At 31.0% G+C, this 144,179-nt stretch overlaps 14 protein-coding genes across 20 annotated transcripts; 6 read left to right on the forward strand and 8 right to left on the reverse strand.

Annotated features, from left to right (window-relative positions):
- The first annotated feature begins 208 nt into the window (after positions 1–208).
- LOC137921978 (dnaJ homolog subfamily A member 2-like) lies at positions 209–1,938 on the forward strand. The gene is made up of 2 exons (XM_068764786.1): positions 209–365; positions 495–1,938. Exons 1-2 carry the CDS (start codon positions 297–299, stop codon positions 1,641–1,643), a joined length of 1,218 nt encoding a protein of 405 aa, XP_068620887.1. The 5' UTR covers positions 209–296; the 3' UTR covers positions 1,644–1,938.
- A 1,531-nt stretch (positions 1,939–3,469) lies between these two features.
- Positions 3,470–5,747, reverse strand: mTTF (mitochondrial transcription termination factor). 2 transcript variants are annotated; one of them, XM_068764787.1, is made up of 6 exons: positions 5,424–5,745; positions 5,178–5,356; positions 5,012–5,108; positions 4,783–4,936; positions 3,904–4,054; positions 3,470–3,716 (listed from the first exon to the last, which is right to left on the reverse strand). In XM_068764787.1, the coding sequence occupies exons 1-6, from the start codon at positions 5,572–5,574 to the stop codon at positions 3,492–3,494; spliced, it is 957 nt and encodes a 318-aa protein (XP_068620888.1). In that variant the 5' UTR covers positions 5,575–5,745; the 3' UTR covers positions 3,470–3,491. The 2 variants fall into 2 exon arrangements, with proteins under 2 accessions (XP_068620888.1, XP_068620889.1); XM_068764788.1 differs by lacking the exon at positions 5,012–5,108 and having other exon boundaries at positions 5,216–5,356; positions 5,424–5,747.
- A 464-nt stretch (positions 5,748–6,211) lies between these two features.
- LOC137922256 (U2 small nuclear ribonucleoprotein auxiliary factor 35 kDa subunit-related protein 2) lies at positions 6,212–10,403 on the reverse strand. Of its 2 annotated transcripts, XM_068765215.1 has the most exons (8): positions 10,340–10,403; positions 10,192–10,264; positions 9,899–10,119; positions 9,211–9,474; positions 8,540–8,716; positions 6,807–6,972; positions 6,597–6,693; positions 6,212–6,409 (listed from the first exon to the last, which is right to left on the reverse strand). In XM_068765215.1, the coding sequence occupies exons 1-8, from the start codon at positions 10,346–10,348 to the stop codon at positions 6,238–6,240; spliced, it is 1,179 nt and encodes a 392-aa protein (XP_068621316.1). In that variant the 5' UTR covers positions 10,349–10,403; the 3' UTR covers positions 6,212–6,237. The 2 variants fall into 2 exon arrangements, with proteins under 2 accessions (XP_068621316.1, XP_068621314.1); XM_068765213.1 differs by lacking the exon at positions 10,340–10,403 and having other exon boundaries at positions 10,192–10,330.
- A 945-nt stretch (positions 10,404–11,348) lies between these two features.
- LOC137922389 (uncharacterized) lies at positions 11,349–13,088 on the forward strand. The gene is made up of 4 exons (XM_068765370.1): positions 11,349–11,547; positions 11,701–11,898; positions 12,037–12,164; positions 12,574–13,088. The coding sequence occupies exons 1-4, from the start codon at positions 11,349–11,351 to the stop codon at positions 12,718–12,720; spliced, it is 672 nt and encodes a 223-aa protein (XP_068621471.1). The 3' UTR covers positions 12,721–13,088.
- LOC137922388 (uncharacterized protein C18orf63-like) lies at positions 13,023–15,767 on the reverse strand. Its single transcript, XM_068765369.1, has 8 exons — positions 15,631–15,767; positions 15,402–15,540; positions 15,133–15,310; positions 14,741–14,837; positions 14,565–14,661; positions 14,283–14,417; positions 13,363–13,461; positions 13,023–13,190 (listed from the first exon to the last, which is right to left on the reverse strand). Exons 1-8 carry the CDS (start codon positions 15,765–15,767, stop codon positions 13,128–13,130), a joined length of 945 nt encoding a protein of 314 aa, XP_068621470.1. The 3' UTR covers positions 13,023–13,127.
- Positions 15,768–17,751: 1,984 nt separating this feature from the next.
- On the reverse strand, positions 17,752–32,321 carry LOC137922020 (centrosomin-like). Of its 2 annotated transcripts, none has more exons than XM_068764851.1 (12): positions 32,114–32,321; positions 26,543–26,601; positions 23,887–24,026; positions 22,873–22,992; positions 21,887–21,973; positions 20,940–20,998; positions 20,819–20,855; positions 20,596–20,703; positions 19,697–19,851; positions 19,367–19,438; positions 18,210–19,294; positions 17,752–18,046 (listed from the first exon to the last, which is right to left on the reverse strand). In XM_068764851.1, the coding sequence occupies exons 1-12, from the start codon at positions 32,143–32,145 to the stop codon at positions 17,853–17,855; spliced, it is 2,148 nt and encodes a 715-aa protein (XP_068620952.1). In that variant the 5' UTR covers positions 32,146–32,321; the 3' UTR covers positions 17,752–17,852. The 2 variants fall into 2 exon arrangements, with proteins under 2 accessions (XP_068620952.1, XP_068620951.1); XM_068764850.1 differs by lacking the exon at positions 32,114–32,321 and adding an exon at positions 27,884–28,242.
- Positions 32,322–32,875: 554 nt separating this feature from the next.
- mRpS18B (mitochondrial ribosomal protein S18B) lies at positions 32,876–34,473 on the forward strand. Its single transcript, XM_068764990.1, has 2 exons — positions 32,876–33,371; positions 34,266–34,473. The coding sequence occupies exons 1-2, from the start codon at positions 32,964–32,966 to the stop codon at positions 34,416–34,418; spliced, it is 561 nt and encodes a 186-aa protein (XP_068621091.1). The 5' UTR covers positions 32,876–32,963; the 3' UTR covers positions 34,419–34,473.
- LOC137922113 (suppressor APC domain-containing protein 2) lies at positions 34,161–37,400 on the reverse strand. Its single transcript, XM_068764989.1, has 3 exons — positions 36,161–37,400; positions 35,055–35,270; positions 34,161–34,700 (listed from the first exon to the last, which is right to left on the reverse strand). Exons 1-3 carry the CDS (start codon positions 37,118–37,120, stop codon positions 34,587–34,589), a joined length of 1,290 nt encoding a protein of 429 aa, XP_068621090.1. The 5' UTR covers positions 37,121–37,400; the 3' UTR covers positions 34,161–34,586.
- Positions 37,401–42,670: 5,270 nt separating this feature from the next.
- LOC137922489 (uncharacterized) lies at positions 42,671–47,327 on the forward strand. 3 transcript variants are annotated; one of them, XM_068765508.1, is made up of 5 exons: positions 42,671–43,084; positions 43,348–43,463; positions 43,793–44,305; positions 46,022–46,276; positions 46,356–46,436. In XM_068765508.1, the coding sequence occupies exons 1-4, from the start codon at positions 42,781–42,783 to the stop codon at positions 46,259–46,261; spliced, it is 1,173 nt and encodes a 390-aa protein (XP_068621609.1). In that variant the 5' UTR covers positions 42,671–42,780; the 3' UTR covers positions 46,262–46,276; positions 46,356–46,436. The 3 variants fall into 3 exon arrangements, with proteins under 3 accessions (XP_068621609.1, XP_068621610.1, XP_068621608.1); XM_068765509.1 differs by lacking the exon at positions 46,022–46,276 and having other exon boundaries at positions 46,356–47,327; XM_068765507.1 differs by having other exon boundaries at positions 46,022–46,446.
- A 345-nt stretch (positions 47,328–47,672) lies between these two features.
- LOC137922491 (glycerophosphocholine phosphodiesterase GPCPD1-like) lies at positions 47,673–54,968 on the reverse strand. Its single transcript, XM_068765510.1, has 7 exons — positions 53,747–54,968; positions 53,301–53,526; positions 52,641–52,850; positions 52,144–52,266; positions 50,434–50,568; positions 50,001–50,147; positions 47,673–49,879 (listed from the first exon to the last, which is right to left on the reverse strand). Exons 1-7 carry the CDS (start codon positions 54,817–54,819, stop codon positions 49,499–49,501), a joined length of 2,295 nt encoding a protein of 764 aa, XP_068621611.1. The 5' UTR covers positions 54,820–54,968; the 3' UTR covers positions 47,673–49,498.
- Positions 54,969–56,193: 1,225 nt separating this feature from the next.
- PNUTS (Phosphatase 1 nuclear targeting subunit) lies at positions 56,194–71,556 on the reverse strand. Its single transcript, XM_068764891.1, has 5 exons — positions 71,150–71,556; positions 68,275–68,372; positions 66,593–66,867; positions 65,125–66,231; positions 56,194–57,858 (listed from the first exon to the last, which is right to left on the reverse strand). Exons 1-5 carry the CDS (start codon positions 71,150–71,152, stop codon positions 56,375–56,377), a joined length of 2,967 nt encoding a protein of 988 aa, XP_068620992.1. The 5' UTR covers positions 71,153–71,556; the 3' UTR covers positions 56,194–56,374.
- A 1,071-nt stretch (positions 71,557–72,627) lies between these two features.
- Positions 72,628–74,151, forward strand: LOC137922012 (calcium load-activated calcium channel). The gene is made up of 5 exons (XM_068764831.1): positions 72,628–72,798; positions 72,910–72,987; positions 73,063–73,237; positions 73,717–73,857; positions 73,930–74,151. The coding sequence occupies exons 1-5, from the start codon at positions 72,738–72,740 to the stop codon at positions 74,024–74,026; spliced, it is 552 nt and encodes a 183-aa protein (XP_068620932.1). The 5' UTR covers positions 72,628–72,737; the 3' UTR covers positions 74,027–74,151.
- On the reverse strand, positions 74,152–77,393 carry l(2)37Bb (lethal (2) 37Bb). Of its 2 annotated transcripts, XR_011107505.1 has the most exons (7): positions 76,916–77,393; positions 76,532–76,835; positions 75,737–76,073; positions 75,430–75,664; positions 75,232–75,346; positions 74,433–74,690; positions 74,252–74,331 (listed from the first exon to the last, which is right to left on the reverse strand). XR_011107505.1 is itself a non-coding variant. In XM_068764830.1 (6 exons), the coding sequence occupies exons 1-6, from the start codon at positions 77,174–77,176 to the stop codon at positions 74,192–74,194; spliced, it is 1,392 nt and encodes a 463-aa protein (XP_068620931.1). In that variant the 5' UTR covers positions 77,177–77,393; the 3' UTR covers positions 74,152–74,191. The 2 variants fall into 2 exon arrangements, 1 of the variants encoding a protein (XP_068620931.1); XM_068764830.1 differs by lacking the exon at positions 74,433–74,690 and having other exon boundaries at positions 74,152–74,331.
- A 362-nt stretch (positions 77,394–77,755) lies between these two features.
- LOC137922270 (ATP-dependent RNA helicase DHX33-like) lies at positions 77,756–88,285 on the forward strand. The gene is made up of 12 exons (XM_068765238.1): positions 77,756–78,282; positions 78,767–78,976; positions 79,078–79,300; positions 79,361–79,545; positions 79,645–79,720; positions 81,039–81,226; positions 81,987–82,160; positions 82,629–82,753; positions 82,842–82,966; positions 85,385–85,549; positions 86,181–86,309; positions 87,244–88,285. The coding sequence occupies exons 1-12, from the start codon at positions 78,065–78,067 to the stop codon at positions 87,529–87,531; spliced, it is 2,106 nt and encodes a 701-aa protein (XP_068621339.1). The 5' UTR covers positions 77,756–78,064; the 3' UTR covers positions 87,532–88,285.
- The last annotated feature ends 55,894 nt before the right edge of the window (positions 88,286–144,179 follow it).

Raw genomic sequence — 144,179 nt, forward strand, 5'->3', positions numbered from 1 at the left:
TTTCAGTATTTTCACATATTGCTTTCACACTATGTACAATACTATTTAAAAGAAAATCATAAATAATTTTATTATTTATACTAATATAATATTGATATCAGTGCAATTACAATTTGTAAATCTTATTAATAACTTTTATGAAAATATAAACGATGATACTTTATAATCTATGTTTTGGAATTAAGGTATAATCTGTGCGTAGCTCATTATCTAGGCAGCAATATCATTTCTTTCTTTTCGTGTTACATTGCTAGTACAGAGTTACTTACTTTTTACTTAGCTTAATTTCAGCAATAATGGCAGACAGCAAGTTGTACGATATTCTAGGTGTTTCCCGCAATGCAAGTGAATCGGAAATAAAACGGGTAAGAATTAATAAAAACCCACGTTATATGTTGCTAATGACATGATAGTACAAAGACACATTATAGTTGTACTTTGTCTTTAGCGTTAGTCCTAATATTTTAAAAATTAATCGATTCTTAATTTTGCAGAATTACCACAAATTAGCAAAAGAATTTCATCCCGACAAAAATCCAGCTGCTGGCGATAGATTTAAAGAAATAAGTTATGCCTACGAAGTTTTATCTGATCCTAAGAAAAGACAAACTTACGATAAATATGGGTTAAAAGGTTTACAAGAAGGAGGACAGGGAGGCGGGTTCCCAGCTGATGACTTGCTGGGCCATTTCTTCGGTGATATCTTTGGTATGGGTGGAGGCAGTCGTGGTCGCGGTCGTGCTCGCGGTGAAGACACCATACACCCTCTCAAAGTCTCTCTTGAGGATATGTACATGGGCAAAACAGCCAAGCTGCAGCTAAGTAAAAATGTAATTTGTGGTCCTTGTAAGGGACTAGGTGGAAAACCAGGATCTGTAGTATCATGTAGGGATTGTCATGGACAGGGAATTAAAGTTAGCTATCAACAAATAGCACCTAACATGACTCGTCAATTCCAATCCCGCTGTTCTACTTGCCAAGGAGTAGGTGAAACCATTAATGACAAAGATAAATGCCCTAAATGTAAAGGAAAAAAAGTTCTTAATGAGATCAAAATTTTAGAAGTGCATGTTGAAAAGGGTATGAAGGAAAACCAAAAAATCTTCTTCAGAGGTGAAGGTGACCAACAACCTGATGTACAACCTGGAGATGTCATTATTGTTTTACAACAAAAACCACATGAAGTCTTTCAACGAACTGGAGATGATCTTTTAATAAAGCATGATATAACTTTGACTGAAGCTTTGTGTGGTTTTGAATTTCTTGTGAAGCACTTAGATGGTCGTGACTTACTGATCAGACATCCAGCTGGTGAAGTTATTAAGCCAGGAGATCTAAAAGGTATACAAGGAGAAGGTATGCCTCAATTTAAAAATCCCTTTGAAAAAGGAAATTTGTATGTTAAATTCAACATAATATTTCCCGAAAACAACTTTGCTACAGAAGAACAATTACAAAAAATTGAAAGTGTATTGCCACCTCGACCCGCCTTTGTTATGCCAACAGGGGAAGATGTAGAGGAAGTGAATATGATGGAGTACACTGCTAGTGAAAGAAGCCGCGGTCGTGAGGAAGCTTATGCCAGTGATGACGATGAGGCACCAATGCATGGTGGTCCTGGTGTGCAATGTGCCCATCAGTAGCCTAATAGTTGTCTATCCTAATAAATGGATTTACTCAGACCTCACATGTAATTTTATCATAAATATTCTAGGTAGTTTTAATTGACAATGTTTTTAAATGCTAGATCTATGTAGAATGTGTCCTAAATGGAAATTTTTTAAGTGAGAGGTTAAACAACAACACCGTTTAACAAACGCTAGTAAATTACTAATATCTTACTTATTTTTTTTATTACTCAATTGTTTGGTATAACATTATTTCCTCATTCCACAACTACATGCACGTGTTTTGTATAATAAATATGTTATATTTTTATGTCTAATATTTTTCTTCTGAATTCTGTTGTTTTGGGCATATATATGCATAATATGAAATTATTTCTAGAAGCCATTAAATTTGAATAATATACAGCTTATGCAAAATATGACAATTTTTATTTTTTACTTATAAAATAAATTATCAATGGAAATACAGATTTTAATAAAATCCCTATATAATAGCTAAAAGTGAATGTATGGTAGAATGTAATTTGGATCATATAATTATTTATTGTGACCCATCTAAAACAATTTTGTAAGTGTATGTATGTGTTTTGTGAAAATAAGGCATGATCAAGAACAATTTATTTTTATTATTGTTACATATTTTGTGAGAAACCCATCTGCATTACAAAAATTGGCAATTATGTTTGTGATACAAATATTATCAAATTCTAGTTTATTTGTTATATATATTTGCTTTTCCTGAGAAACTGAGATCAGCATTGCCATATGTATAATATCTTATATATTCTCCATCATAGTTTGCTTGTGGGAAAATCACATGTGATTTTTGTTATGTGAGCATGAAAAGTTTGCAAATAATTATTTTTAATGAAATGATGTGTCACTATTAATAGTTTTGGAATTTGATTTGTATTAATTACCGATATAATTTATATATAAATATTATTATAATATTTTTAAATGGGGTATGTAGTGGAATAGTGTAAATCACCATCTAGTAAGTCATTATCATCATTAAGGATTAAAGGGGTCTTGCAATGGTCCTGTGTAATATAAGTTATTACTGCAAGGAACAATAAAGAATCATAGTTTTTAAATTTCAACTGCCATTTTATATATATAAATCCCAAAGTGTTGAAGTTTAAATTTCCCAGTATTCATAATGTACATATTGACATCACTTCAAGTTTTTGATGGAAATACATATAAAATTTAGATTTTTTTAAAGGATATTGAACTGTCATGAAATATAAAAGATTTATCACTAATAAGTGACAAATATTCTAGTGCAGCCTTGGTAAATTTTTGCATACCTTCATTATTATTTCAAAGGGAAACTTTCGTAGAATAAACATACTTAAAGATAGATATTTTGCAATTGAGAAAATTATAAAATTTTTACCCTGTAGAAACCTTATAAACAGTTATAAGTAGAAATAGAAGCACATGAATATGTCCATATCACTTCTATTAATTATTAAACTACAGAACTGCGAATCAGTAACTCAATTTAAGATTTGATTTGTTCTCATTCTGTACAAATTAGGTAAAATATAAATTCATTCCCTATATTTTATCCCTTAAATGCATAATGATAAAAAACTGCACCATATCACTTTGAATACAATAGTTTACAGTAAATGCAGTGTTGTATATCTGTAACATAAGGTTTTTTAATAAATAAGTATAAAAAATATGGTATTTTTTTTCTATTTTTCCCTGCATTATAGTGTACTTATCTGCACGATACATATATTTTTAAAGTATAATATAAGTCATGCATTTAAGGGATAGGGGCGTAATAGAAAAATCTGGAGGAAAATAAAAAAAAATCGTTTTTTGTTTATCCACTGTATATCATATCTACAAATTCTGATTAGTGACAGATTCCAATGATTCAAAATATTTTTGAAAGTTCTTTCTACTCCTTGACAATATATTCAAATTGATCTCTTTCAACCCCAAATTTCTCAACTTTTCTAATCGAAGCTTTATTGTCTCTTGAGATGCAGTTAACACTCGTGGTCTTTTAGCAATGTCCTCTGTAGTAAATCCTTCATTAATCAAAAAATCCAAGAAAGGTTTTAACTGCAAAAGTTTAATTTAAATAATATGAAAAGAAATTTTAAAAATAATATTATTGTTAAATAAACTAGCCATTCCATGTAATTATTTAAATTGTAATAACTGGTATAACAGGAATTAATTATATCCTCTTAATAAATGTAAATGGTATACTTGATGTACCTCCTAAGTTAAAACTTAAAATGTATACCTTAGTAACTCTAATAGTCTTGAGTGCAGGCACTTTTTCACAGATTTCTTCAACATCTTTAAGGGATATATTAAGACGTTTTGCTAAATAACCATGTGTTGATTCATTTTCACCAAGAATATTTTTTGTTTCTTGTAATATTTCTATATACCTTCAATCAAATGGTACATATTTGAGTAACATTAACAAAAATAATCTGATGCACAGAGCAGATGCAACACTGCTTGTTTATTTAAAATTTTTGGCTACCTACAGCCAACTATATGAATCAGAAAAGAAACAGATTTTAATAATATAAAATAAGATAACATTTAAGATAAATTTTGTACTCTAAAATGAATTTTATATGATTGCAAGTTTTATCTAAGTAATTGTTTAGGGACTCTTATGAAACCTTAAAATATTAAAAATGTTAACATTTATTTAGTTGGTTTTTTGCAGTCAAAAATGTATTTGATTCAGAAGGATCAAAGAAAATTTTTAATGACATGTCAAGAAATAGTTTCAAATTTTGAGATAATATAAAATAAAAGCAATTGGACATTTTGATAGATCCTTATTACCTGCCACCACTGACCAGTAAGAAGAGAAATGTCTGACTGATTGTCAATGTAATATTTGGAACAGCTCACAACTTATAGGAAGCAGCATATAAATCCAAGATTTCCACAAGATATTTGGATAATTTGTTCTTACATTATTACCAAGTGATATATATTACAACATTGATGAAAACCAGCAAAAGGACTAAATAAATTAGAACTGTAATATATAACATTCATTACACCAAGAGCCACCTTTTAAATGGACCAAATTAATTTGTACTACTAATACAATGTAAGATCACTACTAGCTTTGACAATATACCAAATACTATACCTATCTAGTATTTCATCAGTACATCTAACCATCCATGGATATAAATTTTCTATTCCTACACTTTTAACTTTTATAAGTCTTTCATAGATAGTTTTGTGATGATATTTCAGTACCCATAAATCTCTCAATATTCTATCTGAACTTATCCCCATACCTGAAAAACGAAACACAAGAAACTTTAAATTTTAATGAAAATCATAATGCTATCAATACTTATATAAAAACTTACCTAGCAAAACATTCAAAGAACTTTCAAGCCAATCAAATGACATATTATACACAAAGGTTCTTTTAGCAATAGTTTCCCGTATAGCTTCAGGTGGACACTAAAATAACAGTTAAAGGTAATTTGTTTTAAAATAGATGTTGGCAAACAACAATAATTTAGAGCTTACTTTTAAGCGCGATGAAATATAATACAGTCTATTCTTACAAAAACCCATTCTATCATCTTGTTGTGTAGTATTATGAATTCTCAGTAAAGTTAAAGTAGACAATTTGTAAAATGGCAATGCATCTTCCGTACAAAGAAAGTTCATTTTTGAAATAAGTTTATGTTTTGATGCGTCCAAATCTGTAATTTAAAAAGATAATTAACAATCTTTGAACCTTAGTAAATAACCTATTAAAATATTCATTACCTGAATTGCGTAAACCTTCAAAATGTTTGTTAGTTTTACGTAAATTTGATTTCCATCGAATGTTAACGTACATGAAAGAATCTACAGAATAATATCCTTTAATGTATATTAAATAAATGGGGCTAAACATTCTAGTCAAAAACTTCGTCATGTTTACCCTTTTTCAATTTGTAAAATAATTTACATTTATTCACAGGAATTAAAACGAAAAATAAATTTTAATTTCATCTCAACTTGAATACAAAAAGTGTACGCTATTAACATTAGTGTCAATATGACACTGTCACGAGACAGCGTGCGAACTATAATAGAGCACGCATCTAAAAATAAATGACTACACTTCTTTCATAAAGTTGGTTTCAAAAATTGATACAACAATTAATTAACTATCAAACACATTACTAGAACCAATATGATTACAAAATGATAAGTTATCTTTAAAGTACAAACTGTAATCATTTAAATCGAAAGCAAATTTTAAAGAATATTTTTAAACAATACTTGATATTACTGACCATACTTATAATTTTGCATTAAAATATGACCTTAGTCAAGTTATGCCCATGCATCCAAGCTATATAGTCAGGCACAAATAAATTGAAAAAATATATTTATATGTATTCCACTGGTCAAACATTTACCCAAGTAGCCGCATAACAGGCACATGACATTGTATTATATTAATAATAAAAAGCAAGTACATCTCACCATATATTAAGGAATGCTTAAATTCTTATATGAATTATTAGGTAGCTCAAATGGAAATAAAAAAATGTTATAACAAATATTATTTTAATAAAAATTATAAACGATGTTATGTTTCCAAATTCTGTCGTGGGGTGTCACGACTTTTATTTCCTTTGGATCTGTGGCTACGATCCTTTTCTCTTTGCCTTGAGCTCTTTGAACTAGATCGTTTTCTAGGCGGCGATTCTCTTTCAGGTGATTCAGACCACCTCCAAGAACGAGTTGGTGTTCTTCTTTGCCTTAAAAATAGAGTTCTAGAATGTTACTTTTATAATGTGTTTAACTAACATTGCTTTACTGGAGTGATTTGTATTTATAAATTTATACACTTGAGATTTTTTTTCAAACACATTGTCAATTAAAGAAAATCATCAAATAAATATTTAAATGTATTATTGAATGTAACATAAGTAATATTAATTATACCTGTGATTATAATCGGAGAACATATTATTTGGATTTTTGAATACATGCAAGAAGTTACAGGCTTGTCCTTTGGGACAACGCCTTTGCGGATGTAAACCTGAAAAGCAAATATGTACATATATATATACATGTATATATAACGGTCCAGAATATGTTCAATAGATGTAGAGCATAAAAGAAATAAGCATTTTTTTAAAGATTACTTATTACCACAGATAGATCTCGCCCACGATTTTATTTCACAGAATTGTAATGATAACTGTCGTCCACCATACCAACGTGAATGTAGTGCCTGATAAGCAGATACAGCACATCGCAAATCGCGATATTCTATGTATGTGTTTCCTCTCAAATGTTTCTCATAGTTGTTACACACCTGGTAATAATAGCTTCTATATTAATCTTTAAATATAACAAAATTTGTTTAAGACTACATACTAATTATAAACAGTTTCCTGAAAATAAATACGTTATTAGCAAGTAACTTACACCCCACGAGGTAAAGTTATAAAAAATGGGATATATAAAATAAACCAGTTATTAAAGGCTTTTTGTACAAAATTAAAAAAAAATTGTAAATTATGTATTAATTTTATAGTATCCAATGCAAACCGCCACAATTATTTTTATTATTTTTTGCATTCTCATTATCTCAGTCCTTTAGACATTTTACTCATTAATTTAAAACTGTTTTGTACTGGAACTGGCTTGAATTTTGGGGACATTACTTATTAAAAATCATCAAAATAAGTAAAAGTATGTTGCTTGAATTTTGAATACAAACCTTAAAAAAAAATTAAACTGGCTGCTTGTGGAGATAAAGGTCCAGTTGACGAAATCTCGACTTGCATAAAAAAGTCTAAGTCGTCAATATAAATGTTTACAAGAATGTTATGGAAATTATCACCATCTTCGAGAGCAGTTGTATGTAAACTATATAATATATGTACAAAGTATATTGAAGTAATTAAAAAATTATATAGGTGTTTATTATTACAAACATCTGGAACCTTGATTCTACAATGTAACAATTGTAAACCAATGTATCACAATTTAAATTACTAGAAGGATACATACTTAATGTTTTGAAAATGATCTTTTTTGAGTAATAAAATGGAAAATAGACTTTGAATTTAAGACAACTGTTTTACTTATTTCAAGTAAATGTATATTACATGTGTTAATTATTTTTTTTTAGAAATATTGTGCACTTTCCATAAATGATATGACATCGCCATTGTTTACAAAAGGTGAAGGAACAAACTGGCTTGTCCTAGGATTACATATCCATAACATGTATGATATCCATTAATTCACACTGGGCCACATAGTAGGTTTTGGTTGGTACCATCTTTTTATGTAAGAGGTTTGTATTCTATCAGTAAGAATATTATAAGGCTTATGAAAACAGAATAAAGTACCTTTAAGACTCATTAAATTTTAATGTTTTACTGTATAGGAACTAAAGTTAAAAGAATTTATAATGACTAAAAATATTTTTAGTCATTCAAACAACTCAAACTAATCAAATATTAATATATAAAAATAAAATAACCAATTTTTTTATTCGGTGGTTAAGAACATTCCCTTCAATCTAATTACTGACAAAACTTTCACAAAAATGATAAGTGTATAGAAAATTATGGCAAAATTAATGCATTTTAATCATATATATACATATATATATACATATATATATATATATGTATATATATACTTTTCATTAAAAAAAATTACTGTCTATACTTTTACAAGAGTTTTTTTTAATTTAAATGGATATTTACAGGTTGTATCTTTTAATATGAAGATGATAGATAAAAAAGAACACATGAAATTTGAAAATATACGAAATCTGAAGTAAATATTAGCCAAAAGGATACTTTTCTAAAACTTCTTTAGTTTTGTAGAAATTTCGTTCATTGAATCTTCGGGCAATAACTCACCTTAAATTGTACAACTTTACCGAATTTTTCAAACTCAGGAAGAACATCATTAAAGAAATCTTTGAAGTCTTTGTATGTGTCACTATCTTCATATTCAAGCATAACATCGGTATCATATTCATTAACATCTGAGTTTTCTAATCCAAAATGAGAAAAAAAATTAGTAGCTAACAGTACCTGAAAAATACAAACCAACAATTTTAATATGAAACATTTGGATAGTTGGATCAAGCTGAACGAGAAATTGGTGTGGTAAACTAGTTACCTATAGCGTGAGTAATCAAGCAATGGTATAATAATTTAACACTATAAAATAGCATCCTACTGCAATGTTGTTTATCGCACTTCTTTTTGGTGTTTTTTTTTACTATAATATAATGAAAAAGTTAACCAGATTTTCTGCTACGGGGACATAACATAACAATAATAAATATTAGACAATTATAAAAAATAATAATAAATATTCTTACAAATATTTTTCATTGACAATAAATATAGATTAAATTTCAGTAAATAAAAATATACATTCATTCAATTTGACTATTACGGAACTTTTAACAAATACTTCTATTTCTATTGCCATCATCTATGACTTTAGTATTAGTCTGGTACCTAAGTATTGTAGGGTAAACCTCAATTACTAAATAAACAATGATAAATTTTAAGCTTACTTTACTAATACCGGGATATTGATGGTTTCTTGAACATTGGTCCCCAAAACGGCAGCAAGCTGTTTTTAAAAAAAATGGACATAAAGAGGCTTTCGGCCGTGATTCCCTTAAAACAAGTAGCTCCTCCGGAGGATCATCTGAATCTCCTTTTAAAAATTGCTCCAAATTTTTCATAAATTGTTTCTGTTTCCTTTTATTTTCCTCTTCGATTTCTTTAAGTCTTTGTGCTTCAGCCTGTCTTTGTTTTCTTTCTAATTCCCATTCCTAAGATAATTCAATAATTAGAGCTTAAAAAATATAAATAAAATATGTATTTGTGGATGTCCAACTATAGGAAATATTCATTTGAATAAAACTAAAGTTAAAATTACTGTTTTGCTTCTTCATTTACATTATTTGATCTTGGGACAATAGTGAGGAGCATGGGGGGTCATTGATTTTTATAATTCAATGATTAATTATTAGTTCACAATAGTCAAATATACTGATAGTTTTTATATTAGGTGCAGTATTCACCTTTCTTTGCAAATTGTTATGTAAATCCTTGATAAAAAATATCATATACTTCACACAGTGTAAAAAGAAAGTAAAATACAATGTTATATTACTTTTTGCAAAAAGTGATGATACTATAATTTTTTTAGCATTAATATAATCTTTTTATATGAAAATTCAATACATATTTCACCTGCTCAAGTTTAGCCTCTTCTTGCAATTTCTTTAATCGTAATCGTTCTTCATTTTCTAAAAACTTTTGCCAATTTGCTAAAGCTAGTTTTTCAGCTTGCACCCATTTGTCATTTTCTTCCTTGTTACTTACTGCAACCCGCTCTAATTCCAGCATTTCAATTGCTTCTTGATCAGCTAACCAGGACTTATATTCTTCAGCTGTGAGGCTAGTTTTGGGATCTAGAATTTATAAAAGTATAAATAAATCAAAACACAATTTTGAAAATCTGTTGTCATTTTGTGTTTTCATACCAAGTTTTATGGCTTTGTTTTTACGAATTCTTCTTCTTCTTTCTTTTTTCGCTATTTTTCGCCATTCTCTATGCCTGTTCAAATATAAAAAATTATTACTTAATGACTCCAAATCCATTATAACTTTATAAGATTAAAATGATCCTTTCCTTCCCATCGTGAAATAATATCTAAATCATATTTTTGTTTGATATTAAATAGTTGTTATTGGGTCCAGAAAACTTCAGTGTTTGACATTTATAGTTTTTTGTTATTGTTTTAAATGGAAGAGGCTACAATGTATGCAGCCTTGGTCCAGTTTATATTTTATAGAATTATTCAATAACTTAAAAACAATCCATAATTAAATATTATGAATAAGCATATTTCAAATTATAAAATTTCTTTACAAAATAAAAAGATCTGATTTGACGGTTGAAAACGTACGCATGATGTAAAATTTTTTATATGAGCACGTCATGTTCTTTATTCCATAAAGTAAAGTGAATTAATGTACGTTTTTCGATGTTGGAGATAAATTTATCACTGGTTTTAGCTTTATCTTCCAGCTGATTAACTACTCCTCTCTACTATTTCTGACTTCGTTCTCTCAAGGCTAAACAATAAGACAATGACACTAAACGTTTTTATACTCCTTTTAATATAATTTCTTGTAAAATATCACAAATGAGATTTTTATATTATTTTACAATATTATATTAATAGTAATTTAACAGTGATTAAATTATTAAGTTGCCTATCATTATTTAGTCCACGTTATAAATAAGTGATTATTTTTCCAAATCATTGGATCATCTGAAGAATGCTTATCTCCCCAGGTTCAATGAAAAGTTGTTATATTTTTGTAATAGCATGTATACGAAAACAAAACTAACAGTTATTTCAATATTCTCCCATAAACCTAATTCGCCCACAGCCAATATTGACCTGCACGCACAATTTTATTAATGGGCAACGATTTTTTCTGTTAGTGTGGGTCTAATTCCATGGGTAATATACAAAATACATAGTATCTGAAAAAGGAAGACAAAGAACTAATAAAAAGTAACTATTATTGCCATTAGAAATTCTTTTTCTCAACAATACAACTATGAAGGTAGTCATAATTTGTAACCGTTTGATATTTTTTCGACGGCTGCTTTGTTACGGTTTATAAAATGGATAGCAGCCGATCTACAATCAAAAAATGTATATTGCAAAAAAATAAAAAGTTGTTAGTGGATTTATTAACCAAAGGCTTAAATCCTAATTTCGAAGGAGGTTGGCCAATTAGACTAGCCGCACGCCATGGCTTATATTCTATTGTTAAACTTCTTATTCAACATGGTGCCGATCCACATCTGATTAGCGAGGCTGGTGAGTACTCTAATAAATGTAGAATGTTAAAAAACGTCATATGCTTTCATTTAATTCGTAATATTAAATTGTCCTGAAACATGAAATTTAGTACAAATTATAAAATAATTCTGTAACCTTTGTGTATTTTTAAACATAAAAGAATAATTTCAGGTGCTTCTACTTTGCAATTGGCTGTATATTCAGGCGAATTCTGGAATACCAATCAATGGGATTTCCTTTTATCCTATTGTGATTCATCCCAATTAGCTGACGGTGCTGCTGTAGCGATAATTTTTTCAAATTCAGCTGCATTAAGGAAGATCATTGACACAGGAAGATGCAATACCCGTATTCCTACATCTTTAACTGGTTAGTACTTCTAACATCTGCATTATAAATGCATATTTCACAAACAACAATGAAATTTATTTACTCTGTTATTAGAAATGTTTTCATAAAATAAAGTTATGTAACATTGACTTAAAATTTAAGGCATATACGTTTTAGGTAAAACTCTAGAAGAATTGGCGAATGGTTATAAATTAAAAAATATTTTACATTCACCAAGAAATCAAAATAATGCCGGTATGTCATTGCTTTCTTCACCAAGGAATAATGGACAAAACACATCATCGGTATGAACAACTTTACTAAATTTAACTTTTTAATAATAAATTTAATAATAAACATTAATTTGTGCAAGATTATGTGTTACATTTCAATACGTACTATACATCTATTACTGTAATAATCTAATATTTGTGATAATATTTAATAAATAACCTTCGATTTAAAAAAAAAACAATTTGTTAATGTATGCAGGGTGTTTTATAATAGAAAGTAGTTTAATTATTCTGCTTCCAAAATTTTCATGAGCATTAACATCTAATACGTTATTATGAAATTGTTTCTGTTCATACAATTAAATACAATTCTATTTTAAAATCTATTAAGATATTTTTATTTATAATTGTTAATAACATGTTATTTAAAAATAAGGATTTTTTGGAGAAATTTAACTTTAATCAATTTATTTTGATACAGGATTACAGAAGAACATTAACGCCTCAGCACCCCCGAAGACATTTATCCCCATCTGTCGCCAGATTCTTTAATCAAACTGTTAATCAGACTTTTCTTACTCCTCCTCGGCACACTGATGTAACAACATATTCACCTTTCTATTCTTAACTTTATTGTAATTTATCAAAATATTTGTTTATGGCGAAATGATAGTAACACGTAAGATGAAATAATAAGAGAGTATATTTTAATTACTACATTTGGGTGACGACGTATTTCGAGAATGCCAGAACATCTACGTTATGGGGACTATTTTTTATATCAAATATCTATTACTTCATGACTTGACGAACGTTGTAATGCTATTGACGTATTTTGACAATGTTAACTTGTAATGAATTTAATGTAATGAATTGTAATGAATACAACTAAGATAATCGAACGAAATCGGTAGTTAAGAAATAATTAAATCCAAGTATATTTGTATTTATTTTAATTTGTTCTAATAATTAGAAATAATAAATAATTTATGTTTTGGTAGTATTTTATTTACCAAAAAAATTCCGGCATTTTGACTACTTTGCTGGAGTGCAAAGGCTGACAGCTTGCGTGTCTTGTAAGCCGTCACCCACAATGTTCTGAAAAAAAAACCGTATAATGTTAAATAAATAATGTTCCACTAATAAAAACTATTTAATTCTATGATTTATCTTTATTATGTTTTCATCTAATATTCAATACGTACAAGTTACTTGTGAAAAATAAATAATTAAATTAAATGTTGTGCAAGAACTATATATACAGACTTACTTCGTTAGCATAGTCATCATTAGTTATTATAAATGATATCCCAAGAAAGTGTGACATTTTGTTTCTCACATCCCCGAGAAATCTTGCAATTAATAAACCCTAAATAATATGAACAAAACAGAATATAATTAATTATTTAAACTTTAAAATAGGAAAATTAACAAAAATATATTAGGGAACCTAATTGATAAGCCCCTATAGCATGAACTGCTTTACACATCGAGTCCACAAACAACATTAGAACATTACTCATCAAATAGTATATAATAATTTTTTTAAGTATAATGAACATACTTAAAATTTGCTTACTTAAGTCAGTCAAAAAAACGTCGTAGCCAAATGAGCTTCTAAAAGCCCTAAAATGTACGAGGTTTTATTTTGTTTCCTTGCAAAACAAAATCACCGTAAATGTAAAACCCGTAAACAATGTAAGGTCAACCTGAAATTCAAAGGCCCTGCACATTTAATTGAAGTTTTAGATAGTGATAGGTAAGGCTAAATTAGGCTTAAATTTGGTAAAAGCTTTTCAAAGAATAACCTTATGACAGATTCTATAAAATGCCCAATAGTGATATTTTAGAGAAATTGTTCGACAAAAACTTGTTAAAGACAATAGCTAGGCTTTGATATGGTTATGATGGAGGCGCGAAAAAAGTCCACGCCGCTGTAAAAAATGTTGCCAGATCTTTTAAGGGAACGAGTGGCTGAAAACATAAAAGCCTTGTTTGAATTATTTCCCCATTTCAGATGAGTCACACAAAGACGCGTTTGGCGCAGGATGACTGGAGCGCAACGCTGTAATTTCATACGACGCGCAAAAGAGCAGCGATCGTTTGAGACGACCCGACACACACGGCACGCACTAACCACGTCATAATTATGTATTTTTGCCTAAAACTAATACGCATTAAGTCATTTACCTGAGCGGATTTTGGCATTGGCGTTGTAATTGGAAAATTTGTTGTCAAACAAGTTCTTGGATACGTCAAGGGTTCCCCGCGCCAAAAGCGAACTGTGTAATACGTAGGTTCTTCTTCAGATAAGCGGTACCCGTGCTATTAATCATAATAAAAAAATTTAGTTTATGCAAATATGATAATCTTATCTTTAAATAAATCTTAATATAATTATAATCATATTAGAGAGCGTATACACATAAATATACGCAGGCGGGTGAAGGTTTTTCATTACAAATTACTAACAATATTTTTCCAATGTCTTCGTAAATCTTTGTAACATTTGAAACATCCAGATTTCGGCAAATTTTCGAAATATTTTTCGATGATAGCTTTATTCAAACTAAAAAGAAAAATAAATTAATTCAAAAATCTCTTTAAATAGATCACAGGAAGGCGTCTCACAAACATATATAGTTCACCTCGGTAAGACTCTGACGCTTTCCCCCGGCTTACACTTATCGTCAGGTTGAATTAAAATTATATTAACTGGTTTTAATTCCATTACAGTAAATGTATCTGTAAATTCATACTTATATTATTCAAATGATTTTCATTTACTCATCGGCTTAGATATTTATAAAATGATATATAAAAGTGATAAGAAAATTTAGAAACTATTTAAATTCTTTTAATTCTATATAATACTAAAAATAGCTAATAAATAGTAGAATTTATTTGGAGTATTCTTCTCGCATTTGATTTTCATTCTTTGTATTGTTATCCAATAATTTATTACTTTTAGAGATATTAAGGGAATTTAAATTTAGTTTCATTCTTACAAATTTTCGGTTATTCAATTTTAAAAGCTTACCACAAACAGAAAGATTATACTTTATCCCATTCTGTGGTCCTGTAGCCGAAAGAAAATTTCTATTGTTGATAAGATAATCATAACCTAACGTATTCCACGTAGGTGCTAGCCTTGCCGTCATAGTGTATTGAAAACACATTAAGTATTTCTCTGGAGAAACTTCTCTCATATCCCCTTGCTTAAAATCAATAAAACTCATTTAGGGACCCTCCTTCGATAGTGCACGAATAATTAAATGGAACAATGCTTTTCAATAACACCGTACTTACTTGAATTAGAGAAAATTTCATAAATAACGAATTTAATTTGTCGTAATCATCGCTAATATTATTAATAATAACGTGAATCTGTTTTATTTCCTTTTTATCAGGGCAGGCTAAAATCGATGAATTAGAAAAAATTACCATCCTGTTAAACAATATTAGTATCAATGTCATTATTAATATAAAGTAAGTACAAATTAAGAGAAATCCAACAATAAAATCAAGCCTTATTTACCTACACTTTAATACCTTCCAATGATAATCCGAAGGGGCAGAGCGATCGTGTTCATCATTTAAACTTGCTGTAACTATAATATGTCCTATGTTATTAAAATTAGGGTTTTGAATATGATAAATATAATTTGGTTGCATTATTCACGGAAAGCAAATATTTATTCAGAGATAATCAACTTATGCTAAAATGTAATATATAATAATATATAATACCAAGTACTTATATTTTCCCGCATAAACCATATTTTTAAATAATATTTTATAGGCAAAAGGCAACGGTTTGAAGGCCACGAGTTATTTTATATCCATTAAAGTTATATTTTTAAAAAAAATTGCTTTATTTTTATAGCTATTAAATTTAATATATGCAATTAAAAAAAGGATTTTAATATTTTTAATCATTCGTAAATATAACTATTATGAAGTAATTTTGTACGTTGTGTGTGTGCACATTGTCCCTAGAATAAAATATTATCCTGTTTATTTTGTAAACAGACTCAAAATATTCAGTTTTTAGAAAATTCAACGCTTAAGTCAATTAATAAAAAAAATTGTATCCAATGAACAAATTACTTAGACATGCTAGCATATATTGAACGTCTACAATTATAATACGGGAGTTAATTCACCAATAGTTTATTTATAGGTTTACGTCTCTTTATTATATATCTTTATTTTTGCAAAACTAGCGATTAAAAATTTGAATAAGTTATAGGTACAACAATCATTTTTTGTTTAATCTGTAATTCCAAGAAAAATGTCGAGAGCTTGAAATATGGTATGTTAACGTTCACAGGTCATCTCCTATCATTGTAACAACTAGCATTTACTGATCGTGTCTTACTTTATTAAGGATGCGTTTACACTAAGGGTGTGCTAGGTTATGGAGCAGTGCCAATGTATCCACCAGACTTGATACGCCGCAAGCGGTGCGAATATGCATAACACCGCGCTGAAACTTTGCGAAGATGTATAACTGACTTGTTTCATCATATCCTCAATTAAATTCAGTATGTCTTTATATGTAAACCCCCGTTCGTACCTACGTAACCTATTCATAGTACACATTACTGATAGGACATTTTACTTTTATTTTTATTTTTAAAAGACGCAGTATCCACTAAAGCTTTAGTGGGTGAATCTAAAGAGATCTACGCATCCACGCTCATGAGGGAAAACTTTAGTCTTCTTGGGCACGGAGGATGTTTATTTTCATATTACATAATGAATTAACAAGTGGCATTCGCGAAGTTGCTAAGCGTTCGAGATATCGGCCCTGCAATATTACTATACTTCGTGCTTTGTAAATGAGCTCTATATAATACGGTAGTTAACAAGTGCCTCAGTGATGAGTGAAAAAGGATAAATTTTCGTAATCCAAGATTTAAATCTCTGCCATCTTTAAAAACGAGTGTATGCTAAAATTGGAGTTCCATTCCATTTACGATTCCTTATGTTATACATATGACGTTCTACAAATAATTTTACTAGTAGATTCGGACAATGTCCCTCCAACCTTTAAAATTATTAAACAGCGATTTTTTGGCATAAATACAGTGTACTTCTGTCTTAATGGCAAAAGTTAATATGACATAAAAATAGCTTGTCATCGATTTCGTAAAGGATTTCAAGATCGACACGACCTTCGTTTCAGTCGAAACAAAACCCACTGCAGGGCATAGGCCTTAATCTTAACTACGCCTCGGCAGGCCGCTGAACGATCGCAGCGTGATATTATAGATGCAGAGGACGTTGCTACCTACCATTTGTAGATTTATTTGTAAGCATTGGAAATCCCCATGTTGTAATGCCCACAGAGTGTATTATATATGACTATCCCAGGAATCGCACCCGGTACCTACGATCGTATCCTCTACCGCTGGACTAACAATGTCACAATCCTCAGAAACCAGGAATACACTTAAAATAAAGATATAGTAAACCACAATTTAAAAACATTAGAGAAATTATTAATTTATTATAAAAAGGAATTACCATGAGAAATAGGTACATATAAATGTTATTATTTACACACAGCTAACAGACCTGTATAAGTAGAAAAAGTAACTTAAATAATCAAACTACCTTTTAAAACAAGATGTTAGGTAATTAAATAATGAAACAAAATGTCAAAATTTATTTATAATAGGGAAACCAGGTCAGTACAAAATTTATTAAATAAGTACTGTTAAACTGGATCAATATATTAATACAAAATACGGTTTAATTATGGTTTTCAAATTGATCACGAGCTTTGCGTAAAACGCCTTGTGTCTTATGAATCTCACGGCAAATGGCACGTTGCACGCTTCGCTTTCTCATATTGGCAGCATTTAATTGAGATAGAGTTTCTGCAAGTGTAGCTTTCGTTCTGGCGAGTTTCTGTTTAAGGGTAATATTTTCTTCATAAAGAGAACCTGAAAAATATGTAGACATGTTAATAATTGTATATTTAAATGCAAATATTTTTAATTATTTCATAACTATTTTTTGTAGTTTTTAATAAAATCGAATATGAAGAGTACTGACAAAGATGTTTATACCAGTGGGCAACTTTAATTAAATATTAAAAATACTTACGAGGTGATAATGTAATAGCATCATTTTGTTCTAAGCTAGAAAGTCTGTCACTGTCAATTCCTTGGTCAGGTGATGACGGTCGCTCCTCGTCGGAATGAATACCTTCTTGTATTACAGCGACTTTGTCGTCCACTTCTAAAGGCACTTTGCGAGTTAACTGTATTTCCAATTGTGCGTTTACATCTAAAGCGGTTGATAACTTTTCGCGAGCTTCCTCTAATTCGCGTTCAAGTTGTAGTCTGTCATGTTGAGCTCTTGCTCTTTCTAGTGCAGCTTGTGATGCCTGAACGGTTGCTTCGTCCGCAGCACGCCTCAGAGTTCTTTCAGTTTCTAAAAAGGTTGTTTCTAATTCTTGCTTCTCCTTTCTAAGTTTTTCTGTCAATTGAATTGCGTAAGCAAGCTGTTGTTCGTTTTCTTTCAGTCTACATTCCATTGTTAACATAGAATTTTTCATTACATCGAAATTCTTATTAGTATCAATAATATTATTGCGTTCAGAGGCTAGCATTTTTGTTAGTTCATCCTTTTCATTTGATAAAACGTCAATCTGTTTCATTGCTTTTTCTAACTGGTCACTTAGGTCTTTCTTTTCAATCTCTAACTGTTCATTGTGATTAGTCAATTCACGTATCTCTTCCAGAAATGCAGATTCATTTATAATTTTGTTTTCTTCAGAACGAGACCCATAAGAAATACGAGAACGACGTGATTTAGCCTTATTATTGTCTGTAACGATTTCTTTTACTATTACACCTGTGTCACATAGACCTACTCTGGCTAATGACACATTTCTATCCGGTTCTGACCAACATTCCGATTCAGATATCATGTCTGCTTGTGGGAAGTGCTTATTTATTTGTTTTTTGGCTGAATATCTTTTGCTGTCATCACTGCAAGTAACATGATGTCCAAACATCATAGTCAAATCCTCTATTCTTAACGATTGTGAAATATCCAGATTACTTTCTTCTAATGCAAAATTTTCTGGTGCCATAGTTTCATCTAATTCAAGTCCAACAGGCAAGGCTAAACTTTGTTCCAAAATACTTTCAGCCAATTTCTTTTTATCTTCTCCAAGAACACATCTGCATAATATTAGTGATTGTCAGTTTTGTTTAAAAAAATATTTTTATTATCTAATTTATTGTAATACTTACTTGTGTGATAATAATTTGTCAAGGAAATATGCCAGGCCTTGTAAACGTCTCGTCAGTAATTGCTGAAGGTTTCTAAAAGAATATAAAATTTACACTGTACATTAACATTCTAAAGACTAGATATGTCTTGTTTTCAAATAGATACATATATGGGTTGCTCTTGCTTGCTATTGTTGCTTGAGAAAAAGTTGTTTGGAAACTTATTAATTACTATAAATAAATTATGAACGAAAATAATGTATGTAGTAATCATTCAATTAAAATAATTATTAGGCTTAGTATGAGTTAATATTAAATTTAAGGAAGCAAAATCCATATAAATATAATTACCCAGCAGCATCTTCATTATTGATATTCTCAGCAGTTTTCTGCAACTGTCTTAACCTATTTTCTAAGTCCTTAATATGTTCATCTTTACATTTTAATATTTCCTGGTACTTTTCTAATTGTACACCAGCAATATGAGCATTTCCTAATTCCTTGTCCTGAAATAAAATCACATTAACAAATGTATTTTTCATTTACTTTTTATAATATTTGATGTGTTGAGAAAGCAACTATCAGTGTTGGTGTGAATGGTAACTCTTCTTAGGAGAAGAGCTACTGTTGAAACCAAGAGGGCTAAAAAAAATAGGTTTCTTTTTAGTCGATAGCCGCTCACTGCAAAGCATAAGACCCCCAAACGGTCGCCACAATAACCGGTCTTGCGCTGTCTGCGTCCAACGACTTCTTGCAACCTTAACAATGTCATTGGACCACCTAGTGAAGGGCCTAACCACGCCGCATATGCCCGCTTGTGGTCGCCACTCGAGAACCTTTCAACTCAAACAGCCCGCGGTTGCACCAGCGATGTGCCCCGCCAACTGTCACTTCAGACTAGCAATTCTTCCAGTTACGACGGTAACCTTGGTTTTTCTGGGAATCTCCACAGAATCTTTCTCATTGGATCTCGCAGCGGAACACCAAGCTATTGCTTTCTGGATGCCCTTGAGCCTTCTCATAAGGCTGGCTGAGTCTGATATGCAAGTCATCACCGACAACACAAGGTCAAAGAGCTTTGTCTTCGGACATTGCAGTATATAATTCTTTGATTAGTAATAAAATTAAAATTGTATTATGTGAAATAAATATAATATTATTATTCTATAATTAAACAACATGTTTAAAACTTTCAAATAATAAATGTCTAGACAGTCAATTATAAATTATAATAATTTCTGTGTTATTACCAGTTTCATTTTTTTGATTTCCTTATCCTGTTGCTGTATTTTCTTTAAACAACCCTGTATTGTTTGTAAAGCTTTATAATTTTCTTTACGAAGCTTTGTTAATTGGTCCTGGAAATAATCAAGGTTTATATTTAAAAGGTCACAAAGTTCAAAAATAGTTATAAACAATCAAAATCCTTTTGAACTATCCCTTTTTGTATCTACAACCTTAAAACATACTTACCAAATCATCATTGTTGACTGTTACAGCAAGGTAATCTCTATGAAATAAAAACAGGTACATTAGAAGAATTTTATATAAAATAATTAAACATTTTCTAATTATAAAATGATTTTCTGCTTACCCAGCTGATTCTGACTCTGGATATGTGTAATCTCCTACATCTTGCTGACTGTCAGTGATCTGTGAAAATGATATGTAGTAAAGTTAGTCCATGTGAATTACAAATACTAAAAATTTGCATTATGAATAATTTGTACAGTTAATAGTATATTCCATTTTTTAATATTAACATAAAGATAGCTATTATATTTGAATGTATATATGATAGAATATAGAAAAGTAACATACCCTTTCTAAATAAGTAAAAAATTAACATATTTATCTTTTCTTTTGCTTGAATACCTCCTTCCCTATTTGTCTATCTGCTTTAAGAAATATTAAAAAACAATCGTTTTTCTTTACTTGCTTTAAGTCATTATTGGATTATAATTAATGAAGCAGAACTCATTAGATAAAATAAACCATCATTAATAACATACAACAATAATAATGAATAATTAATTAATAGTTGATTAAAGAATGACAATTAGGCACTAGCTTTTAAAATTAGATTAAAATATGTAAGATATAGATTTGTTGTTGATCAGATTTTTATTTTATTTTTTGTTATGTGCATATTGTTCAATTTTAATTGATTTGTTTTCGTATGTAACATTTTTAATTATGTTGGCAACCCTTAATAAGTAAAATAAAATTACATTTTTACACAAACATTGTTTTAAAGGGAAATTTCTTCAGTAATATTAACAAAGGATATAGAACTATATACAGTAATGTGGAATAAAGGGAGTTATGAAACAAAACAAAAGTACACATAGTAACTGTAACACTGTAAATATATAACTGTAACACATCAATGCTACGATTTTGATCGCAAACTTTGGGCTATATAACTTTTGGCTATATTTATGTTACACTAAATTAATGTAATGTTATAGAAGACCATGCTATAATTTTAACTTTTAGTATTTAAATAAACATATACGAATTTAAATGAATTTAAATTACCTTAACCCCTTCATTTGTTTCGTTTCTAATTGCGACGCTTTCGTTGTTCATCGATGTCTCGACGCCTTCAGATTGACACATAGAGCCCTGGTAAAATTAATACATTAGATTATTTTACTTTTACACAATAACTTAAAATTTACATTGAAAAGGCTATCTTTAATTTTTGACATGCATCTTCTGTATAAAAATAGGTAGGAACAGCAAGAACAGTAACGTGTGTTACAAAATTCCTGTTAATAGTGTGCCACTAACATACTTTGTTAAACATGGAAGGCCTTTAATATCGAAAGTCTTAATGCAGGTCGTTATCATAATCTTGCCTCGTTAGGAAAATCTATTTGGTATTGACGGACAAGCGCAGTATCACTGAATTCCTGACTATTGTATTAAATAAAATAACCACTACAAACAAAAGAGCCCACTACAAACACAAAATGGTTATTTTGTGTTTGTAGTGGACTCTTCCCAGATGAGAGCGCATTTGGAACCAGTGCTCCATGACCCCTCGTTCTGTACCATTGCCGAAAACTGGCAATAAGAGAATGTTCCCCACAATGCCATCGAGTCCTAGGAGTGGCTCGACCAAATCTGTATACTCTTCAAGCGTGTGCTGATCCGTGCCCTCGATGCTAACACAAAGGTGGCACATCGCTAACGACTCCCTTCCTATCGATACAGGTAGACCAAAGAGCACCAATGCACTTAAAGCACCTATACCAGCCGGAAGGTTAGAACACCGTCCATCCTGTTCATCGAGTCCTCTTGACCAAATGAACAGCTTCGATAGTGCTGCTGCCTGCTCTTATTTTAGCACACGTATCCCAAAAATGCTCCGTGGGGGGAGCAGTATATCATTGTTAGTGTTTCATTGAGTGGAAGACCGACTATATGAAAAGGTAATAAGGCAATTCACCCAAGTGAACAAAATATACATTATTTTATAAAGTGCAAGTATTCCTGATTTTAAATTCTAATTACATTACCTGATTTTCTAGAACATCGATGGCTTCAGCAGCAGCTGCTAGCAGTTCCTGTTTGTCGCTTAACTGTCTTCTAAGTTCTTCTACTTCTACTTGAAGCCTAACATTGTGTTCTAACAAACCCTGAAATTAACAATTTAACATTACATTTCACATTTTTATTACAAAAATTAGGAGTTAGGAATAAATCTTCTCTTCTATCTCACCTGAAAATAAGGACAGACACAATTTTACAAATACCTATGCGAGGACTACAGTTGTAACTATTATGAACCACACCAATACCTCTTGCCCTGCGTCCTTTCGTTTTCCCTTTTTTCAAAGTTGCGTCGTTGCTTTATTAGTACTAACTTTCACTGTGCGTCGTTAGATTTTCGAGGTTGCGTTGTTTTGGGTTCGAGTCTTTACATGGTGTGCTTTAGACAATCTTTATTCACTTTGAATTGTGTTTTTTGGAATGTAACCACGACGCAAATGTATTGTTGTATACCAAATAAGGCTTTTTGTACTTATTTGTATTGCTCTGTATTTTCTTTTGTATTTCTTTTACAACCATTGCTTGATTTTAAACAGTTCTTGCTTTTTTTTATTTATTTGTATAATAAAAATTTAAATAGAACCGTAATGAAATTAACAGGCTATGTGTCGCATTCTTTCACAGCTAACTTAAACATTCTGTTGATTTATTTTGTTTTCTTAAACACTTGCCTAACATTTACTGTTTGTTGTGTGCTAACAGCTGGCTTTTAATTTAGACAGATAGAATCAAATATTATACGTCTATAACGATTTTGATATCTAACCATAGGAAATAATACATTAGCAGAAGACATTATATACGACATCTATGTAACAATGATGTTACGTGAAACTGTTGCAGTATTTTTCTTCATCAATCTTTTTTTTATTTGATTAAAATAATATTATTACTACATTTCAATTTTCGTAGGTTTTTTTCATAAACATGTTATAACACGCCAACCTCTTATTTGTAACAAAATGTAAATTATAACTTACTTGTACCGCGGGAGGTGCTCCATTGCCGAGCTTTTCTTCTAGAAAATATATCCTTAATTTCAAATGAAAATTTTCTTTACGCAAGGAATTCAATTGTTCTTCATACTGTTTCATACTAACACCACTGGCTACTGTTACGTCTGAAAGTAAAAAAGAACCCAGTAGTACAGAGATGGCCTTGTAGTTGAGCAAGGTTAATAACTTTAAACCGACGCGCACAATCAGTAAATTATTACATCGCAAATGCCCGGAGATAGTTGAAGTAATATCCCATGCAGACCAGGGTAGGTAGTTATTTCCTACTAAAAAAGTAGACTTGTGTTAATAATTTAACAAAGTATTATTTACTTTGCCATTTTTTCTTCCGTCCGTAGAAACTTCCGATTTCTTCAAATATTTATGCTCCTAATAGAGCAATCATAATCGCGGAGATCGTTGCACGAACTTCTCCAAATGCTGTCGAGACCTTTCTCTCTCAAATGCATTTCTTATTCGTAGACTTAAGGACTTCTAAGTCTTCAACCTCACTCTACCCTAACAACAACTCTCTCAATCGTCTGCCACAGGAAATCCACTTCCTCTCCTGTAGATTTCTAATAGAATCGTTTGGAAGAGGCTTGCATCCAGCACCTTTTAAGACACGGTCGTCAATTCACCTCATGGGTGGACGTCCTACGCTGGTCTTGCCGGCCCGTGCTTTCCACTACAGAATTTAATGGCACTCTATGATTATCATTAACGCCCCAGGCATGCAAAACCAAATATATGCACCAAATTTTCTTAACAGGGGGGGTCTGTCAATTTATTCCCAGATATGTAATGTTTATATTTACAGTCGTTCGTTCTGGATTGGTTTAGTCAAATGTTCGAGGTAGTTTCGCCAGGTTGCAACAGTTCATAGTGGACGATTAAGTTAAATTCCTGGAAACATGTTAACCTTTTGTTGGTAAAAGATGGCCTTATAGCTAGTTTGTCTCACTTGTATTTTACAAGTTTTTCGTTTCCTTAAGAATGGCACAAATTTTTTTAAGCTATATTTCAATAATGATAATTTAGTCAAAAAAAATATTTTGCTTTATATCTAAAAATAAGCAGTTCTATGACTGACGATTCTGTCGGCGCTTTTGTCTAACAACTTGCAATTTACACTAGCAGTTTAAAAAATGTATCTTTTTCATTAACAGCAGTTCCAAATTCAGACTTTACTGTGAGTATCACTCCTGTTCTTCCATCATCCATAATGTGATAATTTTTGTACACCTAACGCCTAATCGCCATGTTTTTGCGGCGTTATTACTAAGTAATGAAAGTAATCATAGGTATCGTATTTATTTGTATACATGCTTCACTCACTTTTAATCCGAGAAAATCGTTTAAACCAAAATAATGTAAAGTAAAAAAGAAGTCATAAGTTCTGTTACAAAGAAAATACCCAATAATTTTATATATATATATATATATATATATATATATATATATATATTAAAGTATTATGTGAAAAAACTAGTAAATTAAATTGTCTACCCTTAGCTTTAATTCACGCTTTTAAACGGTCGGGCCATGCGTCAATGGATTTACGAACGGTTTCCATTGAAAACTTAGTCACCGCTGCCTCCAAAGATTTCTTAAGCGACTCAATATTTGGGTGACTCTTACAGCAGACCATGTCCTCTAGAACAGACCATAATTTATAATCCAAAATGTTTAAGTCTGGACTTGCCGAAGGCCAATCATCAGTCTTTATTAACTCTGGAACTTTTGCTCAAGCCAAATTTGGGTAGTGCGCGCTTTATTACCTTATTATTTCTGACCCGGGGCTGAATTCCGTTGTAATGTCCACACTTCGTTTTCGAATAAGGTGTTGTTGAGAGGTTTACTAACGCTTCTAACACGGTATCTCGATACACTTTGACTGAAGGTTGAAGGCTCCTTTTTTGCAAAAATGGAGTTTTATAACCCCTTGACAGGGGACACCCCACCAAACCATGACGTATGCTGAATGGTGGCCTCGCTGAACTTTGGCCACTACCTCGGAAGCTTGCTTGTGCACACACTCGATCGTTTTAATTGTTATAGTGCTCCTCGGTTGTAAAAAAACTTTTATCGGTAAAAAGAATTAATCTGTTTTTCGTCCATGTATCGAAGCAACAGCTGTTTTGTTCGAAAAGACCGCAGTCGACTGTATCGCTTACGGTCATCAACACACATGGTTTCAGTGTACTTTTGGATGGTACGATACACAAACATTCGGCTAATCCGTAGCTTTTTCAATGTATCAAAAATCTCGACTGGCTCCTTACCTACTTTGTACAATTACTGCAATCCCATCCTCTTTAGTGCCTCACTCCATTTTAAAAAGAAATAATTACTAAACAAAAAACATACATTAATAGCGGAAAAGAAGTCTATGTTTTTTTCGTATAAGCTTATGTTAGAAATTCGAATTGATATTTTTTTAAATGTATGTAAACAGCCAATAAAAGAATTTATGACTAGACTAGGTACATTATTTTCTATATAAAGATTAACAGCATGTTTATATACCAGACAATTCACGTTATATAGGTGTTTGTTAAAAATAGCAACATACTATGTAAAAAAAACATCAAGAAACATTTTCGTACTATAGTTTTAGGTATTAATGAATAAAACTTACCATGTCCATGCCCCTCTGGTAAAGGGAGTGTCATCTCTTGTAGCTTTCTTGGACTTGTACTGAAAGATTTTGTTATTAGTATTGTTTTTTCACACATAAAACGTTAATTATATTACTTATTATTTAGTGTACTATTTATTTTATAATCTTACAAATAACCGTAAGTTTAATTAACTCTAATACAGTAAAGTAAAAAACAACGAGCGACTGTAAGTCAGTATTTCGTTGATTCTCAATATACAACATTTTACCTTTTGTTTATATCATAAATCAATAAATTTGATTATTGCTTATCATCAAACATGTAGGTCTTTGCGGGTAGAAATAAAATAATATGAAAACGTTTGTGCGTATTGGTTAGCTAGGTTTCTTTTTAACAGAATGGTATATAAAAGGGTTCTGTAGGATTTATTTTGATATATCCTGGTCATGAACATCAAGTTTTAGTGGTCAAAAACGCAATTTAGGTTCTCAATTAAATAGGTTCAAATTAGGTAGAGACTTTGTCTAGATTCGAAGCTACATGTCCAGATACGTTAAGTAATCGACGAGACTCAAAAGTTTTCACACAACTAATCTTCACTTTTATTACATCAACAATGTGTAATTTGAAAGGAAAAACTGCCTAATGAGTAAATTTTAATAATAACTAGCTGTCCCGTCCGCTTCAAGAGGCATAAAAATAACAACTGTGGTTAAAAATACGCTTTCTTTTTATTTAATGCCACTTTTTGCACGTAGAACTTCATAAATTTCTTAGCTTGCCTCTAATCGATGAACGGAATTTTCCTACTTAAAGTCTCTAGGTCTTACGGTTCCGGAGATATCGTGATGTGACAGCAGATAGGTGGAAATCTCCTATATATACAGATAGATTAAATTGCTTATGTTTTTAAATATAGTTGACAAGGATTTACTGTGACTGGTTAAGTAAAACCGTTTTATTAATGCTTTGAATTTTTGAGTTGCATAAGTAACTGCACATTTCCTTTTGTACCTATAATAAAACATTTTCGCATGTAAATACTTTTAAAGTAATAAGATTTTATTTTTGCTGTAAAAATTCTTTGTATGTTATTAATTTTATAAAATGTATAATCATTAAAAATAAAAGTATAATGAACTAATACAACAAATATTAAAAATAAAATGAACTTATACACAAATAAACGCATACAAAAATATTATCTAAGGAACTCAAATAATGAACATAATCAATTGCAAAAGACATTTGTAAGAGTTATTGCCATTTTTATATAATTTGTATATCAAACACATAAGCCGTGAATTAAAGCCAGAAATTTAAAAAATGGAATGTATTTCTAAAACCACTTTACTAACCTAAACGGTGACGATATACTATTATTTACATGTTTTGAATGGTTCATCCGCGGTAACGTTGCCATTCTAACCGAATCCTTATGTCACATGAAACACAAATAAACACACGCGGCCAAGCAAACGACACTGCGATATCAAAATAACACGGCTAACTTCACTTCAATCTCTTACACATCTATTTTTACGAATTTATATTGGTTATCACTTGTCCGTCACATTATTTGTGCTTTCTTCGTTATTAGCTAATATGATTTCTCATTAATAGTCATTAACTTATAATATAAAACAATAAAAGTAAACGAAGTAAACAAAAATAAACTAATTATCAAATTATGTCGCAGCTGATTTTACTCCCGTTTTCTGCGGTAACGAGTGAATACTGAATGTAGGGCGGGCTATCGGGTAGAGTCGGGACCAGCCGCACGTCTCCGTCGCACAAAGAGAGGGAATATTGAAACATATTGTACATCAAGAAAGTTAAAACGAGATAACAATACTGTGGACAGTTAACATTAAGGGCGGATGCTGTTTGTTGCATATCGCACAATACACAGAAATAGAAGAAGCTTCGCAGCAAGATGCTCCAAATTTTGGATCCTATCTACTTCCTACTCTTTCAGAAACTGAATATCTACTACGTCACATGGTTTCAATACAACAATGTTGACGAAATAATGTCAGCGATAAAACATTTAATACTTTAAAAATATCGGTTACAAGATAGGCAAATAACTAATAATTTAGCAAGGAAAATTACTAAATTAGTCAACAATAATAGAATTTATCTTATATATAATCCATACTTATAAAGTTATGATGAGGTAACGTAAAAATCTTATAAGTTAAGTACAGCAGTCGGATTTATCGCTTCTATAGTTTTTGCTACAAGTAATGTTTTAAGCTTACTTTAGACAAAATGAGTCTTCTTAAGCCTTTATCCCGTTTATTCCCAAACCAAACTTTTAAACGAGTCATTAGATAAACAAATTGATTCGCTCGACATATTATGCTAATCATCTAATCCTAAATTAGTAATACTAAAACAATATACAAAGTACTCTATAAATGGAATTAAAATTTAAGCTTGGATTCCGTCACTAAAAGTCAAATCAAAACACAGAAAAATGACACTTTTTTTGCGACGGAAGTTCACCGTTGTCCTTTAGCATTAATAATTTTAGCGATTGGAAAGACGCCGTGCTTTTAGGTTGCTTGGTCGAACGATTTATCCACAAAAACCACTAAAAGAGAACCTTAGCTTGAACTCAATACGCGTTTACACTCAGATAGATCGCTGTTCAGGGCAGGCTGACCTTGGCTTGACCTATTGTCGATCTAAACAAAATCCGGTCTTGTTTTGCCATATTTATAAACGAAACAGCCACACAAAAAGATTTTTGTCGCTTAGAGACGCCCTCTGAAAGGCATGCTCCTCCTACAATCGGCACGCTTGGCAGAAGGGTTGGCGATCGCAATGTAGTAGTATCGTATGCACTGGACACTGCTGCTCATCCTTGTGAAACCTGTTTGTGAGCAGTGTTAATCCTATATATAAATAATAAACAAAGTGTATATTATGTAAGGTATCCAGGGAATTGAACCCATTACTTATATATAGTAAGTCTTAGTCCTTACTGATGGGCTACCACTTCTCTACAAGGGCACAAAAAGAGTTTGGTATTGAAAAATATTTTTCAAATACTATACTCGTATAATTTGTGACATCCTTATTTAATTAAAATTGTAAATAAAACAAAATATGTATAAACCATATTATACCTAAAATTGTAAAAACCAGGAATATTACATATAACAATTCATTTAAATATTAAAAATATTTAGACAAATTTGATAAGAAAATTTTAGCATCATATTAAAATAAATGTAGATTTGATTGCAATTAAAAAAAAAACAAGTAAAGAAAATAGACTCCACGATTTGGCAGGATCACTTAAGTTATGCTGTAATTACATTTTAAAATATTTTTCCAAAAAATTTAGTTTAATGTATTGTGTTATCAAACAAATTTGTTTGGGCTCCTACTTGATTTTGTTCAAAAAACAAAAAATGTGAACCCTTAATTGGCATTAATCAGAAACTGAGTGAAAAAAACAAGAGTCTTAAGTAAAATTTGGGACCAAGCTTATCAATCTATGTAATATTATACTTAGTATTATCTTAATTAATCAAAAAGAACAAGATAAACAAGACTTTGTTGACATTGGGAAAAATCTAGTTCTGTCATAAATAGTCTGAAAATATTTAAGAAAGTAACAACAAAGAAATTCATAACGTATGGTTGCAACATTAAAGTGATTTGTATCCATATATTCTACCCATATATTTATTAAATATGTAGAATAAACAGTCCAACAGAATAGCATGGCAATAGTGGTGGCCCACCAGTACAGAACAGACTGGCGATCATAGGTTGCTGATTCAAATCCTGGGATACAGATTTACATATGATTCACAATTTGTACATTAATTACAAGGACTCCCACTGCTCACAAACAAGTTTTCAGATGATGGATAACAGCATCATCTGCATACTATAATTCCACACTGAGATCCCTAACCCACCTGTAAAGCATAGCAATTATGGTATATCCCTCCAATATCTTTGGGGGATGCCTATGCCTTGCAATGGGCTGAAATAATGTTGTTGTTGTTGTAAAACAATGAAGAATATGGTTTATTCCAGTGGCGTAACTATGGTATTTGGGGCCTGGGGCAGATTGGGGCTTGGTGCCCCCCCCCCCCCCCCAAAGAGTCAAGATAATTTCAAAATTCAGAACAAAATGTAGTTAATATATCTTTTTTTGGATCAAAATAATAATAAATATATATAAAATAACATTAGATCTTAATAAAAATTTATTGGGAAAATATATAAACGAACATTCCTCACTTTTTGGCCTGCAAAGTCATTAATCACATTTCAAAATCAATAGTGTCGTCTAGTTCATGTTCTATTGACATTATTGCAAGATTATTTAATCTATTTATCATTAAATAATCTTGCAATAATGTAATAATTTATTATTTTGTCATTTAGGGCCCTTTTAAAAAACACTACGTGTTTTGTGAATGAAAAGGCTTAAACACTGTGTATATTATAATTCGTAACCATTTATTTTTTTTAGTGTTCATATTATTTAACAACTTTTTTAGCATAAAAATAGTAAAATTCGATATTCTTTTCATGTTATTTACTTTAATTTATGGTTTTCATTTTTCTTTTTACATTTCATTATTCATCATTCAAAAAAAAAATTCAAAAAAATTATTTTCAACTTTGGTGCCCCCCCTACTTGTGGTGCCTGGTGCGGCCGCCCCGCTCGCCACCCCTTCGCTACGCCACTGGTATATTCCCAATAAAATTTTTAATAACTATTGATTTTTGTAGGTGCCTATAATCAAAAACAGTACACCATATTACCATACCATACCTGTATATAGGTTGCCTTTTGAGTGTATGTATTGAACTAAATTTCAAAAGTGAATGTATGTGTTGTGCAATTATGTAGATTTTTTCTGTGAAAAATCATATAATATATACCGAAACAAGTTCAGGGACAAAGTTTTAAGTTCAATGCTTTACTTACATCAATTTAATCATGTTATTTATTATACTAACAACATGATTTTATATTAAAACTCTAACCACTCTAGCAAATGTAACCGTCTCAATACATATCAATTAATTAAGAGGCTGTCCAAAATAAATGTAGCGTAAAACTTATTCTTTACTTGACCCACCACTATTCAATGAAAACAGCTATAATATTTAAGATAACTGCCTTCGGATCTTCATTGCAATGTTTCAGGTTACTTAGAAAGCAATCTCATTCATAACAACAATATTGTATGCAATTCCACACTTAAATATTTAAAAAGGTTTAACCAAATAAATGTTCCATTATTTTCTTCAATTCCGAAGGGTTAAGTTTTTTTTTCAATTATTCTTAAACAAAATCCACTACCAGTATATAATTACACACAACCAGTATACAATTATATGCATAAATAAATTCATTGGATAAGGCTGTCTGAACAATATCGACGGGTCATGATTATAAAAATTGCATGTTTTCTATTATTATTATATTAGCTCAAACTGAATATCATTTTTGTATTTACTTTACTTTATTATGTAGTAACTTTGGATATGTAATGTACTACATACTAGCAGAAGTTTTAAACATATTATGTGAATCAAGTACTTACACATTCGTAGGTTCAGAAAATATTTCTGACATGATTTCAAATTCTTTTGTTGAGTCAGATTTATAAAATATACGTAAAATATTAATATAGTTTAACTTTCAATGTTACTGCACTGTCAATTATCTCCCTTATTCATTTAATTAACTCTTTCAATGTAATTCTTAAAGGTGATTTCACTTTATTATTATGTTTATAAAAACTTAGTACTTCTACAGGCAGAGGCCAATATCTGTCTTGACGGTTGAATTTAAAAATTAAGACAGATAAACTATACGAAATAGTACTGAAAACTATGTATAGTAACGAAAAATTTAAGTACTACATATAAAGAGGAAGATTAATATTAATGATAAATCACCCGAAAAAAATCCGAAAATTCTATATATGCAAGAGAAATGTCTAAGAATAAAGTATTTTCTTCGTCCAAGTGAAAATGTTATTAAAATCAATTCAATAATTAATAGTTACTTAATAATTGTTTTACTCCCTTTTTATCGCCACGGCTATAAATCTGTATCCTTTAATATATAATAAACCTACAGTTAAACAGTTCGAATAACTAAACTAAGAACCGGTATTGGATATGACAATACCAATCTAAAACTTTTCTTTTTAAATTTTTTATTAATAATAAAGAAGTATATTTTTATAGTGTAATGTGTTATATAATTGGTGATTATAAAAGTATTATCCGAAATATGTTTACTAGCGCGAAATATGCGATAAGCAACCACACTCTAAATATCGATAAATATCTGACCACACAACACTAGTGTTATTTAATCACATCATATTTACACCAGTTAGAATTTGTGAAAAAGGTTATTTATTACAAATAATCAATTTTTATATGATGTCTCTGCCGTTAACCATCCGATCTTTATTACAAAGAATTGTTTTCACTGATATCAGACCAGTAACGCGTGCTTATAGTAATCAAGTTGAAGGGAATGCCGATGAAGAAAAAAAAGCTATCGAACCTTCCAAGGATAGAACTAAAATAATTCCCGTAGAAACCAGCATACGATATCTTCAAAGCAAAGCTTACAAAGATACTTATGGTGTTAATCCAGTCTGGACCTTATATCGGCGCAATCACAAAGGCGGTTTTGCGCCGCGTAAAACTAGAAAATCCTGTGTTCGAGGTGGTATAATTTCTACTGGAAATCCATGTCCTATTTGCCGAGATGAGTATTTAGTGTTAGACCATAGAAACACGGAATTGCTACAACAATTTATTTCTCAATACACTGGTCAGGTAAGTTAAAACAATAAGAATTAATAATTATATGATGATGTTCTTGTATATAAAAGACATCTCTATGTTTTCAAAATCTAAAAAAAATACTTGACGAGATGACTGCTTAATTTGTTTCCTAGATAACAATATATTTATATTGATATTAGTCTTAAATTATTGACACATTTAAGTTTATAGAAACTAAAAAACTCCCAATAGTCATTCTGTAGTATCCCGTTTCACATTTTATAGTGTACTTAGATTAATTTATCTGTCCTGAAGATGTATTTCAGTTTTAATTCCTTTGGGTAATATGGAAGTTTCTATGAAGTTTTGTAATTTAGTCTTGTTAACAGATCCATGTTTAAATGAAATGAGATAGTTTCTTTATTTTATTTCCAATTATTTCACTGTATGAGCTTACATAGGACTTGTGATGTTAAGTATGTATACCCTTTGTTTTAAATCACTCTTTTACAGTTATAACATATAAGACAGACATTATGAAATTATTTGTGAAATGGTTCATATGGTCTTATTTAAAGAAATAGCTAAAGAATAAATAAAAATGGCAACTCATAAGTAATGTCTGTCTAAAACCTTAAATATATAATATGTAAAAGGGATGAGTATCTTGGCAAATATAATTCGGAATCACTTTGATAGTTTGTCAATGAGTAGAGTTTCAACTTTGTTTGATCCATTTGCTGATTTCTTTATTTCACATTCATGTAATTATTTTTACTTTACAAGAATTCCTTAATATAAAATTTACAAAAGTTTAGTAAAATAGATTAGAATGGTCAAATTTGCTAAAGTTTTTATTAATACAGATTATGATTTTGAGGTTCATCCCCTTATAGTTTTATTTTTGAGTGAATATAATAAATGGTTAAAATTATTTATTTGCAGATTCTTGATGCTTTCAAAACAGGATTATGCCAAAAGAAACAGAAAGAGCTCCTTGTAGCTATTGAAAGAGCATGGGATCAAGGAAACCTTACATATGATGTACCATTCAGAGAGTATGATTATTCCTTATACAAAAATCTGGGAAAAAATTGAATTAATGATTACTTAAAATTAGTTGATAGATGCATGTTATAAAAATATACTTGTATACTGTTGTTTATATTTTTTATTAAATATTAAGCTATTAACCCTTAAACTATAATAACTTTATGTAATAAATGTATCCATATATTTCTTTATTATGGAATGTTAATCATTCTATTAATTATAGTTATCCATAACTTTTGTTCTGTTTCTCTGGACTAATAATTCTCTAATGAGTGCAGATTTTTCTCTTTCGAGAACTGTGATTCTCTCATTTTTGCGATTAACTTCCTGAAACAAATAAATTGATATAAGTTATAAAGTGATTACAAGTTACAATTAAAAAAATAATTAAAACATAGATATTTTGAAGTACTGTGTCATAAAGTATTTTTAGTTATTAAATGAATTTGTAATAGATCCTTAAATTACATATATGGATGTAAAAGCAGGCAAGAGAGATCATGCCAAAATAACTTTGTAAATTTCAAGTAACAATGTATCCAAATAAAAGGTAGAAATATTATTGCTTTTATAGTCAATATATACATTTGACATAGGAATTATAGTATCTTTGCAAATGCAACAACAATTTATTTAAGAATATGTGAAAATATTTTAGTGATGTTTTTTTTTTAAATATACCTCGGCAAGCATACGGTTTTGTGATCTGAGGAGTGCAGCGTTGTTCGGTGTGCTGACAGGCGAGTTATGTAGTGACGCAGGTAACGCAAGATTCATATGCAATGAAAGCGGCCCGTGTCGCCAACCTGCTGCTAGAGCACCCAGTTGTCGGTTCAACTCTAACACTCTTGCTTTGAGCAGTTCCAGTCGTTCTTGATGCGCTTCATTCCACGGCTCCTGTTTTTTTTTTAAAATGAGATATATATTTTATTACATTGAAGCACCTGTTGAGTTGTTAAAGTATTCATTTAGTTATTATTTGACATATTGTTCTTTTAGAAATAACTACCTTTTTTCCACCTCTAATTAACTAATTTCACCTTAATTCTATCATATTGTTTAGCTATTTGATTTTAATAGAATAATTACACCTTTTGCTTTTACGTAACGAATAAAACACGAGCTTCAACAACTATTACATATATCATTTTAGATGCAAAACTTAACAGACTTATCAACTCGTAAACGTCAATATAAATTTTATGCCAATGCATGAATTAATAGTAATGTATTTTTAAATGTTATTTGTCTTTGGTAAAGAACGTTACACGTTTGCTTGGATGTAAATATACCGCAGTGCATACCCCGGTTATTAAATCAATTTTACAGCTATTATTAAGCTTATATTTATATAAAGGAAAAGTTGCGGTTGTCAATTGAAGAACTTTAAACAAAACTTCCGAAATGACTAAAGTACTAAAACTGTCATTCTTTTATTGTCGGTATCGTTAACGTTCACTTTTTATAGCTTGAAATATTAAAAATCGATAGGTAAAATAGTGAATAATATATAGTAATAATGAATAGCAAACCAGGGTTTGATCTTTACACTATAGATAATGAGGTTTTCGTCCTTTTCTTATTAGGAACAAAGCTTGCATGTCTTTTAATTCAAGTTTGTTTGAATACAATCTTTGCTTTATAATTGAATATACTTATTCTTATATTAATATATGTTATCCATTAAGTAATAAAAAGCACCTTTTATTCTATCACTTAAAAAGTATTAAAACGGCATTATAAATATGGAAAAATACAGTTAGTTTAAAAATAAGTAAATTTTTTACCACGTATGTTCCCATTCTGCCTGCATAGCGCATTTTATCTTGAACTTCTGCTAGTTGTTTTAGGTACCACTCGCGTGCATCCTCTACCGCTGATAGCCCTTGCAAAAGCACATCTTTCTCTTGTTCGATTTGTTTCATTCTTTTCAAAAGGTTATAATCGACTCCGTTCTGTAAAGTATGTCTACGCGGTTCCCGCCGCCGAGCCACACGACGCATGTGGACTTGTGTTTCGTTTGCTGACCGTCCATCACCTAAGCCTCTATCTTCCCTACTTTGTTCATCAACTATACGATTAAAATTTTCAAAATCTAATTTACCATCTAAATCTTCTCTATCTAGAGGAATTTCATCTGATTTGTTAATAGGTCTGGATCCTTCTTTTCGATCGAGTGCGTTCTTTTCAAGTCTAGGTGGCTTAGGAGGTCCATACATTCTTTGGGTGTTATCATGTTTAGATATTGCTGAAACACCTACATTATGCATTAAATCTGGTAAAACGTTATTTTTGTTTTCTATTAACTGTGGCATACTTTGAGTTCTATGTTGCCCGTGTGCCGAGTTATCTTGATTTCTAGTAACCCAATTTCTGTCCCGGCTATGTGTATTATTAATATCTAGTAGTGGTGCTGATGGTGGACGATGAACTTGAGAACACGATTGTGATTGCATTTTAGAATTTTCAATTTCATCCATATTACTTACTTTTTTGGACGCATTTTGAACTTGATTTCGTAACAAACATATTTTAAGACCTGTACAGAAGGACTCAAATGTTAACAAACCGTTATTCGAGGCAACCTTTTGTAAACTCTCTATAACACCACGGGGTAAACCCTTCGTGCGGTCGTCACGCCAACGATTTTCAATATCGGTAAGCTTTACATACCCAGTATGTTTGTCATCCATTATATCAAAAAGTGTTCGCATAGCCGAAACGAATTGTTTAGGCAATGAATCCATAATTGTAAATTTACCATGACTCAAATTTTTAACCTAAATTAAACTAACAACGGTCACCGTTAATTTAAAACAAACGATAAACACTGCATGTTATTATAACTAATGCACACTTTCTTATTATTATTTTTTTTACAAATTATTGTTACTAAGATAACCGAGGGATTTAATAATTAAAAGTTTTAATCACTAATAAAAAATGTGTTCGTTTGTCAAACTGTAATATGTACTAATACGTATAATATGTTAGCGAACCGGCTCAACAGTGGGAGTGATTTTGCGGATTGAACGACGGCGAGAAAACCGGTCAAACAGCATTTCGGGCAGGTATGTAGGTACGATAGATTGCTGCACTGCTGTTTGTTGTTTTTTTTTTTTTACATGATTTGTATAATATTAGTTTAAATAGACTAATGTGTATGTAATACAGCATTTGTAATAGTCGAACGCAATATTAGCTACTCATCGTATAATAGCTATCTAAGTATATACATGGTGCTTAGTGAAAAAAATAGACGTTATGCTTTACACGATTTGAAAAGGTAGCAATATCTTCAGACTGCGAGAGGTGACAATAATGTACACCTTAATAAACTTAAATTAGAAATGAACTGTTGATGCTCTATTTAGTCTTAAATGTGGTGAAATTATTTAAAAAGTTTAATAAATTTGTATTAGAATAATCTACGCTTTAACAAATTTCTTGTGCTGGGTGATAACAGTTTAATGTACATGTAATAGAGAGTATTTCTAAATTAGAATTTACCAACCGTACTACATTACCTACTCTACCCAGGAAGCCTTTGAACTTAATTATTATCAAGTGGCCTAGACTAAACGTCTTTACCGCTCTGGATTCTAGAGAAACTCTAAATGCTATTAAGCAAAGAGCATTTGTCCGTGACCTAAATAAATTATTCTGCACGTAGTGGCATATACTCATATTCAAAAACGTTTTATATACTAAATATAGAAGTATTTATTCTTTATCAATTTTGTAATGATTTCGTGTTGTAATCCACCTTATAAATATAAGTGGATGTATTATATTCATATTTTTTTCGGCAAATGATCGCCGGTTTTTTCGTGGTGGTTAAATACACACGTGTAAATAGTGTTGTTATTAATTTTATGAATAATAAAATGATAAGAAGATATTTATTAAAGGTGAAACCCTAAGCAGATATTATAAGAATTTATTTGCCCATGTGGGATAACGTAATCAATAATTTTCTTGCACATAATCCCCAGACGTTTTTTTTTCATTCATTTTTACCATATTCCCAAAACTGGACAAAACTCGAAAAGATCTATGAAGATTTGTGTTGCGGCTATGTTTAAACACCGGATTAATAATTCTCGGAAAAAAAGTGAGAATGTTTAGTTGTACTGAGTATGCACGTCTGTACAAGTAACAGTCGCTGATCTTATTGAAATATTGTCTGTTAACATGATTCGCAAAGTAAAGCCAAAATTTTAATTTTTCACTATTGAAAGAAGTTAAACTGTCGTGGATTCTCTTTACGAATTGTCAACCTTCATTTTTGCCTCGTCAACGTAGACCCCGTCGAGTCTTCCGTGTACTTTTGAAGGTCGATCAGGAGCCCTTTAAGAACGAAGGTTCTGATAAAATATTTGCAGGTGGTGAAGTAACGGAACTCAGATATCTTGATTAGTTCAAACCAAAAAAGTCTAGGTTTTTTTTATTTTTTTAAACATATACATTTCTTGTGCAAAGTATTATACATTATTATTCATCAATATGACAAGGTGGCGGTAGAACTAAAATAAAAACAAATACTGTGTCAAAGTTGACCGCTGAAGATGTACGTATTTCTTAACGTATGAATAGTTATTGGTACTCAAAATGCGTTATAAATTACAAGTGTTTAATATTATCATATCGTGATACGTTTAGTATTTAAACTAGGCTTGACCTCAGGCTTGGCCTTGTGTCTTAGATACCAGAGATCCTGTGTATTACATGAAACATTATATTTTCTTAAATTATGTCCATGATGCGTAGGTAGATGTATGAGATGTAAGTTGCAACTTATTTGTTAAGTAAATTAATATACCGAAGGTTAGTTGCAAGTGAATTATAATATATTTCAATTTTAAATAAAAATTAATTTGCTAAACGTAACAAATCTCTACTACGCGGAGCACATAAGAATAAGAAAATAATAAATGAATAAGCAAATAAGAGCTTCTGTAGAATTGCTATCAGAGGTTAATTAATTTTATTTATATATACAATTCATAGCTATACAAAAACAAGAAGTCGCGTATTCGATTCCTGGGGTACAATCTTATATGATTCACACTTTTTGCATTAATTTCGTATACAAGATTCCAGAGGATGGGCAGCAGCATCCTCTACGAACCATAAAGATAACACTGCAATCGCCAACCCGCTGGTCGTGGCGATTACAGTATATCCCCTAAATAGATATCGTTGCGGAGGCCTACGCCCAGCAGTGGGCGTCTATGGGCTGAATCGATGAACTAACGACGCAGTCATTTTAACCTTACGTTAACTGACACAAAGTTTTGTTCTCTTATTAAAAATAATAATCCGTAATGAATTTTGTTTTGAATTGTTATTTAATTTAACTTTGCCTGTATTATTTAATATTTTATATTTATATATTGCGTGTGTATTTTGTATGTTTTTAAATGTCATTTGTATCGTATTGAATTTTATGTCGAGTATGTAAAATAAACAATATTTCGAGGGCTGCATGGAAGACTACCACAAATTAATATAAAATAAATCTCTAATTTGTATCTATTGATTATACTACTTTATCAACTTCTGGTATTTCGAATCCGGAACCGACAGAATAGATATTGAAATTAAAAAAGTCGCAATAGCACGTCGGAATAGGAGCATTTAATTCGTACAAATTTCGTCCTGCCGACCGATACTCATATGAAATAATTGGTTTGCTAACTAAAATTTTCCCTCTCTTTTATATAAATTATACGAGATACATAGAGATGGTGGCTTAGTGTTGTTATTATTAGAATTGAAATTGATACTGTTGGATATAAAATTAGGATGTCGTATTTTCGTTCACCTGCGAAATGAGAAAATCAAGTAAGGAAAAGATCACATTTAATACGAAACAGAAGAAAATGTGGGCTACACTTCTAATGTCTGTTCTTTTTTCTCTTATTTGATCAGAAAAGCGAGCTGTATACAAGAAATAATAAGAATACCAGACATACTCCTTAATATTGATTTGCCGAGGTATACAGGAATCTTGAATAATCAAAAAAGTATATGTTGACTCTGGAGTATAGATGTAAGGCCGGTTTAAAACGAATTAAACCAATCGGTTTAAAACGAAAAAAACCGTTTAAAACCGAAAAAACCCATTTTTTTCGATTTTAAACGTTTAGTGTTGACGACTATGTTTTTCTTAAATATAAACACATTATCTATTCCAAGCGTAGACATTACCTGGCTAAGTTGAAAAACTATTATCTAGTTAACTATATTGGTTATTTTGAAAAGATTTATCAATCAGTTTCATTCGGTTTAAAACCAAACTCACACACTTGCACTTCTCACGTGGAGAGACGTCAAGATGCAACGTTGCCAGCTCGCCTACTCCACACCACACACACGCATACATAGCGTGTTGCGTGCGGACATGTCAGTGTTGCCAGTATTATAAAAAAATGTACAAATTTGGATTCAATATAAAGGTACTCGTACCAAATATGCCAAACATTACTAAATAACTAAAATGTAATGAGCTGTTATAAAATTAGATTATTAGGTACCCGACTTTTTCTTGAAAGTAATAAAAAAACTGGCTAATATTACACAGTCCACTCGACAACATGATGATCATACAGTCAAGAAAGTCATGAAAATTTATGGGGCGCCACTATCTTTGTAAAACTGACTGACATTTCTGTCCTAAAATTAAATATGGCAACACTTTATTTCTTTTCATGACTTTCTTGACAGACTGTGTGTGTGCATAGCAGTCAGCGGTGGCTCTCTGTCGGCAAACTCTTTGAACAGAAATTGAGGAGTGGACCTTTGAGTAGACCTTAACTACTTGGAAATAAAGGTCAAACTCCTATCCACAATTTCTTTATGATTTAGGTACATATTTTAATCTATTGTATGTAATATTGTTTCTTTATAATTATAGTACTTTATATGTAATATACTTACCTACATAGGTATAAACTGCATAGGTAACTAACACAAGACCAAGTATTTTTGATAATGATGTGTAAAAACACTGTTCTTATATTTTAGTAGGCGAGTTTTAAACCGTTTAAAAAGATTTATTTGGGGTTTTAAACCGCCACTTTTGGTTTTAAACGTTTTAAATCAGCTTTTTTACATCTATACTCTGGAGCCAGTGCTTGAAAGTCGTGCAAAGACATTGGTTACAGACTGCTTCAAACCGATCCCTTTTTAAATCTATAAGGCAAGCTTATGTCTAGCTAGTCAGTCCTATGATTATGATAATGTTGACAAAAAATGAATAAACGTTTCACAGTTTTGAATTTTTGGATGAAATATGAGAGAAAATAAATCTAAAATTTAATTAAGGTTTCTTTTTTCCCATGGTTCTTTTTGTATTGTAATCATTTTATCTTGTACTTTCTTCTCTTTTAGTAATCCCGTTCTTAATTGCAATTTTTCATCTTTTATTTTCCGATCAATGTCTTTCTTATTATAAATAACAGTCGCTGGTCCAGTTTTTTAATTGACCCTCCTAAGATTTCTTTTTTTCTAGAGAGTGTAGCTATCGGCGCACAGAATGTTGTAGCGGCTTTTCTCAGAGAAACACTTATGTCGACAGTTTTCAAAGCGTTAACTAAATTAAACTAAATAATATAATATAATTAATCCTAACTAAATTATCATAGGAATAATTTAAACTGATATTTTTTTAAAACGCAAATTTATAGAAATATACACTGTAGTATAATTTGTCTTTCGTAAACTGCATTTTTATTAACTGTAAACAATTATTAACACTAAATCAGATAAATAATTTTAACGAGTTACTGTCCAAACGATAATATAGAAAAATGAACATACGGAGGCCGTGAACCACAAACTTTCCATAAATACCGACTATTAAAAAAGTTTTTGTATTAATCATCAAACATATTAAAATAATACTTAATTTAACTCATTAAAATTCGTTATCTACTAATAGATTATGAACTAAACTTTTTATTGACACATATTGAGTATATTTAAACCATTGATATGTATAACCATTTTAATTTAAAAACATTTCTTCTTTCAAACAAATCAACACGGTCTTGTAAGATATTTTTTTTTCACATTTTAAAGTATTTACATAAAATTATTTTTTACAATCATGTATTATTAATACTCAATAACTTAAAAATTATTTGTAATAAAGTTTTTTATGATATGGTTCATAAGCTTATTCCAAAATATGACCTGAAACTATTAAAACATACATAATTTTTTTAATCAAACAGTTTTAATAGCTTGTAATACTGAAAACTGTGACGTAAACGTCACTATAGAAACGTCAAGTATATGTACCATTATTTGGAAGGTTTTAAATAAGATTAAATTTTTTAAGTCAATCATTTAAAACATCTGTAAACAAATATTTAAAAATTAATTTCATGTGGGTTATAAAATGAATACCAATCAGGATAAAATATCACAAGGTGTTATTCCATCAAATGGAAATTTAAACCAAGATAGTACTCGGAATACCTGGGTAAAATTCGATGAAGAATCTCAAGAAAACAATGTCCCTGAATCAGAAGAAAAAGTATTAAATTCCACTGCAGCAAGTACTTCTATTAATGCACCACCAGCTGTTTTAAATACTGAAACTGTTCACGTAAATTTAGAAAGAGGGGACAAGAATATCGAACCTGTATCACCTGGCGCTCCTGCTAAAAGTGTAGAATTTGTTAGCATACGTCCTGGCTTTTGTAAGTTTAATGTAAAATAAGTTTTTAATACTTTAACTATTCTTTTATTTTAATTTTTTACACTTTTCTATAAAAAAAATGAAAAATTATTACTTCATAAACTCTTGGTCCATTTTGTTGTCTTAGTTATCAAGAAGGATCAAATATTTTAAATGTTTATTAAATTTACTAGTATTTGTAAATTAAATTAAGATTGCTTTTTATTATATATGTCTTTTTTATTTATTTACTAGACTACTTTTGTTACATAACTATTTTCATAGCAAATGGAGACTTACTGGTGACGGTTTTGCCTGTAAATACAAATTGGCCTTGGATAACAGCAGCAAGATTTCGACCTGAATTAGTTCCTGAAGAACTTATGGCTCAAGGTTTAACAGTATGTGAATTATTAATATACTTAGAATAACTTGAAATCATTTAATTTATATATGTTACAAGTCAGGATTTGAGTAAAAACAAAAGTTTTATGCAAACTAAGTCCACACTTAAACTTGAGTTAGATATGCATCACATCATGAATATTGAACTGACTATAATGCAATGCATATAAATATGATATATGTGGATTATCAGTATTCAATCAAATAAATAAAAAGTAAAATATGATGATACATAATGATGTTCAGGAGAAATTAAGATCTCTTATTATAAGCATTATATTCTTATTAGCATATAGAATTAATATACATATTGTTTTTATTACAGCTTACTGTTGAAGAATATGTTCATGCAATGGAACTTCTTGTCAATGATGCTCGATTTACACTTTACAATATTTGCTATAAAAGAGTATTAATTTGTTGGATAACACTTGCTTTTCTGGTGCTCTTGTCTCTACTATTTTCTGGCTTAACTGGTCTCACCCTTTTTTCACTTGGAGTATTATGGTTAATACTAAATGCTATGGCTATTTTTCTCTGTATGTGGATAAAGTTAAGACTTTCAAAAGGATTGGAACAATGCTTAGGCAGTGTTAACAAGTTACTGAATAAACATAAATTATTGCTGGCTTTGGATGATAGAGGAAAGATTTCATGCCATAAAGTTAATCTGTGTTTCATTTACTTTGATTCTGGGCCTTGTATTGCACACATACAGCAATTTATTGAAAGTGAAGAAGGAAAAAGTATTATGCAAGGTTGGGAGCAACGGCTCGATGTCACTGTAAATGACATTGTTATACAAGGTAGCCAGTCCACAAGGTTGTCCAGAAAACAGGTATGTCATTGACACTTATAATAACAGTAGTTATTTTTTAAAGAATATTTTGAGTTCATTTTTAAACAATTTCTATAGAAATTAAAAAAAAAAACACTAAAAATATTTGTACTTATTTATAACTTTATAATATATTTACAATAAGTGAATTTATCATCATATACATTGGTTATATTTTTAAAATTCTAAGATAATATAATACTTGAATTCTTGACTTTAAATTTAGTAATGTTATAAATGAGCTATTTCAGGACAAAGAAAGACAATTTTTAAATAATCGTCATAAGTAGGTTCAATGTCAAATTACTTGACATCTGGTAAATAGGATGTTGTAGATGTTTGAATTGATAAAAGCATCAACCTCTTGCTACAAAGTGTTAATTACTTATGCAATGCCATATCCTTAACATTCTTTATTTGTGGTCATGAAACATAAACAGATATTTAATAAGATATAATCTAGCCTTGACAAACACTATAACCCATAATAATTAATCACATACTAAAATAGATCATGCTATTTAATATTAAGAAATGGTAAAGGTTTACTAACTTGGAATTAACCTTTGATCAAATTTAACATTTGAGAAATGCTAACTAAATTAGATTTTTTTTAATTATAGATTGTTCCTTAAAGTCACCTGTTAAATGTTAGCTATCAGGAACCTAAAATATATTTTACCCATTTTTTATCACATTACTAACCTTATTAGGTTATATTTTAATAAATCTAATGTAAGCTTGTTCAAAAAAATTCTTTGGGAAAATATTATATTTGAAAAACTATTTATAGAATATTAATGCTATTGCAATAATAACATTATATTGGCATTGACATTTTAAACTTGGCTAGCTAAATTCATGAAACTAATTATGTCCTGGTGGTGGATCTCGCATTGGGTATCTAGATGGATATTAAAAAGGATTTTAATAAGGACATTAACTATTATTTCAGCTCACTGGCTAAAGTAGATCTTTGGATTTCAAGAGAACTAGTTTTACTATATCAATGATCTCATGTCTCAAGATAATGATTAAAATGACCAGCTTTTCAACAGAATTTTAGATTATGAAGTTTATATTTTTCTATTTATTTTTTAGTTTAGTTATATAACTATTGCATTTGATAAATAGATACTGTGTGTTTAGTAATCAGTAAGGTATTGTTATGATAATGAACCATGGTGCAACCTTGCTTAACAGTTAATGTGGGGCATACTAATGTTCATCCTCAGTATGACAATAAATTGTCTTACTGTTGTTGTAATATAAAAACATTGCAAGAAAGACTAAATAGGTTGTATACCTGATTTGATACTTGCCATACCTGGTACCCACAGATAAGGCATATTAAACATCAAGTCAGACAACAGGTGTTTTACTACTAAATAGATAATCTTCTGTAGCAATGAATTCCACTCATTACATTGAGACATTAGATGGTATGCATATATGTTTGTGCCTGCATGCTTGTGTTTTGTGACTATGTATAAATCAATTTACAATATATATTCTGACAGCCATGGTAACACTGTATAAATAAGTAAATAGACACTCAGTTGTACCATAGCCAAACATTATTTTATTATTAGCTTATAGCTATTACAGCACTTATTTTACTGGCACACAGGTCTTTATAACATATTTTTCATAAATTTATTTAGCATGTTATACATGTAATATAGTGGTGGGTAAGCGAGGTGTATAAATGTGCAGGATATGGCAGAGCAAGTGTATCTACGATATCTACAACGGTGGGGAAAAGACTTCTTGCGGCGTCGTCTATACTGGACTCTAGACGAGGAAGGCGGAAACCCCGCGGCTCCGCGACATTTACCTCTCGCGCTCTGCCCTTGTCAATATGTGGAAGAAATTTTAAGGAATAAAGAACCTAAAGATACTCGCGCCTGTTGCCCAGCCTGCAATGACTGGCTTAGGCGCCGTGGTATCGATTGACATTCCTTCGTCTCGGCAAGTCATCTTTACTTATAAACTTTAAAATTGTATCCTAAAACTGATCTTAGGTACAGTTTATATTTATTTTACACAGGAAAGAGCCGCGCTACTATTTTTGCGTTATGCGGGAAGATGGGGAGCGCATGCTGTCAAAAACCGATTAAATCTTACGAGTATGGTGCCTGGACGGCACGGTGAGAAATATGTATGTCCGTGTCAGTTTATAGAAGAACATCTTAAAACAAAACCACCCGCTGGCATTGCTAAATTTTTCATGTTACCTAATCAAAATAATAATTTTTATTAAAACACGATATTCCGTCCAATATCATATCTATATAATTTGAATAACACTCTCGGTATGAAGAATATGATATAGCGATATGTGGTATGATTGTATCTAAACGTAATCCTTTCGTTAGGATTGGTTATTTTATGTGCGAAAGAAAATGTTATAAACTAGTTTTCCATAATGATTTACATCATCATGGATTACAATTAAACAAAGTTTTGTAAATCATTGTATTTAAAATATTGTGTAAAGTAACATATATTATAATCGTTACCTTTATTAAGTAATACACAATTTTAAAACAGTCGTAAGTTATAACTTATTATGCTAAATATTTTAATAATTTCAATTAGCAATTTAATAAGTGACTATTGAAACTTTCACTAAATCTTTTGATTATCAACATTTTATAGAATTTTTCAAGCCTAAAAGGTCTTTAACAAATTCTTGACAGGGCTAATTTTCGTGTACACATTTTTTAGCGCAGGGCGTATTTTAAAGTAGCACGCAAGTAGTTTAAACAAACCACTTTTCTTGGACCATTCAAGTGAAGTTCTTTTACTTAAATAACAATGCACTTCTTAACAAGCTTTCAGAATTTATTTCAGCAAAAATAACTTAATTTTTTTATGTATTATCATTAATGAACTGCGCCAATTATTATGTAATCTGTTGTACATCTGTTATACCTATTTTACTTTCATACACATAGATTTAAGTATATTTATTAGTTTTATTTACATTTTACATTACTTAGACGTAAAGATATCACGTAATCACAAAAAATATTTATACAATTGCTGTAAGATTTAAGAAATATTATAAATTTTATTGATTTATTTTTCTTATTAGGGTCAAAAATAATATTTATTGAGACAATCATTAATAAAATCCGTTACAAGTTAAATAAGATTCAAAAAGAATATTGACTCTCAGTAATATTAATATAATTTAGCTATTTATCATATTGTTTTTATTAGATGGCGTTATTACAACTAGTCCAGAAATTTATGTCATAAACAGCAGCCTAAATATATTTGTTTTATAACGTTTAAAAACCAAAGGCAAGCTTTTATCATATATTTTTTAAAGAACTGATGTTATTGTACCGGAATTGAATTATTTATTTATTAAATAAGTGAACATGTATTAACAGAGCATGATTTTAAAATTTAAATTCCTTAGTATTGCTGATACTATTAATCTCGTATACACAAATTTGTGGATTTTTTTTTCAATTGTACTCTGAAGCAGTCTTTAGATACCTTGACATTGTGATAGCGAAATTTAGATTCGAAATTACATTAATATGACAGCATATTACTTATAGGGGAGTGTACAAAAGAATAATATTTCAGCTTAACCTCCAGGACAGTTACTGCCTATAGAATTTCATCAAATTAAGTTCTACTTCAAGTTGTAAAGGATGTAGAGCTGATACTATTTTGTATTCACACATAATTATTGAATCGCCGACGTATCCGAATACCTCATTTTAAAGAAATAAATGCCTGATGATATTACTTTTTAACATGTTAAATTTTATGTCGTAATTAGATAGTTTTTAAATTGTTTCTAACATGTGATTCAGTTATATATATGTAAAATTCAGAGAATGTTATAATTTCATCATTAGACTAAAACAAGTCAATAATAGTTTTCACAGAAGATTCAGATGAATATATCTGTAGTCTCATTGTAGACTAGGATGAATATTGCGAAAAATGTTTAGCAATATACATCCTAGTTGACCAACTAGACTGCCAATGGGCACAAAATAATATTAAAACTAAAAATTATTTTAGTGCCAATAGCAATAATGCCTACCTACCATTGTAAATAAGTTCTATGTGTATATGAAGGAACTTGTACATGTAATTTACATTTTAAAGGTGTCTAACAAAATGTTTAGGAAAGTAAACATAATATATATTTTTATATACTTTTACTTGTTTTATGTAAACTTATGTTGTGATTGTTATTGAAACATTCCGTCCAATGTTATTGAAGTACTTAATAACTAGTGTAATGTTATATCCTTACATTTCTGTACCTAATTATTTATTTGAAATATACATTTTACAAAGAAAAAATGTTTCATTTTTCTTACAAACATACAACAATGAAAAATCTAACATTTAATTTGATTTTAACATTTCTCATTGACAAAACACAATGAATATTGCTTCAAAAACAACAAAAAAGCGTAGATGGCAAACTATTTACCTTTACCTAGTTCCAGGACAGACATCCTTTAGGCACAGACATGTCACACAGATAAGTTTCAAACAGATTTGTTGAATAACGTATTAATGAAAATATTTTTTTAAGGGAACTAAATTTAATTAAAAATAATAAGAAAATCACAAAATAATGCTTTTTGTTATAAAATTAAATATATCACAGTTGAAAGTGCATACTAGGTAATCCATTTATTGGACTTTTATCCTAGTTATTATTAATAATTATTTTATATATGTTATAAATTCTATACATATAATTATTTAATTAATTAGTATGACTTTTACAGTGAAATTTACATCAAGATATTTAAAATATTTGTTAACTTATGTTAGAAACCAAGCAAAATCTATGGACTTACCTTATTACCATGAAGCAATGATAAAATGTTCTGAATAATAAATACCTTTACATAGTTACACATTACTGATTATTAAATATTATTAGATAACCAAGTTTTCAGGATTAGGAGCTATTACATCATAATATGAGTTTCTAATGCTCTATATGGCTACTTTGCTATAGTCACTAGAATAAAACTTAGTTAAAATATTTTAACTATAATGAATACATTATAACAATAATATCGGTAATTACTTGAAATGGTGTTACAGTTACAAAATAAAAAAAAATTATAGCAACTACAATTTAACAAAAATTGAGCAAGTATATTAGAAATATTGGAAACTACATAGATAGTTTCCTTATTCATTGTTGTCTTTGCGCAGTTTTTTTGGTGAACCCTTTGCTGTATCTCCAGAAGGTAAGATGCCATAACATGAATTTTTTTGTTCTTTAACCTGGGTTTCCTTTTCAATTTTCATAATTAATTCCTTGTTGCGTTTTAAATTTCTTTCACTAAAATCATCTCTAAGATCTATAGAAGATGCAAGTGATTCTAGAGAGGTCACTGTAGAGCGATCAAGTAAAGTATTGCATAGCGCAAGGTTAAGAAATGCTGGTGGTTCAGAATCATTATTGTTTTGTGATGTAGTTGAGCTGCCAGAAGCGGGTTGTTCCTCCACGGCTGCCAATTTCATTAATTCTCTCTGCGACTCTCGAGCCTCCATCAAGAATATGCTCTCCTGATAAAGCCACAATAACAGAAAAAAGCATAATATGTGCAAAATACTTTTTAAAATAGCTCTAGAATAAAGTGAGCAGTGATAGTGAAAGTAAACTACAAATTTTATTTTTAAAACATACCTTAACATCCTTTGTTATGTATTGATCAAGCTTATCATAAATGACAGCATGTAAACCCATCTCCTTAAGTTTTTTAATAGTATTTTTATCGTTGTTATCATCACCCCAACAAAATATGACCAGTCCAGCATCAGTGGCTAATTTTACCTAAAAAATAGTGAAAATTCAAGGTGATATATCTCCTTTGCAACATCAAGAGTCTATAAGGATGCAGAGACTATTTCTGTAGACAAATATTGTCTATATAATGGTTTTTGTGTTGACTCAATAGAATTCTGACTGTAGAGAGTGCAAATTTGACATTCCCTTAATTTATTTAAACCCTTATGGTGTTGCAGTTATAAGATTTCCTTTCACCTAACCATAAAGTGAAGTCTTGTTTGTAACTTAGTTTTTAAAAATAAAGAGTAAATAACACATTGAAAACATGTACCTGTGTTGGATCTCTTAGTAAGTCTTCAGTGTGAACTACAATACCTAAAATATCTGAACTCACAGCATTCTGCACAGCTGCAGGAATGGTTAAGCACCGAGGGTCTCTATAAGGCTGATACTTGTTTGTAACACCCTGTAACAAAAAAGAAAATTTTGTTATTGCACATTTTTAAATGTTTTTTTTTATATCTTCATTTATCATGGTCATTTTTTGAATGAAATGGCGCTTTTAGGTTCTCCCACTGTATAAAATCAATTAAATCAGCAAAACACATGAAGCCATCACATATTTAAAAAGTTGAATGTAATTTAAAGTAAATTTAAAAAAATAATTAAACTTTATATTAATTAAACTTTTAAATTAAATGAAAATAAAGAAATTTTCTATTTCATAAAACTTTCAAGTTAAAAGACAGCTCTGTTGAATAATATTTTGATGTAATTATAAAAGAGGATAATTTGTTTCTGCTTCATATATACTGGCCACGTTATATTGTTCTGGTGGTTGGTATCCCATATTTATATAAATCATTCTTATGATGAGTGCGTAAGTCAGTAATCAATACCAAAGGGGCTCGGAATCATATTGATGAATATCAAGTATCGGATATAGATTATGTTAGTTTTATCATATCATTATCCCTTCATAAGCTATATATTTTAGGTTTTAAAATAACATACAATATCACGTAACAAAAAATGTAAGTTTCAATTTTTAATCTAAAGAAACTAAAAGAAAACTAATATGAATGAAATGTTATTGTAAAGACTATTGGGGAACAATATATATCTTTAGGCAGTGGCGTAGCTAGGGGGTGGCGAGCGGGGCGGCCGCACCAGGCACCACAAGCAGGGGGGGCACCAAAGTTGAAAATAATTTTTTTGATTTTTTTTTTGAATGATGAATAATGAAATGTTAAAAGAAAAATGAAAACCATAAATTAAAGTAAATAACATAAAAAGAATATCGAATTTTATTATTTTTGTGCTAAAAAAGTTGTTAAATAATATGAACATTAAAAAAAACAATAAACGGTTACAAAAATATAATATACACAGTGTTTAATAAGCCTTTCATTCCCAAAACACATAAAGTGTTTTTTAAAAGGGCCCTAAATGACAAAATAATAAATTATTACATTATTGCAAGATTATTTAATGATAAATAGATTAAATAATCTTGCAATAATGTCAATAGAACATGAACTAGTCGACACTATTGATTTTGAAAATGTGATTAATGACTTTGCAGGCCAAAAAGCGAGGAATGTTCGTTTTAAATTTTCCCAATAAATTTTATTAAGATTTAATGTTATTTTATATATATTTATTATTATTTTGAACCAAAAAAATATATATTAACTACATTCTGTTCTGAATTTTGAAATTATTTAGACTCTTTAGGAGGGGGGGGGGGGCACCAAGCCCCAATCTGCCCCAGGCCCCAAATACCATAGCTACGCCACTGTCTTTAGGTAACTGCGAAGGCTTTATTGAATCAAAAGGGTCATAGATTTAAGGGCTGGCTGTGAAGTAAATTTTAATTAGTAATTTTGTAGGCCTACTATTAGTACAAAAACTGTCCAATTTCTATAAATATAATTTAATCTAGGATAGCAAACATGACTAAAAATTCATCATTCATAGTTTATTCTAAAGCATATTTTCATTATTTTTTAACACTCAGAAATATTTTAAATATACTCACAACAGTCAAAAACATCACTGGATATTTATTCTGTTTGTTCCGGACCATAGTACAAATGTCAGGATTGAAACATGAAAATACAATTCGCCTCTCTCCAGCATGTTTCAACACCACCTCCAAGACCTTAACAGTAACAAGGTTTTAACAAGAAAAATATATTTTATGGGTACCAGAAAGTAATATACTTTCTGTTGACATATTTTACAGAAAAACCAATTGATTTTGTATACTAGATGGAAAAGGCGATAAAGGTGAATAAATTGTTGGTTAGAAATAAGAATATTTTAGTGAAATTTGTTGGTAAATTTTGATAAAATATGTAATCAGTGCATTTATGTATTATATGTTGTATATTTATGTTTAACCTCCAGATATTTTCAACAAGTGTAATTTAAGTTAATTATTAATTAAATTACGCAAATAAAATTTTGTTTTGAAAGGTCAATGTGAAACATTAATTAAACCAAATTAAAAGTTTTAATAAAACTATTGTATACCTTGTCAACATAAACATTCATATCAAATGGATTATTTAATTCAAAAGATCCATCATTTAGTTCCATTGTCCATTTTAACTCAATATTAAACCCTACATGAATGTCAATGCTTTTTAGTGTATCTTCTAAAGTAGGGAAGGGTTGATGTTCTTCTAAATCTTCATCAAAAAACAAAATCTCATGGTTGCGACCTTCAACTAAATGGTATACCTATAAAAAGATATAATAACTATTAGAGTTTGTAAATAAATTAAAAGTTGTGTGAAAATTTTAAACTATTTTGTGTTTCCAAAAATATCAACCAGGATGACATTAAAAATTGTTATTTAATAATAATAAGAACTATGAACTTTAAGTAGTAACTTTTATTACAATCTCTTATATATTTTGTGGTCAGTGTAGCAAAACTGCACTTTAAATTAGTATGCAGTTTTAATCTTACACCAGCTATGTTTATGTTCTAAGATTATGCCTATTTCATTAAAATTGTTCTTAGGGAATTTGGTCAATTGATTATTTTTTGTGTTATATTTGTATAAATAATTTATATAAAAACACATTTAAGTCATATTGTAGATGAAATAAAGCTTTAAAAAGTCAATCAAATCTCCAACAAAAACTCTTGAAAAATAAATTCGGCTACATCACATAATGTTATACCTTAAGTTTTTGTAGATGGTCCAAAGTAAGGTCCTTCACAGGCAATTCTAGCATTTCTGTAAAATCAACCTCCTTTTTTCTTTTCATTGAAATACATACATGAAAATCATGATATAAAACTGGAATCATATCTTTACTTAGCTGAACATCAAATTCCAACAAATCTGCACCACTGGCAGCTGCTTTTTTAAGGGAAGCTATTGTATTTTCACGAATAGCATTTCCTCTGAAAATAGTATTATTACAGAAAATACTCTAGGCAACAAAGTCACAGATTTTTAAAATGACAAGGATAAGAAGAATTGGTGAATGTCATCCCTGGTCATGTTTAACACAACTAAAGTAAAACATCAATTAAGATTATTGGTGATATTGCTCAATGCTAAAGTTTTTAATACAAAAGAGGAATAACCTATTATTTTATATTGCTTATAATGATTACTTACTCCTTAGTTTTAAAGCTTGCACCCAAACCTCGATGACCAACCTCTAAACCTGTCCAAGAAGGATCCCAGTGCTTAGCATAAGAGACTTGAAGGTTACAAATATTTTCTTTCAAAGGTTGAACAATTAAATATTCAAAATTTACAGTCCCCAAAGGACGGTGTTTTACATTACAAGTAATAGGTAACTCGAGAATGCCTTCAGATGGTTTGAACATATTAGGGAGAACATATGTATAACCAACATGATAAGGAGGATCTTCCATGGCAGCTCGGCTACTATATGAGTAGAAATCAATAAGGTAAGCTAAAAGGTTATGATTGGGAGCATACACATTAACTAAAAGGAGATCATTTGGTTTATATTCTCTACCAAACTGTTCCTGAGGTTGGAGTTGACACATTTCCTGATTATTGTCAAGAGTGGATACCTCCACATAAACAGCTGAAGGAATTTCTATTTCTGTTGTATCAGTACTTTGCGAATCTTCAAGGTGTGCTTCAGTTCCAAATGACAAATTAACAGGTGTCACTTTAATTAAAATTATTCTATTTGTGACACGACTTTTTAATTTTAATGAATCATTGATAAATTTAAATTGAACTAATGTTTGATTAGTTAGCCATCCTCTATTTATTTTATGATTGCCATTAAATTCACCAAAAATATCAGTAGTTGGTTGTTGCATATTTTCTTTAACAACTCTTGGTTGGATATTGGTCTCCCATCTCCGAATAAAAACATTTTTCGGTTCTTCATTAACGAGACATATGGCATAACGATAAAATACGTCACAGATATTAGGTATTGTTATCCTTAGACTCCAAAGATCGGTACCTTCTTTCGGTTCGAGGGGAACAATCTTTGCATAGTCCCATCCGCCGAGTTCCGTAGTGCTTCCTGATATAAAAACTTTCTCTTTAGGACCTATGTTAGGAACTAAAACGGTGAAAACCCATTCTTGCGCCATGATAACACTCTGTTGAATTTCTTTTTGATCTGACAATACTTTTTGAGTTTTTAACTTACTACTTTTACGTTTTTTTTGTTCGTCTAAGAAAAACCAGCGTTGCATAACAAAGAACGGGTATTAAAACACAAAGAGGTCAAATTGATAAGTATAACAGTATTTTTGAAATAATAATTGTTGTCATAAGCACTACATAAAATTTTGGAACGATTTAGTAACACAACAGAAAATATTTTAACTAGTGATGTTCGAAGAAAAAGCAATCAATGAGTTTTAATTTGACATATCATTTCTGAATTTTTATTATTGGTTTTTGTCAGCAGTGTGACATAGTGTTGGGACATTTAACCACAGAAAAGATTTTTAGCATATTTATTTTTAGATATTAATGACTACATTTACTATTTTACTAAATAGATGCATGAAATCTTTAAAATGTAAAAATGTTATTATTGTTTAGGATAATTAATCGTTAATGATTAATAGATTATTTGTTGAAATAGCGTTTTAAGATCAAAAATAACTTATTAAAACTGATAAAAGGATTATTAAGGATACATATAATAAGTTGATTAATAATACATACAATAATAGTTTATCGACTATAGTTTACAGCCGGTAGTTTATTCTGTAGGTGATAACAAACCTCAATTATTTTTGAAAGGTTTGTAGCGTTCACACTCCGTATTGTTAACCCCTACCGTCACGATAGTTTTATGTAAAATCATTGTGAGTTGCTGTTATTTCAAGTGTCCCTCTTCGTCCTAATGTTAGCCAGACAGTGGGAACCGACCAAACGCGTTCTGATTGACAGCTTTGCTACCAAAAACGAGAATTAAATTACAGGCTTTTCGCGCTCTGTCCTCTCAAATCCGCAAAATGTGTCCAATGCTAACAGTAACCACCCAAAAAAAAAAACAAATAGCTACTCCTCCTGTTGAATCTGACACGATGTTACCGTTCTTTTATAAATATAAAAACTAAAGAAAAACTACGAAGTCGTAGTAGGTAAATCTTTAATGATGTCGAGTTATTAACATTTTGTTGTTCATAGATGGCGTTGACAAAATTCTTTTTTTTTCGAATATTAAATAAATAAATTCATGTATAATTTTTGTCGTTAAACATTAAGATTACATAATAACAATTTACTAAATAAAACGAAATAATTAAATCTACGTAAGATTGGATGGTATCGCTTTATTGAAAAATAGAGATTTTATCTCCGACAATGTTCACTCGGTTGGAAAATAAATAGTTTATGTAAGTTTCATAAAAATTTTTTATGTGGTAAGCTTTATTAAAAAAAAATGTTTTCATAGAGGGCAACACGTTTACACGTAAGATGTACAAGCGAATATGTATGTGTTTTCTTTTTCGAACGAGATTGAAAATATAAGTAAATACAAATACGACTGCGAAGTATGGTTAGGTTATGGTTGTATAGTTAGAAAGTAATCAAACGATTAATTCTGTATTTTTTATTCGCACCAATTTTATATAAAGTTTAATAATTTCTTTACAATATTTACATCTTATTTCAATAACTATTTACAATTGCAGTCTTATTGGACCAGGGATTACAAATTATCTTATGTTATTCAGCCTATCTTTGTACACGAGTTTATTGCATTTTCAAAATTTAACCTCTTGGTATTATTTAATAAGGACAATTTACACCAGGGTGCAAAAAAGTACAATTGTCTCCTTGCCTACACGAACCTTTTCTTTGAAAGTATATACACACAACTTTTCGACTTCCACGAACATGTCCACCACGCCCTCTTGGGGGACCCTCCCAGTTTCCTCCACTTTTCCCCCTCCAGTGGCCTCCAGCGCCACGTCCCCGCATAGCACCGCGAAAGTTTCCACCTGGGCCTGTAAACGTATCTTGTCCAGGAGGGCCTTGTGGTCCTGACATGTTAAAGTCCATAGGAAAAATATTTTGTTGCATGTTGAAACCATCAGGTGGTCCTGGAAACATAGGATTCGGAGTACCATACATATCTGGACCCATTATCATGTTCTCTGGCGGCATCATCATTCCAGGAGGCATATTACCAGGAGGTACAGGTCCCGGTGGAAGACCTGCGGGTGGCATTGGTCCAGGAATTCCATTAGGCATTATATGTGGTGGAACACCGTTTGGCCAATCACCAGTAACTAACGGTGAAGCTTGAAAACCAGGCGGGACGCCAGGGAACTGTGCGCCAGGGAAGTTTGGAGGAAATTGAGCCATGTTAGAAGGAAATATAGTAGGTACATTCATGTTGGTGTTTGAAGTCGGTGGTGCGGTACCTTTGGGTTCGGGCCATGGCATATTACGAAAATCACTTATATTATCTTGATTGCCAGTAACATCATCTAATGGTATAACTATTGGCTCCGAGTAAGTGTGAGTTTCAATTTCGGGTTCGAATGGCGAATCAGGGATCATTGATTTGTGGAAATAAAGTGGTTGTAATGTACCCTTTTGACGAATTGCTTGTATGTCCTTCTCTTTACTGTTTTTACCATATTCAACCTGTATTTGCCCATCTAAATCGATGAGAATGAGCGGTTTCCAACTTGTCCTCTCTTCCATCACATCATCATTGCTAAGATTTCGTCCTTTTTGAAAAGCTTCTCTTTCATGTATCCGTTCTAAATATTTCATATCCGTAAACGTCTTTGTAACATTGACACGTTCTGTTTCATCTAGTTCAAAATATTGTATTTCTTCTAACTCTGTGTCAGGTTTCCATCTAATACTTTTTTTTGGACCTTTTCTTTTATGATAACAAAGAACACCCTTTAACCCATTAATAGTTAAAGTATGAGGTTCCGAAACATCCATTTTTTCTTGTTTCTCTTTATCAAGCTCTTTATCGTTTTCTCCTTCTTCATTTTCAGAACTTTTTTCTTGCTGGGATTGTCTACTATCTTCTGTGTCTAAGGTATCCTGATAAAATCTTGGTGGCACTGATTTATTTTCACTATTAGGACTGCTAACAGTTGTCGGAGTATGGGGCGGAGATCCTTCATTTTGTGAATTTCCATCTTTGGACCCACTAGTCCGCCGTTTTCTTTTCTTTGGTTCCTTTTTGTTTGTAGCCGACGCGTTAAGGGCGTCCATGAACATGTCGCTTTCGAGTAGCATCATAGCTGAAAGAAAAAAATAAATTATTAATTTTCTATACATAATCTTTCAGTGCTAATAACACATGAAAGAAATGTTTATTTTTTAGCAGATTACACATTTATGTTAAATCAACTTAGAACTAAACATTGGTAAGCCCAAAATGTACGATCACAGGTTCCAGAAAATAAATAAACATAATGGTATATTTTGTAGCCTTTTCGACAATTGAATATTACAAGGACGTTAATTATTATTTTGCTAAATAACCACCTCAATGAATCTGTAATTAACACGTACCGGCGCATACCTACTTGCACACTAGACATTTTCTTTACATATCCTTTTGTAAAAATCAGTCTAGTTATAGGCTTACGGCACCAAAACTAATAACCATTAATCAGAATATTCAATAACTCGTTTAAGTTCGCATATAGAACTAAGAAATTTCACGAATGCAATATTCCCGCCATAAGAACTTTACCAAAATAGGGTTCGGCTCAGCGAAAACACAATTATTATTTTTACCTAAAATCGATCGACAATAGCCTCGCTGCACCTCTTGCTTTATTAATACTTAATACAAATGTGATCAACATGCACGAAAAGGCGTGCTTAATGTACGTAATACATTCGTAACAGGGAAAAAGAAACTAACAAAGTTTCACTTCACACGTCGAAAAAGTAAACTACGGGATTTAAAAAAAATTTGAACTACAGTGGATATTTATAATATTAATTTGATTTTTAAAACCGAATCTGCAGCATAAGCGAAAACATTTACGGTTTTTTTTAACAAAAAATGCGTAAGAAAAATATTGGCACTATAGCGCATGCTTATTTTATGACGTATATTATAATTTTTAGCGAAGGCTTAAAGTGTGAAAGACAGTTATGTTTATTACTCATATTATTCATTTTTAGAAGAAAATATCTAACATATTTAAATATTTTATATAAAAAGTCAATTCCCACACATGAATTAAGTTGGATAACGTGCATATTACGATAAAGCGGAACTATCAATTATTATCAATAAGTTCCAATCAAGGTTACTCTTGAAATTCCAAAACTCGAGTAAGAAACATATAAAAACCTGAAATAAAAATTAGAGAAGCGAAATTAGAACCCAATTGCTTTTAATGTACTACTAGGATTCTGCAACTGTAGTCCGGTCGGAACCGTTGTACCTCGCGTTGGGTATGCGCGCGCTTTTCTACCCAGGAACATACAAGATTTTGTTAGTCATCTCTATCGAGTATTTCCATTATTTCCACAACTTAACTGCATGTGAACTAAGAAAAATGAACATAAGCAGAAGTTACCAGTGTAAACTCTCGAAATTAGCTGGCAGAGTTATTATAATTTTAATTCACCAATTATCTGAAATTATCAGACGTTATTGGGATAAAGTCCTAAATTTCCTCAATGTGCAGACCGTGAATCAGTATGATAGCACCATTTGTTCCGTGTAATAAGCGGTCACAACAACAGTACAGCAATAGATCTGTAATATAATACTAAAAGGTCTAAAGACAAGCCCAGACCTTGGTCAGAGAGAACTGTCCCGTATTTAGTAGAGACATTATTTCAGTTAACTAACAAAGCTTTCTCTATTATTTGCGAGAAACGAGAAAATAATACATATTCGTAGATAATGTAAAATGTACATTATAAGTAATTACAATAAGGTTAAATACAAAAGGGTGAAAAATTCGTTACGTAAGTATCGTTTAGGATATTATTGAAGCTAACGTACTAAATTGAAACCGGTAAAACTATTTTACATCATTTTGTAAGCAGTAAATGTTTGTGATAATTTAAGTAAATAAATAATTCTCCAATAAATGATGGTGTAATGAAGTATGTACGGAATTATTCAAATATACTAAAGTAGTAGAAGTATTGAAGAATTTTATTATTTATGTAAAAAAATTATAAATAAGTTATTAAAGTTATACAATCAAAAGAGTAATCGTAAATATATACTGTCTTCTTTTTATATTCAACTATAATGCAATATTTACATATAAATAAAAATTATTAGAATGTTATTTTGTTACTCGAGTATACAAAACAAGACAAATTACAGACATTGTAATCAACCGATAAATATTCCCCGAAAATCGACAAAATAATATGATTTATGACATTCCTGTTACTTCAGCACTACACAAACTATTTTATTTCATTCTTTTTTATTTTTCAAGGTTCGCAATGTACAATACAAAAACTACGTAAGTAAGGCTTGATTAATTAATACGTACACAACTTACGGTGGAATATAAAATAAATTTACATGTTACATTATAGGATATTATGTTTAAGGCACTTTTGGTTGTTGTTGAGATAATGAACGAGTCTTCTTCTGTTTAATTAAAATAATTAAAAAGCAGTTCCATTTCAATTTTCATAAAAAAAAAACATTAGTTAAATATTTGTCTCGAATTCTTAAGTCTTATAACGCGATAGTAGAAAGTATACAAGTCGTAACCAAGCGTTTGCATCTATTAAACATGCGTTATATAAGTATAGTAAAACAAATAAAGCTATCAAGCCAAACTATTAAAAAAAAAACTGAAAGACCAAATATATCAATTAGCAAAACTAAGTTTTGTATATTTTAATATACCGAACCTACACATACAAAGAAGTCAATTTAACTGCGATCAAAATGTGCTTTTAAGCGTAACGACAATAAAATAGAAAATTGTGGTCTGTAAACATGTTTAGTTATAAGTACCTACATTACAGTCCTGTACCAAATAATCGTTTACCGTAAGTCTGTTTACTTTGGAACAGGAAGAAATAACACGCTAATTAGTATTTTTAACACGAACGTCAGGTTAAAAATCGAGTATTTCCATAAAAGCCACACGACTCACTGGTGAGCCATTTCTCGCTTAATTATTCACACCATGGGGGTTACCCGTGAGCTGCGTATAAGGTTCATCGAATGTCCTACAAACCATTTATAAATAAACGCACAGAAATAAAATGCGTGGTCCTGTTGTCTGACTGGATGGAGTGGTTTATATGTCTAATAAAAACTCAGTTAACGCCTAGCAGTTTGCTACGTCGCTGAAACTAGACTAGGTGTCACTAATTTTCTTTTATGCATAAAAAACGGCATTTTATATAGTTTATAAAGTAAATCGTAATTGATAAAAATCATTGAATTCCAAATGTTAGCTTAGCCCCTGTGAAATAATACGCTAAGCACACCGAGGGGTAGAAAGTATATTTGTCAGATTTGATTATATTCATTATTGCGCTGTCACAAACCTTAAGGTCAATTTTTACACGTCTGCTCTAGGATCTTAACTCATTGAATATATGAATTGCAATTGCGGACTAATTCAATGTTAAAATAATCTTAAATTGTCATTAACACTGTCATTGTGTATTAAAACAGCCGCTAACACAATATACAAATCAATATAAACTAGTTTTGTTACATAAACGGAACAGTACTTAATCGCTGCTAGAGAGCAGTGATGGGGGTTCGATGCTCGGGTTGATGTAATTAATGTAAGAAAATTACAATAAGACTCAATTAAAACATTTCAAAATCTTTCCAATTCGATAGACGCTGTAATAAAAAAATATTTTTCTAGAATTTTTTTTTCAAAATAGTCATTATAAAACATTTTTTAAACCAAGTAAAATCGAAAAAACCACGATTTGGTTACCTTTACCGTATTAATGATAACCATAGAAATACACAAACATATCTATAACGCATATCGGGGTTATCGTGAATTATGGAAACTACTATGAAGGTGCTAGATAACGGTTTGACAATGTGATGTCGCATGATAGCAATATACGGATTATACTTTTATAAAAAAAAATGAGTTTATAGTGTGACGCATTAGTAGTTTCAATTTGCTCAATCGCATACAAATCTGATTTTGATATTACTATAACTAATCTGCTTTAAATGGATATCAAAATTTCTACCGTCAATTTACTACTGAAAAGACTGAAAATGCGGATACATACGTTAATTTGGATTAGCTATCTACCGATTTAATGTAATTATCTCAGTAGTACATGTTTTAATAAAAAAAATTCTTGCCGACCTTTCATATAGAACATTTATAATCGACGGTTAAGCTGTAGACCCAGCTATTTGTAAATTGCTATTTCATTCTCATCTTCTCATGTTAGACACATTATTTTATTACTATTTCTTTACATATTAATTTTTGGTATTCATTTTATTAAAGCCACGTATAAAAAAAGAGATTCTTTAGACGAATCTGATCGTAAAAGAATAATATATACGCAAATACTCGTTAATTTTATGGTTTTTGTACAGCGGTCAGGTTTTTTATTTACTCTATTTTTAATTTATAAGCAAATCTTTACAAATTACATTTTTTATTCATAATATAATTTTCCATTAATGATGTACAAATATGCATTACATAAACCTACTCTACTACATCGAACGTGTCAACGAAATGACTAGGCCATTACCTCGATTTAGTATGAACCGTATTAATAATCATTATAGACGTAAATTGAACAAAGACGTCTATATACTAGCAAATATCACCGTTACTATCAATAAATATAATAAATTAAACTAAAATGATACGGGAAAATATAACCTTTTTGGGATAGTTTTGAAAACTAGAAGCTTTTATCTTGTAATCTAAATTACTAATCTCAATTCATTATTTCTATGACTTCTATATTCATGTAAAAAAAATACTGTAAATCCAGGCAAGTTTTCATTGTAGACTGGAAAAGCCCGTTACAATGCCAGATACCTGCTCTTGGATTTGCTGTCAATAATTACTAAAATGTCGTTTGAGGGTTTCTCATTAAAATAAAAACTAATATTTAAATGTAAAACTCGTCGAATGCGTTTTCAAGCTTAATTTAGAAGTTTTATTAATCGGTCTCCATTTATTCCTATCTGAATATTGATGCATGGACTGTTTTTAAACATAACAGTAACTTTCCAAAAGCAGATATAAATACTTTTTTGGTTGTTAGAAATAAAGTTGATATGTTTATTGCTTTATATCTATTAAAATAACGCTGGTCGAAAAGGTAGCAAACGTTATTTAGATATGTTAGCGTTATAACAACAAACAATACATAAGAATTAAGGTTAAAACATAGTATTTTGAGCTTATCTAACCTAAATAACGTTCCGTTGCACTTTCAAAGCCCAGACTTGTGTTTTGACGTTATTATACTAAAACTAATATAATAATTAACCGTTTTTTTTATTAAACGAGAATACAAGCATCAGGACAAACGCACTATGAAAAATATAGCTTAAACGGTAATCAAGAAAAATTGTAATTAATTAACTTGCTACAATAACTTTACCGTTTAATTTTGCGTACATTCTTTAAAAAATCGTTTTATTAATTAAAACTTTTTATTATAATTACCTAGAAATACATCAATGTAAAGTTTAAGTTATTAAAAATCGAATGTCTTTTTTCATATGCAAATATCTCGATCTTTTTCAAAGATTGCGTTCCCTGCATTTTACTAATTAAGTTTCTATAATACAGTATTAACGGAAAGGGAACAAAATTAGATAATCGCAAAGCTTTAATTCTGGGAAGCATACTGTCGTAATTAAACATTGAAATAAAGAGAAACTATTGCAGGTACGATACATTTGTTCGTAATTCGTATCGTCTGGTTGTCTAAAAATACATTTAAATAATACTGCCAAGCAAAAATGACAGCTCACGGAAAAGCTAATGGCGTCAAACATTCGCCGAAACTGTATTTACTATAAAGCATTTACCTAGTAAATTGTACCATATGGGGGTAAAACACATTAATATCATCGATTGTTCAATGATGTTGTTTTACTTTGGTTTTACTCATGATAATACCCCAGCATCCTCCTACAAGACAGATTATAAATTCATGCCAATAACATTATTATTTTGCTACTGAAGAAACGTTTGCCGTTTATAATAAGACATTTATACTATTTTTTCTTACAAACGAGTATGTGGTACTACTCCGAACAATACTTACAATAAATTTTAAAATAAAAGTAGATTGATCGGCAAATGATTGATTGATGATATTTAAAAATAAGTATTCAATACACTGGATCTTACATATCTAAAGCGATACTACAGAAATATTCTATATATTTTCGCAACTAAAACAACCCAAAGTTCCGTCAAAAAGATTTTGTTGTTATTGTCCCATTCACTTGTACATGTAATAGTCAACCAAATTTTGGTTATTTCTATGTATTTGCAAAGAAAGTATATAAATAAGTAGCATTATAAAATTGTTCTTGCAACGCGTGTTTAATTAATAAAACTTGTTTTCATCAATATTTTCTAACTTTAATTCAGTGTACGACCAAGCATTGCTAAAAATGCAGCTCTTTTTTAAAAAAAAAACAACATATATATGGTCAAAGTATTAATGAACCTGTAATGTTTTGCAGACAAAAGACTAGAAATTGCTTGTTGCAGTAAACAAGCTTTATTTTAACTGAAATATTAATATATTAATTTAAAGTGAATAGTTTATACTTCAGGAACATATTAATTTTGTTGTCCCATTATATATTTCTGTTTATAAACATATGTTTTAAAATATAAACATAATGCACGTGTTCAACTTGATTTGCAACTTATCATTGATGTAAAAATGTTTATTGAATCTACAACTAAATATATATCGTAAATAGGTGAACCATCCAAACAGCAATCATACATCACTCTTTCAAAGTTTTGGAGGCTCTGTACACAATAACGATCATTAATGAGGACTACTATGGCATCGCTGAATAAAAATAAATATTAGTCTAATTTTTCGATCATGATGATTACGTAAAATATTTTACACAAGTGCGTATGTTGTGTACGGTAGTTCGTTTTTATTGTAATGTATCCATTATTAGGTTTTTACTTCGTTCCTCCATTGCATGGATTGCCGAAGATTCTCATCTGCAGTATGCGTGTTGTCCCAATCTGTTCGGCCGCACTTTCTTCACCAGTTCCAGTGCGATGCAATCACCGCAACTTGCTTCAGACTTTGAACAGATTCAGGTCAATATTCAACGAAAGATTTTTATGGAGTTTCAGCATTTATTTGAAATAAATACTTTACAGAAAATAAGAACACTGTGAAACCCGTGAATTTATACATTTTAGACTTACCACTGTTACAACCTAAATATATGTATTTTCTTGAAGACAACGGCCATTGCGGACTTTCCCTTCCTGTAAAAATAAAGTATATTACTAATATATTCAGAAAGAATAAATCAAAAATATACTTACGTTTCGGTTTAGGTGGAATCAACTTAATTGCTCCTGGTTTCTCGACAACCTCTATTGTTTTCAACTTCTTTTCAGGCGGCGTGTCATTGTGTACCGGGGATGGCCTCTTTGCTATTGGAATTGTAGACGGCATCGTAGGTGGAGGTTTTTTGTTAAGCAACGCTGCACGAGAGGGCGGGGGCTTTACTTCTTCTTCTAGACCATGCTTTCTAAACTTTGAATTGAAAGTTTTAACAGTTTTTGGTTTTGGTTCATCAGGTTTTCTAACTTCAATTGAGATTGATGGCTTTTCCTTTTTCACATCGCTTAATTTCGGTATTTTCCCTAACTTTTGTATTGAGGGTGTTAATTGTTTCTCATCAGTTTTATCTATTGAAGACTTAGGAGAATCTTTACCTTTATCATCTTTTTCTTTGCATTTGTCTTTTACTAAAGAATTTTTTGATTTCTCATCTTTTGGCTTACTACTGGAGGAACTCGACTTTTTACTGCTACTGCTGCTGGTATCGTGTCTTGATTTAGAACTATATGAGGAATGTTTATCTTTAGATTTATCTTTACTGCTATGTTTACTTGAACTACTTCTATGACTACTTTTGTGCTTATCGTTTGATGATTTACTTGAGTGTTTGGAAGAACTTGACCTAGAACTACTGGTTCTGTCGTCAGATTTTTCTCTGTATTTGCTCTTATATTTATCTTTTGTTTTATCCTTCTCAGAAACATCATCTGACGTTCTACTATCACTATCATCAACTTGAGATATAATTTGTTTACCATTTTTTAATGTTATTTTTAAAACAGGCAGTGTTTCTGGCTCTTTTTCAATATCTTTGGATGTTTTCTCAGATTGTTTTTCTACTTCATTCGTCGTTTCTGATGAATTTTCAGTTTTTACAGTGGCATCATCGACTATTTCATTTTCATTTTTTCTATCTTCCGAGTCTACGCGGATGTCGTTTTTTAATTCTGTTTTTTCAGATTCACTTTCAGTTTTTGAATCTGTTATTATATGTGATATATCAGATAATAAAATGGGCACAACTTGTTCTCCTTTTACAGTTTTAAGCCACTGTTCAACCAGTTTTGATGCTAATGCCCTAATAGCTAAAATTAAATTTATTGTTAGTAATAGGAATTAAATAATTAATGAAATATCTATAACATACTAAATTATTTCCAACACTTTAGACATTGTCTGGGACAAAATTTAATTTTTATCCAAATATAAATATAAAAAGGTCGTTAATAAGTTTTATAACTACTAAAAAGGAGTAACTCATTATTAAATATTTAGATTTCGTTCACAAAAAGCCAATTTTATAATATAACAATATATACACTGTTATGTACAAATATCCTATCAACTAGCGTGACTAGACTATACGTTCGCGTTTGCCATTTTAATATTTCATTTAGAAATAGAATGTAGGAACAATGGTTTGAAAAGAATATGAAAAAAACTTACCATAATGGTTACCGTCCTTAGACAATTCCTTAACAAGCTTAGGACAGTTGTTAGTTTTAAGTCGTTCTATGTCAACAGGACATAACAATAAAAGTTCCAAGAGTTCTCTAACAAGAGGCCAATTTTTGGCTACAATGCTTTCAGTTAGCCACATATGTACTAACCGCCAACCGCCAGAACCCATAAATAAGCCCAGTAATTCAGTTTCTGTGCATTTTAGAATTTGTATGTATATACATTTAGATACTAGTTTTTTGGAAAATTTGGTCATTAAGCTGCAAAGAAACGAAAAATTTTAACTAAATATCCACATGCACATATAAACTATTAGTAATGATAACAGAAAATAATAATAAAAAAATTATTGTGATTTTCTTACAGTAACAGTTATTATAAATACTTTTAACTAATATTTTAACCTATTATTTTTATTTATAGGTTAAATAATAGGTCGGGGAAAAAACTCTTCGCAAATTAATGAATAAATAAACCCGCAACAAAGTTTCTTTGGCTGTATTGTCTCTTTGTATCTGGCTGATTTTGATGACAGTATTTAATGGAATCACGCTTTACCTTGCGAAAGTCCATTCTAAGTAAGAAAAGGACTAATATTTAGCCACTTCCGCACATGCAGTGGTAGTCGTGCAACAAAGTGCACCGCCCGCTAGCCCGCTGATAAATGCGTATGCGGCAAACAATGTGAATTATACAACTGCCACCGTTAATTCACTCAACACGTGGTTCACCCCTCCACGGAGCATCTTCAGGAGTTATGTTACACCGATTAGTCCCTCTGTGTTTGGCACTAATCACAATGCCAAATATTGGTCCTTTTCTTACTTTGATGACAGTAAAAACGTTTGGACCATTTTTCATTTCTTTCTTTCTGTTAAAATGAGCGTGAAAAAAATTGTGACATTCATGAACTTTATGCAGTAACAGTAAAAGAACAGCAAAGTTGGTTTCGGGAATTTTGATGTTCAACCCACCTCTGGTTACCCAGTTACGAATGAAATGGAAATCCTCTTGAAAATGTGGATTAATTTTAAGTTTTTTCTTTAACTCCTTTAAAAAAAACTGGGTTTTTTGGTACCAAACAAGCCTAGAAGAGTCATGGACGAAGATCGATCAGGATTCACAAACTGTGACAAAACTGGGGGTAACTCGCAATAAAGTGATGCTATTTATAGGATGGAAATTGAAGAGTAAAGTTCATCATGACCTATTATTGCCAGGCATAACCAACAATTTGAATATTTCCAGGCATCAACCGATAAGAATAAAAAAAGTTGGGAGAAAACAGCCAGAATTAATCAGCAGAATAATCTTTCAAATAATAATGTTAGACCACACGCATCTTTAGTCACACAGCAATAATTAGGAGTTTGGCTGGAAGGAATGCATATAGCCATATAGTCTTGCCCTCGCACATTTAATTTTTTTAATTCATTAGACGCAGTGTCAAGTTAGCGTCAAGAGACTACTGCTAAAACTACTTTTTTAGTCATCGCACAAAGTGGCATATATACGCTATACTTAAATATAAATAAACTAAGCCCCCTAATTTTCAAATATAATGAGAAAGAACAATTGCCCTGACCTATTAAAAGTATAGCATTAATTTGTAAAAAGTTAACTATAAATTAAATGTCATTAAAAAATTAATATACATAAAATCATACCTTGCGAGTCTTTGAACTTCGTCTCTGCTTTTTATTCCACCGTTCTGTGAGAGGAGGACGCTAAGACAATTCAATAATTGCATTGGGCATATTCGCGGCTGCAACAAAAAGAATTAATTATCCAATGAAAGACTTTACACAAATTTAATTATATGCACTCGATGTTATCACTTGATAGTCCGGTGTCTTAAAATTGAGTTTTCTTTTACGCTAAAAGGTCAAAGCGTACCGTGTAATAAAAATAAAACAATAATATGTTCCTAAATTTATCTCTTATAAAACGCTAGTTTCGTACGAATCAGACGTAGCCAGTCAAACGTATGGTTATTGCACTGTGTGCATCAATTTAATTTTTATATAGCAAATTAATTTAATATTTATAGCGAAAGAACAAAGTTGACTAACATTTTATTTTGAAATTACTTGCAGCTACATCCAAGAAACATGGATAAAATTATCCTCAGAGATAAATAATTACTTACATGCCCACATTTTTCAAATAACACGTTAAATTTTAATTTAAAATCTCGCACCATTGCCTTTATTCAGATAAGTTTGCCATACTAGACGATATATGTCCGATATAACCCTAAGTAGCTAATTTTCGTTCAAAGCGGGCTTCGAAGGCAAACTAATATTTACGTTGTCAAAAATAGATACTAGTTCTCGTGGACAGAAGGAATGCATTTCAAAATCGTTACGATTGAAACGTTTAGTGCTGCTGTTCTACCAGTAAATTTTTTGAAATGAAATATTTAGCGTATTTTTTCATGTTGAAACTAAATAAATTTGCCTATATGAGGGAGCGGCCATTGCTATTGAATTTAAAATACAAATTTAAAAACAACAGTTTTTGAGACGCAACTGACTATTGGTCTAACTATTTTATACGTGCATTGTATGAAATCTATGAAATTAAATCAAAAAACTTTCAATTTATCTTTTACAATTAAAATCATTTCCATATTTCATCGATTTCAATATTCAGAAGTATCAAGTATTACAAGTAACTTCGTATCATATTTAATTTTAATAATTAAACCTCAAGCTTCTTTTAATCTTTTCCTTAAAAAGTAAAAAAGCCAATAGGTAAAATAATTGAATATATATATATATACCGATATATACTGAAAATAAAAAAAAATATTTTCGTGACTACCATTTCTAAACTTATCGGCGATTTTAAAAAAATTTCAAAATAACTTTTGTGCAAATGTATTACAAAAGTTATTGTACACAACACAGGCAAATATATATTGTTTAAAACAGAAATTTTATAGAATACCCGAACTGTTGATGAATTTATAAGAGTGCCAAGCGGAGTGAACGCCCTTTTTGCTATAAAGCCGGCAATCACATTACGTTCGATTTTGTGACGAATGACAGATTAACTAACATTAGGCAAAGAAAATTAAAACTTATCTTTCATTATACACAAGGCAACCGCGGTGCTTGGCGATCAAATAGGCAAACGAATGTGGCATGCGTTATCAAACGACTTGCAAACTTTAAATTCGGAAACAAGTATCCTTGACAGATACGATTTGATTTCCTTTAAAATATTTAATACACATTAGCGGTCGCACAGTCACCGTATTAACATTGCTAGTGTTTTTTTTCTATTGAGATATAATTAACATTTCGAATTAAAAATTAATTGAAATATTATCCTAAAATTAATGAAAAAAAATTACACTTTAAATCAAAAGGAAAAACGTATATGGGCAAACTTAAAGTATAAATAATTATAGGAACATAAATAAGAAACTGAAAATGACAACATAGCATAATGATTATCTGTTGTTAGTTATAAAGTATTCTGTGCGTGCGTTGATTTAGTTTATATAATAGGTCTTTTAAAAAAAATAGATACTAAAAATTATTAGAACAGCCATGTTAATTAACTGATGATAAATTTGTGTGGAGTAATTACAAAACAAGTAATTTTAAAATCGTAAACTGCACAATTAGAGCACAATTAATTTTTAAAAAGGCATGTGCTTTAAAAAATTATGAATTTCTAATCTGACAATGACTAATGTAAATCCGATTTCGAAATGAAAAGTGGTATTTTATAGGAACATAAACGGATTCTTAATATTAAACGCCTCTAAAAACAATGGTAATATTTTAGAACACTCTATAAAAATTGTACATATTATAAATTCATAATTTAAATCAAACTAAAAATATAAATGCTAAATTTTCAGATATTATATTAAAGTATACTTTCTATAAAATAGCACTAGGTAATATTTAATGATTTTTAACAATTAGGCCCAAACATGAATAAAATCGTTTAAGTAATTTGAACTTTATGAAATTTCGATATTTAACATATTTATTATCCCATGCACTTCAAGGTTAACGAAACGGTATTTGCTATTGAAACTTCTATGGCTACGGCTTTGATAAAATTGTAATGTAACTAATATATTTAATATAAGACTAATAATATTTATCATTAATATTCTGAATAAGACCAACTAGTAGAGGTGTTGATATGGGTGCAGACAAAGAATTGAAAAATTAAATTTCGTACTTAATTTTAAGAGAATAGCATTTCCTAAAATGGCCGACACTTGCGCCTGTGCGAAATGGAGTATGACTATGCAGGTCCGAAAATAATTAGTAATCTTTTAAGTTTTATCGCTAGATCGCGACAATCGAAATAAATAACTATATGCGTCCTAGCAATTTCATTAGATGATACCGCATTGACATATGTATTTACCATGTTATATTAAATAACGAGTTAACCATTACGCCTTTCACTTTTAAGGAAGGTTTATACTTTATTGCTAGTCATCGTTTGCATTTTAATACTGTAAAAATAATAACAAAATTCAGAAAAAATTCAATAAATACAACTTACCATGATTATTTAAGGTTCTGCCCTTTTTAACGTGTAAAACGATGACGTGTAGTAGTCATGCGCCACGTTCTATTTTCGTATTACAAAATGGCGACGCATTTTAAACAGTCGTGCATTTTTTGATTTAGAGTATACACGTAGCGAAATCACATAGTTTAGTTCATTTGTACATAATCTTCCACAAATATAAAGTTTGTGTCACAAAGGTGATGATAGTTCTTTGCATAAATAAAATGTAACCCTTATAATTACTACGTAACTTGTTGTCATAAATAACAATTAAATATTAATAATGTCTTATATTGTTTCAATGTACACGAATTCCTAAATTGATATCTCAGGGTAAGGACAGCAATAGAGTTCTATTATTCCTGAAGCGGACCCGCGTTACACACCCTACGAACGAGAAGATCGGAAATTGAGTGAAGAGACAATTCGATTTTCTTTCGGGAAAGATCAATGTATGAAATGAACATAAAGAATGAATCATAGACAACACAGTCGAGAAATGTTTCTCAACACGTGCGAAAAGATTTAGAAAAACGGAGTAGCACAGATATTTACCATCTCCAAATTTTGCAGTATTTACTAGCGTTTATTCAATGTCTATTTTTTATATTACTTATTTCGTTTATTATAATATACAGTTTTTAGTTTCCTTTCTGATTATTAGTAAAATTCGCAGCTGAGAAAATTCACTTACTAAAGATAACTACTAAAACCAGAAAAGTAGTAAGTAGGTAAACTGAACGTTTTTTTTTCGAGTTTTTCTTACATTCATTGTTTTCTTATAGGTATTCTTTATAATTTTTTTATTAAAATATGAAATCTTGCGCGACAATATGTTTTCATTCACTTTACTTTAGCTATCTTGCCACACTTTTAATTTAATAATGCTTCTACTCCAAATAAAATAAGACAAGAATGGTATTGCAATTGTCGATGCCAAACATATGCTTTAAGTACAAGTATATTATTATTATTCATTATAACATTTTTAATTACAGATTTTTTTCTACTTCAGTCCAAAATAAGCTGTTACCAAAAATAAAACTTAATACGATTGATAAACGCTTTAAGGATAGATTACACATTAGTTTTATTTAAAAAAACTCTTATTTTTAAAAGCTTGAAATATTTAATGATATCCAATATTTTGTGTTTTCATGCAATTTTTTTAAACAAAAAACTTAATTTGTACTAAATGTTTTTTGTTTAATAACTAATTATAATTTTCTCAACAATAATTGTTGAAAACTGCTTGCATATAAGCAGCCAATTTTTAAACACAAATGTACATTTGTGTTTTTGTAAATATTTTTCAATTATTTTCGTCATTACGGTTTGCATTAATTGAAAATAAAATAAGTATAATTCATTTAACTTTACAATATTATGTCTTTGAAATAAAAGAATTTTGTTATAAACTTTTAATCATTTATTTGAAATATTCCCAATATATTCAGGTTTGACACCTTCCAACAATAACGTCATGTGTCACAAAAACGCGAAACATTGATGTATAGGCATTGACGATTTTACTATAATTATAAAAGCCAGACTTCTTACATCTTCTCAGAATTTAGCGATGTGGGGCGATTCATTATTAATTGTGTTTATATCAATTTGCACAGCCTTTTTAGGAGAAGGTATTTAAAAAATAATTCGTGTCATGTATATTAAAAATTGAATATGTCATACTTTTAATTTTTAAATTTGTGGGCCTCGCTTTTATTTATTGTCATGATATTATGTTTCAGGTCTTACATGGGTCTTAGTGTACAGAACAGAAAAATATCAAAAATTGAAAGTTGAAGTTGAACGTCAAAGCAAAAAATGTAAGTTATTTTTACCTAGAATTGCATTAAACGATAATTAGTACTAACATTTTCATTTTTAAACCAAAATTATAGTAGAGAAACGCAAAGAAGCTCATGGAGACTCACTCGACAAACAGCATAAGAAAAAAATTGAAAGAGAGGAGGAAAGATTAAAAAACAATAATAGAGATCTTTCATTGGTTAAAATGAAATCAATGTTCGCAATTGGATTTGCCTTTACTGCACTTCTAAGTATGTTTAACAGCATGTAAGTGTATTCTATTTATTTAGTTTAAAGTAATTTACATTTATCTTTAATATTAGGCCTCCTTATCAAGTGTATTTAAGAAACTTTGCATTATAATGAATCAAAAGGACCCACATGATATTTCATCTCACTATTTTTTTGGAATTTAGATGCTTTGAAAATAAAAATAAACAAATAACCCTCTTCAGATCATTATTATGATTTATGAATTGTATTGAATCTAAATTATAATTGAAATCACAAAATCTTTGATATTTATATGTCATAAATTAATAATTTTATCTATCTATCATATTAAATAAAACTAGATATTTTTCAATATGTAACAAAAGTAAAAGACCATTTTTAATAGTTTTTCAAATCATTTGTTTTTATAAAAAACAATGTTTTTTCATAGGAAATGTATGTATGTAAATCTATTTAACACATATTTTAAGTTAGTGTTTATTTCCATCTTTAATCTCAGTAAAAATTTTCAGCTTTGATGGGAGAGTTGTTGCTAAATTACCATTTTATCCAATATCTTGGATACAAGGATTAAGTCACAGGAATCTTCCTGGAGATAACTATACAGATTGTTCATTTATCTTTTTGTACATTTTGTGTACAATGAGCATAAGGTAACACAATTTTGATTTCTGTATTCAATTTATATCAAAAATCTTCATTTTCAAATGTATCTTTTGTTTTAGACAAAATATCCAAAAGTTGCTAGGATTTGCACCATCAAGAGCTGCATCTAAACAAGGTGGGGCATTGTTTGCTACACCACCACCACAGTTTAAATAAAATACTTATTGTCTTAATACAATTAAATGTAGCAAAAAATTAATATATTTATATTTGTTTTTTAATTGTACTCTAAGTAATCATACTCATTTAAAATAATAAATAAAAAATGTAGACAGGTGTGAGTGAATTTTATTATTTTAATAACATTACAACACATTTAGTTTAATACATATTAGATTCAATTAAAGGTTCATTAAGCAATATCCTGTCAAATCCAAATCTTGTTAGGTCTATACTGGAATAGTTTCCATCAATAATTGATTCTGCAATTGCTCTTCCTATACCAGGTGCATGTTGACAACCTACAAAAACAATCATACCAGTTGTTGTCATCCTTATTTATAATTAATTTTATTACCTTTACAAAAATATAGAGAATTGGTGAAAAAAATTATATATTTACTTTTAAAAACATATTACACTTTATATTTTTTTGCTTTTGAAGTTGAAAGTGGACAGGGCACATTGCTTGTGCAACTGATGGCCTTTGGGGCTGAAAGGTTCTCGAGTGGCGACCACGAGCCTGTAGACGCGGCGTGGGCCCTCACTAGGTGAACTGACAACATAGAGTCGCGGGAAGTCACTAGATGCGGGTAGCACTACATCGGTTAACGTGTCGATCTTTGGGGGAGGCCTAAGCCTTGCAGTGGATGTTCATTGGCTGAAAAGAGGAAACTCTAGAGAATCTCATTAAATCATTGAACACAGTTATAAATGACTTCTAAATAGCTTCACTTGATATATATTTGTGCAATCAATCAGATTGCAAGTTTAAAATTATTGCTGGATAAAACTTTGGTGAAATATATAAAAGGATATGGAATTGATTCTTCCATTAATGTATCACAATAATTTAAAAATAGTGTCCAAGGTGAAAGCGAAAGCAAAAACCATACTGTATTTAAAATATAAATATCATATGTCTTCATTGATTTGTATATACATGGTAATTTTAATTTTACAAATAAAAGTTATTTTGCAAGATATCTGATAAGATGTGGTAGTACATATAAGTGTTGTTTTTTAATTTAAAACTGTTAACTACAATAAATTAAAATTTAATAAGAACATGATAAGCATCAACTCATTCTATTCTAATTTAATTTTTATTTAATAATTACTAAGTTCCAACTAACTAATTTTTTTTCTATAATTTGTTTACTTCCTGATTTTGTTTCAATGTTCAATATAAAATGATTTACCTAGTTTTCCAAAACCAGCTGCTATATACATATTTGTATGGTATGGATGGGTGCCTAGAATGCCACTCTCATCAAAGGTGTTGCAGTCATTGGCTTCTGTGGTTACTTTCATTACCTAAGAATTCCAAAATTTTAATAAAATTGTATAACAAATAATAAGTGCTATGTTAACAGAAATGAGGTTTATTTTAATTTTACCTGCTGTTCTTTGATAATTGGATACCTATTAGATATTGACGGTAATATGACATTTTTGAAATAATTGCCATCTAATAACTCCTTAGGTTTATTTGTTGTTAAAGGATGATATCCACAAAAAAAGTTACTTTCTAGACCATTTCTCCGCAACCACAAACCACTTGTATCCATTATGACTGGTGTATTAAGACTAGCTTTCATCATTTCATCTTGAATTGAATATATGTTGTATTCCCTGTCATAAAAAAATAGTTTATTACAAAAATTGGTTAAATTGTTCAATATTATTTAATATAATTATAGTCACCTTCTTTCAACAGGTAAAGGTATTTTTAAAAGATCACTACCAATACCTATCCTGGCTAATTTTGCTATTTCACCTGAACAATCACCAGCGGCTAATACACAGGCAGCAAATTTGATTGCATGTTCCTCATTGTCATTAGTTCTATATATAACTTCATTTATTTTTTTAAATTTCCCTGGAGCCACTCCTTCCATGAGAACATCACGCTGCTGTTCTATATTAAATCCTATGACTTCAGCATTAACAATATTGACTTCAAGATCAATACATTTCATTACAAGGCCCTTTAATAATGCCCATGGATTAAAAACTCCTTCAGATTCTGTACTTATGCATCCTGAAAAGAGTAATGTATGAATTTTATAATAATGTACTTCAGCTCACAAATTCAAGAGGTTGTTCAGATGTGTGTCCACAACAATGATAAAGATGGCACATAAAACAGTTATTTGAATCTGTTAGTAGCATAACATTACTAGAATTAGAAAAACAAGTTTTCTATAAAGAATGAAATTATCTTATTCTGTATAAAAAATAAATGTATTAACATCATAAATATAAAGATACAAGATTTTTAAAAAACTTCTAAAGAGTTATACCCCAGTATTAAACCAAGATGAATGTAACTTCAGTAATATATTAGATTGCAGATCCTTAAAAGAAAACTTATGCTGATCACATTACTTGTGAACTTATACACCAATGACTTTTATTGTTATAGAATGTTGTAACCTGTAAGACAGGTTTAGACTTCACATAAAGAGATAATATCTAATTAATTGCACACCTCTTTACCTAGTGTAATATCAGACGTATTGATCCATGGATATTTATCTTTAATGTCAGCTGCTGTTAATAATTCATTTTTGACACCAAATTCTTTTAGAAACGCTACATTTTGCTCCAGACGCTCAGCATATTTTTCACTTGCAAGTATTAAATACCCATTTGGACAATAATTAATATCAATATCACTTTTTAAATTTGCCTTAATATTTCTGAAGAACTCTGCTGTGTACTGAGCTAGGTATATATTCTCTGGCAAAGAAAAATGTTGCGTAAACGCACTATGAGATATATTTTGTTGAACATTCACATACTGAAATAATTAAGTCACTTTTAATGAAATTAGTTAAAAGTATAGTGTATTCATTGTTGTCAAAAATTAAAATAACTTACAGATAAGTCTTTTTCCAATATAACAACAGAGAGACCTGAACTAGCTCTTGTCTTTAACCAATATCCAACAGAGGTCCCAATAAATCCACCTCCAATAATAACGACATCTGCATGTTCAGGATAAACTATGTTCTTTTTTCTCTTTAAATCATTTTTAATCATATCCAATGTTCTCGTGATTGGATTCTTATTGGAGTTGTAGCAACGTGAATCACAAATATTTTTTTGTATAAAACGACTGAAAGTTTTGGAAAATAACATTTTACTCAAATAAAAAGTATAGGTGTATTTAATCCCTATTCAGTTGTCGAGGAAATTAAACACAATTTGAAAAATAAAATTGTATTTCCTAGATTCTTTTAGTATATTCTCAAATCAGTAACACAAAGATCTAATTTGCATTCTTATATTCTTGCACTTTATTTCCAAATTATTATATTTTTATTAATTTATTTTTGACATCAATTTTTGGTTATGTTATCAGTTGACCGTGAATGTTTCCATGTTAAATTGAGAAATCAAAGATATTCTCTGTTCTCTTAACTTATTACATGGGACTTTGGTAACTTCACGGCTGATTTATAAAATTTATACGGAATAAAAAAGGATCAAAGTTCAATAGATTTATTTCAGTTATTTTCGCAATAGTGTATACGACGTCTAACAATTACAAAACCTAACTTGGTAATAGTAAAAACTAAAAATAGGCACTATTTTTAATTAAGAGTAAATTTCCTTTACTATGATAAATTGATGTTACCATTAACAAACGTTATGTTATGACGTAAAACTTCTGGCATTAAATGTCATCAAAACCTTTGCTCAGTTGTTTAGTGTTATTGTTGACTATGAAATGAATTATAGAAGTGAAAATAATAGCTATTAGATATAATTTAACATTAAGGATAATTTTTTGAAAAAAATTGATATTTGAAATTAATGCTGCATTGTTTTAACTGCTCGATAGCCAAAATTTTAATGGTGGTTAAAATTTATAACCTATAAATTAAATTATTCGTTATGATTAAAATCTCTTTTATATTTCTATATAATTGTCTGATCTGCAACACTAGATTAAGTTAAAAAGATTGAGTTTAAATGTATCATAAGGTAAAGTGTGAGAATACATAAGTTTCAATTTATTTAATAATGGATTCAAAATATGAGGCCGTCGGTAAAGAAAATCAACCAAGAAATTTAAGTAATCTAAAAGTTAAAGAGATAAAGTTATGCACGGAAAAATCCTCAAAGACTAATGGCAGTCACACATCCTCTAATGATTCTGATCAACACAACATCAATGAGACTTTTGCTGAAAACTTGCAAGAAACGAGAAAATTACTGCCTGTATATGCAGTTCGAAATAGGTAAATTACCAGTGTTTTATTTCTTATTAGTTTGTAATATTTTTGTGTGAGCTTTTGACAATATGCTTGCGATGTGCCTTATCCAGACATACCACCAGTGTCAACTCCGTTTGGCACCCCCCAATCAAAACCAAATGTGGTATGAGTTATCACTGTAAATCTATTTCCTAAATTGTTTGCCTGAGATCTTAGGGTTTGGCAACTTCTTAACTTGGGAAAATAAACTAAACACTCAAGAATATACTCCTTGGGAAACCCACAAGCTTATTTATACGTAAAGATTTGGACTAAGTGCCTGCACCCTTCTGTCAACATGCTGCTAGTTAACCATAAATCAAAATAAAGCAAACAGTGACTATGTTCCTTAATAAAAAAAAGATTAATATGGATATTTTTATGCACGGTAACAGGAAAGTATTGCATATGATTATTTGTATAAAGGTTATTCATTGTATTACACCAATGTTTTCTTTCAAAATTGTAGATTAATAGAAGAAGTGAAAAGGAACAATACTATGATACTTATTGGCGAGACTGGTAGTGGGAAAACAACACAACTTCCTCAATTAATCCATGAGCATTCTTTAGAGGGATTCAAAGCAATTGCAATTACACAGCCAAGGAGAGTTGCCGCTATTACTTTAGCAATGAGAGTTGCAGCTGAAATGAATACAGAAATAGGCTCAATTGTTGGGTACACATCATTCATATTAATTATAAATATGACCACATACATTAATTAGAAACAGATGTTTACTAGAACAATGTTATTTATAAATTCAAAATTTATTTTAGATATTGTGTAAGATTTGAAGATGTCACAAGTCCAAAGACTAAATTAAAATATTTAACTGATGGTATGTTGCTTAGAGAGGCAGTTGCTGACCCATTACTGAAAAGGTATTCTTTCATAATACTAGACGAAGCTCATGAGCGTACAGTAAATACCGATGTCTTATTTGGAATTGTTAAACTAGCTCAAAAAGAAAGAAGTGAAAAGAAAATTCTACCTTTGAAGGTAAATTAAAATTTCTATTTAAGCCTTGGATTTTATTTTTTCTAATTAGTTATTTTTTAGGTAATAATAATGTCTGCAACAATGGATGTGGATTCATTCAGGAAGTATTTTGATGAATGCCCAGTTGTTTACCTAGAAGGCAGAACACATCCTGTGACAATATATCATACTAAAATGAAACAAGATGATTATCAATATGCAGCAGTTTGTACCATTTTTCAACTCCATGTGTCGACACCTGCAAAGTAATTATATTAATTTATATGTTGTGTCATCATTTCTCACAAATATATAGTAACAGTAATGCTATCTATCAATCTAATCTCTTGTTTGTAAATTTTCAGTCATGACTTCCTTGTGTTTCTTTCCGGTCAAGAGGAGATTGAAACTATCATGAATAATATCAATCAAGTTGCTAAGGTAAATAAGTTGTCCTTGCTCCTTAAGCAATTAAAACAAATTGTACACCCGTTTTAACTTGAGATCTTAACTTAACACTGTATTATTTTTTTAATATACATATTTATAGATGTTGAAATAATGGATGAAATAAGAAATATTTTATTGAAACAAGCAATTGTGTTATCAGTGTAACAGCATTTGTCACAAACAAAAAGGGAAAATAAAAATAAAACAGATAAGCCGCTTGTCTATAATCATAGTGATTTTGTAAACACCAAACACTGAAAGCCTCACTTAAAAATGGATATTTTAACCAAATTAAAAATTCTGAAAATATGAAGTTGACTTCATAATAAACATTTCCATACTTTCCTTTCTCTTGGAAAAAATGAAATTAGGAATTTTAATATTTGGAGAATATATGTAATGTATAAAACATAATATTCTAAGACCATTTAATGTTAGAAAATGAAAAAAACTTAAATTTATTAGAATAAATTGTTTAAGACATAATCTGGGCATGATTGCAGTAAAATATTGATAATAATTATGTTTTTCTTGTTTATGTTTATCAATAATTATTGAAAGTTTATGTGCAGTAAATGTACACTATACATTTACAATTAAATACTTTTGACATTCAAAAATAGTTCCTTTCTGTACTAATCTTATCACATACAAAAATTAAAACAACTATAACAATGTCATGCATAACTTATTACTTAGTTTAATCTTTGGTATTCTAAAAACTTCTAGTGCCAACTCTTGTTTTAACCCTTTTCTTGATAATGTATCTGTAGAGATACATCAGAATTACAAAAAAAACTGGCATCAATTTTGAACGCAAAGTAATCAATTGTATGTGATTGTTTAGGTAATTTCTTAATTTTCGAACGCTTGTTCAGTTTTTTTCTGTTGGCATCCTTGGGTCTTAAAAGTAAAGTGGTATGAATATTAAAGTAATATTTAAAAAAAAATCTGCCAAGTTAAGGGTTAAGTATGTACACTACATATTTAAATTTAACATGGTTATGTTCCATTTAAAAGGAGCTACTGTTGAGTTTTTGACAGATCAGCATTTCAAGCCGGTTGTAGCTTACTATTTATAATGTTAAAATAATTGATAATTTAAGTGTGTGTAAATGCCTTCCGGAACAAAAATATTTTGAATTTGAATATGACAGTATATGTTATTAAAATTTGTGTGTTAAAATCAGTGGTATGAAGTAAAACTTGTATAAGTTATGTTGGACTTATAAAATATTTATGTTTGAAAACTTGCATGGACAAAGATGTATTTGAATAAAAATTAATAAATTTTAAAACTTTTTTTAAGGAATCACAGGGGCCTCCAATAAAAGTATGTCCCCTTTATGCTGGGCTTCCTGCTATGAAACAATTGCAAGTGTGGAAAAAAACACCAGCGGGAATGAGGAAGATTGTGTTGGCAACTAATATTGCGGAGGCATCAGTAACAATACCACATATTAAAGTGGTCATTGATACTGGGGTTGTGAAAGAGAGGTATTTGTTTTGAATGCATTTTGATTTTGTATATATTTCGTTTTTACACAGTTTGTGATGAGTAATTTTCTTTTACTGGTAAGAAAGGAACAAATAATAATTTTTATCTGAGTTAAAATCCTTTAACAAAAGGAACTTTTAATGCTTACAGTAATTGCATAATACATTGTTGCACTAGTTACCTTGGAATATGGAATGAAATATCTTATAATACAATATCTAACAATTTCGCTAGCCTAGGTGCCATTCATAATGAAACTGTTTGGTACTAGGGATCTACCTTTTAGCTATTTTCTATAATTAATTTTTTATATAATTGAAACAGTTTTGAGAAAAAGGTCAATCGTAAAATCCAACTGCTGGGCACTGTTTGGTACATACTACATACATTACTGATTCAACATTCTTCAATATCTAAAGATGTAGGTGTACAATCAATCTGTGTTACCATTGAGGTTCTGTAGTGAAGACCACGGAGCGGCAAGCGCAGTGCAAGATGTCCACCTGTCAGGTGGATATATGATCCTGTTATGATTGCCAGAAAATACTGGATGCAGGCTGCTTCCAACCGGTCCCATTGGAAGTCTTTGGGGACTTCCTATGACTAATATGATGATGATGAATATACTGTACCATGCACCTTTTTTTGTACAAAATTGACGTGGCTTTTATTAGTCATCCTTTATCCATTTTAATGTGATATTTAAATTTTTAATATCATTATAACGTCTAAATGATCAAGATAAATTTTATATTCTAGAACATGGTGTACATCAACGGGTGCAGAGCGACTGCGTGTACGTGCGTGTTCGCAGGCGGCAGCGTGGCAACGGGCAGGTCGCGCTGGACGCACCGCACACGGGGCAGCCTACCGTCTTTATACAGCTCATGATTTCGCCGCTAGACACGCATATAACACGCCTGAAATTGTGAGGTGTGTCTTTTTAATGAAGTAAATCGATTAAAAAATACATATTTATATAGGCTGTGCCCATCTATCTGTTTATTGAAATTTTTTATTTATTTGAAGAACTAACAAACAATTACATGTTAAGAATTATGGCAAGTCTCTTAATTGTTAATAATTTCATATAGGGTTATTGGTTCTAAGCAAAAATTCATTCAGTGGTTAATTCCATAGTTCATTTGTCAGTAAAGCTCTAAAGCCACAACTATTTCCAATCAACATGTATAAAATGATTACTATAAAATATATTGAATTCTTTTTTAATTGGAATGTGACAGGTCAATGACTTCTGAGAATACAAAATACTAATTTCAAACAATAATTAATTTATACATGTATATGGATTACGTATTTTGAAAACGCCTTTATTTACTTTTTAGGGTGTACCATACATTTATTGACAAGAAAATAAATTTAGCAATAAAATGTTTGCAGATGTCCACTTGCGGCTACAATACTGTTACTAATTGCAACTGGTCTAGATCCTGTTACGTTTCCTTTGATCGATCCACCACCTGAGGACTCTATTCATGCGTCTTTGTTGTTATTGAAGGAATTAGGTAACATTAATAATCTTTAAAAACATTGGTCTGAAATTTAAATAATGAGTTAATTTGTTTAATATAATAATAACATACTTGTTTTAAGGTGCAATTGACAATGAAGCAGACCCAAAATTGACAGTACTAGGTAAAAAAATGACGGCGTTTCCGATTGATCCAAAATATTCCAAAATTCTTTTATGTGCTTCTGAATACAATTGCCTTGAAGAGGTAAGATCAAAAATTACATTTTTATACTTGTAATGTCATGTGTTATTGCTTGAAAACTTTAAATTAACATTAAAAAAAATCATTGATAGTGCATACTCAATTTGGAAGTGGCTACTATGTTTTGGTTTGAAGTCCACTTAGATCAGAAGTTGTTGGACTTTTTTCTCATAGACCATTTTCAAAATTTAGCTAGTTCCGGTGATCCCTGGCAACTCTGAATAAAGAATACAAGTAATAGTTCCTGAGCTTCTTAAAATTGTATCTGCCTATATTGATAAATAGTCAATCCAATATTTTAGTTATATTTATTTATATTAGTCATATTAGTCATTATAGTTATATTAGTCATTATCGAACGAAGGCAGGTACATTTTCATGTACTCCGCTAACAAATTGTGAGCCCTCATTTTTTTGTCACACCAACATAAACCAACGTCCAGTCTCCCGTGGACTCTTGAGAATCCCCCTGGATCACCTTGGGAACCTTTGATCTGGTGCTTCTGTGAACCGGGCGTGTACCAGACCGTGATCCACCTTGTGGCCCGGTGTCCCGCGTTCGGGGGACTCCGGCACGGCTTCGAGTGCCAGTCTGGTGTTGAAATCAGGGAGGAGACAATAGCCTCCCTGAGAGGCGGCGATCACAAACAGGCGTTCATATCCCTTTGTAAAGAGATCGCCAAAAGGGTGATAGAAAGAAATAAAACAAACAGAGTATAAAAAGATAAATAGATTAAAAACGTAAATAGAAACAAAACTGTGATAGAAATAATTATAGAATAAGTATTAATGTGTAAAATAAAATGTAAAATAAAAATATAAATCAAAAAATGTAAAAAGAAAAAGGGAAGAATGAAAGAACAGAGCAAAAGGGTAAGAAAGAAGAAATGTGGTATAAAAGAATGGAATGAAAGATCATGTGAAGAATGGAAGCAGAGAACGGAAACAAAAAAAAAACTAAGTGAAAAAAATAAATTGCCCAAAAAAGACCCTGTCCCACCACAAGATAGGGTGAGAGGCCCCCAATTGCGGGGGTCATAAAAAAAAAACTTTTGATCTGGATGTACCATAGGTTGGTTGTTTCACTGCTAAGTCATAATTGTTGGAGTAAACTTTGCTCATCTTCGGACATTCAACATAAAGAAAATATGTACGAGGTATGGTCAAAAAATATGGTGAAGCACTTCTGCAATGCTTCTTTCGGAAGGCTCTACAGCTGCTCTTTAAATCTATAAAGCTCTTAAAATGTCAGGATTTGTATCAAAACGCAGACTAGCATTTCAGTGGTTTTTATTTTTTAGAAGAGCCAAAAATAGCATGGTGCTTAATTCGGAGTGTAAAGTGGGTGTAAATGGGCAGTCATATATTTTTTTTAAAACTCGAGAAACAGTAGCGATATGTGGTGGTCACGGTGCATTGTTGTGATGGTTGAGAAAACCGTTGGCCCATTTTCCGGCTTTCTTTCTTCAACCACCATCTCGCACACGTTGTAGTAAGCCCTTTAAATATTCGGAGTTCACAGTCGTTTCCGTCGGAACGAACTCTGATCGCACTATGCCCTCACTATCAAAGAAAACAATAAGTATAAGCTTAACGTTTGTCTGACTGGCGTGCCTTCTTAAGGCGAGAAGAATCACTCGTCTTCCATTGAGATCTTTGCATTTTTGTTTCGTGGTCATAACTATATACACAACTTTCATCTCCAGTTATACTTTTGCCCAACAAGTCCAGATCTGCATCACTCATTCGTAACCAAACGGACACACGAACAGACTTGAGTGATGAGCAAAAGGATGCTCATCACTCAAGTCTGGGAACGAATTTCGCACTGACTCGTCACTTGCAAATAATCGATTAAAATGCTTTATACGGATCCATACAAGATGTTTTGTTCCTCGGCAAGCATTCAAATTGTCAATTGTCTGTATGATCAAACCATTTTTGTTACTCTTTGTACGTTTTTGTGGGCACGTCGTCGGTTTTTGAGGTCAAACCACGGTTCCCTCCTTTGCTCACCCTCATCTGATTGATTCTTGCTTTTCATTCGCGCATACCACTTGCAAACAATCTTCAAAATCACCACATTATCAGCGTACACTAATCTTTGCCAGTTTTTGTGCAACTTAACACAAAATTTTATGTTTACGTGTTCTTCAAAATTCATTCACATCCACGCGACAAATACAGCGAATATGACCTTGTTCTTCTAGCTGTGAAAGCTGATAGACAAGTAGCAAGTTGTTCAAATTTGTTACAGAATGTCTCAATGAATCAGACTATTGAACGTACTCGTTAGAATGAATGTAGGTACGGTAGTTTCTGGTATAAAAATTTATTCACCATATTTTTGGGTATGTATTTGGCAGCGTAATTGAGTGTTCTTTGGAAGTAAACATGGATTTTCTTCTCCTTTCTTTTCAGGCATTAAGTTTGGTAGCCATTTTATCGAGCGAAAATGTATTCTATGTGCCTATTCAGAAAAGAGAAGAAGCATTAAAGGTTAAACAAAAGTTTGTATCACCTTTAGGAGATCATATTACACTTCTTAATGTCTACAAAGCTTATTGTAAGGCACCACTTAAAAAGGTATGAAAGGTTATTAAGGTTTAAATTAAACTTTAGGAAAATAAAGCTTACACTACCTTCCATATTGCTAGATTTTTGTATTCCATTACTTTCGAATTTGTTATGCGGCAATTATGTGGACTTTTGAGTAATTTATTAAACGTATCTACTGTGGACACATCATTAAGGATATTTTAAAAAGAAAAATGAATTGTATTATTAACTATTTTAATGTTTATATGTAAAGAATTATCACTTGTTATCCTGTAATTGTAAACAAACCAAGTCAGTTCATGACTAAAAGATTTTTCTTTCAAGGGGTGATTGCATTAAGTATGTAATTGGCACTTAAATTTTGATTGGAGAAACTATTGCCTGTTTTGATTTTTTTCTATTTTTAATATTTACTAGTAACTCATTAAAAATTTAAAATAAATTTCTTTACATATTAGTTTTGATCAATTTTGATTAGTTTTGATCAATATCTATTAACTTAATAAAATGAATACAATAAAATTTAAAATTTTATTAAATGGTAATAAAAATAGAAAAGTTATCCTTACAAGGTTTTAACACTCGAGGCTCTTTTTCAATATAATTTCTGCAATAATTTTAATTCTTCATTTTCTTTAAAAGAAACCTTTTATTACAGCAATGGTGTAAAGAGAACTACTTAAATCATAAAAATTTGTCATATGCTCATGAAATCAGACATCAACTGCTATCTGTTTGTCAAAGACTGAACATGACAGTGACGAGTTGTGGAACTGCATTAGATCAGGTAAAGTTGCTATGAGGAAATCAATGTGATGAAGTTAGGATATTTTGTTCCGGTACAAAATATTATTATATTAATTTTGCTAGTGTTTTACTTAGTAATGCACATACAGTTCTTTTCTGGCATTTTGTATAGTAATATATAGTTATTCTTAATTTCTATTTAAATATTGACATTAATATTTTTCACTATGACGCGTCTTGTCTTGTCTCTGCTGACTGGTTTCCGCAACCAAGCGGCACAGCGCGCATTTTGCATAGAGGCTGGTTTTACTCAAGCCAATCCAATGAAATCAATATTGACGTGGAATATTTGAAATACTGTTTTTAAACTGTCTTTTCTGGTATGTCTGCTTACATCTCCTAAAGATTTCCCGGGTATTATTCAAACCTGTTATCGGTTTAAAATTTTTGGTAATGAAACCAGAACTTGAATAATAATTAAATACCCATATTTAACTGCAAAATATTTTCTTAAATAACTCCTAAATTGTGTAATGAGGATACTAAATAGCGCAATGTTTAGCTATAGTTAAATCGGCCAATAGTAAAAAAGAATATGAAAAATATTAGATGCTTAAGGAGAGACCTAAAGAAAGTTTACAATGATGTGGATACGATGCCGTCAACTACCTATCTATTAAGATCAACCTGCGTCATTTAGTTTGACAGCCAATAAAAAACTGACAACCCTGTGAATTCTAACAAAAATGAAAAAAGTTAATTTCGAGTGTTGATTAAGATTATTATTTGCGTAAAATTTTTATTGTCTTGTAGTGTAGTATTTGCGCGTCGGCAATGCAAGACCGCTCATTGTAATGACAAGAAGAAAGAAGTAAGAACGCTTGTTTTGTAATCGGCCTCTATCAGCTAACATAAATGATTTACTATTAAACTTTACAGTATTCAATACATTTATGTAATTATCTGTATTTCAGTTGCTGAAGTGTTTACTTAGTGGTTTATTTACGAACTGCGCATGGGCACGTAGTGGTGGTGGGACCGCGTTCGTTGGAGGGGGGAAGTACGTGACTGCATCGGGCGCAGCTGCCTCCATTCACCCGGCGAGCGTGCTGTTTGCAGTGCGTCCGCCGCACCCTGCCCTCTTGTACACGGAACTGTTGCACACACGACGGTCCTACTTGGTAACCGTATCGGCAATACAACCGCAGTGGTTGCTTCAAGTGGCGCCGGATTACGCGCGACGTTGTCGTGGCAATCGGTGACACGCACCCTTATAACGTTTAAAATACAGAGTTATGGTTACAAAATGTATTCATTGATCAGAGACAAAGATTTTTTTATTCTATATGTGCCATTTCTTAAATAACCGATAATTAATGATCTTGTCATTGTGTAGGTATTTTTACATACTGTAATATTAGTAGTTTTTATTAAGGAACATCTTGCGTCTTTCGTCGTTTTGTCATTTCATTATAACTTTTTTTGCATGGTTTAGTCGTACGTTATCCACTTTTTATCAGTTCCGCTAAGTTTTAATAAAATACCTAATGAGTACACGAGATGTTAAGTTTCTGTTATCTCTTGTGTCACGCAGATTAAAAATTGGCCAAATCTTTTTGGTGTTTAAACCTATAGTAATTCATCGATCTAACAAAGAATTTTTTTTTTATTTAATTATGTCATACCTATCCAGAAGCAAGTAAAATTATCGAAGAAACTTCCCAGTAACTTTTTAATTGTATTATACGTCTATAGAGTACAAAAAACTTTGTCTTCATTAAATAAGTCTGGTAAACAGTGTAAATAATTCACATGTAAAGTTAAATAATAATTGGTTAGTTTCCCGGTTCAATAAATAAACACGACGATAAAATGTTTTTTAAAGTTAATTTTTGTAAATGTGTACTAGGTATTATTGTTTGCATCAATTTTCTATTTTGAAGTGAGGGCACTTTTAAAAGGTCTCCTAAAAGTTATGAAACATTGAATTATGTGTAGAGTTAAATATTGCAAACATATTTTTTATTCAAAGTTGTAGATGTAAGTCTATAAATTAAAAATAACTATTACGATTTAAGAATTAACAAAATGTTTGTTTTGTTATATAATAAATGTTTGCTAGTTATGTTGTACAATTTAACTTGTTTTAAAAATGGCAACTTTAATAAAGACTATTTAATTATTACCACAATTGAGTTTTATTCTTTGTTATATTTGACAATGAAGATATCAAACAAATGATAAGTGAATTAACAACAGTTTCATGTTATTTTTATATTATCTTATTAACGCTGTCTATTTTTGTATTAAATTTTCTTAATAGACTTCATATTGGCATAACTTATTGGTTTATTGCAGCTAGTTAATCATTTTTTGTTATTACATTTTAATTATAAAGATAAGTATTCTTTTCCAGACTGATTAAATCCTTACACGTTTTATATGGTTTTGATTGACGTTAAAAGTTGGTTGGACATATACAAATCTACAAATTTATATGGGAAAAGTACTACCTTCACTATTTTTTTGACAATTTTTTTAAGTTTTTTCATTTGCCTTAATGAGAATTGAAAAATTTTGCCAAATTGGTGCAGCCGTTTGAGAGTTTAACATTTAGAAACCCGTTAGGCGATTCATTTTTTATATACAAAAGATAGTTATCTTGTTTACGCATGGCCATACTAGCGAATGCGGGTAAAAAAATTGAAGAATGTTTTTTTGCCCTCCCCCTTGTGAGTGACATGACGAGCAGGCTCTCAGTCTGGCCTTTCCGCTTCCTGGCAGGGAGTGTAGCCATCGTAACGGCGACGACTGGCTCTGGCAACAATATGCACATCGAGAACAGACAAGAAGATTGTTGGAAGTGAAACCGAGTATGGTAAATAATAAAAATGAAAAAGATGTCATTTTAGGGTTATTCGAAATCCGTAGAGCGAGCGAAGATATAGTAAACCTGAAGCCCGGAAACCTATTCTACCTATTCTTGTCATTTAAAAATTAGTTTTTTGAATAAGCCCTTTCCGTCAATTTACATTTAATATGCTTTTTAAATTTTATAGGTAGTCCAATAATCTTTTGCGGAATTTTATTAAAAGATCTGATTTTGTTTATTACAAATGAATTAGAGACTGCAGTCGAACTTTGGTAGAGCCAGTTTTACAACGTGCCTTGTTGGACACTATGGACGTCCTCTATTTTTTTTAATTTATTATAATTATTGTAAAGTACGAAACTATTATCATAAATATGACCAAGACCACTGTAAGAATATTGACCTTTTTAAATCGCTTATTTAAGGAGATTTGCGGCTCCAAGCTGTAAATATTATTCATAGTTCGGTGGTTCTCTTTCGCAAAACAATTATATTTTTAATATCCGCACCTCTACCCTAAGGTATCAATTCATAGGACATAATGCTGCGGAAATAACTAAAATATAATATCTTAGCGGTATCAAGATCAGAGTAGCGTTTTATCTTCCTAACGGCATAAGCAATGTAAGGCCACCATTGATTCTAATCGACTGTGACACTCATGAAAACCGTGAGCGCACGTAGTTTAAAACATCACAATTATTCTTATGTTATTAGGGGTGTTTTAATCAGTGAATTTAAAACTAAGTTGTTAATCGTAAACCCATTCAAAATTTGCGAAGGAGCTTTGTTCACGTCGCCAAAATTATCCGCTTTCTTATCTACATTAAATAAAAGAGATGTGACGCCTGCGAACAGTGCTATTTGCAAAGGCTAAGAATGGTAAGTTATTAATATATATTAAATAAACACATTAAAAAAATTTTAAGTTAAACGGTTACTTGATGCCCATATTGTGAGGGTTAAGGAAAAATATGGAATCCGCAATTTTGTATCGGCGGTCATCTTAGATTTATAGTGTTATTGATTTTATTATATTGTATTGTCATCTAAATTAAATGTGTGTATCAAATTTCAGATCAATCTGACAACGGGAAGGTGCTTAAATTTCAATTTATAATTTTGACCCAAACAAATAAATTCCGTACGGGTCGAACTAAATAAAACCGTTTAAAAACAATAAAGACCCCAAAAAAAAATAAAGTTTACTCTTATCTGTTTTTTGCATTATATTACTGGTAAATGGATCGGTGCATATATTAAGTATATGCTAAAAGTTTGGCAACCTCAATTATATGACATTTTGATGGAAACACTATTTTGCTAGACAATATAAATTTTCCAATAAACTTATAACAATCAAAAAATATAAATTTGTCACTATGTCGACAAATCATGTTAGTTGTAGACATCAGTCGTCAAAGACCCAAGAGCCTAGCTATTCGGATACTGCACTGGGGATATTCCGTTAGTCTGCACAAGATTAGGATAACTCTGAAACAGTTTAAAACAACGCACCGGGTGATGATGAAATAAAATCGGAGCTTCTGAAAGTGGATGGAATTAAGTGGATATTTAAGTGGATGAATTTTTCTTTCAGCATGCTTGGGCAAGTTATACAGAAGACCGAAAGTATAACTTGCCTCTATGTCTATACATAGATCTAGACGTTTGTGGAGCCCGAGACCTTCCGGCGATGCCGAATTGATCATCAGTATATCGCCGAGTTGAAGTTTTTCTGTAATAAGCTACTGTGTGCAGAAACAAAACACGAAGGACATCCTATTGATAAAAGGGTGTGAGAAAGGGCGATGGGAGGCACATTATCTCGCCGAAACTGTTCAATGTGGAAATGGAAGATGCCTTTATGATCCTAGTATAGCAAGGCTTATACTTCACTCACCTTCGGCTAGCCGACGTTGTAGTAATGGCATAGTTGAAAGAAATTGTGACAAAGTTTGTTGCAACAGATAATGAGAATCGGCTGTTAAATGCATCGCTTTAAAACAACTTTAGCGTTTACACATTTGGGCGATATTTGCGTTCTCCTGTATTTCCGTTTGTTTTACTTTCATTTCCGTACAGCTGTTTACGAGTTCCATTTATTATTAGACTGACACTGATATAGCAACGCAACATAAAATAAAAAGTGAAAAGCATGAAATTTTAGAGATTAATGTTGTTTCCACGAATGCCTTGCAATTCCAGTGTTTTCATAAAATTATTTTAAGGATTATAATTACAATTTTTAATTTGGTTGTTTAATTCAACCAATATTAATAATTGTTATAGTTAATTTTTGCTTAACTTATTTAATTATTAATTAGATTGGTTGAAAAAAATTGTCTGAAGGTGAGCATATTCTAAATGAAATGTAGAAGTTGATAAAATACAAGTGTTTTGCTCTTGTGGTTTATTTATGTAATCTTTTTGACTGGCTAACACATAAAGGTTTAACAAAGAACGCGTCGCGTTCGAACGCGAAGAATTCTTTTATTATTAATAATAATGAATCTAAAATATCTCTTAGTACGTTTTCGAATATTCTCAATATCAAAATCAATGTAATCTCAAATAAAAATTTGTGTTCACATCAAGATTAATGACTTAGATATAAAGGTTAAACTTAAAACATGTAATTATAATTCTTTATCAGGTAAGACCATACTGTCAATTTTTATATTGGTTATAAAGACAACACATAACGCATAAGAAAAATTCCTTTTTATGTAAGAACCGAAAGCGATTGTACCAAGAAGTGGTAAGGCCTAAAGGTGTAGCTAAACAAGCGCCCGTAAGCACAAATATTCGCTTGTCAGAGCCATGTCCGTTGTCCAAAAGGAATCACGGCGGCACGGTCAATGTAATGAAGTTGACAATAAGGGCGATTCTTAATATTTTTCATTGTTTTACGGGCAAAGAGATTCGATTGTACTTTGTCATGATGTTGACATGTGATATCCTTTAATGGTGCCAATTAATAACAATGAAAACATAACTGTGATCAAAGGCATGTGCGTTATACTGAACTTCATGTTACTACACTACACTAGCTTCATTTATTTCTTAAATCGAATTCAATACTTGCCACTACACAGATGCCAGCCTTTAAAATTTAGTTATAACTAGCCAAGTAATATGTACTTGTACAGACGCTTTCATTTCCAGCTAAACGAAGAAAGACATCAGCTTATTCTAGACCCTTTTAATATTATTCCAGTTACTTTATAAAAAAATCAAAAACGGGTGTTTTCCTTAGTTAATTCTTTTTTTTATTACGATCTTTATTTCACATAAATTAGCGTTTGCGCCTATGTTTCTGCGTCTCACTTCCTCACCTCTACACCATATTGCTATTCTCAGGTTGTATGCCACTAAATGTGCGGTACTTGCCTCAATCTTGCGATAACATCTTGGTTATCATCCGTGTAATACACGCACGAGTTCGTGTTATGTAATATTGCTACCACCGCATGATGGACACTGCTATACAGGCCGAGGTTGTCTGTTGATCGTCGAACACCGATGATCGCCTCGCTTTTTAAACTCTGAGTCTCGTGAGTGGTGAGTGTCCTTGAACCTACCCCTAATGTACTGTAGACTTGGCAGCTTGAGAAACTTGAGAACTTGTTATCGGCTTGGGTGTCAGTTAGGTACAGAGTGTTTCTCTGTTTCGGAATATTCTCCCCAGAGTGAGGACGCCTACTCAGTAAGTACACCACGTCCTTGGACGAATAAATGCCCTCGTACACCTTTAGGGCATACGCTACGTCTATCGGGTGAAAAATACCCTGTGGGTGCACCGCTGGAAGAAATAACCTAGGCGGTCGTACCTCGGTGGAATCAGTTGTAGCGGTCGATGAAGGGTAGCTGTTTCATGTCGCCTACTAAGGTGATCTCTTTCACTCCGGATAGTTTTTATTCATTTTGTTATTGACGCAAAATCTCTTTTGCCCTACAGATTCCTTGAGCTTGAATGAGCAGGGTAGACAGGGTCTTTAGTCTAAACCTCGTTTTAGTTAGTGTATCTTTAATGCTCCTTAGGGAGCTTAGATACACAAACCAACTAAAAAAATTAAAGACTGTTAAAATTCTTACGTGATACAGTTTTGGTTTTCATATATGGTTAATCAGGCCTGAAGGAGACGTTTAATCATAATATTATTAATACTTTAAAACAAAACAACTAAACTATGTAACAAAGAGGATTCGTTAGCTACAGGTAATCCCTAGCCGGAAGAAAGTTTACGAAAAGGTTCTCTATCCTAATCGAAATGAAACATTGTTATGCGAAGTCATCGAATAGCTGTTGCAGACAGAACATTTGTATTGAGAAAATTATCTGACTTTTTATACACTCGCTGAAATAATGTCATAAAGAATTCCGACGATTTTGAAAGTCAAGTGGCATATCGAATGGCACGCTCTTTGTTGTGGCGACGTTTGTCAACACAGCGTCCTGTAGCGGCAGCGTTCCTCGAGGCTCGTAGTCCGTTGCGGCGACATTCTTGAACGCGAATCATATCGGTTGTTAAAAGGGAGTAAGTCGGCTTCGCTTAAAGTGGGCTGTTGATCAGGGCCCGCGGGTAGTTAGTAGTAGATTTGCTATAGGTGTGTAGCTAGCTGAAAAAGTATCACTTATTTGCCATCTACATAAACGGCTTCTTGCAAGAAAAAAATCATCAATAATATTTGTTAATAGAATAAAGTAACGTCTAAGATACCGAGAGATAACATAAAAGAATTATATTATATTTACTTAATTTTTTACTATAGATTTTTCTGTTTTTTCGTGGTTGTAATTGTAATGCATGATACATGAACAACATCTTGGTATGTACTTTGGCAATCGAAAGAACTGTTTATACTGACATGTGAAGAAAAGAATATAAATTGGAAATTGATGAATATGCGGAAGGAAGTTAAATAATTATATGCATTTTGTATTTCTAATTATTATTGTGTTTATATTTTTAATGCAAGAACTGTCATGATAAATTTAGATCGAAATTTGATCATTATCGTTAACCCTGAATAAAACGAAAAAATAACTTTTTAGAGCCTAAAATAACAAATAGTAAACAAAGTTATTTTTTTTAATATACGCTTGCCTAAAACGCTTTGGCCAAGTGTAATTGAGTCCATGGAAGCTACTTTCCAGACGAAAAGAGATTATACCCGTATATTAATGCTCAAAGCAAAACTTTTCAACAATATTAAAAACTTGAAATCTCTTACATTGCCTTTAGTTTATGTATTTAATCCAAAAAGATGCTTGTATATGTATAAACATTTATTTATATATATATATATATATATATATATATATACATATATATAATATAATATAATTACATCCCAATTTAACATATAAAATAATGTTTTATATATTATTTTTCTTCTAAAGAAAGTGAAAAAAAATTGCTTATAAGAATTTTTATTTAAGTTTTAATTTTATTACTTTTCCAAGCTGCTTATAAAAAGGTTTATTTTGAATTCGTGCAAAAGATATAGAAACGTTTTTAAAAGGGTTTAATAATTCTCGTTTTTCAGTCATTATAATAAACAAAACGTAGTAAATGTCATAACCCTGTCCGCTGTATAGTTTTTGCAATTGATAACGTGTCAAAAACAGTCGATGGAAATATAATCACTCTTAACAAATGGAAATAGAAAAAATACAAGTGATTGCGTAGAATTAATGATAGAATGCAAATTTTTACAAAAAACATAATATTAGACAGGATTAAAAGCTAATATATAAAGTTTTAGACAAAGAAATTAAAAGGTAAGTATTAATAATTTTGATAAAACACAAGTAGGATACACAGGTTTCAGAGTTTTGAGTTCTGTAAAAGAATTATTATTAGAAAAATATCTTTTTCTAAAAATTCCATACCTACCAGGATGAAAGAGGTTCATACGATTATGAAAAGTTTTATTAGAGTCATCAAATTATTTTCTTTCTTTCTCAAAAGTCAACTATTACGCAGTAAGAAGAAAAGTATATTTAAGTTAAAGTAACTTTTCCATTAAAGGAAAGAAGTAAGATCTATCAATAGATAGCGAATAAGGACTTGAAAATTCTTTTACTCACTACTTATTGGAGGTAAAAGGAATTTTCAAGTTCTTTTTGAATATTAAGTATATATAAAAATTTCGATATATATAGAAGTTATAGACAATTAAATTAAGACATATATTAAAAGTTAATGCAGACAACGCCTTCAATTAAAACAATTGTTATGGAAAATATGCATATTTTACAAAATTAATCATATATTGTTTTCGTATCAACTTTTATATGTTATTACAAAAACAGATGTAAAAAAAAAATTTTGAGCCGTTATGTCTAAAATGTAAACGTAAACTTATAATAATAGCTGAAAATCATAATTGCATTTCGTATTTGATGATTGATGATTTCGTATTTGATTGAGATTATGTGAATAAAATACAAAGAAATTAATTGAAGAAGAAGAAATTTTAAGTAATGCAATGCAATTTTTGTACAGGGAAACTACTAAATCATTTGCTTTCATAGGGAATAATAAAATATAAATTCTAAAGTATTAAATGCTATTTGCTGTCAACTGACAGGTACATGTTGCTGACATGAAAAGAGAAGCGAAGGAATATCTACGCCAGAGTTGTGAGTAACTACTTTGTGATAAAAGTGCAGTGGAGTGTATGCATTGTAAGCCATGTAGGAATATGAGATGATCTATACCTCTGTTGTATGAAATTCATGTCTGTTTATATTAAATGTACTTACGTAACTTGAGGTTGTTTATATTTTTGATAGAGTTAAGAACAAAGCCACCGGATAATACAGATACAAAAACGTTGTATTCAACCGTGATGAATGAACATTAACGCCTTTGTTACAAGATTAACTTTATGTTTTGTATTACTAAATATCAATTACAAATCAATTTGTAGCAACGACACCTGAAGTTGACGGATTGTTATCAATTGTGCCGCCTGTGTAATTATTTGCTGCATATGTAGGAAATCTATCAAACCTTCATGCACAACGAACGAGGATCATTTTTACAAAAATAATATATGTGGTGAATAAATACTTGAAAGCGGCGTAGCAAGTTATTTGTAAATAATTATTATAAATGCTTAAACGATAAACGATCGATAAACTATTCCGATACGTGTTTTGAGTATGAAACTAAATTTCTTCAACGGATTTGGTGTTTATAGGAAAATTCTGTGCTGTGGTTCTTTCCTCCGCTATAGATAATTTTAGATTAAGAAAATAGAAAAAAAAAATTGGGGTCTAACCTAATGAACAAAGTGACGGATCCATGTTTACGAAGTGATGTATCCCGAAAAGCACATATGACGATATTGTCGATCATTGTAATTACCAATTATAAGACATTAACCACATTTAAACGATTAGGTTAAATGCTACCTACTTCATCGCTACTAGTTCAGCCACTAAACGTCTACCGCTGAATATAGGCTTCTTTCATAGATTTCCAACAGGATAGGTTGAAAATTTGTCATTGACTATGAGTATATAATTTACTGTCAAATAGCGAGGATAATTCTTGTAAAGAATTGATTACCGGAAAATATTATTATATTAAATTCATAGAGACTCTGGTAACGACTGGCTGCGGGCCAGATTTTAGTGTTATTGAACTTGAACACTTGACAGGAATCATTTACATTATCGAGTATTTATTCATAAAGCTTCAGGACATTCACATGGTTTTATTTTTGATATGAATACAAATTAAATGAGATCAAGGGAGAAAAAAATGTTAGAATTCTAAAACATATTTTTTACTCAAAAGAACTTTGTCACTTATATTATTACATTTAGGACAAATAAACGAAAAAACATTAAAACATTTCGGCTATAGGACTTACACTACTGGACGTAAATCTTCGGTTGAAAGCGGCGTGTATCCAGCGTCTTCCATCACCCTACGCTGCGTTTACCGGTCTGTGGTCTTCACTTTGAACGTCAAGGCTCCAGCATCCAGTCTGTTCTGTGTGCTACGTGGTTTTCCCATTGCCACTTTATTTGCAGAATCCGCTGGGAAACATCGGTTTTTTTCGCTGGTCTAAATATCGAATCAGGTATGAGGACCTCCTCATGCTTGATTCGATATTGTAGAGAAACACCCAGTGTAGTCCTTTCATGGCACGATAAGCGATTATGAGCTTGACATTGGGGCTCGAAGTATGTAAATAAATACAAAACATTGTAATAAAAATCATTTACTAAAACTACTATAAAAAATATGTTCTTGTGGAATGAGTAGAAAATAGACCCCGGAATAGCTAATATAAAATAATAATTATTTCCTGGTATTATTCCTTAACATTCCATGATTTATTTTCCAAATGATAACTTTTTTTTATAAATCATGTATACTGAATTAAGTTATTTTAAACTTTATAATTTCATTTAATATGGCGTTTTTATTATATATTTATTTATTTGATTATACAAAAACATGGTTAATTTGAAATAGCAATTGTTATTGTGACGAATATTCAATAATTTACTTCCATTTTTATATAATTTCCTTATTTTTTTAATATAATTTCCTAAAACTGATCATTGTCGTACTTTAAAATCCTTTTATATGTTATAATTTTTACGAAGACTTATTGTATTTGTCCATATTGCATGTTTGTTTGTAATTAATTTCCTTTGTGTAGACATAAAAATAACCATTAACACTATTTTACTCACTCGAATTTTTGACAATGTCATATTTTCAAAGCAACTTTTTATTTAACTATTTTCCATAAATATAAACCAGCAGAAAATATATATTTTGAAACTTTATTTTTTACATTTGTCATAAATGTTACAAATTTATATAAATATTTAAATAAAGTTAATATATCTATAAAATCTACTATATCTAATACTAAACATAATTTACGTTTTCAAAAAGTAAAATCAAATCCTACAAAACTAGTTGCGTAGTTTGTCTGCTCAAGAACCATAAGGTTCAGAAAATTTGGGCTTTGCTTTGCATTGGGCGTCTGACTGCTGACATTATGATGATTATTTAAAAGTATGTCAATTATAGTAAATTAGTCAAAAATCTTAAACCTTATAGCAGTTAAGAGCATAGCACAAAATATTTCTCAATAAACATGCAAATTATATGAGGATTTTAAGAAGGGTTTAAAACTGTTGGTTTTAAAACGAAATTGAAATACGAGCTAGGAAATGTATTTTTAATTGTTATCCTTAGCTTTGATCTTCCTCATCCCCCCACTGACTTTATGTTATTACGCAGCTGTTCTAAATTTATTTACTGTAAATTTTATTTATCTTCGTTCGTCAAAACCCAAGATAAAATTATGACACTTTCTTAGAGGCTACAAAGATTAATTACATTGGTTACAAAGACGCATACTTTTATTTTAAACATTCTGTCATGCCAAGAATTTGGTCGGTTTTTGGTTAACATTTGAAGTGTTTCTGTAAGGTAATTAGTTGCTTAAAATTTTAATAAAGAAAAAAGTGGATTTAAATACAGGCATAAAACCATTTGTTGTTCTTTAGCCATCAATTAGCGCTGTGCGAAAAATTCTGTGTTTTGTTATGGATCTTCTGTGAAGAAATAAAACAAAATGAACTGTTATATATACAATGTTACGTAGTAACCACGCGCACTAATGCTCACAGTAAAACGAAGGAAAGTCGCTTACTTGGGACACGTTCTTTGACACCAACGATACAATCTCCTTCAACTTACCATGATGGGAAAGGTCGCTGGTAAAAGGAAGGTTGGTAGGAGAAAGAAGTCGTGGCTTCGTAACATTAGAGAGTGGACCGGAATCGCCAGCGCTGCTGAGCTATTACGCAGAACTAAAAATAAGGAAGAGAGCAGGAAGCTGATAGCCAACCTCCACTAGTTGGAGAGGCACTTCAAGAAGAAGAAGAAGTAGTAACCAGTGTAAATATGCAGCTAAACGTGAATTGAATTCACGAAACGTAGCAGAATTTCGTTTAAGTTTTATGTGATATAAATAATTCTCTCGAACCTATTAAGGATACATACATTTTTTTATTGTCAATGTATTAGAATTCAATACTAATTTTTCTTTCTATATTTTCTAATGTATAATAATTCGTATCGAGTATAAATATAACTCGCTACGAATTTTTACTAAAATTGACGGCTTTATACATCCTAAAAAATGTGATTATTAAAATAAATGTTACCATTGATGTTGATTTTTTACTTGATAAATTTAACCAATATATGATATATACTAATGTAATCAATTCTTTATAAAAATAAGATTATCTTCACAATGTAATTATTTATACCAAAACAATTATTCATATTGCATAATCGAAACTTATTTTATATGCAATATAATAAATTAATTAACTTGGCAACCACCTTTTTGTATTGTAAACTTGTAATAAGTGCATAACCAGAATCTAAAAGATCCACTGAATCAAAGTTCCGCAGGATAACTGAAATAGAAGAGCGATGAACGAGTTGGCGCCTGCTGCTATGGAAATTTTCCTTTACCATGTTTTTTATTTTTGTTTTAGTGGAATGCAGACAAGTTGACAACAGGTCGGATTGCTTCAACTTGCATATATGGCTTAGAAAAATTAATATTATGTACTAAATAAACAATAATTTCAATACGTATAACATTAAAAAGTGTTTATTGTTTTATAACAATAGCAGGTGATAAATGTTATTTTTAGTTTAATGCTGTAAAAATATTTTTTTCCGTTATATTGTTATTCTTTCAGACAAAAGGTTAGACGAGGTCCTCCATTGTCTTTTTTGGCAACGAAGGATTTCCTTGAGTGTTAAAAAACATTTTTTATTTATTAATATTTTAATAATAAATTCTTTAAGTCTTAAAAATAAAAATCACAACGAGTGATCTTACCCGGAAATAATTATAAATTTATGTACCTTGTATATAATTACCTAACTAAGTAACTACAGCTTTCCCTGGACCTGTTTACATTGGAACAAAAGATGAAACAAGGTATTACAAAATATGTTAAAAAATATATAATTGAAATATTTAACTCCATGTATTCTTTACACAAAATCGTCCAGAGCAGTGGGAGTCGGGCGATAGAAGACTGAGACTTGCGATCGTAGGTCGCGGGGGGGTCGCGGGTATTCATATAATTAACACTATGTGCATACTTTGTATAAAAGTATCACTGCCCATAAACATGTTTCTATAGAATGAACAGCAGCGTACCATGGTATGCAGAGGACGCTGCTGCCGTTTACTGCCGTATGTTGCTGTACATGTCATATCATATGATATTACACTGCGATCGGCAATCTGCCTGCCAAGCGTGGTGATTTTGGTAAATCCCCTGTAGATATCTTTCGGGGAGCCTTATACCTTAAGTACCAGTAGGCGCCTAAGGGCTCAAACAACGACTATAAAATCGTCTATATACCTTTAAAATTAATTACACATTTCATTAATGATATTACATTTATTAATTACATAAAAATTAATCAGTTTTAGCCATGGTCGTAAAATATTTAAAATAATCAATACTAACGGTAAAAAGTTATATTTTTTGGATGTTTGTTATTTTTTTTACCTAATTTATTATAAGTCCTTAAGGATATGATTCAAATAATTTGAAGTTAACCCATTTAGAGTTAAGTAGGTATGAAACTGTATTTTAAATGAAAGTTTTTAAAATTATAGAACTCACATGATTTTTTATTAAAAAAATATACTTTTTCAACTATATAACTTAGCTTTATTACCCAACCGGTTTCTTGACAATATATTAATATGGTTAAAACAGATACAAATAATATTTTTTTTATTCGCTAGCGGCTCTTCTGTTGGTAATTTTCTTGAAAGGTCATCAAGGTGTGAGTTACGGACATCTCAAAAGTGGATTCGTGAGTAACAAAAAATATCGACGTTCAAATATCTGTAGTAAAAATGTCAGCCATAAAATGCATCTACTTATTATTTTCAAGACAGTCGTAAAAGGAATAGTGACGGAATGTTTGTTGATTTCCTGTGATAAAATATAAAATATGTATATACTATGTTATTTACTTTCAACCTTTGTTACTACAACTTTGTTACTTAGCCGCTGTTTATGCATAGAATATTTAGTAACATTAACTTTAATTATTATTATCAAGATATAAAAACAATTAAACTTTATATAGATGTATTGATGTAGGAAAAGTAGTTTAAGTGTAAAATGAAAGTGATTGCGCATGCCTTGTACAAGGTGGCTGTGGAGAATTAGTATGACCATTACCTTCAAAATATGTATGTGTTCAAAAGACTAAACTTTGATATACTGGGGCGCTCTATAATATGCAGAATGGATTACAATATAAACAGATATAGTCTCTATCTTCTGCTGTACTTGTCAAATAAAGCTCATGTTTATACAGAGTACGATAAGGAAAACATTAGAGGACAACAATAAATTTCACTGGTATTTTAGAAAGCATTACTTATAGAAATTTTTTAAAAATGTAAACATTTCGATGATTCCAGCATTTACAACTACAGAAAAAAATGCACTTCTATCGGATAGGTTCAAAAAACCTCATTATAGGGAACTACGATTTGGTGAAAAAAATTAAAGATTTCAACAACCTATTAAGTTAAAAATACAGTAAAAGATGGACTTTGATGACACGATACAATTATATTAAGAATAAAAATTATTTCATAGTGACTAATATTTCTAAACTGATAACAAACTCCAAAGTCGATAATCGTATAAAAATCCTCTAAAAGATCACAGACACGCGTAATACGCGAGATCGAAACACAGAATGACATTTATATGTACGTGTACATTGTACCGATTTCATTAAGAAAAATGCGATAATGTATATGTTCTAAATATGAACAACACAGCGATAAATCGCAACATGATATGACTTGATAGTGTTATATACGCAGGCGGGGACTAATAAAACGATCGCCCGTTTGTAGCACTGTTTAATGTCCACGCATTGTATTATATTGGAAAGACGAAGTGGCACGGACAGAAGCGTGCCTTTACTATAATTGTTAATGTACTTTACAGATAATTTTAGAGTTCACACCATTCACATAGCCTCTGATGTGATTATCTTATCTGAATTTTAGTTAAAGTTGACAATGACATGCTTGTGGGATATAGATATTTTTCATATGCCGTTGAAAATGAAATATGTGTACAAAAATAAACAATGTAACATTTTTATACGTTGAAATAATACAGTTTTAACCTTAAAATTTTACAGAATATTTAAAAATCTAAACAAGAGTTATTGAAGAAATTGTATATTTCACGCACCTATCGATAAATCGAGTTCTGGAACAAAATTTGGGGAAAGGACGAGTAGGTAGCTCAGAGGCAGAACACTTGATGATAATAAATGTTCCGAGAAGGTTATAAGGCATTTTCTGTGCAAATATATATCATGTAAGATTGATCTGTACTCACATAACCTTCAGAGAGAAATGTTTCAAGTAAAAATCATAAATCCTAAGTCATATTAAACACAAATATCGTTTATCTAATTACCATTTTATTAATTTTTCTTGCACACATTAATAATTTTTTTTATGTAAATGCAATTATAACTTCCTAGTTACAATTACCAAATAAACCAAAAGCTTTCATATACTTTTGTTTTAATAAACCATAAGTAAAAATAAAAGGTTTTAAATTATATCACCATTTATGAAAATCGCGTTATGAGAAACCTTTCTTTGATGTTAAATGAAATATTTAATTATAAGACGAAAGTGGTGAAGTTTCCAGAGATCTAATTTAAATGTTGTCTTATTTGAAACAAGGAAGGGTTTTTCATAAATTAATTTTTGTCGTTTATGGAAAATTGTTTTTCGACTGAACATAATTTATATCATACGTATATAAAATGAGAGTTTTACCGAATCACACGTTAACTTCAATTTAATTCAAAATTTTGACATCAACATATTACTAAAACACTGTGTGGTTCATCAATTTAAGTATTAATATGGTAACTATTTTAGGTTGTTATTGGTTAACTTATATGATTGATAAATTTTATTTATATTTGCCAACATAAACGGTGAGAATATCACTCATCTTCGATTTGCCGCTGATATAGTCGTAATGGCTGTGACCATGGAGGACCTGGGTACGATGCTCGATGATCTTAGTAGAGCCTCCGGACAAGTAGGCCTTAAAATAAACATGGGTAAAATGAAAGTTATGTCTAATATCCATGTTCTGCTTACTCAAGTAGTTATCGGTGCTAGGCTCGAAGTTGTAGATGAACTTTGCGATGACGATACTAGGGACAAATCGTTAAGCTTGGTATGTCCAACATGGAGAAAGAGATCATCCGCCCATTGCAACTCAGAAGGACAGCACTCAGGAAGCTCTGAAACATGTTTTTCTCTAAAATACCGTATTTTGGATAAACAATCTTTGACCAATATGTGATGCTGGTGATGACACTCGGATCCGAGACCTGGGGTCCTTTACGACGGGCCTTATAAGAAGGCTCAAGTCACCCAGAGGGTAATGGAGAGGTCAATTCTCGGAGTTTCGCTACGAGATCGAATCAGAAATAAGGAGATCCGTAGAAGAACCAGGATCACCGACATGGCTCAAAGAATTGTTCGTCTGAAGTGACAGTGGTCAGGGTATATTGCTCGCGACACCAACAGTCATTGAGGCCGAAAGGTTCTCGAGTGGCGACGACGAGCCAGGCGGTGTAGGTACGCTCCTCACTAGGTGTATCGACGACATAGTTTAGGTTGGGAGCGGCCTCTACAACCCTTGCAATGGGCGTCCATCGGCTAAAAAAAGAAGAAGTAGAAGAAAAACATGTTACATGTCTACACAATATTTGCTGTAGAGCGCACTAAAGGTCATGTAGTGCCCCCACATTTCGAGTTGCTTAGGACTATGAAACATTTAAAGTCACGAATACGAGTTTGATATGGAACAAAGTATATAGATGCTCGAACATAACTTACTTGTACAATAAAGCAAAGCTATGGGACAGTTTTACAGTACAGCAATTTTTAGAAAAGTGGGAAATTTCACTGGCTTGCTTCCAGGTTTCTAACACAATTTATTGTGCAAAGATATAATAGGTGACTTAAAAAAATTGTAAAATTCTGATGAAATATGATGTGATTTTATTACAAGTTATAAATTGATTTTGAAATCTCATTCTCAACGTTTTTGGTTTCTGACTTGTGGGTATTAAGATTCAAAATACTCTTGAATTAATAATTTGCTTTTGGAAGAACATGGAAACCGAATCTTCGTGTACAACGCTCGACATATTTTATATATTTCACGGGAAATCAGGATAATGATATTACTGCGGGACGAATTTTAAATCTTGAGGTTATTTTATTTAAAAAACGACTTTAGCACTTGGCTCGTTGCCTGTTCTCTCTCGTGTTTTATATTTCACGAAAGAAAAAAAAAACTTCGCAAACGAAACGATATTTCCTCAGAATTTCAGGAACAATATTAATGTTATTTTTTAACGATAATATTTTTATTTATCTAACTTCAGGTTTTTTGATTAAAAATGATTATTTGCTTAGCTATTACAAAAAATGTGTATCGTCATATCGCTAAAAGGTTACTCTTTTCCAAAATGTAAAATAAAACGTAAGCTTTGGTTGAGCCAGTACATGGTGTTCTGATTATTTAAGGGCTATACAATAATTAATTAGAAGACTTCGTGTTAAAACTTCAAAAAATTATTATTAATAAAAGTAAAGTAATTTTTACCAAATGTGCTTATCTTTTCAATTTAGTTTTTATGGTTTCGCTATTGTTTTTCGTAAATATGTTTGCAAATATATTAAAACTTCTACTATAAAAAATAAATAAATCCAATGGATATAACGCTGAACCTTCGGTATTTTTTAATCTTTAGGGTAGTTCTTATAACTATATTTTATTGAGTCACGTAGAGATATGCTCTATTTGTGGTGAAACTATTGATATCTAGTTAGTACGTGACATGAATAACTATTGGAATGCCTATTGCTGTAAGGTTCGTTTATCTAAACATTTGAATTATATAGTAATTATTAGGTATAATTTGGTTGAGGTTATTACAGCACTCTCCTGATGCAAAGACAAAGCCCTCGAAGTGTGTATATTCTAACGACGTTTTAAATGTTATTTCTTTCGATCGATATTTAGTTCGGTACATAAAATTATTCTAATAGATTCAGACGTTACCTCGCGGAAGTCCATCCTGACTATGAAAGGGACTAATATATAGCTACTTTCGCTATGCAGCAGTAGTTGTGCAATGAAGTGCACTGTCCGCCAGTCCGCTGATAAATGCGTGTGCAGTAAACAATGCGAAACACAACTACCGCCGTTAATCTACTCTACGCATGTTTCACCCCTCCACGACCAAACTACCCACAACTTCAACCGAGTTGACTCGGTGTTTTCCACTGGTCGGTCTAACATCTCCTGGGGATGTCCCGTGGAGGGGTGAAACACGTGTAGAGTAGAGTAACGCGCATTTATCAGCGGGCTGGCGGGTGGTGCACTTCATTGCACGACTACTGCTGCATAGCGGAAGTAGCTATATAATAGTCCCTTTCTTAGTTATAAAATCATTATCTAACACACTATTGAGTGGGCTGTAAGTATTACGTTGTTCAACAATTACTGAAAATCTTAAGTGAACTTACTATATTCAAAATTAGTAAAACTAAAACATCTAATCCGTTCACAAAAATACTATCACGCAGAAAATGTAGATTTACTTTGGGCAGCTCGAATGTTGCAAAGCGTTTTGGCATAGAAAACGGAATAAAAATGTCCCCAAAAGTTAAATGCTTTCCATTGAGAAGTCAAGATGATGTACATAAATTTGTACATTTTTTGTGTCCTTTTGAGGTAGACAAATTTTAAATTATTGTTTTTCTACAAAGCTTATCCATTTAATAAAGTTAAATTTATTTGTAAAATTTAGGCAAAATGTGGTTTACATTCAATGTATATTTATTTATTAACATTTATTCATGTTTTAAATTATTCAACAACTTGTTTCGTCGTCCTTTTAAATGTAAAAAATCATAACATATTCCAAGAATCTATATTTTGTAATAATAAAAAATGCCCAGTCTTTCATTTCAGTTCTAGCTAAATAATGAAATCACACTTAGGAGAATTAAAAAGAATATTGCTCGACGTTAATTAAAACCTGCATTTTTCTGCAATGAGTGATCGTTCGACATGCTTCAGAAATTAATTGGAAAGAATTTGACACAAATTTTCAGAATAAACCTTATTACTTTACAATTTTAAATATATTAATGTAATGTTATTGATGTAGAGAATATCTTATGGCCGCTGCGTATTTGTTATTATTTGTTCCAAGAGAATATTAATCTATCAAATATTCAAAATGGCATACATAGGTGACAATAATTTTTTTTTACAACTGGCTCGTTTAAAAATAGTTTTAATATTCATTCACAGAATTACTAATTATTGCACGTTATTTCATTCTTTCAATTAATTTGTTAATTTTCGTTGATTTTGTTGTGGTCTTAGTTAACAATAAAGTCGTGGTAGACGTTGGTTAGCTTTTTGATGATGAAATACCATCTCGTGCTACTAATATGACCAAACTTCACAGGTTTTTTTTAAGAATCGTCCAGAAAAATAAGGAGATAAAAATGCTTATGTAAAAAGGTGATCGATTTGTCCTTTTGTCGAACAGGCTTTTGTTTTTTGCACAAATCATTGCACATCAATTGTTCTCGTAGAAAGTACACCATACATTAGTACAATTGCATTTGTTTTTCTGTTCTTTTGGGGACAAATCGATAACAACGTCCACGCAGCAGACCTACATCACCAGGACAGCGCGTCAGGGCGCAAAGCCAAACAAAATTTCCTAGTATTTGAGGCAGGTGTAAAATTATTGGGCCATCATCCTTATAACCTCGTACTTGCAATATGCAACTTTTATTAATTCCAAAAAATAAAACTTGTAATAGGGTTTCAAGTACTCAAAAACGCGTTACCTGCATTCGAAAACGCTGTGGATAACACTCTCAAAGAGGAGTGGGTTCACTGATGTGTTTTGCAGGATGCAACTATGAATATATTATAAAGCAAACTATTTAGAAAAACAATAAACCTTTTAAAACCTACCCCTAATTTTTGGTATTATAAAAACTGATAGCATCACTTTCTCGAATATTCTGAATTGGGTAAGATCGACACAATTTTAAAGAAATTTTTTTCATAGATTAAGGAATAAATTAATAGCGGATTTGTTTGCGGCGTATGTAGGAGCTAGAGTGAAATAAGGATTAACAACAGCAGGTATCAGTTCATTCCAAGAACTGGCTTCTAAACCAGCTTTGGTAGGATCATTTAACATTTAGTTTAGTAGAGAGAGGAGTCTGCCTGAATTTTGCGCGTGCTGTCAGCTTTGAGCAGCCCCGGAATCCTATAACGCGATCGATCCAGCAAATATACTGAAAATCCATGAAACGCTAATAAGTTACGTCACTCTACCCTTTTGATAGTTTATTGGGTTTGGCGTAAGGTATGAGTATTGTATGGGCTATTGAGGCGAGTGAATTGCAACATAATATATTAGTTTTTAAACATCTTTACAACTTATTTTTATTTTCGGACGTACAAGTTAACAAAAAACTTTGTTATTATTGAAATACATTATGTTTAAATATTTATAAGAATTTATAACAGTTAAAAATTAATTAAAAAAATATTGGCTTCTGTTCTTTGTAACCGATTTATGATAAAACGTTACCCACCTACAATGTAAGTTTATTCTGATATATATTAATTTTCAGATGAATTATTAAAAACTATTGAACAATTATAACAAAATGTCTAAGAAAGTGGTTTACGTATAATAGTAAAAAAATAAGAGTGAGAAAATCGTAATATTTTAATAACGAAAAAGTAAAGATTCATTATTTTTTAACCTAACGAAAAAGTATTAATAAGATCGAGGAAGAGAGTCCAAATTAATGAACTGAGAAATTTTCTCGTAACCCAGGGGACTATAATGCAAAATAATTGTTGCGTTTAAATGAAACTCTGTTAAGTATCTTAAACAATAACGTTTATTAATGATGAAATTATATACGAAATATATTTATCCTGCTTAAAATTACTTCTTAATATTTCAGAGTTGTTTTGTTTAGTTGTTTGTCATGCAAATCATATTATAATGATAAACTGATGAAAATTTTGTAAAATTTTACACAAGCAATATTTTTCTTATATAAAAATAATTGAGCTAAAAACTAAAGTCTGATGTGAAGTGGGCTTTTTGCCAGATTATTTGCTTGGATCGCGATTTTATACATTTACATCAAACAGTTAAACTTATAAAAACAAAATAGAATTTGGTAATGATTTCATAAATAAATGCGAAAAGCTACATAATTTGATTAAGATTGAATATATTTTCTTCAATCGTAGATTTGAAACGGATATGAATAGAAAGTAATGAGTAATTTTCGGAAGATGATATCTTGTTTTAGTTATGACCAATAATTATTTTTAACATATACTGTAAACCAAATTTAGAAAACGATTTTTCTTAGTATATTATCATAATATTTTTTTATTATTACTGACGCCATTGACTTTATGTAAAGGGTGTACCGTACCGTACATTAATTAGTATGCGTGTGATTTTTACATTTTAAAGCTTTTACAGCTATAATCAATCACTCTGTGTAATGAATACATTTTGTGATTGTATTAGTAATTTATTCATGGTTGTCATAATAAAATGATGAACCTCAAAACATATTTTTTTGCATTCATTTACTCAAATGTATGTACTACATACAATCAAAACAACCAATTTATTTTAATCTAATTTTCTGCATTTCAACAAACAAATGAAATTAAACTTCCTTATGTTGAAATAACACATTTATATTTATGAAACATAAATATTATTATAGGAATAGGATGTGTTATTTCTCTATGCTGTGTTTTTCCAATTAAGTCAAGTAATTTCTTTCTCCGTTTCCTAATATGTCAAGGTTCGTTAGATGGTACTTGATTTATTATTTGTCTGATTTACAAGAGTGTATAATAAGTCATTATTTTTTAGGTTGAAAAACATTCGTAAAACTAATCATAATTTATGTTTAGTACAATTAAATATCACAATTTTTTTTTTAACTAAATTTTAGTTATAGTTAAGTTCAGCCGCAAGGCTATCGGTCTTGAAACAATAGATCCGAACACACAACACAGTCTTAAATAATAAAGCATTAATCGTGATCTAGTTTTATATTTAATCCACTCGCGATTACTACCGGTACTCTCATTCTGATCTCAATTTCTGCAAAATATAACATTTCATAGCTGTTATAAGATTATACTTTGAAGTAATTTATAAAAGGCCTACGTAAGTATAGATCTTTATAATTTAGTTTATGCTTTCCGTTGTTTATTATTCATAAATGAGTCATTTTTAATTAATAGTATTTTCAATTTATATAAAAATAATTTACGGAGTCTAATGATAGGTTTGTAAGTAATAATATCATTGGAAAAATTTCGCAGCTTATCAAACTGAAAACGTGTATATACATTTTTCTATTAACCTTACAGATGTCACGATTAATACAAATTTTCGAAAATACGTAGGTTGTATTACTATGTTTTTTCGGAATATCGAAAGATTTCAATCCATAACGAGAAAGTAAAAATTGATTATCAGCAATGGTATGCTTGTGATCTAAGACTATCTTGCTTTGCCTTGCTTTTGCTTCGGGAAATTCGTCTGGATATTTATGTAAAATTGGTATTGTGTTAAAGCGTTGCTTGCAGTTTTTGCAGTAATATTAAAATTGTCATCTGTATATAATGGAAGTTTTTTTAATTTAATTTATCATAGTATCACTTATGATTTAGATAATAAAAAAGATCAAAATTTAATTTTTGCTATAATGAAATTATTTTTGTTGGCTTACTTTATTAATTGTAATGATCAAAACCTATAAATAGACTATTACTATATTATTATTTATTACAATGTCCACAATATGCCCACATCATTATTATTCTGGAATTATATAACTACTATTACTGCTCTCGTTTTTTTTTTAAAAAAGCTTGTGACATATAAAACATCAAAATACAATGCAACTTAGTAAGATGATTATTAAAGCAGAGAAATTAATAACAAAGATGGAAACACCCGCACCAGCTTACGCAAATGTTTATTACAATCTCCTGTCAGTTTTGGCGCATTTTAGCCGTTAGTGGTTTCAAATTCCGTTCTACTACTAAAATTTATTACGACTTCGAACAGCTTCGGGCAAGAGAAATTAATTTAGCATTTTATGTATTATTGACTATTCCCTTTTCAGAAAGTAATTTTGTCTATGATTAGATAAATAAAATTGTGTTTTGAATAATTTATTGGATATTATTCAGTTTTTATTTCACTTCTCAAATTATTTTGGCACTTACTTTGATAAATTATCATGGTGCCTTATACCATCCTAGCATAGCAATAAAACTTTCAGAAATTACAATTGTGGACCAATAAGATAAAGCAAGTACCTATCTGATTGTTTCGACGCTGACCAATTTAGGATTTACATTGTTAAAATCACTCCTCCGTTTGCCAGAAAGTAATAAAATGTTTTGATTTGCAATATTTTAATCATGCATGTACATATTTATTGCACATATTTATCAATAATATGATAGAATTTTGTTTGTATTACTATGTATTGATTAATTTATTTAATAATAGGTAACATGTTTTAACTTTCCATGCGATGTCTGTCAAGGTAAAGTTAGTTTGTATATGAGTTTATCTTTATTAAAATATCTAATTTTCTGGAACTTTGACTTTTCAATGTGTTATTTTCTTTACCCTTAGTTAATAAACTGAAAATTGAATATACATAGTGATTTGGTTACTTCAATGGCGGTCATTGGAAATTTAAAGATCATGCACCTATATAACCAATCAACCTGTATAGGTGCCATTTTGTTCAATGACTTTAGCGACTTGACGCCGTTGCTGCATAAATTTTAGGACTTATATATAATATAAGATATAAATTAATATAAGGACAAAATAATAGTCATTCCTCTCTTGATGTTAACCTGACACTGCGTTGGGGTTTTAAATGAACCGAAATACGTATGGTGGTTGCATTGTCACCTCCCAGCCAAACTCTCTGTAGTTTTGTGGAGTGGTTAAAGCAAACACATGTTTAGTCACAGATGTATGGTTTGGAGGTGTCATGATGAAAGACCACACCCCTTTTATTGACTAATTCCAGGTATTCACATCCAACTTCTTGCTTAAATCTCATCTGTTGTTGGTAGTTGACATCTGAACTGAGGAACTTCCCGGCGGTAAAAGCTCAATGTGGACAAAATTTTAAAATGAACGAATTATTTCATTAGATTCATTTATTTTGGCAAAAAGTAAAAAAAAATGTAAAATAGCTATAAACAAAATTTGAATAACTTGATTTTTTTAAAAAATGTAACCTTTTTGATGTTGGTATACCAGCCAGATATGAATAGTACAGCAGAAGTAAAAGTAGTTTATACATACTACTTACGAAAAACCGTTTTTCCCGTTCTATTATGTACATCTTGTTATTTTAATATAAATCATAGGTCATTATGTGGATGACAATGTGCTTAAATTTGTAACTCTCTCATATATTTTCCAACAAACATGTGAACGATGCAATATAACATTGGCTAATGGCTCGTAATCAAGACTGAATGCGATAATTTCATTCATTATGAATGCTAATAGGATTTCACCGCAACTTGTTAACTGAGCAAACGATAATTGATCGATTTTGTAACAAACTCTCTTAACATTAAAAAGAGTTTGAAGACAATTTCTCACATATAACATAACATGGAAACAGAAGTAGCGAGTTAATTGTACATATAGTTTAGAATATGTTAAACATAAATATATAAACCTAGTACTAAAATAGTATACAAAAATTTACTTATACATTGTTGATGAAAGATACATTTCATCATCATATCAGTAGATATTCACCAACTTGAATAAGCTTCCTAAAAAGATAAACGATGACTGGTATTGTGCTGCCCCTGTTCAGACTTCCCAACACCTATTACATTTACTACTTAACAATAAAATCAATACATTTATTTAATTGGCAAATTTAACTTTTCAAATTTGATAATATAAATATGTGTTTTAAATGTCGTAGAAGAAGACGTATAGTATAATAAATAATATTTGCATATAAAGAACAAGCCAACACTCAAGAATTCATATTGCTTTCTGTGAGGAAATAATTTCGCAAGGAATTCTATGAACGAAAGATCGGCATTTGCTGTGCTTTACGAATTGGTCAAAGACCATTGAATAAAAATTGTAATGTGCAAAAGTATAGATCTTTTGTGCGTTCCTGCTCACTATTTAATTTATTTATAGAATTGATAGATTTCAATACAGAAGAATCTAAAAAAAAAATTGATGATTAAGATGAATATTGCCTTAAGATTGAACTCACCAGACATTAAGGCCCTTTTGTCCAATTATGTCATTTTCGATACTGCGAGGTTTAAGATGACACGTCGCTTCAATATTGCGTGAGAATTACTGTATTCGTGTACGAAGAGCGCCGTAGTTATTGAAATTACTCGACTCTTAGGACCGTACCATTTTATGTCACAAGGTACATCGTATAACATATGTATTCATAAATATTTTACGTAGTACGCACAGTATGCGTGTACACATATACGTGCTCTGTAAGTGCGCTTCGAGGGAATATGCGGTCCGTATAGCTTACTGTAGTATGATCCGTATGCTCGTTGAAAGCTAATAAATTTTAGGTGCCTTAGCCTGATCATTATAATCAAGCTATATTTAAGTGAAAACGCGATGTTATGGTAGGTTTTGGCGTATGTAGAGCGGGGCACTAACGATCAGGTAATACGGTATTCTGGCAGAACAATCTGACGAGACAGATGTTAGTAAACAATAATTATTTATAATATCTACATATTAAAATTAAATATATATATATACTACTATACGAAGTTTGAAAGGCTTATCGTACTATCTACTTATGTATTTTTTTCTGAAACTACTGATTTTTTAAATGATATTTGGATTTTACAGCTTTTACACTTACAACCAGTTACCCATAATTGGCTGTCAGATCAGTAAAAGAGAAAAAGAGGGATTCATAAAAATTTTTAAAACCCTTAAAAACTCCAAAGCAGTGATATTTCTTTGAAATATGCCCGTATTGCGTAGAACAAGTTACGGCATCAATAACTCCACCACCTGTTTAGCGTGTTAGGGAACCTGTTGCGTTTTCTATGTCCCGACAGACAGCCAGTTATATTCATAGCACGCAGCTAACTTTTAACGATAAACTGTTTGATGAGTGATGTTTGAATTATAGTATACCTGCATATGTATACTATTTATTTTTAACATGGTTTAGTAGTTAATTATTTTAACATTATTTTTTTGCGTTCATGTTCAGTAATACGACTCGATGACACCGATGTTTTATTTATTTCAAGGTCCTTCATAGCTGAAAGATTTTTACATAACTAAGTATAAATATTTATAGATAAACTAGGTTATTAAGTATACATTATTTTTAATTCAAATGTAAAAAATAATACGAAAGTATAAAATGAGATAGAGGATAGTCAATTACATATTGAATGTGTTTATGGAGTATATATTTTCAACATGTTATAGGTGTATAACAATAATTTTTTACCTATTATTAAGAGTTTCTAAATTTGACTATTTTTTGCCCTCATGGGTGCGCTGCTCCTTGAAACCCACGGAATCTGTGAATACAAATAACTGACTTATTATTTTTTTTTAGTATTGTAGATCTAAACTGAAAACACTCTTATTTGATTGTTATTTTTTATTGTTTTGTTTTATTTATGGATGTAAGGATATTACATTTACTTAAACCGTCTTTAATGACAAATATTTTCCATGTTATTAGTACATCAAATGTGCCTTGATAAACAAAAGTAGATAATCTTCCGATTTTCATCTTCGGCTGGACAAAAGACTCTTTCTAAAGGAAGCGAGTGCAATCCATGAAGCGGCGGGCACGCGGTTTAGTGGATATCTCATTTTTAATTATTAATTTTTGTTGCCAAGATGAATTATCTATAATATTGTCTTTATTAAAATATAAGGCCCCGTAATTCGATTATAGTGCAAACACACTGTTTTGTAACAAGGGAGGTTGCTATGAATATCTCATTGTCTCCAGTTAAAAAATTAAAAATTATTTTAATTTTATATTCATAAAAAACAGTCAAAGTTTTTGTTAAATTCGTATTAGTCTTGAAATTTTGGATTAGGATTTCATAGCCTTTTTTGAAATAGGCTATGGTATCAAATAATTAATAGCAGAACAGGATGATCAGGAGTCGTTGCGCATTTAACTCGAAGCTTCGAAAACTCTTGCTTGACAAGATAGAGATAGCAGACATTTTAGTATATTTATACCATAAAACATATATATTTAATATATGCACTGTGTAATATACCATAATACATATAATAATTATATATGTATTGTGGTATATTTACATTTAATTATAGTTAGAAGTAGTAGCACCATACTGCTTTTTGATTTTACCTTTTTACTTTTGTCTTTTACTGTATTTACTTGTTTCACCTACTTTTATTATTTTTTCCCTGCAACGCCTAAACAGTTAACTGGTAGAGAATGCCTTAGGCATTAAGTTCGCCGTCATACATAGTTTGTATAAGAAATGTTTAAATAAATAAATAAACCGCATAGTCATATGATACTTTTACCATACATATTGGAATATTTTTGTTTACATCACAAGTTACGCTCTTATTGTAATGCCGGTTTATGAAAACTTTTAGGTAAGTACATTACAAGAATACGTGAGGAGAATTGGAATTGCTTGATAAGAAGCCTTACCCATAATGTGCTTACGTAAAATCGTAAATAACTTATTTTTGCAGCGCAGAGAAAATATACATATTCATATGATACTATTTGTTAGATTTTTGTATGTATGTCCGCAGAGTAATTTTTTTTTGCATATTTAGATATTCAATATTACAAAGCTTTAATTAAACGGACTCTTTATTAGTAAAGAATTCTATCAAAATTTCGCGCCAAAATTCTTAATTTCTTTAGGATTTTTGATATCCTAAGATTTCAAAGAAATTCCATAAAAACTATTCACCGAATGCAAAGTAAAAAGAGTATTGAAGAACGATGTTAAAAAATGATTATCGAAATTAAATTATGGGGCGTGGGTGGGTATGGCGGTAAATATCCGGCCCAAGCTGGTAGTCAGTGAACACTAAGCGAAAAATGAAAGATGTTAAATAGTCAAGTGGTGAAAATAGACAGTAGGTGAAGTATTACTAGGTAGGTCAACTTAAGTAAGATCCACGACGGGGTATAAGTCGAGCGAGCACAGAGGATATACCAGTGTAGTTCAGCAGCCCTTTTCTTGGGCTTTCTTCAAATCAAGTCTAGTGCAATCCCGTTAAAGACTTGCAACCGCAAGTCTTTAATAATACATTATTCCCTTTGGATAAGTTTTAATCAAGACTTCTTTTTGACATAGATTTCGGCTACAATAATATTTATACTTTAGATAAAGTAAGTATTGTTTTGGACAAATAAATTATATTAAGCTATGTTATTGATATTAAAAAAATACAAAACTAATCATATATTAATAATATAAAATTTCGAATTGGTTTTATGTTTTATCAAAGTTTGTATGAAATCAAACTATTATCAAATAAATGTAATTTGTTTAATACGAACTATAGCATAAATAACGTGAATTTATATTATAGAATTTGGGTTCACCGGAATTAATGCAAAAAATTGTGTTCTTTTTGTTGTTCAATGTTTATTATTAAAAACCTTAAAATCTACGACATTTTTTCTTGATAATTATTTGCGATTTACTAAAAAAACTATCGAAAGGTATTGACGTTTGCGTAAATGTAAGATATATTTTAGGTCTCGAACTTGATGAAGATAAATGATAACAGTTATCGAGGACTTTTTTACGACAACGTTAACCGCATTAAAGATACACATACGGTATATATTACGGTATGTAGACAAAAAAACTATGTATGTTTATAAAAGAGAACGAAACGAGTAAATAAAAACAAATTACCGCAGATCCATTAGAGTTTTGGTAACTTTAGCAGCTTAACTGGCAAGGGCTTTTCGCTGTTGAATATTTCCAGCAATTTGCCTGTGCTAACTGCTCTTCGTAAATAACTGAAATAAAGCCATTGAAAAATTTTTATTCACTCTTTATTTCGACCATGATATAAAAACTAAAGCTTTGAAATGGAATACTTTCCTAACTTACATATACAAGTTTACAATTTTTACTGGGAAATTATGCATGTTGTTAAATTTTGAACTTAGATGTTTCTTTCAACATTTTTCTGAAAATATGTAGACTTACAAACCCAACTTAATTAAAGAGGAGGAGATAGGAGATATATAATCCATAAAGGTTATTAGACATAAAATGTCATAAAAAATTCTGTTCAGTTACTTCAGATATTAATTAAATAAAATTTTGTTTTCACACCTGTTTTTTGGTTTACTCGGTTTAATATGGTTTATTATAGGATAATATCGATAACTTTCTCTAAGTAAATAATTTAAAACATCACCAAATTTAGACCAAATTAGTTAGTACGGTTTGAGCGATGCTTGTATAACCTTTAATAAATTTGCGGCAATGGAAATAAACAAGCTCGTAAATAAACCTAAACAGGCAAACATGAGTATAATTCGGTAGGTTAACGTTAGTCGGAGTCCAAGAGTCAGTTTGATTTATTATTGAGTTCTTACAGACGTGTAACTTTCCTCTTTCGGCCTAATCCTTTTTAGTTTATGAAAGCTTTTTAGAAAATACATAATTTTTTTATACTGTTTTATATATTTTTAATAACCATGAGGACATTTAAGATTTCGTAAAATTTTTTTGATTGAATTATTATTTGAAATTTTTTGAAATACAAAACGTCTATTACTATTGTGAAAAATTCATTAAAAATGATAGTAAGAAACTCTAAACAATAGTTTTTAAATTTATAGGTGGATAATCCTTTCCTTTACAAATGACAGAAGATGAACCTTCACATATACAAAAATTAAAAAGCCCACTGTAATTTTGGAATTTGTAAATTCAGGTTATTTTGATGTAGAATGAAGGCAATGGTTATTATAGTTATGTAACAGATATTAATAGTTCTATTCTGTAACGCAATTCTTAATCGACGAGTTTTTAAACTACTATAAATGTGTATTGCATATGTATACCAGGCCATCTAGAAAGTTTGGCAAAAAAGTTTTTATGAATATGTGATTTTCATACGTTTTATCATTTCTTTGGATGATTAAATTATTTAATCAAAAATATTTAGTAAAAATAATTGTTTTAAATTTAAATATCGTTCCAATTTCTCATTATTTTTGTTATCAAATTGTTATGGACTCTGTGTCGGCATTATTATTGTGCAATGAGTTTTTACAGGTTTAAATGCAATATAATAAATAGCTTATATAGTTTGTATATCGTATCGAAAGTCGAATAAAATAAACAGTTATAGTTGTTTTTATAGAGACGCGGCATTCTAAAGCAACTATGTATAAAAAGTCAAAATGTGGCGATTATGCGAGTATTTGTAGAGTGAACAAAGAAGTCTTTTGAAGGAAGCCAACGTGTTACAAGGATTTCTCCTTGTTTTATTTAAATTGATTTACTAAAATCAGGAAATAATAGGGATATTTAGTACAATTTGCAATTTAGATCGGAAAGGAATCATAATTATCTATGCAATCAACTTTCTCCAAGGATTATTTTGCGTTGGGTACTTCAAGATGTCTGATGCATTCAAGTCTGCACACCGATAAACGCTTTAGGTCATAAGCCTCTGAGCTCTGATTTAGCAACGTGTGTCTTCTTATTATCTCAATTTAAATACCTGCTCAGGGGATACAAAAAATTAATTCACTACTTTCGAGAATGCCGTCAAGGAAATATCAGTAGCAGGTAGGAAATGTGCTTAGGAAATATATTACTTTTTTTATACAATTTTCCGTGTTTCCTCCCTGTTTACAAACTTTTTTCTTTGTCAAAGTGTTGACCTTTGAGTTAAAGATAGGCCATAATTTTTAAGAATATAATTATAATATATTAATTTACCGAATTCGAACACTTTTAGTAAGTGTAAGAACGAAACTTTGTGTATTCAGTACGAATAATTATTTGTTTATTGGTTGGAAACAAATAATTTTGTGGATGTAGTTTAAACGACGAAAAGAAAAAAAGAATATAAATAATTTGTACAAAAACTGGAATGTCGGACCAGTATGAAATATTTCTTTTTCCATTTTCGTCATTACTAAAAATAAAAAAATGCCAATTTGATAATGATAATTTGATTTAAAAAAAAATAAAAGTGTAATTATGAAGTTCAAAAATAACAGAACAAAACCAGAAACCGGTTTCAAAGAAGTTTTAACAATTAGTCTCTAAATTTAATTGTTTGAATTCATAACCATTTAGTACAATAACATTCTTTTTATAATAATAGTGCAGTGGAGTGAAGAGAATTGTTTTAATTATTAGATGGGAATTTAATTTGGCATCAATACAAATTATACGTTAATAATTAACTTAATACGTTAGCTATTTACATGTACTTTAGTCTTTCAAACATATATTCAATACCTTTTTTGTCTTTATAAAGAGAAATTATTAAGAATATCGAGTAATTAAGTCAAAGTCAAATTTACAACAGATATACAGAACGTTAGTTTAAAAATAAGTCTACGTTAGTACGTAATTCGTCAACTAAAGAGTCTTCTTAACTAGAAACTCAGTGGGGTTGGTATTTTTTTTCAGAAACAAATTTTTTTTCCTTATCATTAGAACAATTAATTTCCAAACATCTTTATCATGAATATGGCCGGAAAATAGAGTAACATGTCTTTTGGAGTCTGTGCTTAATAAATTTATTGAATTTATAAAGAAATACGTATATTTACCGCCTCATTTGGTAGATTGTAAATAATAAAATATTAAAATAAATAGAAATAATATGATTATGTTAATCAATTTATTATTTGTTTGAAGGTGACCCAAAAATGCTAACAATGTTATAATTATTTTTTTGTTTCAATATATGAAATAAATTATTTATTAATTGAATGCTGTAGTTTGTTTACCACTGGGAGAATTTTTTTCGTACTACGTAATTTATGTTAAAACGCAAAATACATGTGTTGAAAATGTAATAAGAAGCTCATTTTTGATATATTTTTATTCAGATTTACAAATCAGATTTTTAGAAGCATACTTATTTGTACTAATAAATATTGATATTTGTACTGATAAATATTTACTATATAATACGTTGATTTAAAATTTACATTTTTATTAACTTTAAAATGATATTTGTGAATACTTTGAAATGGCCTATTATTTTTATGTTCTATTATTAATATTTAACCTTGTTGGAAACTTATTTCTGAGCAGTGGCAATCCCATATAATAATGCACTAGGTGTGAATTGAACCCGCAACCTATGACCGCATGATCTAATCCTCTCATATAGTTAAATTGATATATCAAGTACAACATAATTTTTCTTTTACCGTGTAAACAGACTGTAGACCCCATTGCAGAATTAACGAATCATCTTTATTTCATTAACTAACTCTCCTAGTACCTACGAGCTCTAGAGCATCTCAGTGAATTACCAGTTGGAGTCGTAATATATTTTTCTTATTGGGTTAGTTTCAATGTGTTCTTGTTTAGGTATTTGGGTGAACCTAGCGAATGGCTTATCCATTTAAAGTGTTGTTGTGTATTCGCGGCAATTCTTCTGAAGGTAAAAATTATACCAGGCCCACATCTTCAAAGTATTCTACTTCAAGGATGTAGGCAATGCATATGATAGCGAAGTCTGAATCTGTCTGAATGTTTTTTTATCAAAATTTAAAGTTTGACCTATCTACTGAAATTAAATGAATAGTGATTTGGTTTGCATAGAAACAAGAAGATATGTCACATATGTAGATAAAAATCAACAAGCAACGGCAAATATTTATCTTAGGTCTAAGATCATGCTCACTTTAGCACAATTCACGGTATGCGGGCAAGCAAATGCTTAAGGAAGCGTACAGCTTCCGCGTGACTCCATTCGCTTATCAACGCCTTATGTGCTCCGTGACCCGAATTATGTCTTGAGCGTGTTTCAGCAGATGTTGGCACTGATATGTTTTTTTGTTGATAGGCGGCAAAATGTTACAATATATTATTATAATAAATTCTATAACTTTAATTCATTTAAAAATAAATTTAAATCATCACTGAAATTTTGTGATAATAATAGCTGCATGCACGCTTTCACGAGTACATTCTATTCGATTGGAGTTTAAAAAAGAATGGAAATATAATCCACTGACTATCTTACCTACTGTCTTATATAATCTTCGGGGCACAACAAAATCATCATATTTGTTGTGGCACACGTATGATTTCATGCATATTGGTATGTTTTTCTCAAAAAATATTAAATATAATATTAAGTAACTATTATATTATTTTACAGTATTTGATAATTTGTAAATGGAGTTTGTAGTTCAATTAATATGTAGATCTCTTATTTAATTTACAGGTAATTTTTTACATGCATTTATTTCATTTGCTTAGTGGTAATTTGTACAGATTTATTTAAAATACTGTAAAAGGACAAATGCTTATGAACACATACTTATAATTACTATATTAAAAAAGTGATTTCAGAATTTAGATTAATCTTGATAAATCCGTGTTACCCATTTGCATATTTTAATTAAACGCTTGAATTGGAAGCACTATACTAGTAAATATTAAATATTCAAGTGTTTTCGAGACTAAGTGGGATACCGCTTTTCACGTCAAGTTTCCTAGTTATCAAATGGTGAATATTTTTTTTATTTTTTAAAAATGTAAAGAGCTATTGAATGACGGATGCTATGCAAGATATTCTAAGAAAGAGTTATTTTTATAGTAAGTTTAAAGTAATAAATCTAACAGTAGTATCCATAAATTGGTTAAGTTTGGAAGCCGACGGAAACTGTATCACGATGCAGAGAGCGTATACTGTTCTCGACTTTTTCTGATTGATCGATTGTCCTCGTTTCTTGCAATCGAATGTCGAAGATTTTGGACACTGTTACAAACGATTTCTGGTATTATGTTTCACACTTTATTAAATATATGTTACGTGAGCGACGAATACTTTTTAAGTTTCTAATTCATCTAAGAACAAAACGTAACAAAAACCATTTCAGTTTTTGTTTATATGTCTGATTGTATAATGTACTTGTAGATATATTATAAGTCTTTTTCTTTATCTTTATCGAAGTAATTCATTGAACGTATAATTAAATCTGAAACTATGTAGCATACATTTTATTTACAACATTTGATAAGTTAACTTCAAATGATTGTTTTACTTCATTATTCTTTGTTTGCTACAAATTTTATACTAGTGGTCTTATCATTATGGCCTACAAACTATTAAAAAGACCCATGTAATTAAGCACGATTTGTTTCTTTCAGATTATCGCGTTGTTTCAAAGTATTCATGAAATAAGGAAGTACATTTAAAATGACGTACGTTAGAAAATTTGTACGATAATTTAAAAATAAAATTAACTTAGTAGGAAACCTAGTTCGTTTACGGAAGTCACATTTTGAATTTGTAAAATTTATCAATTTTATTATATATTATACATTCTTTTCATTCTTTGGCCATAGTGACATCTTTTGTTGGTTTTGTTATTTAGTTACGATTTTGGTACGGGCAATGACAAGTTTTTTCATTTCGAAATCCTGAATGACATACTCCCTGCTCTTTGTATTTACCACATAATCTTCTGTAAAATATTGCATCATGTAAACATTGCCGACTCACTTCACAGAGAATAAAATAATAGGAATAAACGATACTCAACAATTTTTATTTACCTGTAGTTGTTAATATATTTAACACGTTTTATATAAAAATAAGAAACACAATTTCCTCTTCGCCTTATACTGTTAACCTTACCACGATACCTGTTATTAATGGGTACATTATGTCAGAGAAACATATCACAAAGTAACAGGTGTCCTTCGTTAGAATTTTCCTTTCGCTTTTATGTATAACTTATTTAACGTAAACACGTCCCATTTTAATCTTTTGTTAAATATTTTAACAAAGGTTTTTTACGAACAGGCTTTTCAAATTTTATAAAATACTCATTCAATTTTATATCTAACAAACCATGTTTTAAAATGCTTGTTATTTTATGATTTTTCAGAAATAAACTCCCTTTTACTTATTTAATCTATTTATTTTATACAGTACATCAATTTCCAGTCTAAAATATTAAACATAACCATCATTTAAGCTGTACTATGTCCACTGCCGGATATAGATCCTGCGATATATTTCCTATAAATCCGGTTGAAAACGGCTTGCATACATTTTCTTCCGACAACCTTAAGTTCTTCGTTTATCGTTATGGGCGGACGTTTTACGCTGTGTTGGCTGTGCATGATCTCCACTCTAGAACCTTAAGGCTCCAGCGGACGTTTACTAATTTTAAATATAACTGGCATTATTTATTTGTATCACTACAAAGAATTTAAGTTCAATTACTAAATAATAATAATAATAATAATTAAATATTCCAATTAGGTGTTCAATGTTTGAACCATGCTAAGATTTAATCATCATATTAGCCAATAGATGCCTACTGAAATGCATTGAACCCTTCCAAAGATGGCCACAATGGAACGAGACCGGTATGTTGGTGACCTTGGTTCTTTTGCATAATTGTTTATTATTGCGCTCTAGATTTTTATAAGATTATTTGTGTAGATAGGTACAACAAATTTCTTTGAAGAAACGGCGCATCTGAAGTTCTTTTCGCCTAATGAATTGACTAAAATGAACAAAACGAATCAATTTTATTCATAACGCTTACGTAATCTTTTGAATAATTTTCTAACAGTTTTAAAGCTGAAGATTTTGATAGTTTTGTTAAAGCTATTTAAAAATGTTTATCCTGATTAAAAATCTGGTAAACTTATTTCAAAGTAACAAATTATATAATATAGTGCTTACCTTCGTATTAAATAAAGGAACAGGGGGTTAATTTTAAAACAAATGTGCCATGAGTGTCAAACCGACAAAGACTAACTGTTCGGAACTATTTCAACTTCGCAATCTCTTTATTAAAGTTACGCTACATTAGACCATTTAATAGTGTATATGAGCTATGCATTAACAATGGGTTTGTAAAACTGACACTTATTTAATTATGAAATACGAACTTATATAAAAAAACCAGCTATATCTAAAATGATTATCAACCTAAGAAGAATGTAACAACTTTAGAAAAAGATGAAATTGCTGTATATTAAATAATGGCTTCTCCGTATGTACGAAGAAGGTCTTTGACTATTTTATGTTACCTGTTTTACTTATTTTGTGATTTATGTATCTGAGACATGGACGTTTACGATGGACCTTGTAAGATGTTTCAAGATCAAGATTCTAGTTATGAGAAGATCTAAAAGATCCGTTGAGGCCGAAAGGTTCTCGAGTGGTGACCACGAGCCGCTGAACTAAGCGTGGGTAGGCCTCTCACACGGAGGACCAATGACATAGGAAAGGTTTCAGGAAGCCGTTGGATGCCAGCAGCATGAGACCGGTCTTTGTGGTAATCTTTGGGAAAGGCCTGTGCATTGCAGTAGGCCGGTCCATCAGCAGACATCATGATGATGAATACATAAAATACCGATGAAAAATATTTGTATTTTCTACATAAATGTTTTATTATGCAATAACAAAAATCCTAGAGCGTCTTTGCTAGAAGCTGAAGAGTAATTGTTACAGTTAGCCTTGTTATGTTTATACTCTTGAGACACAAGTAACCTCCCAGAGAGGGGGTAATCGATGAGCACATAACTTATCTGATACCAAGCCCCAATGGCACACAGACGTCTCTAACGATTAATATAATCAAAGGAAACTTTGTATGCGTTAATTCTGCTCATAAATGTGTAATATATTTTTATCAGTTGTAGGTTATTTAGTTTTAAAATTCGACCTAACATTTACAATTTGGTATTCCTTTTGTTATGTTATTTTTAATGTTTCTTACGTAACGAGGATATATATTATATTCTGTGGGATGGGTTTTTTTAATAATTATTGAAAACAATTTTTCCTAATCGTGAAAGGTAAATAATATACCTATTGAATTTTTAGAAGTATACCAAGATAAATAGTTACTATTTAATAGAAATCGACAGTGTACTTTACAGCAAGTACAACGAGAGCCCCGTTTTCCGAGAACATTTACGTTTCACTGATTCAGAAAATAAACTAACCATTCTATATTTCTAAAGTTACAGAACAATGCTCTTATATATTTAATTCATTGAATTTAATTTTTATAAATGTTTCATTCCTTCTTAATATCTTATTTTTACCTATTTTTATTAATAGAACTATTCACTACACATTCTGCTGTTCGCCCAACGATTTCAGCTTATAAGGCGAGAAAGGTAGATCGGATGACAATAGCTCTAAAACATTTGTTCCGAGTCAATATTTAATTATTTGTTCAGGTTCAGCTTGTGAACCAACATAGTTAATTTAAGATATTAGGCTCAGTTTTTAAACCGGCGCGTAACTTTGGTTTGATTTTATTATTTTAACGTTAGTGCCTTGTCTATTTGTTCCGAGATATGAATATAATTTTTAATTCACAACTTTCACACAATAACACATCTTGAAGAATCACGTAGTGCGTAGTACACACATGTGCATTGATTTCATCTACGTGGAAGAGGATACTAGATCGGAGTTTTTTTGTAGTTCATTAATTGCAGAATGTGTATAGATTATGAAACTCTAAAATAAATGAACTTTGCTAGCCAAAAAAGTATTTTAATCAATTCTAAAGCGTCGCCAGGGATGCATGAAGCGTCACAAACTGTGATTATAAAATATAATTAGATTAAAAGGATAGAAAGCGTTATAACCGACTATTATTCGTATATTCATATTATGTCCAGTGTATATACTATGGGATTATACCATAACATGCTTTAAATATCGCTTGTTTGTAAAATAAAGCACACAGTAAACTATTGGCTAGATGTTTATTTATTATTATTTTAACCCTACGTTATTTATAAATGTAATTTATGTTTTTTCAAGACGAATATTTAAAAAGTAGAACTCAACTGAAATTAATAATATATTGATGAAAATTATGTGTGCGGTAACGAGGCAAAAAGGCGTTCAGCGGAATTTTCTATTCTATATCCATTTGTCCCGCACTATTATTAATGTAAGTACTCGTATATTAATAAATGTGCGCTACAAACTTTAACCATAAGGTAAGTTTTCTGCTTACTTATGACATCGCTATATAAAAAAATAAATAAAAACAATTTAATTCATAAGATAAAAACTTGAAACTTATTTAGTTTTGCCTCGGTTACTACTGAATTAACATAGAAGAAATTTCGGTACTCCTTTCTGTAGGTTCTATTTAATTAGTAACTTGAAGATTTATACCACGAAGTCTCGAGTTAAAAATAAAGATAAAGTATTTTTTTCAAAATAACAAAGCTTAGGAATTAATAGGTCTAACTATTGTATGTACTAATGGATATTTACAAAAGTGATTAAAAATAAACCAGCCTGATTTTGTTTTGGTCTATTCTTAGAACCAAAAATTAGAAAGACACAGCAACCTTTGGTGCATTAACACTTCCCAAACAACCTCACCAATTTTTTTGAATATCTAAAGATGTATAATGTCTGGAGTTTTGACGATGGTCACCTATTCAAGTTCATCTTGCATAATTCTTTTAAATGGCATTTTTCATTACCAGACTAAACTTTATTCAACATTTTTACCCGAATAAAGCTTTATTTTTACTTCAAAACTCGAGAACTAAAAACGATGGAATCAATTTTGTACTGCTCCACCACTGCGTTGAGCCCATGAATGTCGCAATTTTTTTTCACGGTTGTTGTTACATTTTTCTTTAGTAAACTCTAAAATATATCAAATTTCGTTTTTAAATTCCATTATTATAATTGACAGAAAAACAGTACAAACATGGGGGAAACCTTTTCCAATATTTTTAAAACGACGGGTTCATCTTCGTTATTAATAACTCAAAGATACAACCAAAATAAAAACTGTATTCTCTCGAATTTCTCACGTAGACATTTCCAAAACTTTACCAAATAGGGTTACCCGCAATATTTTTAGCTCATAAAATTGCGTTTTGTCTAAGTGAAGAGCAATAAATAATGAACTTTTGAATTATGATTATTACATGTAAATGTGACACTGTGATATTAAGCTCCGAAAATCGAGCTAACTTGGCTAGAGCCTATTCAAGTGGCTATCAAAGGTTTTCTCGCTAACGGAAAGCATCGATTACCTGAACATGTTTCTAGTACTTTACATATTTTATTAATAAAACGATTTTTATAACATACGTTAAAATAATGTAAACGCTGTATGGTAACTAAATTTTTAATGTTACTTTTAAAATGGACTTGTAAACGACTTGTAAAGATTAAAAAAACTTTAGAAATCAACCTCATTTCTTCGTTATTCCGAATTTAGAACAGTTTTTGAAAGAAACATTAAATTTTTAAAAATGTTCTATTAACAATAAGTTACTGGAAAAAGTTTTTGATGAAGAATCTCCTATTAAAGTAAAACAATAGTCAAACAAGTAGGAGAAAAAATTAGCAATCAACTTGATTTATAATGACAAAACCATATTCGACAAATAAATAAGATTTTGAATTTGGTATATTTCTTACAAAACTGCGGAACAAGCTTAAATAAATTAACATTCACATATAAACACCAGTTGTAACAATGTAATAAATTCATGTTATTCGTTACTTTGCGGTTTTATAGTAACAGCTTACTTATTTTTGCTTACTTATTTTTAAAACTCTTTTGTGGGTTGTGTTGAAGTCAACAGAAAGAAAAATCTAAATACTTTACTGACATCTTATATTTTTATCTTGAATATTTGAAATATTCAAAATAAAAATGCAAGACGTCATTATAGAGATAAAATGTATGAAGAGAAAAGAAAATTTATATATTTAACATATTCTTACATTTTGTTAAACGTCATCAGTCACCTGTACTAATATTATTGAATAATTTATTTAAAAGTAAAGTAGGTTTTCATTGCTAATGAATGAAAAATGATAGAGCATTTATTTCGATAATGAAAACTATGAAACGTTTATTTAAAAGCCTGTTGGTATTCTGTTGTCTATTTTTTTTGTTAAGTCATGGTTTTCTTACACCTTTAAACGATTGTACTTTAATATTTTAAAAATTGAAAGAAGAATTTTATTTGATGTATTAAAAAAATGTCAGGAAAAAAGACAGTGTAAGATCTTGCTATTAACTTTTATGTGAGTCATCAAAAAAGATACTAATGATCCTATTTTGTAACAGTCATTACAGTGAAATAAAAATGAAGTTGCATTTATGTAATTATAATAAGAAAATGTATTGAGTAAAAACCAAAATCCTTGATGCTTAAGGCGGGAATATAAATTTATATGTTTTTAGGATCATTTTAAATACATTATTTAACAAAACGTAGAACGTTTTTAAAATCTTTTCGGCATGTCTCCAAGTGCGGTTTGTTTGTCCATCGCGCCATGTTCTAGTAAAATTCTTGAGATATTTTTGTAGACGATTACTTATCGAAACACAGGACGAAGATTAAATTGAGGATATTAATACACTTGTCGGATGGTATTATTCAGACCTTGTGAAATATTTGTTAAATTTTCTTATTGGTATAAAACTGGCCTCAAGTTTGAGCACTCAGGCTTGAGAAAATGAGATGGTAAAGTTTGTTACTTATAGGAATAAAGCCACCTTCAATTGTGCTTGTAAAAAATGCTTCCATTATGGAGATATATTATGGAACAAAATGACGTTTATTTGGACTAAACAAAATCTTAATTATAATTTTACCCATTCTTTGTAAATAAAGAAAAAAGAACTGTTCATTACTATAAATTTCATCTATTAATTAGGCTTATTATTTAATAACAAATTGCATATTTTGTAAAGAACTATATGATTATGAATAAATATATGCATAATACAAAAAAAATTAATTTAGCGAAAACTTTTAACGTAAAATGCGTACGTTTTCGTAGAAGTATATTAAAAATATATATTTCTACTAGTATGGAGGAGCGACAATAAAAAAAAAATTATACCATTTTCTATTGCTAATCGTGGATAATAGCTATCTATGCTAATGGTGAATATAACATTAATTACGAACGATTATAGTTTTACCGCAAATGAACACTGACGGAGTACTATATGACTATGTCGAGTTGGTTGTTATAGCGCAATAAGAAAACGTTGAGTTGACTCGTGCATCCCTATATAAGAATGTAAATTGACATTAAAACTTCCACGGTGAAAAACTTTTTATTTAAGAAGAAAAGCGTAAATTTATGGCCACAAAAAACATTTAAAAATGGTCTACACTATTTTTGTCTTGCCAGTCTTCCATACGTACGTACGGAAAACTGGCGTAAAATGCCTGGCGTATTGGTGTAAAAAAAATAAGCGTATAAATGCCTAGTTTATGAAGTTTTCTTTTCATTTCCTATATAATTAATACCGCCATTTAACCGTTCCTTCCTGTTGTTGCTGTTAGCCCGAGTGCTTTTACAGTATCACTGGAGCTGAGTTCACGGAGCGGAAGGGTCCGTGAACTAAAAAATTTAAAAACTAAAATAAGTTGGTAGGGCGCGTACCAGTTGCATGAAAACGTTTGCACGTTGCAAAGCGCTCTATCCGTGTAGAGCTGTGTATAGTTTGCGTTGATGTTGTGCGCATGCGGCTTGGGACGGCAACGTGGACCACAGGCGAGCCAAGGAGGGATCCGTATCCAACCACAGTTTGTCCACGCTGTTCGCAGTTAGGGAACGGGCGGCCGCTCTCTAAAAACGGGTGTTGTGGTGTGGTGAGTAGGGTTTGGTTGACCTGTGTGGGGTATCGCAGGTGCAGTGGTTGCTGGTGCTGTGAGGTTAGCGCTTGGTAGGCCGACAGATGTTGATCGAACAGGTTCAGGTGCGACGTGCTTCTTGACTTAGCACGACGAAGGAGCCGTCTGGCCCGAAGCGACATTAGCAGCGCAGTCTTCGACCGTTCACAGACTGAACTTGCGTTCTCTGCCGGTTTCTCAGGGACCACCTTAGACGTTCTCTAACAGTTAGAAACAATAGTCTGCGTCAGCTACTAAGAGAGACGGGGAAGTCCGGAGACACTACCGATACTCCAAACGCTGATCGCAGGGTTTTCTTGCACTGAGGTGCAAGAAGGCGGACATTACGTCGGCAACTACGCATGAAAGCCCGAAGACATTTCCGACACTCCAAACGCCCAGCATAGCGAATCCGTGCGCATGGGCGCAGGATTTAACGGACAGCAACAGCAGAGAGGGCGGCGGAAAAGTCCGAAGACACTTCCAAACGCTGTGCGCAGGAATTCTTTGCACCGGAGTGCAAGGCAGCGAACCTAATTGCAAGTCAGCAATACGGGAGGCGGGAAAATCACCAGACACCCCCGTTCGCTATGAAGAGCGAGAATTCCTCCTCGTCGAGGACCCACACTTGAGCGACAGCTCGTCGGACTACATCTCCGGGTCTTTCCCCCGAACCGACGACTTCACCCTTGTCACCGGCAAGAGGAAGAGGTCACTTCGTGCTGCTACCTCTCCCACTTACCGCGGCAGTACCTCCAAAACTGCCTCCCCATCAGTTAGCCCGGCCAAAAAAGCCGTACGCAAGCCCTGCCCAACGGTTGCTCTCAAGCAACCGTCCGCCAAAACGGGACTAAACCTCCACCGCTCGTCTTACTCCACGATAAACAAGCGTGGAAATCCATCCACTCATGGCTTCTTGCCAACGAGATAGGCAAAGCCAAAGCTAAGAATACTACTCAAGGCATCGTGATTACCTCCACCTCTGTCGACGACTTCCGTCGCTTCAACCGCCACCTGCGTGAGGAAAGCATCTCCTTCCACACGTACGCTATTCTCGAGGATAAGCGACTTCGAGTCGTTATCCGCGGCCTCCCGCTCGAAATAGAGATCGCCGACGTAATCGACGGCCTCAAGAAAGCGGACATCCCCGTCATCGACGCGAAGCGCATGACATCTCTGCGCATCAAGCTCCCCATGACACTCATTATGGCAACTATAGAGTTTTCCTGCGAGGGAAAGAGAATCTTTGCCCTCAAAGAGGTCTGCTCTCTTTCAGGGGTCTCCTTCGAGGCCCCTTACCGCAGAGGCATTGTCGGCCAGTGCCACAGATGCCAGCTGTACGGCCACGCAGCCCGCAACTGCTTCTCCCGCCCCCGGTGCATTAAGTGCCTAGGAGATCACGGGACTTTAAACTGTTCCCGTCCCGTGGTCACAGAGACACCACCCGCGTGTGCCCTCTGTAAGATCGAAGGCCACCCCGCCAACTACGGGGGCTGTCTTAAAGCGCCTAAATAAAGCCGCGCAGGCCTCCCGCCCTCCCAAAGTTGCCGCCCGACCAACCTCCTCAGCTCCCGCGGAGAATATTTTGAAGACCGCTTCGAAACTTCCTCTTCCTCCTCCGCCCCCTGCCTCTTCAGCCTGGGCGAAGTCACTCTATTCGAGAGGCAAGCCCGCCACCCTCCTCTACCGCCCCGTCGGTTGCTCATGAGCAAAAAAAACCTACCAAACCCCAAACCGGGTCTCCTTCGCCTGCTGAGGAGCTCAAAGCCCAATACCTAGCCAATGTAGACTTCGACGAGGTCTGCATTCATGCCGCAAAGACTCCGTTCCCTCGGAGCGCTTTCTCTGTATTGCGGAGCACTCGGTTCTTCTCGCCGCCTTTAAAGCGGAATTTTAATAATATCCCCTCCCCCGTATCTACGACAGGACACACGCCTTACACCGAGCCCCGGCGGCCTCGATGCACATGTCATGCATTACATATGACACGGCGGCTGTGTCCGTCTAACCCGCGTTTAAGCGAGGGCGGTACGGAGAGGCCTGTCTTTCCCGACCACCGAGAAGTCCGCGCTTCGTGCTACATACTCAATACTCCACTCACTACACTATATACATACACGGTTATAGTTCTCCGCGTGTAGACGTCTACGTCGTAACTAAGGTACGATCCCCAGCGTAGAAATTTTAGTCCGTGGACCTCTGTTTCCACGGGCTCTATTTCGATGAAGCTGTACAAAGCCTAGACCGGCTAGCAGCACAACATCTAATACAGCAAATGTCAAAAATGTCAAAGTGTGAAGGTGACTCAAAGTGTAGAGGTCGCTCGAAGTTTATAACTAGCTCTAGGCGGGAACTAAGTTTGCGCTTTTGGGCACTTCAGAGGTGAGCAAAAGGGAAGAACGTGCAAGTCCTATCTAGCCCAGGCATTTTGAAAAAAAAAAAAATAAAACAATAAAAACATCAAGAAACGTTTTTTTTAATAACATATTGCTCCAAAGCTTGTATTTTATATCATGGTTTATGTAGCGGCTATATTTCCACCTTACTGCTTCTGTGCTTCGAAGGGAATTATTTGCATGATTAATAATTGTTTCTGGGTCTCGGAACTTATAATACTTCTAATATATGTTTAGATTCCCGTGACATGTAGTTGGACCGCAATGCGGGAGTAGTTATTAAGTAATAAGTATTTTGATAAGTATAAAAAATTAATATGTTAAAGTTTTTTTATTTTTATTTTCAGTAAGGACAACTATTTTAGGTGGTTAGGCATATAGGTAAACAACGTCTATGTCATCATCTACATAGAAAATATAAAATGCTTATTTATCCATCTAAGACTACTTATGTAAGAAAACTGTATGGCTTAGAATTCCTTGACAATATGGAATTGTTGTATGTTTAAATTTAGATTGTGAAAAAGATAAACAAAAAACGAGGAATTTGACACCCTTGGATGTTTCTTTTAAAAAAAGGATAAAAAATCGTGTGAACTATTTATTGGTAAATATAGTATAACACTATTTTTAGTGTCTTGATGACGGAAATTAAAACGTTAAATGCGAAGGAGAAGTTTGGATGCTACACGAGGTCACTCAAGAAACCTATTGATCGTAGTGTACTCACAATAACATGATGCTGCCTGTATGGCGGGATTGGAAGAGCATTGTTCAACATAACCGCGAACAAACATGCTTGATTCCAATTTAAACTAGTACTACGAAATAGAATGGGTGTAAGTTCTTTTATCGTTTTAGCCCCAGATCATTTTTGTCTAGCTTTTCCGTAAATATTTAAGTTGCTCGTTTGGGTATGTTATTACATCAATCAACTAAATTTCCACTTTCACAAATTAAAAAAATCTTTGAGTCCCTTAACAATAATTTTCAAAACTACTTTTATCGTCTTATTGTAAAAGTAGCAGTAGTTAACATAACAAAATAATCAAAAATTATTTAACGTAATGAAAAAAATAATTAGAATATAATGATGAGATTCAATAATTTGCATCTATATACTAATACATAAAAATATTATATAAAGGTTTTTTACATTTAATTTGCAAGGAGGGAAATTTCTCTACCAATTTCGGAGGTTAAGTCCGACTATCACAAATTCCATCCAATAGCTTATTCAGTGCTGTCAAGAGAGAATTGAATTTGGAGCAAATCTACCGCATAATAGTCACCGACAAAAATAAACTAAACTGTTTTCTTCGAGTGTTTTTCAAAGTCTTTGTAATCAAATACTGAAGCTGATAAAATGGATTCCAAATTTGTAAAAATGATGATTAATTTTTTTAAAGATTTTAGATGTTCACTAAGTTTCTTTTGCAACGAATAAAACTTACTCTAGTTCACGCTTTTTCCCAGCTGAGAATTTTTGAGAACGTAGTCTGACAACCTATGGATATGTAAAGAGAAGTCTAGATAGCCAGATCTGGAAAAAGGCTTTTCACAGCCGGCGAACGGGTCTCGACTGCTTAGGTCTCCCTCCATGGTATTAACTTTAAGTCATATGAGGACATGCACATTATCAGTTAAAGTAATACGCTCAATAATTAGACGGTTACTAATCATGTTTTAAAAATTGTTGTAGTGTCTTAGTGAGTGCTGAATTGATCCCAACCGGAATATAATATAATATAATTAATAGACATGGTTTCTTATAAAAAGTAATCTGATTTTCACCGTTATATTGTTGTCTTTGTTGGGACTTAGGCTTCCCTCAGGGAGAGATTGCACGGGCCATAATTAGGATAATCTACTAGTTATCAACAATCTAGTATTTTTTGAAGGATGTTTCTCAAAATTGACACGAGTTAACGCTCAAAGGTTTTAGAATACCATACATTAACATAAATAGAAAAAACTAAATATCAAAGTACAAATAATTAATTGAAAATCTATGCTTTTTTGCAACCTGTGAAATTATTGTGAGAATCAGTGAGCCCACTAATCATCATGGGTTTTTTCAATAGCGTTTTTAAAAGTAGTTTGCGGTTTTTAAGTAACTTGAAATTGTATTCTAAGAAGTTATACATTTGAGGTAAAACGAAAGTCGCACAGTGTAAGATTGATATGTTAAGAACCGAACATATTTGTCATAAATACTACGTTGTTTGTTTGTTCGTTGTTCTAGAAATTTTCTAAAACAATAGGTAAAGAAATATTATTGGATTAGTGTATACTGGGACCGTTTTCTTGTTTTCGAGAACAATTATTGTTTAATATTGGTATAAGGATCATAATAGATCTTAGTTTCGTCTCCTGTGACTCGAAGATTTTAATATCATTTTACTACACTAATTAGCTCAAAATATGAAGCTTTTATTGAGCACAAAACTCTCTGACACCTAAATGATTTCCTAAATTCCTGGCACCTAGCATTTTTTTAATTTTGTTCAAACAAATGCCTTTGCTCGAATTTGCTGGTAGGTAACTTTAATATCGACATTAGTTTCAGTAGTCGATGATAAAGGACGTCTATCATGCGAATCATCACTGAGATTAGCACTACATTGGTTGAACTCGGTAAACAAATAAATAAAAGAAGTAAATAGCAGCAAGAGATGGAGCCTCATCACAAAAAATCAATCGAAGTTTATCATGACTTTGTTGACGACTGAGACCGCAATGAAAATTGCGAAAATCATGCAATAAAAATATTCATGTCTTTGACGCCGCAATGTAATTTTTAAAATTATTAATAAATGACGGAATGATTGCATGTCACGCACATTCGATACAATCAATGATAAAGTTTACTAATAAGTTCTATTTCCAAATTTAAAATTGGTTTCGTTTTAATTTTTTTTTAACTAGCTAGTTCACAAAACTTTTAGTGTCACTAAAGTAGACATTAAAAATGTCGGGTTTGACGATATTTTCCTTTACCGTTTAAGTGTATCGGCGATGTCATCTATTTATTAATAATAAATAACCACACTTAACGTGAGCGCTTATTGGGAATTAAATCCGTGACCCAGTCCTTAAATATCAGTCTATGCCTGCGGGAAGTACATTGTTTTTATAATATTATTTTCGCATGAGTTAGCTCAGAATTAAAAAAAGTTTTTTATGATTTGTTCATAACAATATATTAATATCGCCATTAGCGGCTATAAACTAACAAAATATATCCTACCTTACTTAGGTATACCTTCATATAATTAAGTTTTAACTCAATTTCAATAAAAGCGAAGTATGTTGAAGGGCTTTATAATTTTTGGCTGCAAACAATTTTTTAAACCTGTAATAATTGTTAGTAAATAAGCAATGTGATCAGTTACAATTTTAGAGTTTTATAAAATGAAGCGCGGTAAACTCACTGCGAATTTGAAACTTCTTCTTTTCTTTTAATTGGACAGAGATGGGTTGGTATAACGATATCTTGTCACCGTTACAAATGTTTCTTTGTGCTAAGAATAAAATAACAAGTTTCTTAGTGAAATTATATTTGCTTGTGTTGGTAGAAAACTCTCCTCCGGTCATGCAAAGTTACTTTAGAAATTTTATCAATGATTTGGTTATATTTGTAAGTAAACTATTAATTTTGCATAATAACAGAGCGTTAATTTATTAATGAAAAAGGTATAATTATTTTATAAAATTATTTAAATATTTCAAAAATTGTTTTACATAGAAATACATTTTACGTAGCTAAATGTAATAGTCAATATATAAGATATTTAACAATAAACAATAAATAAAATCTTTTGCACATGGACAGCAGAAATGAGAAAAGCGCACTATAAATAAAGACACTAATTATCATAATTTTTTATCCAAAAAAAAACAATGTTTGTTGCGGGCTCTTCACAGATCATTGCGCGGCATTCTTCAACGTCAAATATTGCTAATAACCCAAAAAATATGATATAATTTAGCTTTCAAATCTTTTCAACGTAATCATCATTTTAGCCGTAGAATGTCGATTGCGCGACAGGGGCCTCCCCCATAGGTTTACTATAAGACCGGTTGGAAGCAGCTTGCACTCAGCTTTTTCCTCCTACTTTAGTAAGGTCATTAGTCTACCTTTATAGGTGGACATCGTATGCTGTACTTGCCATTCTTCTTCTTCCGTGTAAGTTTTTCCGTGATCTTCACTCCAGAACTTTAAGGCCCCAGGTGCCATCTGTTCCGCGCGCTGCGTGGGCAGCCAATTGCTACTTTAATTTGCAGAACACTGTCGCTATGGAGTGTCTTATTTGATCTAATAAACTGTATATATTAATATGCAATAAATAATTATTTAGAATTTATTTGAAAGCACTTGATCAAAAACGTAATGAATATATAGATTAGTTCACATGTATGATATAACATTTTAGGATAAAGGTAAAGTACACTTTACCTTTTAATTAATTAGCATGTTTGCAAACATTCACTTGTTTTAACCGACGCACCATTTTGATAAAGTTAACGGGTCGCTGTGTTGATTTTTCAGTATTACTATAAATTTTTAAGGAAAAATAATTATATTATTTGAAATAAATAAAAACCTTACGCTATAATTCCGCCTCTGATGTAATAGACATATAATCAAGATTTATAATAATAAGTCCTTAATTTCCCTTGGTAACAATAAAAAATTTGACTTACGATTTGCTTACGATCTCACCTTTTTTCAAATATCATATATTATACCGTAAGTTACTATTCAAGGTTGAAAGATGAAACCCGCAGACATTTAGGGCAATTACAAGAATATTTTTTACATAAAATAGGGACTGTTTTGAATATAAACTCTCCACTTAACCTTTTTCCCTTTTTAGTAAAAGCTAGGTAGGCGGACCGAACCGAAAAGTGACCACATAATGGCGAGAACATCAAACGGCGAATTTAAACCAGGGAGAAATAAAATAATTCTTATTAGAAACGCTAAACCAGGGCGACATCATATAATTTTTATTAAGTTATCGATAATTAGAAATTGATATTTTAGTATATCAATAAAATTATAAAATAATGACTTTTTTAATTAGCGTTAAGAAAATATTGATAAGTAAGTTTTGAAACTTAATCATCATTATCATTATGTTAGCCGATAGACTGCCATTGCAAGGCATAGGTCTTCCCCAAAGATCGCAACCATGACTGTTTTTACGCTGTCTGCATCCACCGGAATATAATGTTGCCAATTATTAATTATCTTGTGATGATAATTATTTCGGCGTACATAGCCTTCTTTCTGGCCATAGAAAATACATTTTGCAATTAATATGAAAAAAAAATAGGAATCAGGAGATCCGTAGATAAAAGGAGGTAGCCGACATAGACCAGCGAACTCGGAAGTCGAAATGGCTGTGGGTAAATAGCGCGGAGAACAGACAGCCGCTTGGGCCTCGTTCTAGAGTGAAAATCACGTACCGGCAAGCGCAGGACGTCCACCGACAATGAAAACAGACGACCTGGTAACGCTGAATGCTCCTTACCGGTCTTATTGAAAATCTGTCGCAAAGTCATGTGTGCAGGAGTGAACTTCTTACGGCTGAAGATGACGATAGAAAGAATAATAATGTTAATTTTTAAGGATTTTTTTAAGCGTTGAAAAATACTAACATTGCAATGTAATGTGCATTTTGATTACTTTAAAATGTGATGAAATAAAACAGACTCGAGAGAAAAACAAGTAGAACTAACGATCTTACAACCATAAACTTTGACAGTAACTATATCCTTGTTTGCCTGATATGTGTGTATAACGTTAACAAATCATTTAAATCTTTATATTTTACTCTCCTTGGAATAGGAAAATTCTTTAAAAATTGGTTTTTACATATTTTTATTTCAATGGAATCACTGGAAAGTATACAGATAATATTTTAAATAATAGGAACTTGATAAATAGTGACACTGGTTCAAATAAAAGTTAAAATCTTAATATCGGAATTATGAATGCTCGTTGCTCCGTTAGTAACGACTGTCGTCCTATATACACACATATGTCCTATATAAATACATATCCTGTATACAGAATTATGTATGTATATAGAGCAACTGTTAATACAGCAATAACAACATGAATTTTTCTATAATTCCTTAGCATAATGCATTACAACATTATAATACATTTTTTAATTTTATTTTACAATTCCAATTTACATTCAAATAAAATAATCACATCAAAACAAAATGGATTGTGCATTATAATTTAGATGTTTTAAATCTATGTAGTAAAAATAAAATGGACTAGTACATAAACTTACCACTTAGAGACGTTGCTGAGAGAATATTGTAAATAAGTTTTGAAAATTTCATTCTCGCTATTGCGTTACAATCTGCCGCCGGCAACAAAGTCGTGCAAGTGTAGTTTCCTCGGGCTCGTGGCCATCGGATGTTCGTTTACATAGCAAACATTTAAGGGGCCGCCTGTGAGTCGCTACCGGTGTCTAAGCCGGACGTCATTCACTTTTCAGCTCGCAATAAAACCCCGCATCGCCTGCAGCTTGCTTAATTTAAAATTTTTGTAGGATTACTTTAAAGCAGTTTAACCGGAGGATTACGAAGATAAATACTTTACTTCTGAACATTCAAATTATCACAGCTTTACTTTTTAAAATATAGTTTTTTGTAATGTTTTAATTTATTTTTTATCACATTTATTTAATGCAATCGATAGCTTCTGGCTGATTCGTTTTGAATTTGTTAACTATAAAGGTCTTCTTGTGTGCTCTATATAAAAATAAACGAAGAGGAGCATGAAGAAGCCGTGAGTAATTACATTAACAACTTTTTACTTAATATTATAATATAAATTAACAGAATACCACAGGAGCCTTAAGGCTCTGGAGTGAAGACCATGAACCAAATACTCTGATGGGGTATTGTCAAAAACTGTTATACCCCAATTGAATTAAAGACGATTTGTAAAAATTTAGTTCTTTAAAAATAAACAGTGAGAAACGATTTGAGACGTGAAAGAAAACAATCCATTAGTATGGCATATTGTGTGGTTTTAGCGATGTATACTCCAGGGTTTTCAGAAGCTACTTTATTGTTACGCAATAAAATTGTGAATAGAGGGATGAGTGCGAATCCTGGTCCATTAATATTCATGGATAAATTATTCCTTTCATTGTCTTTTAGATAAATGAATTGAGATCCAAAAAGGAAAATAAACGCGGACTTATTAAAATACCGACAATTTCAGAGTTTTGTTGTATTAGACTACAACTCAAAAGCATACTGATGAGCTCAGCGCGAACTTTGTTGTGCTTCGCCAAGAAATATTATGTATTGTTTGAAATCCGCTCCAAAAGGTATGAATAAAATCTTTTGTAAAGCTCGATTACCTTCAACTGAAACGTAAGTACTTTTTGAACCATTTATGTAATAAGAGGAAAGCAAAAATGATTTGCAGTTATTGTCTAACGTTCAGATTAATTAATGCAATGTTAATATTTTTTTTGTATAGTAAAATATCTTTATAAAAGATCGTCACATTTAATAGTCACTCCTAAGTTTATTTTTGTAATTAATACCTTACTGTCAAAGTATTAAGCCTTTGAAGAGCAAAAGCTACATCAAAATTATAATTTAAGAACCACAGCCTCACAATCAACTTTGTCAAACATGATGTGTTAGTTACAAATATAAAATAAATGCAATAAAAATACAAAAAAAAATTCTTAAAACCGAATATTCCTTTAATCTAATCTGTCTTATTTTCAATATAATAGCTACTATGTTACAGATAATTTTTGCACAAAATGTGTTCTAAAAAGAAATTTTCTTCTAACACCGATAAGAAACCTTTATCGATAATGAGGTTCATAAGCACATAATCGAATTATCTGTTCTTTCAACACCATTTTCAGTTCTCTATATATTTTTATTTACATCATAATCAGGGAGGTTTTTCAACATAAATATATGTTGCAAGATATATTACGTGATTTTATTTGAATTTTTTTTACTACAACCACATGTATTGTTTAAATTGTAACCACATTACCTAAATCATCTTAAAATTTTGCATTGAAAAATCCTGGAAAAAGTAATTGTAGAAATATATAATATTCAGCTATTTACATATTAAATAAATATTACATGAATAAACTCCCGTATAATACTTTCATGCCGAATTTATCTCAAATAGATTTACATACACATGTCGCTTCTAAAATATTTGTGAGATAGCGTTCGCGAGAGCGGCAGATGAGTAAGCCTCACTGGCATTCCGCGAGTCCCCTTTGTGTTCAACTCTTTTGCATTTTTCTACATATTGCTTACAAACATTGTTGGAACGTAAATATTTCTTTGTTCGTCGTCAGGTTTATCATTAGAAATTGTTTATTTGACGTCATAGAGCATCTCATGACAATGTACGGTTGATGGACCGGAATAATATATTTTTATTGTAACAGTTTACCTTTACCGATGTAAGGTATTTAGTGAACGCATGATGAGAATGGCGGCTTTACTGTAAGGGTGCAGACTACCGGTAACTCAATGTTTGTCGTGCACACACAGCGCAGTGTTCGAGGACGCGGCAAATATCGCTTGAGCACTACTTACCCTGCTATTATGTTGCATATTCAGCCAGTTTTTGCGAAAAATGTTTTCACTTTCAATGACGTTTCATATTTTTTTACAATAAAATTAAAATTTACTTATTCTCTTTATTTTCCATTTCTAATCAATTGCTGTGCATTAAGTATTTGTAATATATATGTATTAATTCAATATTTGTAATATATATGTAAATATAACCGTCAACTAACCGCACTTTACCTTCTATTCCTATACTTTATACTACCTTTTATTGCCATAAGATATAAAACAACCCATTGTACTTTTTTTAGCTTTTTAAACATTAGTGTATTTTTTTCCGACGTGTACAACAAGAAATCTTAAATAAATTAATTAATAGACATCACTTGTGTACTTTAAGACGACGGCCAGTAGAATCGATATTGCTTCAATTATATTACAGGACAAGGTTGCCTGGAAAAATATTTCCTCTTGGGTGGATAGCCACGGAATTTCCTGACCCAAGGCACAAAACACTGCGTAGAGTATTAGTATCTTACTTTTCAATGGTGGATCACTACCGCGCGCGCAGCCGTCATATCATGGCTGTGATACTTCCGTTCCACATCCACGCCCTTCCGAATGACGTCGCCTCCGCGTCGACGTCTTACTTTTGAAACCACTAACAAGAAAGGCTTAATAAAGCAGTGTCAACGCTGCTATTTATACGGGAACTCTGCCCGCAATTGCTATGCGCGCTCTAGGTGCGTTAAGTGTATGGGCGATTATGGCACTAACGACTGTATTAGAACCCCCGAAGCTCAAGATCTGCCTTTGGGCGTCCTGTGCAAAGATCCGAGCATCCTGTTAGCCATCCGCTAAAGTCCTTCCATACTTCATGGGCACTGATCCGCACAAGGCCCATTCTTTGTAGTCAACGCCTATAGGTGAAAAAGAAGAACAGTAGTTGCAATTAAAGCTGGCGAAATGGTAAAACGAGTATTAATTATACTATGTTATTGGGGATATCACCGGAACGAAATAAAAAAGGTTTGTTATGTTTTTACAAGTTATTGATTGAATCCAGAGCTCCAATCGTTCGTTACAACTCATTTATTTCTTTATCTTCCGTTTTTTCTTCCTTTATCTTCCTTCTTCTACATATTTTTAAACACAATTTGATTATCGCACCGTAATAAAAAAAACTATTTAGCTATCGACCGTATAAATATAACAAAAGTACTTCTATAATAGATTTGATACAGAGAGTAAACCGTGAGCCACGTGATAAATCGGCTGTAAGTCCGCCTGTCTAGTGTAGAATTAAAGAAAAGATCTTAATTTATCTCAATTTAAAGAAAACTTTTGTTCGACGATTACCGTTTGTGCTGGTTAAAAAGATTTTTCCGGGTAATTTATTGACATTATCGAAAATACTTTTAAAAATACCGCAACACCCAAAGAGGCAGGTCTTTGACCAGAGTGTGTTGTCGTTGATTATTTACGGATCCGAGACGTAGTCGCCTACGATGGGCTATATAAGAAGGTCACCCCGAGAGGTACTTTACATTGAGTATCGCTAAAAAATTGCTTTTTTGAAGTGGCAGTAGCGAGGCACATTGCTTGTGCAAACAAACGATTGTCGTTGGGGTCGAATGGTTGTCGAGTGACGACTATGAGACGGTAGACACGGCAGAGGTAGGCCGTCGCTGGATGCAGACAGCGCAAACTTGGTCATTGTGGCGACCTTCGGGGGAGGCCTATGCCTTGCAGTGGGCATCTATAAACTGAAAACAAAAAAAAAAGAGAAAAGAAATACTTTCATGATCAATCGCACATTCATAATATACAGTAACTCATTAAGTTATTTAGAATAGTCTTATCTTTATAAGTACTGTTAACTGACTTTTACTTAGTCTAATGTTATTAGAAGAGTGATCCTACTAATGATATTAGTAATTGTTAAATTATACAAATAAGCTTACCAATCCGCATGCAATAATTTTTATGAGATTTTCCTTAGATTATTTTAAGTAGAATATTAAAATTGTACATTTTATCACAGAGAGCGTAACAATGGCAACATTGAAATTACAGCAATGATTGTAATAATGCTAACTTAACAAAAAATTATAGTGTTTATTGCTGCTGAATTATTATTTGACTCCAAAGTAATTCTAGGAAATTTTGTATCGTACTAGTTTTAAATAGTTCTTTTTAATGATCTGCTAAATAAATCGTCTAACGTTGTCCAATATGGATATAGAAAATAATAAAAGCAATATTTTATTGTTCATGAAAAAGAACGGTGTTAACTTTAGAGGGCCGTTTCATCTCGTTTTATGTACTCTTTAGACAGATGAATGAAACTTTTTGCTGATTCGCCAGAGGTTTTGTGGAAAAGATGGGAAGGGACGTATAGCTCGTCTCTGCCAGTCGGCCTCTATTCCGCGATGAATATTTTGTGATTTCTATTTTTATAGGGCAGTGAGGCTTTTACGTTCTTTCATTTTAGAAAAGTTTTTCGTTTGTTTATTTTATTGCTTAATACGCTTTTGCATTTTCAATAAATTTTAAAGACTAATTTAGTTAACAATATAATAAACATCTAATTAATACTTTGTATGTTTTTTTAATTATATTTGATTTATTTGTTTATTTTATGTTGTATAATTTTATGTCTTAAGTATGTGGAAATAACTCAAATCGCTATTGCAATACGGACCTATTCTTTTTAGTGTCGCAGCTAGTTTTTGGATAAAACAGAGGGGTGTGTCGTCATTTTTCTACGCCAACTTTAAATATGTTTAAATTTGCTTTAACTGTTATATTCTGGATTATGTTATATTTATTTATTATAGTTATTATGTTATATTATATGACAAAATAGAAATGGGTTAAGTCATAAACGTTAACAAATGAATGTTCTGATTCGTCGCGATGGGTGGACCATCCTTTGGAGTTTGTGAGCAGTGGCAAACCTATATAATTATTGCCCAGTGTGAATTATGTAAAGCTGTATCCCGGGCTTCAAACCCGCGACCTCCGATCGCAAGTTTCAGTCCTTTACCGCTGGGCTACTGTCTGTTCAGTACTTGTAAATATCAAATAAAAAATAACTAATTTATAAATTGCAAATTATAGGCACGTATGGTATGTAATATGATGTAAAATAATAATAATTAATAGATTGCAAAGTGACTGTAATAAAAAGGAATAAGACATACAACGCGTATGCAATTTAAATATTTTTTTATAAAGTATTAATAACCATTGCTCAATTTTAACCCTTTTTAAACATTGATCTTGGACATACAACTTTACTTTTATATTTAAGAATATGTGAATATTATTGTGTGTCGTATGACATTTACTATTATAAACTTTTATTACATTAGTCTACATTACACTACAACACTGGCAGATCGTAACTCACGCCGAAAAGGAACACTACGTGGTTCGCTTTAAAACAAGTTTCTTTGCAGTATTTTTCTTACGATCAAGTACGGAGAGTTCACCATCACACTTTAACAATTTTAGTAATGTATTCGTTTGTGACTATGAATTCTAGAAGACGTCTAGGTGGACGTGCAATGGCAATATATGTCGCCAAATTGCTGTGCATACGCAAGAAGGCGCCGTAGCCCTTATTCTACAATAGAGATAAGCACTATGCCGATTCTAATTACTTATGTTAATTATGTATATTTATTGTTATTCTACTAATAAGACATACAATCACAGTGATTTACACGTAAAGTTATTGCATTTAAATTTATTCAGTAGAAGTGCATAGTTATTGGTACACCATACAACGACTCGTTATTTTCACAACCAAAATATTTCTTTATCCATTTT

The sequence above is a fragment of the Battus philenor genome, unplaced genomic scaffold, assembly GCF_028537555.1.
Source record: "Battus philenor isolate CCGP_79_NKW_IND1 unplaced genomic scaffold, ilBatPhil1.0.hap1 SCAF_2, whole genome shotgun sequence".
Lineage (NCBI taxonomy): Eukaryota > Metazoa > Arthropoda > Insecta > Lepidoptera > Papilionidae > Battus > Battus philenor.

What these genes read in the sequence shown, in the direction of transcription:
- LOC137921978 (XM_068764786.1), top strand. Translation starts at nt 297, where the DNA reads ATGGCAGACAGCAAGTTGTACGATATTCTAGGTGTTTCCCGCAATGCA. An exon ending in GTGAATCGGAAATAAAACGG is followed by an intron (nt 366 to 494) that starts GTAAGAATTAAT and finishes TTAATTTTGCAG; the next exon opens with AATTACCACAAATTAGCAAA.
- mTTF (XM_068764787.1), bottom strand. Translation starts at nt 5,574, where the DNA reads ATGACGAAGTTTTTGACTAGAATGTTTAGCCCCATTTATTTAATATAC. An exon ending in TGAAGGTTTACGCAATTCAG is followed by an intron (nt 5,357 to 5,423) that starts GTAATGAATATT and finishes TTTAAATTACAG; the next exon opens with ATTTGGACGCATCAAAACAT. An exon ending in ATATTTCATCGCGCTTAAAA is followed by an intron (nt 5,109 to 5,177) that starts GTAAGCTCTAAA and finishes CTGTTATTTTAG; the next exon opens with TGTCCACCTGAAGCTATACG.
- LOC137922256 (XM_068765213.1), bottom strand. Translation starts at nt 10,309, where the DNA reads ATGGATTTGGAGTCATTAAGTAATAATTTTTTATATTTGAACAGGCAT. An exon ending in GTGGGCGAGATCTATCTGTG is followed by an intron (nt 6,694 to 6,806) that starts GTAATAAGTAAT and finishes TTTGCTTTTCAG; the next exon opens with GTTTACATCCGCAAAGGCGT. An exon ending in TTCTCCGATTATAATCACAG is followed by an intron (nt 6,410 to 6,596) that starts GTATAATTAATA and finishes TCTATTTTTAAG; the next exon opens with GCAAAGAAGAACACCAACTC.
- LOC137922389 (XM_068765370.1), top strand. Translation starts at nt 11,349, where the DNA reads ATGGATAGCAGCCGATCTACAATCAAAAAATGTATATTGCAAAAAAAT. An exon ending in ACATCTGATTAGCGAGGCTG is followed by an intron (nt 11,548 to 11,700) that starts GTGAGTACTCTA and finishes GAATAATTTCAG; the next exon opens with GTGCTTCTACTTTGCAATTG. An exon ending in ATGGACAAAACACATCATCG is followed by an intron (nt 12,165 to 12,573) that starts GTATGAACAACT and finishes ATTTTGATACAG; the next exon opens with GATTACAGAAGAACATTAAC.
- LOC137922388 (XM_068765369.1), bottom strand. Translation starts at nt 15,767, where the DNA reads ATGCAACCAAATTATATTTATCATATTCAAAACCCTAATTTTAATAAC. An exon ending in GTATAATCTTTCTGTTTGTG is followed by an intron (nt 14,838 to 15,132) that starts GTAAGCTTTTAA and finishes ATGAATTTACAG; the next exon opens with ATACATTTACTGTAATGGAA. An exon ending in CAATGCCAAAATCCGCTCAG is followed by an intron (nt 13,462 to 14,282) that starts GTAAATGACTTA and finishes CATATTATTTAG; the next exon opens with GGTTTATTAATTGCAAGATT.
- LOC137922020 (XM_068764850.1), bottom strand. Translation starts at nt 27,948, where the DNA reads ATGGCAACGTTACCGCGGATGAACCATTCAAAACATGTAAATAATAGT. An exon ending in AGTATATCGTCACCGTTTAG is followed by an intron (nt 26,602 to 27,883) that starts GTTAGTAAAGTG and finishes AAAATCTTTCAG; the next exon opens with TACAAGTCCAAGAAAGCTAC. An exon ending in CCAGAGTCAGAATCAGCTGG is followed by an intron (nt 20,856 to 20,939) that starts GTAAGCAGAAAA and finishes TTTATTTCATAG; the next exon opens with AGATTACCTTGCTGTAACAG.
- mRpS18B (XM_068764990.1), top strand. Translation starts at nt 32,964, where the DNA reads ATGATGTCTCTGCCGTTAACCATCCGATCTTTATTACAAAGAATTGTT. An exon ending in TTTCTCAATACACTGGTCAG is followed by an intron (nt 33,372 to 34,265) that starts GTAAGTTAAAAC and finishes ATTTATTTGCAG; the next exon opens with ATTCTTGATGCTTTCAAAAC.
- LOC137922113 (XM_068764989.1), bottom strand. Translation starts at nt 37,120, where the DNA reads ATGGATTCATTGCCTAAACAATTCGTTTCGGCTATGCGAACACTTTTT. An exon ending in GCAGAATGGGAACATACGTG is followed by an intron (nt 35,271 to 36,160) that starts GTAAAAAATTTA and finishes AAAAAAAAACAG; the next exon opens with GAGCCGTGGAATGAAGCGCA. An exon ending in AAAACCGTATGCTTGCCGAG is followed by an intron (nt 34,701 to 35,054) that starts GTATATTTAAAA and finishes TATTTGTTTCAG; the next exon opens with GAAGTTAATCGCAAAAATGA.
- LOC137922489 (XM_068765507.1), top strand. Translation starts at nt 42,781, where the DNA reads ATGAATACCAATCAGGATAAAATATCACAAGGTGTTATTCCATCAAAT. An exon ending in TAGCATACGTCCTGGCTTTT is followed by an intron (nt 43,085 to 43,347) that starts GTAAGTTTAATG and finishes CTATTTTCATAG; the next exon opens with CAAATGGAGACTTACTGGTG. An exon ending in TTATGGCTCAAGGTTTAACA is followed by an intron (nt 43,464 to 43,792) that starts GTATGTGAATTA and finishes TTTTTATTACAG; the next exon opens with CTTACTGTTGAAGAATATGT.
- LOC137922491 (XM_068765510.1), bottom strand. Translation starts at nt 54,819, where the DNA reads ATGCAACGCTGGTTTTTCTTAGACGAACAAAAAAAACGTAAAAGTAGT. An exon ending in GCAAGCTTTAAAACTAAGGA is followed by an intron (nt 53,527 to 53,746) that starts GTAAGTAATCAT and finishes TACTATTTTCAG; the next exon opens with AGGAAATGCTATTCGTGAAA. An exon ending in TACTAAGAGATCCAACACAG is followed by an intron (nt 50,148 to 50,433) that starts GTACATGTTTTC and finishes ACTATTTTTTAG; the next exon opens with GTAAAATTAGCCACTGATGC.
- PNUTS (XM_068764891.1), bottom strand. An exon ending in GAAGTTCAAAGACTCGCAAG is followed by an intron (nt 66,868 to 68,274) that starts GTATGATTTTAT and finishes GTTTCTTTGCAG; the next exon opens with CTTAATGACCAAATTTTCCA. An exon ending in GATTCCACCTAAACCGAAAC is followed by an intron (nt 57,859 to 65,124) that starts GTAAGTATATTT and finishes TTTTTCTTTCAG; the next exon opens with CTATGATGCTACTCGAAAGC.
- LOC137922012 (XM_068764831.1), top strand. Translation starts at nt 72,738, where the DNA reads ATGTGGGGCGATTCATTATTAATTGTGTTTATATCAATTTGCACAGCC. An exon ending in CACAGCCTTTTTAGGAGAAG is followed by an intron (nt 72,799 to 72,909) that starts GTATTTAAAAAA and finishes ATTATGTTTCAG; the next exon opens with GTCTTACATGGGTCTTAGTG. An exon ending in TGAACGTCAAAGCAAAAAAT is followed by an intron (nt 72,988 to 73,062) that starts GTAAGTTATTTT and finishes CCAAAATTATAG; the next exon opens with TAGAGAAACGCAAAGAAGCT.
- LOC137922270 (XM_068765238.1), top strand. Translation starts at nt 78,065, where the DNA reads ATGGATTCAAAATATGAGGCCGTCGGTAAAGAAAATCAACCAAGAAAT. An exon ending in AGAAAATTCTACCTTTGAAG is followed by an intron (nt 79,301 to 79,360) that starts GTAAATTAAAAT and finishes GTTATTTTTTAG; the next exon opens with GTAATAATAATGTCTGCAAC. An exon ending in AACACGCCTGAAATTGTGAG is followed by an intron (nt 82,161 to 82,628) that starts GTGTGTCTTTTT and finishes AAATGTTTGCAG; the next exon opens with ATGTCCACTTGCGGCTACAA.